The 122,682-nt window shown below is 42.4% G+C and overlaps 8 protein-coding genes across 13 annotated transcripts; 3 read left to right on the top strand and 5 right to left on the bottom strand.

Annotated features, from left to right (window-relative positions):
* Nucleotides 1-2,591: 2,591 nt before the first annotated feature.
* On the bottom strand, nucleotides 2,592-11,532 carry tfap2c (transcription factor AP-2 gamma (activating enhancer binding protein 2 gamma)). 4 transcript variants are annotated; one of them, XM_028405364.1, is made up of 8 exons: nucleotides 11,472-11,532; nucleotides 8,208-8,669; nucleotides 8,020-8,071; nucleotides 6,989-7,060; nucleotides 6,327-6,549; nucleotides 5,262-5,380; nucleotides 4,107-4,248; nucleotides 2,592-4,024 (listed from the first exon to the last, which is right to left on the bottom strand). In XM_028405364.1, exons 1-8 carry the CDS (start codon nucleotides 11,499-11,501, stop codon nucleotides 3,730-3,732), a joined length of 1,395 nt encoding a protein of 464 aa, XP_028261165.1. In that variant the 5' UTR covers nucleotides 11,502-11,532; the 3' UTR covers nucleotides 2,592-3,729. The 4 variants fall into 4 exon arrangements, with proteins under 4 accessions (XP_028261165.1, XP_028261163.1, XP_028261167.1 ...); XM_028405362.1 differs by lacking the exon at nucleotides 11,472-11,532 and adding an exon at nucleotides 9,082-9,669; XM_028405366.1 differs by lacking the exon at nucleotides 6,989-7,060.
* Nucleotides 11,533-14,288: 2,756 nt separating this feature from the next.
* rtf2 (replication termination factor 2) lies at nucleotides 14,289-28,779 on the bottom strand. Its single transcript, XM_028405367.1, has 9 exons — nucleotides 28,607-28,779; nucleotides 28,229-28,323; nucleotides 27,987-28,080; nucleotides 27,644-27,783; nucleotides 26,550-26,628; nucleotides 17,404-17,514; nucleotides 17,246-17,306; nucleotides 16,020-16,094; nucleotides 14,289-15,037 (listed from the first exon to the last, which is right to left on the bottom strand). Exons 1-9 carry the CDS (start codon nucleotides 28,673-28,675, stop codon nucleotides 14,850-14,852), a joined length of 912 nt encoding a protein of 303 aa, XP_028261168.1. The 5' UTR covers nucleotides 28,676-28,779; the 3' UTR covers nucleotides 14,289-14,849.
* gcnt7 (glucosaminyl (N-acetyl) transferase family member 7) lies at nucleotides 18,488-24,530 on the top strand. 2 transcript variants are annotated; one of them, XM_028405361.1, is made up of 5 exons: nucleotides 18,488-19,219; nucleotides 21,739-21,994; nucleotides 22,086-22,827; nucleotides 23,630-23,722; nucleotides 23,874-24,530. In XM_028405361.1, exons 1-5 carry the CDS (start codon nucleotides 19,107-19,109, stop codon nucleotides 24,113-24,115), a joined length of 1,446 nt encoding a protein of 481 aa, XP_028261162.1. In that variant the 5' UTR covers nucleotides 18,488-19,106; the 3' UTR covers nucleotides 24,116-24,530. The 2 variants fall into 2 exon arrangements, with proteins under 2 accessions (XP_028261162.1, XP_028261161.1); XM_028405360.1 differs by having other exon boundaries at nucleotides 18,491-19,219; nucleotides 23,627-23,722.
* A 36,880-nt stretch (nucleotides 28,780-65,659) lies between the features above and the next one.
* eya2 (EYA transcriptional coactivator and phosphatase 2) lies at nucleotides 65,660-85,229 on the top strand. The gene is made up of 16 exons (XM_028406631.1): nucleotides 65,660-65,934; nucleotides 72,451-72,510; nucleotides 73,003-73,051; nucleotides 73,247-73,359; nucleotides 73,543-73,659; nucleotides 77,190-77,266; nucleotides 77,376-77,559; nucleotides 77,931-78,067; nucleotides 78,202-78,285; nucleotides 81,230-81,319; nucleotides 83,111-83,169; nucleotides 83,775-83,935; nucleotides 84,190-84,304; nucleotides 84,401-84,522; nucleotides 84,608-84,708; nucleotides 84,928-85,229. Exons 4-16 carry the CDS (start codon nucleotides 73,257-73,259, stop codon nucleotides 85,006-85,008), a joined length of 1,431 nt encoding a protein of 476 aa, XP_028262432.1. The 5' UTR covers nucleotides 65,660-65,934; nucleotides 72,451-72,510; nucleotides 73,003-73,051; nucleotides 73,247-73,256; the 3' UTR covers nucleotides 85,009-85,229.
* Nucleotides 85,230-86,119: 890 nt separating this feature from the next.
* Nucleotides 86,120-90,495, bottom strand: tgm5l (transglutaminase 5, like). Its single transcript, XM_028406270.1, has 14 exons — nucleotides 90,170-90,495; nucleotides 89,916-90,098; nucleotides 89,587-89,820; nucleotides 89,249-89,367; nucleotides 88,893-89,021; nucleotides 88,431-88,608; nucleotides 88,181-88,316; nucleotides 87,987-88,090; nucleotides 87,623-87,862; nucleotides 87,478-87,540; nucleotides 87,191-87,400; nucleotides 86,948-87,105; nucleotides 86,693-86,829; nucleotides 86,120-86,423 (listed from the first exon to the last, which is right to left on the bottom strand). The coding sequence occupies exons 1-14, from the start codon at nucleotides 90,174-90,176 to the stop codon at nucleotides 86,273-86,275; spliced, it is 2,049 nt and encodes a 682-aa protein (XP_028262071.1). The 5' UTR covers nucleotides 90,177-90,495; the 3' UTR covers nucleotides 86,120-86,272.
* A 1,518-nt stretch (nucleotides 90,496-92,013) lies between these two features.
* On the bottom strand, nucleotides 92,014-93,692 carry pxmp4 (peroxisomal membrane protein 4). Its single transcript, XM_028406497.1, has 4 exons — nucleotides 93,547-93,692; nucleotides 93,200-93,262; nucleotides 92,921-93,119; nucleotides 92,014-92,843 (listed from the first exon to the last, which is right to left on the bottom strand). The coding sequence occupies exons 1-4, from the start codon at nucleotides 93,657-93,659 to the stop codon at nucleotides 92,574-92,576; spliced, it is 645 nt and encodes a 214-aa protein (XP_028262298.1). The 5' UTR covers nucleotides 93,660-93,692; the 3' UTR covers nucleotides 92,014-92,573.
* A 1,760-nt stretch (nucleotides 93,693-95,452) lies between these two features.
* itcha (itchy E3 ubiquitin protein ligase a) lies at nucleotides 95,453-106,646 on the bottom strand. 2 transcript variants are annotated; one of them, XM_028405924.1, is made up of 25 exons: nucleotides 106,520-106,627; nucleotides 105,974-106,050; nucleotides 105,620-105,690; nucleotides 105,300-105,441; nucleotides 104,917-105,041; nucleotides 103,987-104,118; nucleotides 103,791-103,839; nucleotides 103,510-103,688; nucleotides 103,163-103,418; nucleotides 102,973-103,068; nucleotides 102,699-102,873; nucleotides 102,458-102,527; nucleotides 102,269-102,353; nucleotides 101,861-101,989; nucleotides 100,928-101,000; nucleotides 100,726-100,797; nucleotides 100,560-100,648; nucleotides 100,035-100,194; nucleotides 99,704-99,837; nucleotides 99,368-99,508; nucleotides 99,144-99,264; nucleotides 98,924-99,028; nucleotides 98,716-98,812; nucleotides 98,536-98,608; nucleotides 95,453-97,534 (listed from the first exon to the last, which is right to left on the bottom strand). In XM_028405924.1, exons 3-25 carry the CDS (start codon nucleotides 105,642-105,644, stop codon nucleotides 97,435-97,437), a joined length of 2,628 nt encoding a protein of 875 aa, XP_028261725.1. In that variant the 5' UTR covers nucleotides 105,645-105,690; nucleotides 105,974-106,050; nucleotides 106,520-106,627; the 3' UTR covers nucleotides 95,453-97,434. The 2 variants fall into 2 exon arrangements, with proteins under 2 accessions (XP_028261725.1, XP_028261724.1); XM_028405923.1 differs by lacking the exon at nucleotides 105,974-106,050 and having other exon boundaries at nucleotides 106,520-106,646.
* Nucleotides 106,647-106,922: 276 nt separating this feature from the next.
* Nucleotides 106,923-109,679, top strand: nat8l2 (N-acetyltransferase 8-like 2). Its single transcript, XM_028406720.1, has 2 exons — nucleotides 106,923-107,155; nucleotides 108,060-109,679. Exon 2 carries the CDS (start codon nucleotides 108,071-108,073, stop codon nucleotides 108,740-108,742), a length of 672 nt encoding a protein of 223 aa, XP_028262521.1. The 5' UTR covers nucleotides 106,923-107,155; nucleotides 108,060-108,070; the 3' UTR covers nucleotides 108,743-109,679.
* The last annotated feature ends 13,003 nt before the right edge of the window (nucleotides 109,680-122,682 follow it).

Genomic DNA, 122,682 nt, shown 5'->3' on the forward strand with positions numbered 1-122,682 from the left:
GATATACATTGATCATATGTTCACATGTAGATAATACATACTTTTTATTGAACCACTAACCTCATGATTAGATAACCACACTACCCCCGAGACACATATGTTCAAGTACAGTAGATGTAGGTTTAAGCATGCCGCTTTGTGATGATTCCAGAAGTTTGTTCCCTTAATAAGTCTCAATTTATCTTTAATAACTAACCACAGTCTGATGAGCTGTTTGGGCTTTATTGTATAGAAACTAGGTTTCAAATATCCAGAAAGAAATGAACTTCAGTTCAGCTCCCAGTTTACACACAAGAGTCGACTGCCGTCATCTGTAGTGGTTGTCGCTCATGACACACAGAGAGTAAAGACCACGGTTTAACTCATAAAGTGGTTTCAGTGGCTGGGAACTGCAAGCGAGCGATTAGTCTGACTGCAAATGAGCTCTAATGTACAACAGATTTCAAAGACAGTTGTCAAAGAGGGAAGTGGTTGAACTGCATGGGAATGGGTGAAAGTGGCACTGTAGAAATGTGTAACCATGGAGACACGGAGAAAGGTCAAAAAGCAATAAAAACGACAAAAAGGCAATCGACGACGTTCACATTATGCTTAAAAAAAGTAGTTTTTGTCGCTTGTTTCTTCTCTTCCTGTCAGCTCATGTCATGTGACTTACTGCGACCTACATACAAAGGTCATTCAGTCAGAGCTAGCATGAAATACAACCACAGTTCAGTGAATCTGGAGTTGACAAGTCGCCTCGGGCGTCCTTCAGAGATCCGAAGATAATATTAGCATGTCAGATATAATCTCTAATAAATACAAGTAAATGAGTTTCTCTCTTTTTTTTACAGAAGAAGAAGAAGAAGCAGTGAAGGCAGCAGGTAAGCTCAACAAGTCCTCGCTTGCCTCCTTTTCCCAGATATATTATAGGTGTGTCAGAGGTGAATTACTCACGCTGTCTCACAGTCGAGAGGAAAATGTTTGACCAGTTACCATGCTGCTGCCCGTGTTTTGGAAAACACATAATAATGAGTGACACTTATTAAACAGGTGCACTGTGGTCTTCACAGAGAATCACTGACGAAGCAGGTAAACACACACGAGCGTGTGTGTGTCTGTGTGTGTGTGTGTTTAGCTTGCGGCTGCCAAAACACAACCCTCTGATGTAACAGAGTGACAACATGACAAAGACAACAGAGAAAAGGGGGGGGGGGCGTTCTCCAACGCAGGGAGGTGTTCACTGGGTCATCACAGACCGGCCGCCACCTCCTCCCATTATCTGCTCCTTCAGGGCCGATCTCACGAGCTAACATGAGCAACTGTAGGCAGTTAAAGTCAACCGCTGTGAGGGCAGCGAGCCACCAGGATGACAGGTCTGGTTAAACAGGTTCTGAGGGGAGAGGCTGATACTTGTTTAACTGTTAGGTCTCCGCTGCTGCTGCTGCCTTTCTAACCTTCAGCTGTGTGTTTGTGAAGTGTTTCATCTTCTAATGCAGCATCGTTTGGGTTCATGTGTCTCTGTTTATAAATGCTAATCTGATCTGACTGCAAGCAGTCGTCATATTGATATTTAATTCAATTCAATTTTTATTTATACAGCACCTTCTACAACATCTACAACATTGTCTCTATGGGTGCTTTACAGGAACCCAGAGCCTGAACCCCCGAGCAGGCAAAAACTCTTCTAACAAAGGGGACGAAACCTTGAGCAGGACCCGGCTCACAAGGGAGAACTTCCTGCTGACAGTCACAGAAGCTTAACTAATGTATTTCTTTAAATCCAGCACATATCCGCAGCCCATTCCGATGTTTATCTGAGCTTTTTCTTCCCAAGAAAGTCCCAGTTGTTTCAGTCTGGTTACTCTCTCTCTCAGACTCTTAGTAATAAACAGACAGACCGCATGAATCAGCAGACTGGCTGGACAAGTGATGATTAAGCAACCTAGCATCGCATGTAAATCTCATCTACACTTTTGCGTTGCTTTTTTTTCTCACAGACTTCAAAGCAACAAACTTGCAGCGCCACATTTCCAGAGATGAAATGCACTTCGTGAAGCTGACTGACACTTGACGTGGCAGCACACACACCTGCTCCAAAAACACAATAACAGAAGACCGAAGACATGCAGGCCGGTAAGTGACGGGGACGGCTCTTGATTTTTTAGCTTGTGTCAATAGTTTTCTAAGTTTAAACATAAACAAGGCGTTTGTCTGCTCTCAGCTGTGCAGCTCTGCTCATCATCACATGATGGTGCGTCTGAGGTCTGCGCCTTCACTGAGCCACACAGCCTATTTGTGAAGCAAAGTGAGAGCAGATAATGATGGCTACTGTTCCCCTTAGTTCACCAGGGGGGCTGTTTATTAATAGGAAAATCATCCAACACATGACTAAAACCATCCTCTGTGAGATATTGCTGAACACTAGTGCTATCCATTAACAACAAAATAATGATGAAGTGTGTGTGTGTGTGTGTTGGTGTGGCCTGGGCAGCATGACTGACTCACTGGATTTTGAGGCATTTCATTTTTTTATTTTTTATTTTTCCTGAAACATTTTTTTTTGTAACATATTTTTTTCCAAAAAAAACAAAAAAAAGTATATCATGCCCACTTCCTAACCTCTACTTGATAAAAAACTAACCCATTTATAAAACACATGGTCATCATCATCATCATAAAAAGTTAAACCATACACCAGAAATGATACCGTTATTTACACAAGCCCATTAAATTACAACATAAATTAGAAAATATTTACATCCAGGACCAGACCACTGGATAAAATTCTATGCTTGGAATTTAATGTCTAATTAAAAACATTTTTTTTTTTTAAAAAAGAAAGAAATATGTACATTTAAACACACATTCACACCACACACACACACTCTGGAAGGACTGAGCTTGTTAAGTGTTTTTTTTTAATCCTAAGGATGATGAATACATTGGTCACAAAAATGTTCTACTCTCACTGCCATGTTTAAAAAAAAAAGAGAGCAACAATGGGAGAACAGCTATGCTTGTAATCCACATGAACACTGAAGAGGTTTCTATTGTAGCAGCTCTGGTTTCTGACCGAGCACACACACACACACACACACACACACACACACACACACACTGAACAGACCAGGCCTACACAGGATTCAGATCATCTCCCACCAACAGAGCACAATAACACTGGAACCATTTGGAAGTGGTTGTACAAATCAAGCACACAACAAAAAAAAAGAAAAGAAAATGAAGTGGATTTTTCTCTCTCTCTCTCTCATATATATATATAAAAAAAACTGTCCTTTGCAGGTCCATGGAGACACAGGAAATCAGCGGATTTGCCTCCAGACAGAGCAGGAGGGGGAAGAGCTGAGAGGAATTCACAGCCACAGCAACTCATCTTGAAATGATGTCCTCGAGGAAGAAGTAAAAAACATGGCTTTGTTTTTTTTTCTCTCTTCTCCTTGTCAACAGACTACAGGTCCTATAGGGTTGAAGCCCATTGGCCCCTGTGTGGAACTGCATAGTGTGATGTGTGTGTGGGCTCCTATTTCAACCAGTCCAGCACCGACTTCCGCCAGTCTGTGAAAAAATCCTCTTAAAAATATACATTTACAGTGTGAGCACACACAAATTCAGCTCATGACAATACTAGATATGGATATGGACAAAAAAAAGTCCAAAGAGGGGCAGACAGGGCAGGTTTAAAGGTCTTAGGGGGGGTTGTGAAGTCCATCAGGATTCTCCTGAGCGCTCTCATTTCCTGTGCTTGTCCATTTTGTCGGTAGATTTACTCCCACTGTCTGAGGATCCCTGGGTGTCGCTACCCGAGCTCAGGTACATCTTGTCCACTTGTTTGAGCGCCTCATTCAGGTAGTTCTGAAGCGAGGTCATAGCGGCGCAGATGGCCGGAGAGCCGAAGCCGTGAGTGATGAGGCTGAAGTGGGTCAGGCAGCCTTGGATTCCAGGCTCCAGGATGGGTGCAGGCCGAGAGTTACCCAAAGGTGAACGGTCCTGAGTGAGGAGGTCGGTGAACTCCTTACAGATCTGCCTGAAGCGGCAAAAAAAATCAGAATTAGATTAGATCAGAAAGTCACAAGTTCAGCTGTAGATCTGGAAGACGAGGCGCTTACTTGGCAGCGAGGAGCATGTTCTTGCGGGAGTTCACCTCGTTGCGTTCCACGTGCGGCCTGCCCAGGTATTCAGCCATTGCTTTCGCGGGGAACTCAGTCTCACATACATATCCAAAGTCTCTCGCTAAATGAACGGCTTCACCTGAGAAGAAATGAATACATGAGGTGTTAGAGGGCAAAGCAATAACGATTGAATCTGTCCAGCTCAGCACTTTTTTTTTTACATTAGCAGCCTGACATGAAACCAGCATCATGGCACATGAAGTGTAGCAGCTGAATTACAGAATAATCAGCTGTGTTCATGCTGGAGGGGGGAGAGGAGCTACTGAGATGAATATATTTCCATCTTGGGGGTGGTTTGACTTGCATGGTCATAATGGGCTTATGTGGATAAATGCTAGCAGAGAGAGAGAGAGAGAGAGAGGAGCCCCGAGGCACCAACAGCTCCGCTTATTGATAGACACGCATATCACTTTGGGATGCAGGCGGCTGGATATTCAGCAGCACAAGCTTTAAGGTCAGCTGGCCCTCCTGGCGAGACGAACACAAGATAACAAGGCTTAATTCAGCTTTGAAGGTCTCTAAATAACACGGGCCTCCAGTCATTCCCATGCACACAATCATCAGCCCCATTTAGAAAAAAAAAAAAAAATTAGGCGTGCAGGGAGCAAAAATATTCCACTTCCGCCGGCGGCAGGTACGATTGCATGATACAGGGATCACGATGAAGCAGCAGCTTTTTGTCTGAAGGTGTTGTCATTCTAACTACACTGCAAACAGAAAAAGAAAGACCGGATCCCCCAGAACTAATTCACAGGATCTGAACTTTCCTGTAAAGTGCTGAAACACTAGTGACTTATGCACATGCTTGCCAATCTCAACAGATTAAGGCCCCCTTAAATTTTGGATTAATTTGCGAGTATCGCCGTGGCAACAAACAGACAATTTACGTGCAGCTGACAGCGCTGCAAAAAGAAACAGACTTTACAGTCTGTGCAGGGTTTTTTTTAAAAGAAGGCTTTAGGTCGCACACATGCTGCATCAATAAGGACTGACTTTCCCACATTCTCGCAGCATTAGAGCGACATTCCAGCCGATGCAAAACAGCAATTACGCCTGAGAAGGTGCTCGGCACCACTGAGTGACATGTCATACCTTCTACTAGCGAGGTGAGGAGCGTAACGTTGGCTGCCTTCCTTCTTCCTGCAGGCAGGTTGAGCCCGATTTTATCCAGTTTTTCTCTCAGAGATCGGCCTCCATTTTTTGACTTGGCTCTGCAGAAGGAGAACAAACAGACATTTATATATGACAGATGTATAACCTTTATATTAACTATTTCCTGGGTGTTAAATACACAGATTGCATGAACAACAAAGCAAACACAAGCTGCCTCTTGACCTAAAAAAATTTAGACGACTAAAAAAACAGCAGAGATCAGTCATACGGACGTTTGGAGAAGCTCTTGAACTCCCCACTTGCCATGGCCGATTCAGTTTTACGCATGACTGGCAGGCAAGCCCCCCCCCCCCCCAAACGCTATGAGAGGGTGAGAGAGGGAGCATCTTTAGGGAGGCTTGTGTGTATGAGTAGTAAACCCCCCCCACCTCTGTCCCCTCTCTACCAACGCCCCCCCCCCCCCTATTGCTATATGACCTACTTAAAAAGGACTGAGTCTGTGCATGTGTGCATGTCAGCATTAACACAGACACATGGGAAGTGGCAAACATGCACTCCAAGTACAAAATGCTCCAGGTCTCAGGGTGTGGAGTTTACGTGTAGTCCCTCGACAGACTGCCACACAAACATATGTGCCATAAGGTCAACTGCTCTGACACACACACACACACACACACACACATGGAGGAGCCTTTAGAATGGTACTGACTGTGTTGATGTAACCTATCCCCAAAAGGAAGCACCGAACCAAAATTGCAGACCACACAAAGAATGTCACGAACCTCGCTTTAAAAAAAAAAAAGATGAGCCAGAGCAACTGAGCCAAGCTGTGCTTTTAGAAAGGCCTTTCCCATGGGCTGCTGAGCTTTACACTGCAGATCACTAGAGCTACAACTCCACAGTTTTAATGATCATTCATATCTTTAAGCATCATGCAGATAACACTGATACTTGATTTTTGTGTGAATCTGCTGCATGCTCCATGTTATGATGAAGACATGAAATCCCACCCAGCTGTCACGTTGAATGAGTCTGAGCTCTGACCTGCGTAAGACGCCTCCCAGGAGCGATGCGTTCAGGCACTCCGGGGGTGACAAACGTCTCTGAACTTCCGCCACGGTAACCTTGTACTTGGACGTGGAGCTCAGCAAGGAAAGGCGGCCCGGCACCGAGCAGAACACCTCTGTGGGATTTGATACCATGCCCAGGAGGGACTCTTTCTGGAAGGGAAGACCCAGTGCGTTGCCTTTAGGTAGAGTGACAGGACCTGGAGGGTGAGGAGGGGGGGGAGAAAATGTGGGTAAGTTAAAGAGCAGGAAGTGCAAAATACAAAATAAAACAGACTGATTGCATGTGTGCACTTTTTCTGTGCTATAATCTGTGTGTGTGTGTGTGTGCACGATTGAGGAAACCACTCGGTACACAACCTAAACTTTAAAGTGTTTTGGAATATTTTTGAAACATTGTCCTCATGCCAGACACCATCCACAGACAGGTACGCACACACAGACTGCGCCTCATCCTAACCACTCCGCTCTGTTAATTATCTGGCCTCACAGATTGGATGATTTTAACTCTTTAAATGCACCGGAGGAAGTGGATTTGAAATACTAAACCCACCACAAAAAAAAGCACTGACAATCATCAGACAAACAACAAGAGTACAGCACACTACAATACACACAATAAGCTATCTTCATCCTCACCAGCAAGAATGCCCCCCTGATAATAAGTCCTCTGTAAGCGATCAAGGTTCCTGCCCCCTCGTAGTCCTAATACTGAGACAGAAATCACAGAAATCATGTGAGTGCTGGGGCACAGGGCTGGGGGTGACATGCCATTGTTTACCAGTGGAAAAGCTAGAATGCTGATAGCATGTGAGCATGGGAACAATCAAAAATGAGCCATCACAGGATTTCTGTTACAGATGCTAATGCTAAAATAGCGTGGCTTTATGATGCAGGTGGAGTCCAGTGCGGACCACATGTCAAAAACATTTCACAGGTTTTTCTGTCTAAATGCACTGATGAGCTTTAACGTGATGCGTCTCCAGCTTTATTAAAGGCCTGATGACAAAACAGCAAGACTTAAGTTTCCCCTTCAAAACAGTTCATGTCTCAACAAATGACTAAACTGTCCTTCACATGCGAGCCCTAATGCCACACCCCACCGAAAGCTTGTTCTGCAGAGATCAAATGTTAATTTCCCGTTAACATAAAAAAAGAGCTGCAAATGCAAGCTTAGTCAGCCTAAAGGTGATTCCTCTCCTCTCACACACACAGAAGTTGCTCAATTTTCAGCTGTACAGCCAGTCTGAGGTTCTTTGAAAGGGATCGTGTTTTTTCTCCCCCCCACCCCATCATCATCATTCAAACACCTTCACCGACAGAATAGGCCGAGGATCACATGGAGCTCAGATAAGTGCATCTGATGGCTGCTGGGATTATCACTGTGAGCACAAACACAAGGCTCCTCCTTTGCTGTGCTCCCTGACATGCCACTATAAAAAAGTATGACATTTCCAAGTGTGTGTGTGTGTGTGTAGAGTGAAAAAAAAAATCATAATACAGGCCTTACAGTAAATTTCCAGCTCTTGTCAGTAATTACTGTACTAAGGCACATGTACCCCGGGCAGCGTTTTCCACAATAACTCTCTTTTTTTCCCTTTTTGTATTTTATTTTTAACCCCCACTGTAAACGTTGTTGTGTTAGTCATAAACATGGGAGAACATTTTACCTTTTTTGATGACTGTCTGATCTGCCATAATAATACTGTGGTCATCTACATGCTGGTGGAAAAAAGGAGACAAGTAGTAATTAGTGATCAGTTACTTCTCATGAAAAACTAAATATTTACACATTTTTATTTTAGGATCGATAAGAATTGGTGCGTAAAAACGCACACATGCGTAATTTGTGACTTACTTGAACATCCTCCAGCCCGTGGCCCATGTCGTGCATGCCCATATTATCACCAATAACAGACGAATCCAGGCTGTGTGCGTGTGGGTTCAGCAGCTCCGGCCGCCGGAACCCTTCCCTCCTCACTCCGGACGAGCCTCCCTCCAGGCCCAGGATCTGACTCGCAATACCGCTTCTCCCGTGCGCGCCGAGCCCCTCCTGGCCTTGTCGGCCCGGCCACGGTTGCTGCTGGTTCGACGAAGGAGACTGGTGTAGGGAGTTGATGCTGAAGGGGTCGCCGAGGTGGGAGTAAGGGTCGCTGGATTGCGGGTAGGAGATGGGCTGGTACGGAGGCGGAAAGTACGGGGGCTGGAAGTCCGAACTGGCCGAGTGTGAGAGGGAGGGAGACGGGCTGTAGAGGTGCTGACTGACCGCCGGCAGGTGAGGCAGCCGCGGGTTCCCATTGCTGTTGCCATCGTGCCTTTCCTGGGGAGGGGGACGGGAGAGACAAGGCAGCTGAGACGGATGCCAAAAAAGACGCAGGTGGCGGCGACAACTGTCACTCAGGGAACTAAGAGGCAGGCAGCGCTGCAGCGTGTCCAGAGGAAAGCTGAGCAGTTATTTAATGGAACCAATTAAAACAGATCAATGATTCAGATGTTTCATTTTTGTCTAATGTCATTTTGATTTGTTTCGTTTGGTTTTTAATTTGTATAATTGTTAGACTTTTATTTTGAAAATTGCCTCTTGCCTTTATGTCTGTAAACTTTTTGATTTTTATGATTATTTCATGGCCTTTTCCCAGCTGTTCTCTTCCCTTTATCATTAGCCTTTGTGGATTATTTAGAAAATGTGTCGTGGAACTTTTTTCTCATCCCACTTTCCTTTGGAAACTCACCTCACAGTCATCCTCATATTTCACGTTGTCTGCTAATTTCCACAACATCGTGAGATTTTACAGAACGTTCACAAAAACAAGAGGAAGACAACAACAAAAAAATAAAAAATATGGTGGCCTGTGAGTTAATCCAGGTGAGAGAAAGTCAGGAGCTTCCTGGTGCTCATGAACGCGCTTCGTTCTTCAGCTGCAGCGACAAAAGAGTCAAAGTTGTGGGTTGAAGAAAAAGCGAAGGACGAACTGACCGAGCGAGCGAGCGAGCGACTATCCGACCACAGACGTGAGTTTCCACAGCCACTGTGACAGAAAATGTTACCGCCGCGGTCTCTTCCAGCCCTTCTCCTCTCGGTGCTGTACTCAGTGCTTCTGCTGTGGAAGTGGGCGAAACATGTGCATAAGAAACTTGACTCCCTCTTATGGACAAAACTGCGATGTTCAGTCTTATTGGCGCAAATATGGGAAATATCTGCACAGAGCTTCCACGGGGGGGCGGCGCCCTGCGCTGATGTCACACGGAGAGGCGTTAGTGGTGGGGAAGAGCTGGAGATATCAGCTGATTGGCGGGACGGCGGTCCAATCAGAAGTCGGTCCGTCTGTACGGCGTCTTTGTGCCAGACGGTAAAAAAATCCATAAACTTCACTCACGGCCACTCTCCGTGTTTCAGAGTGAGTGCAGCCTCTCAGCACCTATAATCTGTGTCACTGTGTGCGTTTGACTCAAAGCCCGGCGGGGGGATTATAGCCACTTTAGATTTAGGATTATTGTTTATTCTTTAAGCCATTTTATAGTTATTTATACTATAGGCAAAAATAATACTTGTATTCAGTGTGTTTTTTTTATTTGTTGTATAAGCCAGAATTAATTTAATGAATTTAACAGGAAGGCTGCTATAGATTAAGATTAAGAATATAATAATCTAATGATAATATAATATAAATATATAATATATATTTATATTTATATTATATTCTTAATCTTAATCTATAGGTCACTTGCAGCTTCCTGGCTGAGTTTAAACCCTGTTGGCCTGCTGGTAATCCTAACAATTTTGCTAGTAATAATAAACTGGGATTTATTTATTCAGAAGTTCCAGGTAGGTTAAATTTTTTATAAAATATTATCTTATAATTTCCTCAATTATTATTATTATTATTATTATTATTATTATTATTACGCAGCTTGCTGGTGCAATGACTGTATGTGTCTTGCTGTCTTCTGTCAGGCTGGTCCCAGGCTGAACACAGGATAACAGGTATTCAAACATTCTGATGTTGGTGTTTCACAGCGGTGGTTAAGTGCTCGTTTCAAACCACAATAAGCCCCGGGGCTCAGCAGCATCTTTAAAAAAAACCCTGTAAAGCTCAAAGGATTCCGGCGAGCAGCGCTTTCTTTACGTCATTTACATTTCGGTGGAGCCGCTGCGTCCAAAACAACTTTGAAGCTTTGATATTCATCAAATCCCCAAAAACAGGACAAACAATGTTTTTCTTTCTTTTCTTTGTAATGAGCCTGTGTTCTGTCTGTGGACTTAGCATTCTAAAAGGTAATTACACATTATTATTTAATTATTTGGAATTTTTAAATATATCATTTTAAGAGTAATAAAGTTAAGGTCAGATTATAATTTCAGAGAACAGCCTGATGATCGGCTGCTGCCTGGGAACCACAGGACGTGGCCGGCTGTGGATTATCTCCGCTTTTCTGAGCTGGTGTCTGGTTGTGAGGTGAAGCAGAAGAGAAGCGCTGATTAAAATCTTACCATTTTTTTTTTTTTTTTTACGTTGGAACAGGGAGCTTAGAAGAAAGTTAGTCACGCGTGGCCTGACGGTAAAATGACTGAAGGATCCTGATGCGTCATTTTAATGATTGAAAGATTAAACAGATCAATTTGTTTTTAAATGTCAAAAGACGAGTTTTCTGTTAATTTGTCTGGAATTTGTAAAAGACTGATTTATGGCATTAATTTAAAATTCACAGCTGGCACAGATCACAAATTAATTTGTTTGATTTTTAAATAATATTTTTAAATATAGGCCTAATTTTTTAAATATTACACAGGGGTATAAAAAACGACCTGTCATGTTTTGTTATTTTGTGGAAATGTGAAATTGTAAACAAATAAAAAAACAAACTGTTTAAACGAATCATTAAGGAGTGTTGTTTCAGTCTGAGCGTGTTGTTTTATCGCTCATCTCAGCGGGGTTATAATCCCGCAGCCTTCTGGGCCTTATTGACATTAATCTCAAAGCGCGCGCTGCGCTGCGCGATCACAAACAGGTGATTATGGTGAAACGCAATAAAAACAAAAGCGATAAAACATGATGCAGGTTCGGTTAAATTAAATCAGCTGTAAGACGGAAAACACACACACGCACACACTCACACTCACCCTCCAGTCTATCCTCTCCAGCACAGACATCTGCAGGCTCCGGTCGCAGCAATCCCACTGAGATGCAGCGAGCGAGTGAAACCACGAGACTTTCACGCTGCTGACTTCACCTGGTGGCTGCGCAGTGCGCATGCGCCGATTCACCTGAATGGGACAAATCAAAACAAAAGCTCCTGGATGAAACTGCGCGCGTTCATCCTCACCAATGACTACATAAAGCATGAAATCCATCAAGACATTCAGATTTAATGACCCAGATTATTATAACAAATCTCATAATTATATCATACTGTTCAGGAAAAAAGGTGAAAAATAAAGATGAGGTAATTCCATCCTGAAGCTTCACCACCGCCTCAGGCTGACCCCAAGAATCTGCTTTCAAAAGCCGCTGAAGCTCTTTAAGGCCTGAGATGACTCCTGTTATCTGATCTCCCCCAAAACTTAGGCTTTAACTAATGAGCACATCAAAGTGTGGTAAGAATGCAGCTTATACATTTCTGGCTCTGAGAAAACAACCTCAAACTGTTCTGATCTGCTGGAAAATAACAGCAGCTCCAGCCAAGAAGAAACAATTACACACACACACACAGTGTTATATTAAAAAAATAAACACTGGTGTCATAATTTAAACGTGCTATATGAGCAGTGTTGATGCTTTAATAAATTAAAAAAACATGAAGGTAGCTATTTAATATTGATGCAAACGTTTTTATAATAAAATCCATATGAATAAAAAGTCAGATTCTTACCTTTCTCTTGCTGTTAATGAAAACACTTCCAAGGACTCTGCTGCATTTCTTGTAATAACTAAAAATGGACAGAAACAAATGCAGTTTAAAAGGTTTCCCTGACACACGCACACACTCCTAATTCTTCATAAACCATACAGGCCCACAGAGAGCAAACATATTGTATAAAGATAATGCATTGTTTATTTACATTTTAGCCACAATAAATGGATTATTTATGGTGCAACTTAGATTTAACAAGAAGCAGGCAGACCCCTTCACATGTTTTTATTCTGTGACCAATTTGAGTCTTTGAAAAACACACACACACACACACACACACACACACGCATACTGAGATAAGGATGCCTCTGCTTCCACCGTGTGGCAACATGAACACATTACAAGTCAATACCACATAAAGAGAGCAATTGTTGTTATATGTTCACACGCTGAAGCATCGTGGGCCTTTAAATATTTTTAACTACTTGTAAACTGTTTGACAGTATCTATATTTAATACATCTTAGAATTTGATATTCATAGATGGGACAAATAAAGGTTTTCTTAATCCTAATCCCCCACAATCTGCCTAATACAGCAAAGAAATTACACCTCTCCAAACATATTATTGCATCTTGATGTTTTGCTTGGTGTGGTTTTCAGCAGGTTTGAGTCCAACCACGGCCCAGACCCAGTTTAACTGCAGACTGCCAGCCCCGGTCTGTGTGCTCTGTCTCCAGGTGGTCTCTAGTTGACTTCAGTCTGTGTGCTCCGTCTCCAGGTGGTCTCTAGCAGACTTCAGTCTGGTTTGGAGGTGTCTGCTCTGCAGTCCATTCCTGTGCAGGACTCTAGTGATGGTCTTCTCTGACTCTTCAGGTCCAGACCTGGTTCAATCCTTCACTAGTGTCTCTGCAGCTGTTCTCGGCTCTTCAGACTCATCTCTCACTGGTTTTCTCTCCAGAACCTTCCACATGTTTCTCTCCCCATCTCTGTCAGTCTGGTTCTGGTTAACTCTCTTTAAACTTCTTGGTAACAGTGATGGATAAACAAAGAGGACGGTTCTTAAAGAGGCTGATCTGTTTGAAAATAAATCTGAAGATAAAAATTTAAACCATTTCTCAAGAGATATAATGTCATAAAAATCTTTGCTCTAATAAACAGAAGATGGGACATTTCCAGCCATATACTTTGTTATTCCAACATAAAAATGGAAAAACCTCCTCTGCTGACAGCAAAAGCTATGAATGTATAAACACCGTTTATTCTACAAAACATCTGCAGCACGGTGATGAAATCACAGAGTAACTCTGCTGGTTCTAGCCTATTTGTCTGAAACACTGAATTCAACACAAAACATTCAACATCTCCACTAAAGTGTGATGCATCCTTTTATATCTTGTTACATCTTATTTTTTCTTATTAGGGATGGATCAGTGAATGACTGGACCATTTCCTGATTATAGGCTTTTGTTGGGATCCCTCTGTAATCTATACAAGTACACATGCAGCGTATGATGACGTGTGTCGACTGATCAAACCCAACAGATTTCATTTTCACACCCCCTCCTGCAAACGCACAAAACCTACGCAACAGGAGCTTTTTATAGTTTGTTTAGCTGTGAATTTTCCCTCAAAGGGCACAGCAGGGAGTCGCTGCTGGTAATTACCTCGCTCCATAACAGTGTGTAAACACAAGACATGAAACGGGGCAAAAGGAGCCGGCGTGTTTTAGTTGTAGCACCATAAAAATGACAAAAACAAGGGGGATAAAACCATCTTATGAGTGAAATAGAATTTTAATGTGATGTTTGTTACATGCAGACGGAAAAAGAACTGATCTGGGAGGATTGTTTTAATCTTTAAAAATCTTTCAATGTGTTCAATTTGAACATGATGTTAAAGACATTGAACACATTGAAGAGAAATGCATTTTAGTTTGTGATGCTTGAGACTGGATGTGAGCACTGAGCTAAATGACTGTGTGTGAATCTTTATTTAAGATTTTATAAAAGCCAAATAAAGTTTTTAGCTCCATTTGTTGAGACATAAAATAATGAAACAATATAAAGAATAAAAATGTCCAATAATTCAGTTAAATACTTTAATCCAAAAAAATAGAAATAAGGACCTGGAACACACCAATAAGTCAAGATGATCAGCTTCTACTTTGTTTCTACCAATTTTCTGAGGACAAGCCTCACTTTTTGTTTTCTGTTCCCACTTAGCTTAAGCATGAATTGATCCCTGTAAGAATCTCCTCCTCCTCCCACTCTGTCCACTAGGAGACAGCAGAGTGACAGCGATGGTGGAGTCAAACTACTTTTAATTCTCAAAGCACTTGTGGGTGAGAACACACAGATGTAAAAGGGGAATACATGAGGGAGGAATTAGGTTACAAAACAAAGAGTCTGAGCAGCCTGGGGAGCTGTTAACAAAATGCTCACAACATGTAAACACTGAGCTACTGGGGACTGAACAGACAAATTGGGAATAAGTCCACACATCGTGACTTTATTAAATGCTCATATGGATAATGTGTGTATGTGTGTATGTGTGTGTGCGTGTGTTGCTTGAGCAGAACTAGGTTGATGAATAATGGGTTATCATTTCCGGAGCATTCTAAAAATGGTGATGATTGCACAGAGTTCCTAGAAGTGATACGGGGTGTGGGTGACCCAGTTGGATGTCTGGTCTTTAGTGCGCTTCGCAGAGCTGTGGCTGGTGAAGATGGATTTAAAAACCTCCGACTTCTCCTCCATGAGCTGGACGGATCTTTTGGTGGCAGAGAGCTTTGTGCCTTTGGAGGAGCTGGAGGAACCAGAGGGTCCGGCCACAGCTGGGTGGCAAAACCATAAACAAAGAGAGGGGGAGGGGAGAAGGAAGAAGATTAGGTTAGTTAATAATAATCAGATCTAGACTAAATTCAACTGCAGTAATACCTTGAGATTATTTTGTTCCCCATTTAAAATTATTTGAAATCCTAATAATCCGTTCCAGCTCGTAAAATTCCACTCCAGTTGTTTTGTTTATGTGTACATACCTGTACAGTGCCTGTATTTATAAATGGCAAATATTGTATAAAAACATACAGTAATAAAAGAAAATGCTAAAAAAAATAGTTTTACTATAAAGTGTATTATTTACCTTGGAGATCTGACAACTTGAGCTAACGGAAGATGCGCACGAGGTGGAGAAGTTACGAGGAATTTTGTCTCGTACCCGCTACTGTACACTCTTCATGCTACTTTACACTTCGGCTCCAATGATCGTATCTCAAAGATTTGTTCGTATCTCAAAGCAAAAATTTGGTCGAATCACAGCTCGTATCTCAAAAAATGTGTATGTCAATGCACTCGTATCTCGAGGTATCACTGCATTTGCAGACGACTCCGAGTCACAGACAGCAGAACACAGTATGCCACTGTGATGCTACATTTTTAGTTATTGAGGTGGGAACACTGGAAACCAAGCAATAACCAGGCAGTGCGCAAAATACACAGTTTGTACTATGGTTACACAAAAAGTATGAAACGCTGCTCAGTTACATAAAACCACACATTAACCTGCACATCCCAAAGAGGCTTTTAGAAGATAAAGATGCACTTAGTGTACATATCACTGCAAGATTTACAGGAATCTTAGTGTGAAAGAAACAAGGCTCAATTTGAGGCCCACATAGACAGCAAGGCCTTACATATTTCAACTAGCCAAACCACATCCTGCACATAATACAGCAGCTGTTTCCCAGTGATAAATATCTTATGTGCGTTTGAGTGACTGCATGCAGTATGAAGGTGGGAGGTTTTTGTTTTTTTTACCTGACTGGCTGCTTTCGCCTCCATTTTGTTGTGAGCTACTTCCTGCTACATCCACTAGCGGAGGCTGTGCGCCTTCTGCAAGAGAGGAGACAGAGGATATCATTCAGTATGTGCGCAATATACCCTCATCTAGTGATATCAGCACAAAACCTGTGGAGGAATATTTAGACAATTTTTGTCATGTTATAATATTTACAGAGCCTATCACTTCGCTCTGCACATGTCCTGCGCTCAGAGGAAATTCAGGATGCAAACTTTTTTTCGTTGTCTATTTCCATGAAACACACTGCAGATGTCTCTGACATGATAAAGGAGGACTGACTTATTATTATTATTATTAATTATTCATTATTATTACACAGTCAAAACTAAATAAATATTCAGCAAACCACCGGGCCGGTACTCTCTGTCTCTAGTGGGTCGGGCTAAACAATAAACAAGGGGGGTGTTCATCGACTGCTACCTGTGAAATGGGTGCTTTGAAAACACCCCCATTAGCACTTGGTACATTCCTCCTGATAAAATTACGCTACAAAAAGTCGACCAATCAGAATTTTGGTCGAGCCAGAACGCATCGACTAATAAATCAACCAGTGGACCTGGAGATTACAGCCCTGGTAGAAACAGCTTTCCCTGAGAGAAAAAGCATGTGGCCTCCCTACAATATACAAAATGCTCAAATCTGAGCTGAACTTGCTGAAAAAGACTGAAGAAGCTGTCAGAATGAAAGTGCAGTAAGGCGCTTTAAATTGGTATAAGCTAAAAAAATATTATTGAAGAGGCCCATAAATGAAATAAAAAAGAAATCACATTTTTCATCACATCACAAGTTTTCATTTCATGGGCAAATAAATAAACAGCACAACTGCGTTGTGTCGTTTAATCGTGAGACAAGAACTAAACAGGAAACCACATCACCAGCACTGGAGGTTTCTGATTTAAGTTTCAAAAACACAGAGCCAGACCTGACATGACCACGTTTCTTCTCTTAAGTATTACATAATAATAATACTAATAAAAAGGATCCAGGTGGTTTATCATCTACAATATCTCAGTACGTACTGATATTCCCTGGCTAAAAAAGGTTAAAGAATAACTTGGCTGCTACACTGCAGCACATTCAAAACATTATTCAAATGAACGAGTGCATTTTCTAATGTTTAGTTAGCTGCTTGGATTTGTTTATGTAAATGCAAAACATATTTATCATAAATACGATGTCCTACCGGGCTCTTTGGCTTCTGATGGTGTGGACGCAGTTTCAGCTGCTTTGCTCTTCTTTGATTTCTAAAATGAGGGGAGAAAAAAAATGACCACTTAAAAATCTATTATATATTTTAACACCCCAATTTAACCCCTTACAGCTGTTAAAGCTAAGTCTGACCTTTGTCTTGGCTTTGACTCGCCTCTCCTCCATCTTCTCCCTCAGCTTTTCAACCTCTTCTTTAGTGCCATTAAGCACAACGATATCTTCATCTTTGAATGGATCACCGCACTAAAACACAAACATAGCATTCCAGGTAAGAGATAATGGCGATAATGGTTCAGGTGCAACATAGGTAAGGAGATGTTGTGCTGCTTTGACATGCAAAGCAAAGGTTTATTTACCCTCTAAAATTGATTGGAAGTTATCTGCAGCAGGGTTTGAGAGGGCAAATAGTAAATTATGTCAGCTTATTTTCATAGGCAGTATATTATTCCTCTGAAAAATGAATATGCAAACGTCTTCTAAGAAGCTGGTTGCTGGAGTGGACAAACATGTCAAAGCAATTGGACATCCAGTTGTATGCTCATGGATACATTTGAACACCTGAGGACAGTTTAGAAAGCAGTTCTCTATCGCACCACAATCCTTCTCACTTTGTTTGCATTCATGCAGCATTTGGCTGACTAAACTCTGTGAAGCAGAGGACAACAGGCAAATCCAATCAGACATGTCATCAATCAACTAATCAGCTGCAGCCAAGGATTATGTAGAATCTCTTCACTGTTTGACTAAAACATTCAGAAAAGTGTTTGTTTTTGGGATAATTCATCACTTTTTATGCCGATTTCTCCTAAGAATGTTATTTTACAGCACCTAGCCTTCATTTAATCCACAGTAGTTGATAAAATGTTTACAGAAATAGAGCAGGGTCAAAACAGCTCTGTATGAAACTATCCACTACTAAACACAGTCATTAAACAAGGCATCACTGAAGCATGAAAAAAAAGATGGAAAATGACTGTATAATTCATCACTGTGAGTAGCATAGTGACTTTATAAAACCACAAAACACGCCCATATATAAACACAAACATTGAACCCCTGAGCAACCAGCAGGGAATCTATTGTGTGGTCGTAATGCAGGCTCAGTGGGTGTGAACACTGGCCATGTGCTCTGTTCAACACAAGAGGGATAATCTCAGAAGCTGACCAAGCAGCAAACAACCTCTGTGGGTGCTGCTCTGAAGTCAATCACTATGCTGCTGCTGCTGCTGCTGTAACCACTAAATGACACAGGCTAACGGTGAGCTAAGCACCTCATCATCAAGTCCGACAGAATCCTGTTTTAGCACTAACCCTGCTACTCGACAGGCAAAAAGAAGGTGAAGAGGACGGTGCTCAGTGCAGGGAGACGGTGGATAATTGAACATGTACGTCTCTAACTGGACAGACAAAGTGGAATTTAACCTATCTGAAGGGAACACGAAAGGATGGAAAGCAAAAGGACTAAAAAAAGTGAGTAGGCAACTGTACGGGGGAGGAGAGTGGAAAGAGCGTGTGCATGATCTGTGAGTATGTTCCTGTGTGTCAGGTGTGATTGGGTGTTACTGCTTGTAACCAGGCAGGGACGAACCTTGTCTCATGGGGATGCGGGGGAGCGACTTAATCAGTAATGAGCGCAACTAGAGAAAAAAAACACACACAGAGAGACTCACATTTGCACAGCGTCGAGCTCAGAGAACGCAGCCACTCGCTGCCAGGACACAACAAACCAATCCAAGCGATCAGATTTAGCTCAGATCGACAGCAAACACTACTCCTGCTGCTGCTGCTGCTGATGGAGCCAACAGGGAGGACTTTTGTTCACCGCAGGACACTGGATGGATTACAGTAACACAGCTCAGAATAGCTGTTCAGATGACAAAGATCCCAAAAAGGCACTGATGTGTAAAGTTTCACTTCCTCACCATAAGGAGACTGATCAACCTCAAAGGTAACCTTGCCCTGTCTTTGGTGCTCTGTGTTTTACACTCTATCTACATCTTTGTGTGTTTATATGATATAAGCTTTAGATCTCTGACCTAGACACCATAAACATGACAAATAGGATATAATCCCAAAATGCATGTTAGGAATGTATAAAGATAATGCAGACAGGGAAACAAATCTCTTTCTACAAACACTGAGACCAAACAAACAACAAGCTATTCCTTATTTACATGCTAGGTAGGAGCTGTTTTTGTCTGTCTGTCTCAGTGTTAGAGAAGGACGGCGTTGTGGGGTGGGGGGCTGACAGAAGACTAGAGATGCAGGCATTTCCATAGCAGCCCCCTGTGAGTATCTGTATCTGTGGTGCTGTTCTCAACAGGGTTTTAACAGCAGGGTGGATTCAAGTGATCACTTACACATGTGAATAAGAACAGACTGCAGAGATGTACGAAGCGTCTCTGCTCTCCGGAGAGTATTAATGAGCACATTCTATTTTTGAATGTGAGCTTATGTGAAGAAGCATTCACATAAGCTCACTTGGTCAACTGAGATGCTAGATTCTGCATTATGTTTATATTTAATGATTCAAATTTAATGGCTACAATAATCCACAATGACTACAAAAATTACATAGTAACAAGGAAAATTAAAATTTTTAAACTGCAACCTATGATTTGAAGTAACGTTTTCATGTTGGACGGTGTTTGAGTTAGTAATTGTAATCTGTAACACCACTAACTCCGAGTACCGTGGTGCACATTTAGCGTCAGACATATGCATGTGATGCAAAACATATGCAACGCACTCAGTAAAGTGTGACCAAATGAGCTGTTGAACTGATCGCATACATGTCTGCGTATGAGGGTATTGTTCTTCTCCCAAACACTCTAATCAGAGTCTGTTTACGTATTCCGACATGGACAACATGTTTATTTGCTTTGTGTTATCTGTTGTACCTTGCACACATAGTTCTTGAGTCCTCAGTCTGCTGAGGCCAGATCAATGGCTCTTGACTAATGCTGCTTCATAATATGGGCTGCTGCTGCATAAGCCACTACTATGTGAGAAATATTGTCACATTTTGATTTTGCAAGACATGGTCGCACCAAATATGCAAATTAGAGTAATATATATATATATATATATATATATATATATATATATACATAGTCCCTTTAGTATTGGAACAGTGAAGTCAATACCTCTATTTTTGCTATAGACTGAAAACATTTGGGTTTGACATCTAGATCTGACACAATTTAGAAGATAGCACCTTTTGTTTGAACCCACTCAGTTTTCATAGGAGCAAAGATATTGGAACATGTGATTGGTGGGTGTGCTTTGTTCCCTTTGTGTGTCCAATTACATTGATTATTCAAACAATAAATAGCCCTGAATGTCTACGCTCAGTTTCAGATTTGGTTTTGTCTGTACAGACTGCATTTATAGTTAAGAGTTGTAATTAACATGAAAACCTATGAGAGCTGTCTATGGGTGAAAAACAGGCAATTGTTGTGAAGTAAAGAGAAAACAGAAAATCAGTCAGAGCCATTGCACAAACAAACAACAAAAGGAAGAAGTAACAGACCTCTGCAAGACCACAGGAAAGAAGCAGAAGTTAGGGCGGGAGAGGAGGTATCACAATCTACTGTTTGCAGAGGACTTCATGAACAAAAGGTACAGAGGCTACACCAGAAGATCCACTCACTCATTGCAGGAAGAATAGGAGGCGAGCCTCAGACATTCTGGGACAAAGTTTAATGAACTGATGAGACAAAGATTAACCTTTTCTGAAGTGACGAAATGGCTTTGTTTGGAGAGAGAGAGAGCGAGAGAGAGGACCGGCTCATGATCCCAAACACACAAGCTCATCTGTGAAACGCAGTGGAGGTAACGCCATGACTTGGGTTTGCATGGCTTGACAGGCTCATTAATCTTCACTGATGATGTAACACGGCAGAATGACCACAAAAGTTCTACAGAAACATTTTGTCTGCCAGTTTAAAGAAAGATTCAACCAAACCGGCTGGGAGATCCTTCATCATGGAGCAAGATAATGACCAAAAAGAGTCGTACAACTAAATATTAAGTCACTTAATCTAATTTAAGTCTGTCCGTTCCAGTACTTTTGCTTACATGAAAACTGGGGTGGGTGCAAACAAAAGGTGCCATCTTCTAAGCTGTCTCATATTCATCTTTTGTTGTCAAACCCAAATGTTTTCAGTCTATAGAAAATGAAATCAGAACAGTGAAGTTATATTCCAAATCTTTGAAATGAAGGATTTTTGCTAAGTATATTTTATCCTTGTAAAACAAAACATCTGTGAATTAAGAGGAAGTGTGACGTGCAAAGTAATCTGAGAATCTGAAACCAAGATTGCACATGTGCTTCCTCCACGTGTTACACCATCAGCAGGTAGTGCACTGGTATCACCCTAACCTACATATTTAACCCTGTTTTAATATTCCTTAGGGTCTCAGGATCTCTCTGCAAATGACCAAATATGGATATCTTTATTGCAGGAACTTCTTCTGTGGTGGTGCTGGCAGACTACAGAGAAACGGGGCTATTATGCGCCAGCTTGAAGGGACGAAATGCAGCTTCCTCTTGTGCCTGGGGTTGAGTATTGCTATCTGTTCATTCATTTATTTGAGGACGAGGATGCCAAGCGAGGTCAAGCCTCCACAGCCTCCAAGCTGCAGACCTTTTTCGCCTAAATGCAAAGCTTTTTTGCCTGGCATGCAGGAAGGAGTAGAATGGTACCGGCGTGACTGCCAGGTAGGTTTTGCAATAACATCAGAAATTAAAAAAAAGTGGTACAAGGTGATATTTTCTAACTGTGGTAGCGGTGATATGTTTTTGTATGCAGGTGGAAAGCTATATTCTGAATAGCCATCTGCAGTGTTCCAATTTGACCAGAGACCTGCACTTTATCACAAAACCTTTAAGTCGTGAGGAGGAGGTCTACCCTGTAGCTTTCATTGTGACTGTTCATAAAGAGCTGGAGCTTTTTATGCGCCTGTTTAGGGCTATTTACATGCCACAGAATGTCTACTGCATCCATGTGGACACCAAGGCTCCATGGGAGTACCAGGCAGCCATACGGAAGCTAGTGAGCTGCTTTCGAAATGCCTTCCTGTCTAGCCGCAGTGAGACAGTGACGTACGCTGGGTTTTCTCGCCTGCAAGCAGATCTGAACTGCATGAAGGATCTGGTAAAGTCCAAGACACCCTGGAGGAAGGTAGTGAATCTGTGTGGGCAGGATTTCCCTGTCAAGAGTAACCTGGAATTGGTGCAGTATCTGCAGAGCAAAGAGTGGAGGGACAGAAACATGACCCCTGGGGTCAAACAGCCGGCGACTATGAAGTACAGGACACACCTTCAGTACAAGGAGATCACAGGGTCGCATGTAGCTGTGAAAGGGGCAGGACTGAAGAAAGGTCCAGCTCCACACAATCTGCAAATTTATTTTGGAACAGCCTACTATGCTCTAACAAGGGATTTTGTAGACTTTGCTCTGAAGAGTCCAATAGCCCACAGCCTGCTGGAATGGTCCAGAGACACATTCAGTCCAGACGAGCACTACTGGGTGACACTCAACCATGTCAAAGGTGAGCCGACTGTTTTGATATGTCACAGATTTCCACTAATGCTGACATAAGTCTTTTGTGAGGCACAACCCCTGGTTAACTAGTGACAGTGATGAAAACAAAAAAAGATGAAAGACACAATCAATGCAAATGACGTTTCAACAGCTCTGTACTACTGTGAGTGGTCAGTGTGACCTGAAACAATGAGATAGTGAGGAAGAAGCCATGAGAAAATTTAGATTAGCAGTAAAAATTTCAGCTGACGTCAGAGATGGGAGAAGCCGCTGTGTTCAGTGCCACCAATGTGAACCACTAACAACTGTACATCACTTTCCATCTGACTGTTTTAACCCCACTTTGAGGCTTTGAAATAAGGGAATTGAAACATAAATATCTGTCCATGTTTGTTTGTGCAGTGAGCTTATTGAATTGCTTGGAAAACACCCACTGCAAACTACAAGTGTTTTTAACCATAATTGTAGGGAGTGTTTCCTGCTCTCTGGCCAGTCGACAATAACAAGCCTCTTACAGTTCGTCCAGCACGAGCTGGCAATGCAGACGCTACACTTGAAAATCATAAATGAACAAACTGCATTAAGATGAGAGGCAGAGGAGTGTCTTCGAACAGCTTTTAATGAGGGGGGAGGTCTAACTAATTGTTCTAGTAAATGCACTTCGGCTGATTTTTCCTACATCCAATAAAGACCAGAAGGACAGCCACTTCCCTAAAATTCTCATCCTGGACTGCCTCTCAAGCAGTAATGAGAATTCAATTAGGTCTCATAATAATGATTTAATTTGTTTTGTTGTATGCTTGAAGAAGCTCCAGGCAGCCACATTGATGGTGGATGGGCTGGAAATATCCGGACGATCAAATGGAGGGACCAAGAGGGAAGAGTACACAACGGATGCAAAGGTACAGCAGAGCAGGGCATGTGTATTAATAGAGGTCTATCTGTGGATCACTTACAATGTGAAGAGGCAACTTCAATTTTATCTTAGCATCAGTTATATTATCTTGGCATATATCCAGCCAAATTAATACTCAGCCTGTGTTATTTTTCCAGGGCACTACATACGGGACATCTGTGTCTATGGATTAGAAGACCTGCCATGGATCATCAACAGCAACAGCATGTTCGCCAATAAGTTTGAGAGTAACACATTTCCTGAGGCACTAGACTGCCTGGAGCAGTGGCACAGGAACAAAGTCCTGAACCAGGCAACTGTTTCCATAGAACCGTCATGGCTGCTGGCCGCACACAGCAATTCAAGCAGCAGATACCTCAACAGCAGTGCTGGAGCATGATATTGATGCTGATATTAAAACCAAAAGCCAGGATTCATGCAGGTCTGATCGTTCGCACTTGCTCGCTGGCTGTGACAATGTGGGCAGGAGAAAACTGGATTGGACGAGCAGGGTCTGTGCACCACAGGGGGTCTACACAATACAGATACTATTGACAGATGTGTGAGATTGTTTTATGAAACTGTACGGTGGTGTTTTTGTATGATAACCACAAGCCAGTTCACTGTCATTGCCATTTGTGACCACTTCATCATAGAAAGTATTGGAAAAATATATTTATTGATCCATAATGTTCTGTACATGTATGTTGTTTGGTTAAAAAGATCTGGTTATTGTCTGTTTTTCTTATTTAAAGAACTATGGGACTGGAGGTTAAGCAAAGCAAATAAAGACTATATAAAGGCTCTTTTTCACAGATCATGTGCACCTTTACTTCTTTTGTAAAAACTGTTCAAAGAAGATGTGATATCTCTAACAGAATCATGTAGAAGCACAGATCTTTAGCACTGTTGGCACCGAAAACAGAAGTGATTATGTAACGGATGTGTGTATCAAACTGTCGGTCTATAAATCTCTAACTGAGTCAAGAAACAAAACAGATGGTCAAAACGGAGGAAAGGCAGGCTTAATCTTAGTGTTCCATCACTAACAACCAGTGGTGGAGGAAGTACTGAAGCTTGGTACTTAAGTAAAAGTACAAATAACCAGCAAAATATATACTCAAGTAAAAGTAGAAGTGCTACATCAACAATCCTACTTAAGTAAAAGACTTAAGTACTTACTTTAATAAAGTATTAAAGTTAAAAGTACTCACACACCAAATATATATGATTGATTTCCATTGGGAACAAAGGATATATGAACAGGTTAAAATAATCAAAGAAATAATCTTAAATTAAAATGGACCATGTGTAGTTAATGTACATGTTCAGTCCAGAAGCAGCTATGGACAGGTCTGTGGGTCATGAGGCAGGCTGTGGGCATCAAGTGAACAGAGAGGCTGCTGATAACAAACAGGCATTCAGCATTTTTAACTTAGTGTAAGTATTCCTGCTGTAGATTCATGTTATGATTAATGTATGGACTTCTAAGCAGACAGAGGCTAACTAGTTAGCTAACTGAGCCAGAGCACCGGCATCATGACTGAGGCTCATTATAGAAACACAGCTGGCAGCGTGACACCACCTCCATGCAGAGTCTGACCTCACATCAGTCCAGCACTGTGTTCATCACATGTAACAAGTAACTACAAACACTGTAGAAATGTAGTGGAGTAGAAAGTACAGGTAACAGCTGCAACACGTAATGGAGTAAAACTATAAAGTATGCACTATTATTTTTACTTAAGTAAAGTAAAAATACATAAAAATGTACTTAAGTACAGTAACTAAGTACAAATACTTAGTTACATTCCACCACTGCTTACAACATACAGTTGACCTGTTATTTAGTTTTGAGAGACATTTTGAAACTTGCCTGGTAAGCGTAACTGACCAAAACATATATTTCTACATGCAGAATCTGTTTCCCATGAGAAACACTGCAACTTCTTTTCTTGGTTTTAGGCCACTTTCTGACAACATGCAACAACTGAGCTGAGACCAAGACACAACATCAGTGGCCTGCTATCTCAAAATAGGCCGTGCATGGGAAATTATGAGCATAGTATTAAAGCTACTCAAAGCGAACAGGTCAGGACCCAAAATGAGTCTCAGGGCGTTGCTGTTTTGAGAATCCCAAGAGGCTTGATCTAGGGTCACTTACAAAAATGACTCGAGAAAAGAACAGTGAAGCTAAAAATGACCAAAATATATCTAATCGTACAAATAAATGGCACTGAAGCCAAAATTCCAAACATTTGACATATTACACAGTAAAAAAAGACTCAGCTGTCCACAGAACTACAAAAAGATTTAATGTACAATAGCTCTACTGTCTCAAACACTGCTGCTTTGCCTCTGTAGCACATGATCTATTCTCCAGCACATAATTAAAAACATTAATAATACAGATATTGTGGAAGTTATGTCTTTAGAATAACCTAAAACATCATAAATAAATACAATATATAAACATATTGTATTTATTTCAAGTTACTCCCATTTTCTGGACAGCTGCAGCGATTACCACTCAGTTATAGGATCTTCCCATGCCTCCCATGGGTGCAGGAAAACTCACATTCCTACTCATCTGAGCAACAGACTGTATCTGAAAACCATGTTGCTGCCAAACCACAACTGTGTGACCTACACTTTTATCAAAGCTGCCTATTTAAAAAGCATTAACAGGCAAACAAGCAATGCTAGGGGCAAAATTAATGCCAAAGGCAAAGTTACACATTATCACTATTAGGACAGTGAAAAACATGGTGATACAAAGAGGTTTCACCTTTTTGTTGAGGAAACAGGTCTGAAAAGTATTAAAGATTGCTCACCTTGTGGCAGATTTCTGTCTTCACCTCCTTCAGGGCCCTTTCAGAAAAGACACAGCCGCAGGTCTGCAGATAACAGAACCTGAAAAAAATCATATAAAAGAGACTTAGGGGTGGCTGATAAATCTATTTCCAGAGAGGAATCAGGATATAATCCAATAATAAGCCTTTTTACTCAGTAACAGATGGCACAAACACGTGAAACCACTGCCTGTCACAGTCTGCCTTTTTGGCTTACACACCACTTACACCCATTTCCTTTAGACAGCAAGGACTCCCATTAAGAAATAGTCAATGTGGCCCACCCCAGAGATGGAATCTAAGCTATTCTTCCCCATATTTTACACTCTAATATGGTGATTCAATTTATGTAGGGATATCAACTAATATGGAAAAAAATAATCATAATAGGATTTACACATATCGCCCACCTCAACAGGGATTAATCAAAATTACTTTCAGACCTTCCTGTACCACGATTCTGTTGGCAGTAAGCCGTTTCCTATTTCCTATGCTTGTTTAACCATTTAGTTCTGTAACATATTTGACATGAACATACATTGATTGTAGGATTTTCCAGTGGAAAACTTTGTTTCCTGATGTGGGTGTGGGAAGTTTAAGGTACTGTGTTTGATTGTAATAGATGTTCATGACTGTAAGACGTATAAATGAATGACGCAACTGCGGAGTATGCGCAGTTGTAGTGCAGCTATAACGATGTTTGTAGTGTAGCCATAGCAACGCTTGTTGCTTTGAAGTGCAGCTATAGCAACGGTTTGTTTATTATTTCTGATTGCCCGTCGGAACCCGCACGTGTCAGTTTACAACCTGAAAGTTCCTGAAAGTTCATAATAGACCACTGAAAGTTCCTAATAGTTCACCGGAAAGTTCCTAATAGTTCACCGGAAAGTTCCTAATAGTTCACCGGAAAGTTCCTAATAGTTCACCGGAAAGTTCCTAATAGTTCACCGGAAAGTTCCTAATAGTTCACCGGAAAGTTCCTAATAGTTCACCTAATAGATCTAATAGACCACTGAAAGCTCCTGAAAGTTCCTAATAGACGGCTGAAAGTTCCTTTTTTCTAGGATGCCGTTTACCTGTGCTTGCCATTCATCTCCAGCCCGACAACAGGGCAGATGAACATGCCACAGTGGATATCCTCGTATCTGTCTCCTTTGGTATTTCTTCTCTCTCCCTCCCATTCAGGGTTATCAGTCAAATTCAGCTCCTTTATATCCTGCGGGAAAAACAAGTAAAGTTAATAAGTTAAAGCCATAAATAACAAGCGTGCACAGGCATGCATACATACATACAAAAGTTATAATAAGGAAAGAACTGAAGAAGCCACTCGGGGGAGGCAAAACATGTTCAAAAAACCACTCTTGAGTTCAGTTGCCTGTAAATAAACAAGGAAGTAAGCATATATCAGTGTGGATATACCTTCATCCCACGGATGTGTACTACAGCCTCTGCATTGGGTCTCTCTGCAGTTTTATCCAGGAGGTATTCGATGACAGCATCCTTGTTGTACAGCCTGAAACAATCCATGATCCAGATTTTCAGAACACATATGACAATATAATGACATATTTAGAAGCAATGCTAGCACAACATCTACACGCAGTGCTACGTCTTCCTTAGTAAGCAGTTGATTTTGGTTTAATTTTACGATAATAACTTACCGTCCCAGATCACAGGCAACAATGGGGCGCCTCAGTTTCTCCTGGCTCAGGGCACAGTACTTCCATTTGGCAGCCAATTCTGCATTTTTGTCAACCTGGACATTAGAAGAGACAGGTAAGACAACGCCATGAACACAACATCGGTTAACTTCGCCTCACATTGACGTAAGATTTTCAATTTCAATGTAAAGACTGTGGAGATTAAGCTACAATTTTATGTTGACACTTATGATAATTAGCTTCTCTGTCAGTAAAATAAAAACCCACCACGGTAAATTACCAGAAGCTAACACTACTCTACTTAGCCTGTTAGCATTAGCATTAGCAAAGACGGCGTTCGACAAATTTTAACAAATAGATTTAAAAACCTTTACGTACCTTCTCGACTTTTTTGGGACCCTTCACCAACTCATGTCGTTTTGGAATCGTTCCACCGTCGCATCCCATCTTAAAAGTTGGCTTGTTAAAGTTAAATAAGACGAGCTAGCGTAAGCGGACAAAGCTACTTACAGACAGGAAGTCAACAAACAACGATATGTCTGCAAAGCTCGCGAGACGTGCGACTAATGTGATGCCGCCCCCTATTGGCCGGATGAATAACACGTCAACATCCGTGCTCTTCAAGTGTAATTTGCAGCCTCGCCACAGCGTGGAAGCACCGTCCTTCTAATGTTTTCTTATCCAGAGTCCATAAATAAAGATCGGGAGGCAGCTTCTCCAGTCGGAGTTTTATTTTTATTACCAGCCAACATACAGTTACTATGGCAACAACCAACGCTCCACGCTTCACACCTAATGCATATGCGTATGCGTAATGCATGCGTATATCAATGCGCGGCACTATATACTACAGTCCTAAACAGCAGTTTACTGGTCTCACTTGATCAAGCTGCTAGGTATAGAAGGTAAGAACACACAAAAAAGTTAAATAAAACATATTTTATTTATTAAACAATATTCTAACAATAATTCTAATAATATTTTGGCTTTTTTAAAACCTTTTTTTGTTTTATTACTTCACAGAAAACAACAAATACAATTGTTATTAACAATGATGAGTGAATCACTTCAAAATAAAACACACATACTAGATAAAATAAACACATACAATCTTATCCAATACATGCAAACCCATTAAATAAAAACTATGAAGAAAAATTAGGATGATGTTACCATGTTTATCTTTGACAGGACATTTTAAACAAAAGCTATAGCACCTGCATGTATAAGCATGAAGAAAACTGCTTGACACACTTGACTCTTCTTTTACTGCCCATCCATCTATCTGACATTTTCAGTCAGCCATTAAACCCACAACTAGTAAGTGACATTAGTCTGGCTTTCAGGCCTGTTGTCAGAGTGGGCTAAAGATGAAAGTTTCCTTGGAAGATAGTTCAATGAGTGCTAATGAGATCTGTTTCCTGTGCCTTGCAGGCTGCAGATTAGTTTACTATCGATGGCGCTGTCCAAGAGCGACCATTAGGTTGGGGAATACCTCAGTGGAGACATCTCTGGCGGCATGACTGATAATCTGTGTGGAAGAAGAAGAAGAAGAAGAAGAGGGAGTAAAAACAGCTCTGGACGTCATTTTGGCTGAGAAAACAGATTTGGGCCTCTTTGCTCTCACCACACACCGACAGCTGCGTGCTGCTTCCAAAATGAACAAATAAAATAAACACAGAAACATTTCTCCATTTTTGCCTGATGGTTCGATTGGTTCTTCCTGTAATTTATAAATTGTGTTATGTGTCTTATTGAATTTCCCCCCTTTCTCACACAGAGCTAAATGTTTAGTATGGATTTTCATTAGAGGCAATGGAGTGAAAGCTCTGTTAGCAAACTGTCTTTGAGAGAGTAGAGTAGCTACAGCGCCCCAGGCTGCAAACCAACACCTCAGGAACACACAATGCACAATGGCCGCCGGACAAAGAGCAGAACAATGCTCTTCTATCCTTGTCCTGCATATTCTGCTGTTGTGTAAACCTCACAACCAGATAGAGGTGTGACCAAATCATACCACACAGATCTCATTAGTGAGGCTGGATTTTGCCATTATATTGTGCTCATATTCATAATACTTTTATGCTGTAACCTGGATAACCGGGCAAATATTACAGCCTCTATGTGACAGAAAGATATATGTCGAGTTGAAAATGGGAATTAATACATTTATTTATTTGTTGGAGATATTTATAGATGTTCATTTTTTACATTAATTGGATCCAGATTTAAAGAAAACAAATTTATTTATTTTTATTTTTATTTTTTCTCACAACCGCGGCTAATTTTGGCCCATTGACAACAATAGGAAGCACACAGGCAGAAAACAGGCTTGTTAGGTTACTGTTGCTATAGGAAACAGGTAAATATTTAAAATACTACTCGCTTTCCACTCATCAGAACAATAACAGTGTAGAATCATATCTTTTTGACTCTGCCTGTTCAATTGAAAATATTTGCTGCTTAAACCTCTCTCTCTCTCTGATTGACCTCCCCACCATACAGATTCCTCTGGTGCTATACGCAGCCCGGCTGACCCAGAGAAAACCCCAAGCACCCGTCCAACCCTGTGTTTATACTTCCATGATGAGTCCAACCTGCTTAATCAGACTTCCACTGACTGGCCTTGAACTGAAACTGTATACATCTTAACCATCCCAGCCATCCAAAGCAGCCAGTGGAGACTAGAAGGCTGCATTAATTGCATAGACCAGCCCTGGTATTGCACCGAGTCCAATGCATTTAGCGTTTCTAATTGGGGAGGAATTGCTGTGTTTACATTGGCATTAGTTGATAGAGCTGGACCCTTAGCCCTGCAGCCAACAGAGCTAAAGCTCTCTGAAGGAGAAAACCCAAACTGCCTAGTCCCTGAAATCTTTCTGGATGGAGCTGGAAGGAAATTATTTGGAACACAGCAGAGGGTTATTTGCTAAGATTTATCACAGGAGATGGTGAGGAGGTGGATCTGGCAGATTTGAACCTTAAATCAATAGTGGGTGAGTGAGAGCATGATTCTGATTATTGGTAACTACGGAAATGCCATTCTGTAACGGCTCTGCTAAGAATTCATTTCATTGTGGTTTCTTGTCAGAAAGTGACCATCGCAGCTTTCTGATTGCTTGTTTTGCCTGGATGCAATCCAAAATGAAAAGCAGCCCAGTCTCACTGAAGAAGACAGCAATGCATGCTGGTCCACAGCAGTGAGGAAGAATGTAGTTAATATGGGACATTTTCACAGAAGGACTCACAAACTGTAACACAGCACACACACAAACAACAACACACAAGGTGCTTTCTCCTGATCAAGTTTGATCAAGATGGCCGATTTTAAGTGAGCCTCTATACAATGTGTTACGGTATGATATGGTACAGGTGCTCAAGAAGGCCAAAAGGGCACAGAAAGGTCCACATTTAAATTGTTATTTATCTGCTTTGAGACACATGAAGAAGAAGTATTATTAAATATTACTTTATATTATGTTGTGTTTGATCATACATCTTTTAAATTATTATGTGCCAAAAACTCCTTAGAGGTGATGAAAAACCTTCATTGGATTACAGTGACAGTTTTTATGTGTGGAAAAAAACACACATAAACAGGAGGAGCCAGTTCAAAAGCCATTTTTTGCATATTTTATCATAGAAAGTTCACTTTTTGGTCCTCAGTATTTCTAAAATTCCCGACTACAGCCATGGATCCATACAGGAGTCCACTCAGCTGTGACACTGTGGACCCTTGGACCCGCTGATATAGCAATCAAAAGGCACAGATACACCAAAACATCATGAGTGAATATGTCTGTGGATGCTCTCATTCACACCGGACACTGAGAACACTCAACAGGCGACGACGACGACAACAACAACAACAACAACAAGGCCAAAGATGCACAACACTAAAAACAAAGAGCCAAAAACTGCAGTTCCTCACATGGCCACTTGAGGCTGGGTACAAAAGTGAGTCTATCTCACTGATATTATAATGACTAACTTTACAGCAAAACTAAAGATTATTGCATCATCAATTATTGATCAGAATCATCCTCTCATTTTTGACCTAGCCTCGGCCTCCACAGCCTGCACTGCTCTCTTCCTTATTACTCTCTCCAGCCTGGAGCAGAATCTTCTATGATACATACAGGACTCATATAATATAAAGTCTGCCGACACCCTACCATGTGCAAAAAGTCCTGCACACTTCAAGAATTGAACTTTAAATTCTGCCTCCGCCACAACATTTCCCCTCAACAGAAAAAAAACGTCTGCTATATGAAAGAATATTTTATTTGTGATTTTAAGTTGAATAGGGAACGCTGCTGTACTCAGTCAACTCTAACACCCTGTATCAGGCCATGCACGAGTTCATGTACCTAACATATAATGAGAAATCCAAAACCCTGGAAAAAGCACACACCACATCCAACATGAAGACTGAACGGAGTTACCACACACACAAGTCGACCACAATTATTTTCTCATTCCTTTTTCTGTTTATGTTGAAACTCGCATAGCTAAAATTATGTCAGTTAGAAACGCTGCCCATAACAAATTTTTCTATCCTCTCAATCTGAGTGTGTTCTAACCGCATACTGATACAGACTTTTGATAGTTTGTACTCTTAATTACCCCATGTAGTCTGGCATGAGGATGTAAACAGGCAATCTGAGCAGGAGATTTTTTTTTATATGAGCGGAATAAAACGACAAATTAAGGGGATTATTATTTTAGTAGGATTTGGAGATGAGTCAGCAGTGAAAAAATGAGCTTTTATCTGTCTGTATGAATATGAGTGATGAAGAAAAGCCATGATTCCTCCAGAGGAGTTTTTTTTCCCCTCTTCTTTGCACCAGCCTGCTGTGTGACAGTTTTAATCCACTGGCTGCAGTTTAGTGTACAGCTCAACATTTTTTATATGCCACAAACTTGATGAGGCACTGGGACCTTTGTGAGCCCCGGCCAAGACGCAGACCGACGCACATGCTCAGTCCACCTGGATACATTTTTTTACCCTCCGCCAGGCAGTTTTTTGATGATTATCTTTTCCACTGTGGCAAACCAGACTGAACACCCGCAGACAAAAAAACCCGCCAACAGATAAATGGATACACACACGCACGCAAGCATATACATCCACAATCTGTGTAAACACACATCCACACAAGCCGGTGTCCTCCTCCTGGATGACTGTGACCGGGTGAGAAAAGTCTCCATACGTCAGTGAACGCTATATGAATGGAACAATTGCTTGTGCTCTGGCAGCACAGACTCAGTCACAGCTCATTAGATTGACGGGGTGCCCGAAAGGTTCTGACTGTGATTGGTGTGGCCTGGGGTGATGGGGACATACCTGTGGCTAACTTGTGTACTCTGTGGGCACATGGTGAAGACTATAAGCACACGTAGCAGCTGAGGCCTGGCAGCGACGGTAGCTAAGGGTCTGGGTGTCCGCGCCAGCCGCCGCCTCACCATACACGTCTTCAGCAATAACAAAATTCACTCTCACTCTCTTTGTATAGTTTTTTTTTCTTTACTCTCACTTTCACCGTCTCATGCCCTCTCTTACTTTCCCCTGGCCACACACACACACACACACACACACACTACCGTAGCAGTCATGAGGGGAAACAGTGGGTGATTCTGAGTGCCGCTGTGCCATGATGAGCTCAGCGCTAACTTTGGAGGCTAACCAAAAATCCATTCGAAGTGTAGGTATTACTTTAATTTGATTTACCAGATTTCAGGGTTTAAATTCACAGACTGCTTAGTCTTTAAACAATTTGGAAAACATAGTTTTAGCTTAGCTTTCTTGCCAAAAAAGTGTGCACCCAGTTAGCTTAGCTTAGCATAGTGACTGAAATCAGACAGAAACAGCTACGCCAGCTCTGTTCAATGCTAACAAAATCAATCACACTCACTTAATGACTTGTTATATGATGTGATTCATTCAGTACTGTAACCTAAGAATAACATGTAACATGGCCGATAGCTTTTATGGCCACAGCATACATTTTTAACATGTTACCATGGACTGCATATACAGATAGATGAAGCCTCAATGGCATCAGCTGTTTCCTGAGGAGGAGTTTTTAAGCTCCATGTGGCGACTCCAGTAATCATCTTGGCAGCTAATCCCAAAATGGGCAAAGAGATGGCGCCTGAATGGAGCTGAAGCAGCCAGGTGACGCCTCAGCAGACAGTTAGTGACACACCTGTCACATAAAGCCTTGGTCATGGACCAATCCTAGGCTGGAAACATGTTTACTTCTCCTGTTAAAGTTGGACATTTGCTGTATGTATGCTGCCCTACATGCTGTTTATAGTGGGTATATACCCGCATGTCCCTTGGACTAAGTGGCAAAACATGCTGCAACATGGCTGCCTTCAGTAGAAACAGGAAGTGAAGACAGGAGTAAAACAGACCATTATCTGTTTTAATTAAAGCTAGTTGGCCTATGAATATTTAATAGAGGAGCCGTCAATACAGCATTTAACCAGTCGTTTAAACAAAGTGCTGTCAGCTCTGTCAGTCTGATGTGTCTGGTGCTTCCATTCATTTCTTCTCTCTTTAGATTTCTGTCAAACCAGATCTCAGATCTCCGGTTGAAGCTGTTTGTTCAGTCTCTCATCAGCGCTTTATCACTGAACTCAACAAACCTTTTGTCACTCAGTGAGTGTAATCACAGTGTCTGTAGAGGTTAGTCCCATTGACAGTAAAAACTATGGACAGAGCTTCCGTGACGTCACCTGTTTGTTTCTGAAGAGCCGTTCTGAGGCTCGGTGGGAGGCTCCGGGACGCGCTGACCGCCGCCACATTGGCAGCGTCACGTCTGCCAAAACTCCAAATATGGATAAAGAGGGGGAGCACAGGCGGAGTTTAGGGTGGTGGGCGATCGTGGAAGCAGGAAACTTGCGCTGTGATACGGCAACCGTCTGTCCCTCGAGCGGCAACGCCCATAATTATGCGTAATTTAAAGTCCGAATATAATTAAAACGAGTGAGTTATAAAAAAATTCACCCCCCCGTACAATTGACACTAGACGGGAACCTATCATCTGAGACCAGAATGGTTTTTTGTACCAGGCTGTAAACATGTTCATTTCTGCTGTGAAGTCGGCCATTTTAACATGGGAGTCTATGGGAAATGACTCGCTGCTGGAACCAGCCCCCAGTGGTTGCGGCGTGAACGACAAGTTTTGACACTTCTGCATGGGCTCCAAGTCTGAGCCCAGAAGGCTGCCGCTTGGTTAGTCCTAATAATGCAAAGAGCTGCATGAGCGCCCTCTACAGCAAATCACAAATGCTTTTATCTTCACATGTGTTTAAAGTAGCTTGAATGTTTTGTTTTAGCTGCAGCTCTGCTTACCTGCATGTTATGTAGCTGTCAATGATCTGTTTTTAACCACTTCCTTTTGGTTTTCATGTTCTGATACTTGATGTGTCCAGTTAGGGACAACAAACACGTTTCCAGTGCTGTGCTGAAAACGAGCCGTCTGCAGGCCTTTCATTCTGTCCCTTCCTTGATGTCTCTCTGAGGGGTCTTTAGAAGAACACATGTTTTTAATAAGGGTCTTTGCGTCTGGCCTTGCGTAAATGTTTTGCGGCGTTCCTTCTGTGAACTGGGGCCTGTCTTTACAGCGGAGGCTAATCAGCTGTAAATTCTGTTTTAAAAAGGAAAAGAAGGGCATGGAAGGGGTTAATCTCTAAGGCCCATTGCACTCTCAGTCTTAGTCTCTCTCTCTCTGCCTCTATAAGCCCTGTGTCATACACACAGAATACATACACACTCCTTCCATAAAGTGAAAGCAACAGATGATGACAAAAAGAAAGGAGAGAGAAGAAAAGCTCCAGGCTTTGACAAATGATCTAATAAACGAGTAGGAAGATTACAGGCGAGGTGCCCACAGGGAGAGGAAGTGGGCCAGTAAATATTTTTTAAAAGCCGTCAATAAATTTGCAGTGTTGAGTTGAGAGAAACTATCCACAGACAGAGGCAAAGACACAGGGCTCCTGTGCTGGATGGGTGCTATCAGTGAAGACTCTGAAAGAATGTGTAAGGCCGGAAAAAATACAGGTGAAGGATATAAAAAAACTGTGAAGCCATACTTTGGGTTCTTGTTTAGGCAAGGCAACAGGAGGGAGTACATCGAGAGATCTATGATCAGCAGCTCTGCCCGTGCAGTTGGCAGGGAGTCCGTCACAGACACCAGCCTCACTTTCCCACACCTTTCAGCCCTGCTTGTTACTCAGCAGCCTATTTAAAGCTGATTTAAGGGTTCACCTGCATGCCTCCTGGCAAATTTTCCCCACAGGGCGGTGCTTCCATGTGATTGATGGGATGATGAGATAATGATAGACAGACAGCCACAGGTCTTACCTGCAGTGCTTCGTTCTCTCAGCACTGATTGTCTAATTATGTGGATCCTTCAGAAGCCAGTGGGACTGCCTGACAGTGAGCTTGCAGTGGAGACGGATCTGATGTGGCTGCGGATAAACCTGTACACACTTTCAGTGCTTGACATTGCACTAAAATGATGTTGAACTTGGTCACTGTGCAAAAAAACTGAAGAAGTCCATGATAGGAGGTATAGTGTGAGGGTCCTGGGCAGTGTTGGGAGTAACGGATTACATGTACCGATGTTACGTATTTAGAATACAAAATATGAGTAACTGTATTCCGTTACAGTTACACTAATTAGAATACAGTTACATTGTTGAAATCAGTGGATTACATGACGGTACTTTCACGTGTTTTTTCACTCTGCTGGGTGAAACAAGTCACGTAAAAAATGTTTGTCTTCTTACAACAAAGATCTTGTTCACAGCAGATGTCTGACTCTGTTTATTGTGTGGTCATATACGTGTGTATGGCGGTGAATAGTCATTGGAGTGAGAGCTCTTACCGTCAATACAACATCTTTGATCAAAGCTTAAGTTTTTGGTTCAGCAAACTGGACAGAAAGCTGCAGCTGCGGGCGACAGAGAGGACAGAGCAGCCGGACTGATGGGGGTCAGAGTCTGAGGATGAGGATGAAGCGCTGCGTGCTTAATGCTGCTCAGTCATGATGCCGGTACACGGTTAGCATCACTTGAATAAGTGAACTAGTTAGCTGTTAGCTGCTACCTAACTTCATCCAAAACGGAGGCTGATTAACATTTAATAGGAACGTGTGGCTGCAGTCAGCTGGTTTTATACATGGGTCTGTTTGATGTGTTTCTGTGTGTAAAATGACCTTTGGTTGCTTTGTTTAAAAATATATTATTCCATCATCATTATGTTTTTTTTCCTGTTTCTCTAAATAGATGTGATGCAGTCAGCTGTAACAGTCTGGACATGTTTTATTGAATGTTTTATAGCGTCCTTTCAGCAGGGGCTGATCGCTGCATTCAATCACTTAAAATAAATAAAATCAAAGTATTCAGAATACGTTCCTCTGACTGAGTAATGTGATGAATACATTACAAATTACGTTTTAGGGCATGTAATCTGTATTCTGTAACTGAATACTTTTTAAAAGTATTCTTCCCAACACTGGTCCTGGGACAGCAGCAGACCTTCACACAGCAATCTGAGGTTTGAGCCCCCCTGACACCGTGAGCCGATTTGTTGTGCACTCGCTCTGTAGCCTTGATTTCGCCTGCGGTTTTTGATTTCACTCGTGGTTAGGGGGTTAAAGTTAGGCATTAAAACACAGGGTTCCAGGTTTACTCTTAAAATGATCGAATGTATTAACAGGAAAACCACAAAGGGCCCCGCCCCCAGAAAAACACTGCTCCATTTTCAAGGACTGAAATATCAATCCATGTCATCCATGTGATCAGCTCCTACTGTGTGATCAATTCTACTACAGTCTACTAAGGGAATATCTATATTAAATGATGCTGAACAGCTCAACAAGACGTTTCGGACCTCCCAGTCATCAGACATAACAATACAAAAACACTGATTGAACTCTGCTCCACTTTCTTTCCCCCCACTTGGCAGAAGATCATAATTAGTGGTCACACTGTAAAAACAAAAACTAGCTCTGTGTTGTGCTGGCTATATGACGGACGGCGTGAAATATTCCAAGGCCAAGAAATGTTATAGAAATATTATCTTTTTGACAGCATCACATGTTTTTTGTGCGCTCACACACACAGACCACGAAACACAACGAAGAGCCCTGAAGACACAGGAGAAGTGTCAGGACATGGATACTTTCTTTAACACCTTCCTCCTCGCTCTCGGAACAGATCCTCCCGAGTTTCTGTTTGGTAAGCAGAGAGAACATCCTCCCGTCGCTCCTGTTCTCCACTTCCCAGCTGGTTTCCCGTCCTGCGGATAATGTTTCACTGATCCTCTGACGCATCCTCTGCTGCTGCTGCTGCCAAGGTGTGGTGGCCAGAGGTTCAGGACCTCTAAGCCAATTAAACACAACACAGATGAAACCCGATGAGGTGTTAAGGTTGCTGTAAGAGGGTGTGTATGTTAGAAACAGTAAATGGCATTAATCTGTTTTTGAGCAAGCATTGATCTAGCTTTAAATGAGAGAGACTGAGTTTCATGATGATTTTAAAAAACATTAAATATGATTTTTTGTTTATCTAAACTGACATTCTTTTCTTTCTCAGTTTATTATATTAAAACATATTAGTTAAATCTCCCAAGAAAAAAAGGAGAATTTGGTCTTAGTTTCAATTTAAAAAAAAAAAAAAGTTTCAATTTTACACATTTTTCTTGCTTCTAGATAAAAATATTTCAGACCCGTCCACGGGAAAGTCTTACCTGGTTGCCCTTCAGACCTTACTGGCTAATAAATGCCACTTTCAATACGTTTTGAGGCCTTCACACATTTTTGGACTTTACTTTGCCTGTAGCTGCAGCAGAGAGCAAAGTCCAAACCCCTCTTGAGCAGCAGCTACCAGAGAGACCTCACTTTCAATCATCATCACAGCCTCAGCTGAAAACAGCTCCACCATTTCTTTTCCTTTCCTGTCCGACCTGCAGCTTCTTCTTCTTCTTCTTCTGCAGGAAATCCATGTCACCATGACGATAACTGAAAATCAGAAGAAGAAAAAAACAATAATCACCGCATGGTGTTTTGAAGCCATTATCTTTTTTTGATGGGCAATTGACTTTGGGAATGGGAGTGAGTGGAGAAGGAGAGAGGAGAGAGAGGAGAGAGAGGGAGGTGCTGGAGTTTGGCTGTGCTTGCCAAAAAGAGCTGCAGGGCCTCCTGTCCTGTTCTGCAGTGATGCCTGCGTGCTGAGTTTGGCTTGGCTCGACTCTCTGCACTTGATGGTTTATTCATATTCAGCGGTGCAGGACGCTTTGCCATGAGGTTCCTCTCACACTCAATATGTCTGCAAAGAAGTGACAGAAGAAGAAGAAGAAGAAGTCTGAGTCCCAGTTTCACTTTGAAATGTTTTGCTCACGTCTTCAATTTGGAACAATGATCACATTCTCAGTCAGCCAGTACCACGTCTATCATTTTCTCTCCACTAATGCAGATGTTTTACAGCCGTTAAAGGTTAGAGTCATGTGGTCATTAAGGGAACTTCACTCAGCATGTAACCAAGCATGTTGTCCTGCAAGATTATGTCGTTATCCTGCACTGTTTGTATTGTGTAGCTATAGTCTGTAAGTAAAAAAACAACAAACTAAACTTGAAAAGTAGTTTATCATTTATACACAGTGGTGGAGGAAGTACTGAAGCTTGGTACTTAAGTAAAAGTACAAATACCCAGCAAAATATATACTTAAGTAAAAGTAGAAGTGCTACATCAACAATCCTACTTAAGTAAAAGTCTTAAATACTTTTAAATGTACTTAAAGTATTAAAAGTAAAAGTACTCAAGCACCAAATATATATGATTGATTTCCATTGCAAATGATCTGAACAGGTTTAAATAATCAAAGAAATCATCTTAAATTAAAATGGACCATGTGTAGTTAATGTACATGTTCAGTCCAGAAGCAGCTATGGACAGGTCTGTGTGTCATGAGGCAGGCTGTGGGCATCAAGTGAACAGAGAGGCTGCTGATAACAAAAAGGCATTCAGCATTTTTACTGTGTCAGTGTTCCTGCTGTAGATTCATGTTATGATTCATGTTAATCAGACATTAATGGATGGACCTGTGTTAGCAGACAGCAGCTAACTAGTTAGCTAACTGAGCCAGAGCACCGGCATCATGACTGAGGCTCATTATAGAAACACAGCTGGCAGCGTGACACCAGCTCCATGCAGAGTCTGACCTCACATCAGTCCAGCACTGTGTTCATCACATGGAACAAGTAACTACAGACACTGTAGAAATGTAGTGGAGTAGAAAGTACAGGTAACAGCTGCAACATGTAATGGAGTAAAAGTTTAAAGTATGTTATTTTTACTTAAGTAAAATATGAATACATAAAAAATTACTTAATTACGGTAACAAAGTACAAATACTTAGTTACTTTCCACCACTGTTTATACATTGTAAATGTCATTTCTCGTTGTTCTGACCAGCCCATTGTCATCAGGAAAATGCAAGAGGCGATCAATATACCAGCCCAGCATGTGTTCATGATGTCTACCATATACACTATTAGTATTTTTATTGTTATAACTTTAGCAAACAAGTTAAGTTTGACTAGCAATGATGCTGCATGGATGTGACCTTTAAAAATGGACGTTTTAGAGAGGAAGTGAACATCTGATCGTCAGGACAGCCGCTAAGTCTTAGGTTAAGATTCATTTCTCTTCATTTTCTAAAGCTACATATATGCAAAATTCCTGAAATTGAAATTTGAAGAGCAACCAAATGTAATCTAACCTAGTAAGTGCAAATCTGTGTTCTTTTTTTAAGTGTTTATTTTATTCTTTTTTCCTTCCTTTTCTTCTGCATTTCAGCATTTCTGTGGCTTTTGTGCTTCTAGCAGACAGGAAAAATAATTATAGCTCATGTTCAACTCACAACAAAGCACATCAGAGGCAAGGGCGAACAAAAGTTTGGCACTGAAGGAGAAATTTATTCTCTGTATATATTTCAACCTCCCACACGGTCATTATGTGAATACAAGCTGCACATCTACATGCAAAACTGCACAGATACGCTCAGTCAGTAATCTCTGCTCGGTCATTGTCTCAGTCATCAATTAACAAGCCACTTGCTATTCAAAAGCAAACAACATCAACTTCCCCTGAAAAGCCCAGTCAAAACAAGCAGCCCAGGCTGGCTTGTCCACGCTGCCCCTCTTAATCAAAGCCAGATGTCTCCTCAAAAACTATTTTTCTCTTTTCCTCACAGCACCCCGTCTCTTCCCCCCACATTCCCTTTCCTGTCAGAGATTGTGTGGATGGCCCGTCCTCAGCAGCCATGATTTGGCTCTCTTGTCGGCTCTCTGTCTTTGTCTCTCCGTCTCGAGCCTTTTCTCCCATTTTTCTGTCTCTAGAGTCAGCATCTCGTCAAGCAGGCACGGACCCACGATGAACCTCCTCAACATTCACAATCATTTAAGGTGAAAAATTGGACCCACATGGCCGATGTCACCAAAGAAGTGCCTCAACTTCCAGTCAATCTGCCTGCCCATCTGATGTCAGGGCGATTTTGAAGTACATGCCACAGCCTGCCTGTTTCAGTGAGAGCTTCAGACCTCTTTCTGTTTACTTAAGCACAAGCCGTGTCCCTTTAGTTACAGCTCTTTGAAGAGCGCAATCTCATGGCTGTCAACACACCATTCTCATTTTGTCGAGGCCAGAGCCAGCTAGGAGTGAATGCTAATTTACTTTTCCACCCCAGTGCCGAGAGAAAACACCCTTTTCCCGGAGATGCTAAACAATACAGGCAGCTCTGTTCTGCTAACTGCTCTTTGGGAGGGGGGGGAACCTCTGGAGCTCGTCTTCCTATATACTGCCACCGCTTTCAGCTGGCTATCTCACTCAGCCTCTTTAATCTGAGGAGCAAACAGCCCCCAGTGTTGTTGTAGGAGCTCAGGCACAACTCCAGACAGCTCAATGGGTCCTTGGAGAAAAGCAACACAAGCACGAGTCGGCGTGTTTGAAGTCTGCCTCGTGATTGGCACTAATTTACCGGCTCTGTATTCACCTTTGTACTGTTGTATTACATTATGTATGTAATGCTTTGTAGAATCAGCCGTGATTCATTCGGCTCTGGTAAAACAGGAACTGCTCTGTCAAAGTGTCAGATGTTCTGCTCTGGGCTGAGCTCCTCTGACTCATTCATTATGGAAACAACAAATGGAGTCCAACAAAATCAGAACTTTCCTAATTGGTTTCCCTCTTTTCTTTACAGTAGCAAATGATGACAGTGATCTAAAGGCTTTATTACCTGGGTTCCCAACAGGTGGGTCACTGCAGACTTTATTTTAGGTCACCACAGAAATATGCAGATTTTTCCCATAATTTTAAAAGACATTTATTTATTTATATCTGCAGACTTCATGTACTCATATGCTTGCAAATTCCATTTTAAGATGAAAAAAATGAGCCTCTAAAAACATAATGCATTTATGAATGGGCTGACATGCTCTTCTTTTTTTACTACAGTGAAATGAATGCTGCATGTACATTAGCAGGTTTGGCACTTTAAAAAAGGAAACCGGCTGATAGGGTCCATTTAGAACACAAGTGGACCGGCTTCCTCCTGCAGACTTGGTGTGTATATCTTTGCAATAAGCATAACAACCAAAAAACATATATCACCATTTGTTCTGTTTTGAAGAAGGAAATAATAAAAAAAGAAGAGAGTTTATTAAATGGATGCCTCTGGCTCTTATCAGGCTGGACTGCATGCCTGACTTGCAGGCTGAGGACCCCGCTGCCTCGCTTGCACTGAGGCGAGGGAGGAAGGGCCAGCAGATTCTTGAAGGGGACACTTGTGGGAAGGAAAAGGGTCTCATTGCGAGAGATCAGCTTGTGTAAACATTCAGGTTAATGAAGCTCAGTGGGCCTAATCCTCAGCCCCTCTTTCTCACTCTCCCTCACCCTGGCCTCAAACCCTATCACCCCTCCCCAGGACCCACACACACACACCCCCCCCCCATTTTCCACTATAATCCCTTGCAGGAGCAGGCAGTGTCAATCAAAAGGACCTCAGGGGAAAAAAGGCAGGGGAAGTCGTGTGCTTGCACTTGTGTGTGTGTGTGTTGGCCTGGTTGCTTTGCATATAATTCATGTTTGCATGTGTTAACATTTGGGAGTGGATATGCACTGTATACAGAAACAACATGTGTCCATATGCAGATGTGTGTGGGTGCTTAAATGTGGGAGTTAGTCGGGGATTTCCAGCGAAGTAGCTTCAAAACATATGAATGGAAAGCAGGGAAGCTCTGGGTCCAGACCTGGGCTTGCTGGGTAATCAGCAACACATGAACCATACATGAGGAAGAGGAAGAGGGGATAAAGGGGGCGCAGAATAGTGGGAAGTCTGGACAGACAGGTTTTCTGTTCTAAGATATCTAAACAGTGACATCACACATCAGACATCTACATGTTTTTATACCCTTAAGCAACACGACATGACAGGACCATAAATAAAGAGGAGGTTGTTGCACTGTGTGCTGCTTCTACGTGAGAAAATAACACAGTAAAGATTATTAATGCTGCTTTTCGCACATCTATGGTTTTGATCAATCACGCACTCAGGAAAGCAAGAGGCTGAAGAAGAACTTAAGGGTGGGAATATAAAGCTTTGAGTTATTTTAAAGCATCTATATAATGGAATAAAAAGCGATATTTTATCATTATTATTAATTAAAGACGCCACGTTTGGTTGATAATACATCCCCCAGATACAACACACGGCAATGTTCATGCAGAACATGTGACTGTTAGGCCCAAAGTCATCACATTATGGGGCTAATACAGCCACAAAAGACCAGTATGTATGGCAGGGCGGAAGGGTGGACCTTCCGTCTGGAGTCAGAGGTTCAGGTCCCCCTGACACTGTGATCTGTTTTGTTTTCACTTAAGTTTAATTTTTATTCACAGTTGGATTTAAGCATTAAAAACTTAAAGTTTGGCATTTCCACGGTCGCCATTTGTTGTTTCTTTAAAGGACACATGTCCAAAAACTCACATCCTGTCATGTCTCAGGTCTGATTTTTACACGGATCATATTTGCGTGTCTTGATGGTTCATATATTAATAATTACAGCTGAGTCAGAGTTGCATCTGATTTCATAGTGAATGATGTTCTGTGTCGCCAACAACAGAAAACATCATATTTGTCATCATCAACCTTCAGTGGCAACACCCAGCATAATTAAAGCTGCATGAATAGAGTAATGGAGTAATGGAGTAATTCAAGTCTTATTTAAAAAACAGGACGATCAGATTTATGTGTCCATACAGACCAGAAAACATCAGGGAAACACTGATTTCAGTCGCTTCTGCAGTGAGTGCAGCTATTGACTGCTGAACAAAAGCAAAGATAAAGATTAAACTTGCAAACATGTGAAGGGAGATGAACAACATCTTTGGTTCCACAGCTGTGCTTTTAGCTATTTTCCACAAAAGTTTTCTGACTTCTGGAACAGAAAAGTTCCAGTTTCACTCCGTATCTGTAAGTCACCACCGGGGGTTTCCTCGTGTGTAAAGCAGCCATGTTTGTGCCCTGAGGCGGTGGACTTACCCAAAAGAAGAGTAAACAGCATTTACTAACTAACACCTTCTCCACCCCCCTCCCCTCGGAGTGGTTACAACCCAGCTGGGCTGTGGACATGATGATACCAGAACACAATGCTGTGTGTGGGTGCAGGTGTACAGGTACAGTGTGTGGATGGGTGCAGTTTTCACTTCCTTGACCAACTCCCGCTACTGTCTTCACAACAACAACAATACCATCACTGCCCAGGGACAGAGTCAGAGAGTCTGAACTGGCAATTCAACTCCGCAGATGGGGTATCAGTTCAGGTCCAGAGGCTAAATATTTATAAGACTCATCTCATAGCAGCTTCCATCCATCCATCCATCCATTTCCTAAACCTGCTCGTCCTGTACAGGGTCACTGTGGGACTGGAAAGGCAGGTGACACCCTGGAAAGGTTGCCAGGCTGTTGCAGGGCTCTTACAGCAGCTTTTACTGCTTAATTTCACCCTGATTATGATTGTTCTGATGCAGCGTTGACTATTGTGGAGAGAAATGACTGGACATCAGGTCTACATGCTGTACTTCTGGAGAACCTTTTTGCAGGACTCAGCAGAGGCCATGTCGTATAAAAAAGCCACTTCTACATAGAGTAACTACACACTTTAAGATATTTTGCTGCAGTTTTGTCTGCATTAAGTCACATTTTGTGTTTTTTTTCACGCTGTGCCTGGACAAAACAAAACACCGGTGACCTATTGGCTGAGTCTGAACATTGCAAATCTGGATATATCTGGACTGATTTCAATCCACCTCTCGGAGGTGGATCTAGCTGGATTGGCTCAAATGTGGCTTAGGTCTGAACGCAAATGCAGCTAGCGAATCCTGCTAGCGACGTCATACTTCCGGTTCACGGGGACAGTGTCCGGGTCGCATACAAAAGCCGTATGTAAACAACCGTGTAAAAAACGAAAGAACAAGCGATACGGAACAAAAAAAAACGATGACACATGCGCACACGAGCTCGTACCGCGGCCTGAACATATATTACGAGGCGCCACCTAGCGGTTTGGAGAACAATAAACAAGCCGGGTTAAGCTGGGTTAAGCTGGATTAAGCGCGGACATGTGTGTGCCAGATTTGAAAATAGGTCTGAACGTATCCAGCTTAAAGGCTATCTGGATTCAATCCTACTCTAGCTGGACTGACTTTCTCCAGTGTGAATGGGGCCTAATAAATCATGCAAGGCTAAAGTAACGTAAGTCCACATAGGAACACATGACTTTCACTTAAGTTAAGGAGTTAAGAGGAAGGAGCTAACGCTGGAGGAAAGGGACACATTCACATTCAGCAGAAAATGGAACCCACATACCAAAAGATGGACTCAGCCGTGCACCCCCCCCCCCCCATCCCCCCAATGATCTGTCTTTAAACACCGCTCACTTTTATTCTCACTCACTGTCAGGTTCTTAAGTGTCATTTGCACTTATAGAAAACTTATGTTTGGGGTTAGGCATTAAAATCTACTGGTTAAGTTTAGGCAGAGTTTAGGTAAAGATCACCGTGTGTCTAAGAAACACAAACATTTATAACATTAAACACATTGCACGTCAGTGGAAACTCAAGTGGTGTGAAATGACACGCAAAGCACTAAAAAACTGAACAATGAACACCATCATGCTTCTTTTGTTGCTACCCGGCTGGACAGACAAAACTTTTTATAGCTCTTGTAGATAGGTTGTGTGTCGGGCACGTGGGTCACTTTAAAAGGCCATAGATGGCATGACTAATCATAGCAGTGTTATCTTACTGGTCATAATCCATCTTTGGTCCTTTTTTCTCACAGTTCTTATTTTCCCACCGCCTTCACGGATTTCCCTTTTTGCCTCCGCTGAAGACTCTGCTGCTGTTTTATTATAGCACAGTTATTTGTGATGATGATGATTTACACTCTTAATATGCTTCTCTCTCGTTTCTTCCTGCTCCCTGGGTTCCCATAAATCACTGCATATATGGTTCCTAAAAACAGGAGGGCATGAAAGATCAATCAAACAGTCGGCTACCTGAATGTCTGCTCATCCAGTCATTTCCTAATACTCTCTCTTCACATGATCGATGTCTTTTTTTTCAAAGCATCAAAAAAATCAGCAACACTATATTGCTGCCTCCAAGGGCTGCTACTAAAGTTTTTGCAGGGAGAATTGGTGGAATAAAACAAGGCCTGTTAATGCCACACAGACCACCATCCTGTCTGAGCGCTTCTGTCAGAGCTCCCTGTGCACCGAGGCCAGATGGCAGAGAGAGCGGAGGGGGAGAGACAGACAGATGACAGAAAAGGCAAAAAAAGAGGGAGGTAGGAGGAGGACAAGATGAAGAACTGGGTGGTTTGGGGTTTCCCTGGCATTCTGCATTAAGCTCGGAAACCAAACCACACACACACACACACATATACCCACACATAAATACTGAACTATTCAATCCAGACTCTGGCTCCTCTCCAACGTTAACATGGTACAGTCCATGGCCACGTGTGGCACCCTGGAGTAAAGACCCAGTCGTCCTGCCAACTTTCTTCTTCTGTGGCAAAGCTGGTGTACCAGAGAAGTGAAGCCAGGGGCGTCCTGGCCAAGCTTCTTTCTTCTTCTTCTTCTTCTTCTGTGGTGGTGTAGGTGGGACCAGCGCAGTGCGGTGACAGGATGGGGTGGGGGGTAGGGCAGCCGAGGGTACAGTGAGGGCCCCTCGCATGATTGCATTGTCTCATCAGGGTCCTTTTATTAGGAACTCAGCAGGCTTATTATTTTTATTATTAACTGCCTGTGTTTTCGTCCTCGGGATGCCAGGCTTCAGTGCACACAGCTGTTTCTCCTCAACTCCTATGTTTTCTTAACTTAAGAGGTGCTTTTGCAAAATGCTGTTCAGATATCCCCCCCCCCCCCCCCACTACATGCCTATCTTTTCACTGGTCTGGCTTTCTCGCTTTTCTCTCTCTCCCTCTGTTCCTTAGCGAGGATTTGGCCAAGTCGAGCAGCCATGTCTTCAGGCTGGAGTGACAGGCTAGTAAAATTATGTTGAGCACAGCGAGCCAGATAATCATTTAAGTATGAAATAATAAATCCACGCTAGCCTGGTTTGTGTCAAATAAGGCACATCGGTGTGCAAAGTGACAGTAAAAAAACAAAGCACCTTTCTCAGCAGTAAGTCTTTAGTGTGTGTTTTATATGGAATTATGTAACAATAATTAAATATATATCATAAAAAATGGGCCAGTCACTTCAGACAGACACGTTTCTACTGGGAAGATGTATGTGGTGTATTTTATCTATCATTCATCAACACACACACCCAACATCTTTTAGGAGAGGGTCATAAAGTGAACGTGGAGACATCAGGCCACTAGCTAGCAACCTGGAAGTCTGATCAATAGCACAGATCAGGTTTCTCAGATGCATCACAAAGAGAGAGAGAGAGGAGCAGCAGCTGTTTAGAGCGTCGGTCTTGATATGAGGTGCAAAGCTCACAGACAGTCGAGAGGCATTCCGCAGTGAGGCTCAACATATGGACGCTCATATGTGACAGCCATGGCGCAGAGCAACATGATAGGCCTGCACGGACACATCTCAATTCATTGAATGGAATTTCCTGGCAGTCATAAAATCAGATCTTGACCCTGCAATAGTTCACAATAAAAATATTAATGCAATATGTATAGTAAATTTGGGAGAATCTATACTATCTTAAAGTATTATAGTGTGTTTGCCTTATAAAGTGTTAGCTGATCTGTAGCTCTAACAATGAGAGAAAATGCAGTTTATATTAAGAAAATGGTTACAAAATCATTAAAAAAAAGAGTCCAAAATCACTTTAAACAGGATTTAGACTGTTCATTTCTGCTATGCTGGGCCTTATAGCCAGGCTGAATCACATCACACCAGGTCACTCATGGAACTGCAGTCTTTCAGTGTTCAGCTTTGATAGCTATCATAATGAGACATTAAACTGAAGCTTGAGCTGCAGGACTCACAATGGCAGCATGGTTTGCTGTGTAGTGTACACGGTGGGAGGCCCAGCGAGGACATTGGTCAGCTGATCACCAGCTCTTACATGATGGGAACCCTCAATCTAATTAGGCCCTGTTCACACTGGAGAAAGTCACTAGCTAGAGTGGGATTGAATCCAGATTCAGCCATTAAGCTGGATACGTTCAGACCTATTTTCAAATCTGGCTATCACACACGTCCGTGCTCAATCCAGCTTAACCTGGCTTGTTTGTTGTCCTCCAAACCGCTGGGTTATACAAAATATATACAAAATCTGTGGTAGGACCGTGTGTGTGCATGCGTCGTGTGTTTTTTGTGTCGCTCGTTCTTTCGTTTTTTTTTTTAGGTCCAAAAAGCAGCTTATTCCTTTGTAGCCTGTGAAAAATAAACTCGGGGCAAAGCTGTCGTAGTTCGACGGTTGTTTACATTCGGCTTTTCTACCCGACCCCGGACACTGTCCCCGCGAACCGGAAGTATCACGACGCTAGCCGCATTGGCGTTCAGACCTGAGCCACATTTGAGCCAATCTGGTCCCCGGTGACAAATTGCCATGGTGATGAGACCCTTGTGGACAGACGGACTCACACAGTTTGAGATGGACTTAAGTGTACATTTAACTTTAAACATATGGATGAGAAAGCCAGAGTAGCTCTGGTCAAAACAAAGAAAAGACAGTTGCTACAATCTGTGACAAATTTAGCAAACCGCAGAGAAAAAGAGGGAGGACTGGTCATTTCTGATCTCCTCTAACACCGTCTGAAGCTCGTGATAAAGACAACCAGAAACATTTCTCACAAATTCAACCCATACAGCTGAGCTCAAGCTGCGTTCAGAAGCAGAAAACATGATTCACACATTGAGACATGCAGACACCCCCTTTGCAGCCGTCAGTTTTTATGAATCCCAAACGTCCTATTATCACACACCCCTCCAGCCTGAAACGAGCACATATTCTCCAAAAGCGCTGTCGCCGGGCTAACGTTGGCTCGGTTCCACTGCGCTCGCATTGCTCCCAAAACTGTCGAGGCTTGTCAGAATCTGGGCAGTTTCACACAGACGTCTCAGCATGTAGAAGGGGGACAGATCATCGGTGCTCACAGTGGCTGGTGTTAAATCACAAGAGTGAAAAAAAGAGAGAGTCTGGATGCCAGAGATGGAGCAAAGATAAGAGAAGATGGATGCAAGCAATACAACTCCATGACAGCAGGGGGTGAATAATCTGCTGAGAATGCGTTCCATTTAAAAACATCATTTCTTAACATCACCACAGCAAGAAGAGGGGGAGGGTCCGGATGGATAATCTGTCACATCGCTAAAACACTTAGCGACCATCGGTTGTGCTCCCAGGACGGTCGCCTTACACCACCCTGGTCCTTTATCAATAAAGTGTCTACCTTATTAGACAGAGCCGAGCCTTTTAAAAGCCTTGTGAGATAATTAAATCACCCTGTTCCTGATCAGATATGTGAATTATTGATAAGTCGGTGGAATCTTTGGCAGGACTCTGGGGGTTATTAATAATTGATGCGCTCCATCTGGATTGTGCGATAGCTGTCGTTTAGTTAACAGAACAGAGCAGAATTTAACCTGTTCGTGCATCATATTTAACCCATTGTGCCGTTGGCCCTTTCAGTTGTAGCAATGAAAAGCAAAGTGCATGACTGTAAAAGCTTAGTCTGAGTCTTGAGTCGCTGAAAAATTTCCCCTCGCTTGTGTGCAGAGTTATTAAAACCAAGCGTCCTGTGCGTCCTCCAGTCTGAGTAATAACAGGGTAATGCAGTAAGTCAAACAGTCTTGTTCTAATTAGGTGTGGTTGTGTGCGGCGTTCCAGTGCCTGTCGACTGCTCAAAGACATGACCATAAACACATTGGCCTCGGCGCTCGGTGGATTCGCCGCACAGAGACGGATCCAATGCAGTGAGAGAGGGGGAGAGAGGGAGAGAGAGAGAGAGGGGGTGCTGGTACTAATCTAACATAAAGTGTGTTTGAAGGACGGTTTGGCTACATTGTGTTTTTTTCATCACTTTCTTTTGATCAGGTTCTTGGATGACTCGTGGAAGACCTTCCCTTTTAGGAACACAATAAAAGTCTCTTCTTATCTTCTGATCTTTTCATCTAACAGAACCGATTTCAGAGATCAATTGTAGCCATTGACTAGTGTCCTTGCACAATTTGTGGTGTCTGACTGACTGGTGTGGTTTTGGTTTTCATGTGGTCGGCAAAAATGACAAAATGACACAGTGGGCTAAAGCTTTGAACTGACACGATGACAAACTACTTTAACCCAATGTTTGGTTTAGAAGCATGAAACATTTGTTACATCCTCATATTTAACTGTTTACCAAACGTATCGGGTTTTACAGAGTAAAGACGTCTCAGGCCTGTCTGCAGCCATCACACACAGAGATTTGTCAATTCCATTGTCAAAAATAAAATGTTTATTGGACTAAATGATTAAGGGGTTAAACTGTTTAATTTAAACCAGAATGTCATTCATCAAACAGCCAAACATGTCTGTGGAGAGTTTGTGCTATGAGAGATCGATTTTAAAGCCTTTCACAGACAACCAAGAAGAACCTGATGCAAATAAAATAACACACAGCTGCTTATTAATACTATTTCATCAATATAATATAATTTTAATTTTTCAGTGTGTCTTATGGGATTATTAAAGCCACAGCACACTGCTTTGGTCTCCCCCTTCTGGCAGTGAGTGTAAGTACACAGACTATGATGAAGACCTGCAGCTAACACTCACCTCTGATACAGCTAAGAGCTTGGCTAAGCTAACCTAGCTTGGACCTAAAAGAGTGACTTTAGCAAGCGCACACACACATTTTCTCTGCCACAGTGTGACGCTACAAACCTCCAGCCTGCAGGGCTCCCTGGCTAGCATCGCCCTTACGGCCATCTTGTTTTTTTCGGCTCGTGGTTGGGGTTAGGGAGCGATTTGTGTCGGTCTGCATAAAACTGTACATTAAATTACTGAATGACAGGTCACACAATATGGTGTAAGACTGGGATAGGGATAGTTCAGCCTGTGGGATAAAAGCTATGCTAAGCTAACGTAGCTTGGACGTAAAAGAGCGACTGAACGTTGTCTGACCTTGGTCGTGCAGCAGGGTTGCCATTAACTGTCGTTCATGTCTATGGAAAGGTGAATAACTCACAAGCTGTCCAGTTTTCATGAAAGTGTCACTTTTTTAGTGCGAAGATATTTTGTGTTGTACTTGATGCACACAGTGAAATAAAAGTGTGATTTAATCTCATGCACACAGACAAATCAACCATTTTCCCTTGTCACTGTTTTAAGTGGCAGTAACTGGTTAAAGTAGTAAAGGGGTTTAAAACAGGGTAGGGCTGTATGTTGTCGTGCTGGCTATCACAAAGATAAGTAATGTTAATCTGCATAAAATTATATTAAGGAGAAAAATGTGAAGTGGACATGAAACACAAGTCAGATTGAAACACAGAAATCAGTCTTCAGGTTCAGATAACTGATAACAACTCTGTGCATAATGACGAGTTCCTTCAGATGTTTGTTGCTGAGGAACGCTGTGAGCTGTGAAGCAATGCTTCAATGATTGGCTCTTTCTTATGGAGCGTGAGGACTTCACGATGAGGGCTTTCTTTCCCTCTGCCTTCAGCTCCATGTGGGCGGAGTTTTCACACACTCTGCAGTGACAAGACAATGTGCAACAAGGTGAGGCTTTGCTGAAAATCCACTGCCTGAAGCCAGCAAGCAGAGCAGAGAGGAAATGAACACATCGCCTGCTTTTTTTCACACCTTTACCTTTTACCCCAACCCTCCTCTCTCCCTGCTCCTCTCCTCTCTCCCTCACCCTCGCTCCCTCTTTCTCTCTCACTCATTCACCTCAGGCAAAGAACTGATAATCCAAAAGGTCACCTGTGGCCTCCCTCTCTCACCCCTCCCTCTCATTTCTTCTCTACAATGAGAAAAGAAAGAGAGAAAAGAAACATGCCTGAGGGAGTTTCCATCTTGATCACCCAGGGCAGGTAACCCTGGGAGTCAAACAAGTGTCCCCATGTGCAATTTTCTCCCACATTATTTGCCCGTGTTGTGAGCTGACATTCCTCATTCACAAAGGTAGAAAGGTGGTTTTTCAGCTTTAAAAGAAAAGCAGAAAATTCAGGATTTTCTTGAATACCTGGCTCGTACTTCCTGGAAAGAAACACGGCTGCTGTTTGAACATCACTAGCTGAACTCAACAAAAAAATACAGGTAATATAATACTTTTAATTAACTTTTATTTTAAATTTATAATTTATTAATACTAATTTAAAATAAGCAGTGTCCGTCATGCTGGGAACAGAGCAGCTTTAAAAACAACCTTTCAGCACTACAAATGCTCCCATTCACCCATTAGCTTCCTGCCCCGGCTATCACTTTCCAAATTATTGATTAGCAGTAATCAATTATGTGGCTTTGTGTAAGCTTTAAATGGCAGGGTTGAAAGGTCAAAGGCCAAGGGCAGCTCGACCTCCCACATTTCATTTGCAATAAATCAATATTTACACCTTCAAAGCAGAAGGAGAAAGCACCAACAGCAATTTGTAGGATTTGGAGTTTCTATCAATAATCAATATGAAGACAAATCACTTATTGAACAAAAGAAGAGTGTTCCAGCTGTGCTGTGCTGTTTGTCTGCTCCCTGACTCAGATGTTCCATTTGAACAGAGCAGTTCACTGAGCGCAGCCGAACGTTACACTAAATATTACTTTTAACTTCTGATTGTTTCAGAATCGCCTGCGGGTGAAAATGTTTTCAGCTCACGACCACAAACCGCACAGAAAAAAATATTTTACATGAAACCTCAGTGTGTTGGAACGGAAGCCGTACACAGCCCCACCTCAAAGAGTGTAAAGGGTGTGACGGTGTGTGTGTGCTCTATAAGAGCCTCTGTACTGGTATTACTGTTGACCTACAGTTTGGATTGTTTTATTAGCCTGTGAGGCGCTCGTCTCCCTCTAAGGCCCCGTTCACACTGGAGAAAGTCATTCCAGCTAGAGTAGGATTGTATCTGGATAGTCTTTAAGCTGGATACGTTTTTTCCTATTTTCCTAGACCTATTTTCAAATCTGGCTATCACACAAGCATGTCCGCACTCACTCTGGCTTAATCCGGCTTGTTTGCGGTCCTCCAAACCACTAGGTGGCGCCTTGTAATATACAGAGTCCGTTCAGGCCACGGTAGGACTGCGTGTGCGCATGCGTCGTGCCGGAAGTAGCATGTCGCTAACCGGAAGTATCACATCACTCGCCGGATTCGCTATCTGCATTTGCGTTCAGACCTGAGCCACATTTGAGCCAATCCGGCTAGAGCCACCTCCATGAGGTGGATTGAAATCAAGCTGGATATAGCCGGATTCGCAGTGTTCACACAGGATATATCCAGATACGGCCCAACTCCTGCTCTAGCTGGATTGATTTCCCCAGTGTGAACGCGGTGTAAAACTGTATCTGTTTTGGGTTGTGAGGCAGCAGGACTTCTGTAATTCAGGAAGTCATCGAGATCACAGCCTTTGATTTGAAAAGACGTCACACTGCCCTGTTTTATTAAAGACTTTTCTACACTTATTAAGACCAGTGATGGAGGAAGCACTGAAGCTTGGTAAGTAAAAGTACAAATACCCAGCAAAATATAAACTTAAGTAAAAGTACAAGTGCTACATCAACAATCCCACTTAAGTAAAAGTACTTTTAAATGTACTTAAAGTATTAAAAGTAAAAGTACTCATGCACCGAATATATATTATTGATTTCCATTGCAAAGGATCTGAACAGGTTAAAATAATCAAAGAAATCCTCTTGGTGTGCAGGATTCCCACCAGCTTGTTGCAGATGTCAATTTCCTGACACACGTAAAATCTGCCTTTATTCTCCATCCTCCACATTTATTCTGCAGCACCCGAGAGTTTTAATTAACTCTCATTCCTTCCTTCTTGTCTTCTCGCCTGATCTTATTACTCTTCATCTCTCCTCCTGCTCACTTCCTTTCGCTGACAGTGATTAAAACTCTTTGCTTGCCTTCCAATAAAAAAAGCAGAAATCCCTCAGACGTGCACACACAGGTCATGTCATGAAACCTTGCTTCCTTCACAGCCCTCGCAGCCATGGGAATTCTGCACCGCACAGACAGCAGTGACATCATGCCGCACTTCACAGGTCATCAATTATATTAACACCAAAAGTCAGAATCTGTTATTAATGAAGAGAAACATAAATAAATCCATGTATTTGTGTGTTTGTTTTGCCTCTTATGGTTTCGGTGTGTTTTTTTTTGTCTGATCAAAATGTTTTTTTTTATCAGTATCATGAGCATCTGATGAGTAAGATGAGACTCCGTCCTACCTTTATCATGCCAGGGGGTAAATTAATTTAAGAGCGATTATAAATGATTCATAATGAAACAGAATATTTGTGAGATGATATCACAATAAGTGACTGAACTCCTCATCAGAATGTTATAATTACAAGATAAAATCCATTTTTCTGACAAAGTAATCTTCCTCTAATCTTATGAGTGAGTCACACATGACTGGATACAGTTAGTGACAGCAGTGCCAAAGAGCTGTGTGTTTTGTTTCAGGTCAGTGCTGCCAACATCTGTTTGTTTATGTTTATTTACATGGAAACATTTTTTTTGTTTGTTTGTGCTGGTCGCTTTAATCAGTTTCCAATTGGTCCTTTTTCCGAAGTCAACTTCTTAGACACGCTGGTGGTTCAGTTTGAGGGACTAACGCGGCAGCTGGAACCCTCAGGGATGCCATCTTGGCTCACATAGAATAAATGCAGACATAGACAGTAAAACAATATACATTCTTTAAATGAATAAATCTCTCCCTCTTTCAATAAATGTCAAAAAGTAGTAACACGATGCACTGGATTTGAAGTTGCAGTTATCACTCACTATTGTTGGTACTCACCGCCGCTTGCTAAGCTAGCAAAAGTGTCAAAAACTGCAGTTCTACCTGTGGCCACTGGGATCTGGCTCCAAAGTGAGTCAACCCACCTGTGTTAAAGTGTCAAACTCTACAGGAGAAATGAACATTCAGACTTAAAATTTCATGTATTTGACATCATCCAACCTTTGAGGACTGCTCCTGCCAACATGGCAACGGTTAAAGCCTCAAGGACTCTAAACTGCCCCTCAAAAACCTGTGTGTGGTGACCCACTGTTTGACACAGTCTATGTGTCAGAGCACAGGATGAGCAAAGAAGCTTGTGAATGGATTTCCACTGAGTTCAGATCTATCAGGGCTGAGGTCACCAGACCTTCACCAGAGATCACAAAATGCTCTGAAAGACTCACTGCGTAACCTCTCACCTTGACCTTTGCATACAGGGCAAACAGATCCACTGATGATGTCATCTCCACGGGCCTCCATGCCGCTTAGAGTCACCTGGAACTCCCAGTGGTTGATGTAAATCTGCTTTTTTTGTGGACTACAGCTCAGCTTTCAGTACGATAATCTCTGTCAGACGCACAGCTGCTCTGGACTGTTTCTCTGCCACTTGTGCCTGAATAAAGGATTTTACCACAAACTGTCTCACACACACCTTCATGCTCAGCACCAGCTGTCTTCAGGGCTGCATGCTGAGCCCTCCTGTATGCCACTGTGACTGCATCCCTCCCCTCCCACCAACAATATAATAAAACAGACAGAGTACTTTGGTGGGTTTGACAACCGGAAGACACAGACGGGATGAGGTGGGAGGGATGCCGAGGCCTTTAACTCCAAGAAGCCCAGGCAGGTGATCACAGTCACAAAGTCAAGTGTCAAAAATAGATTCAAAACTAGCTACACAGCTACAGCTTTTCTTCTGAGTGCTGTATGTGTTAGCAGCTGAGGTGTAAACATGTGCCCCCCCCCCCTCCATCCTCACAAAAAACCATTACCTCAAGGAAACTCATTCAGAGATAAGTCATCATTACTCAGCAATGTCACTCCTTTGTCACCACCAGCAATTCAAAAAATCTGGAAAAAACAACATTCATTGTGAATAAAACAATAGGCCTGGTTGTTGTGAAACTATTTTACACCATTCCTGGAGTCACATGGACTGATAAGAAACACAATACTCTCAACACGCCTCGTCTTTGTCAGTGAAAGGGGAGGAGAGGGGGAGGGAGGAGGGGGAGAGGGACGGGGGGGAGTCTAAAAAATCCCTGCTCTTTCAAGGAGGGATCCTGAAATCTAAGGCTCTTCTCTGCAGCCGTGGGAACTTGCAATACTGCATGTGAGCAAGTCCGCCTCACCTCTGAGCCCGTGAACAGGAAATGGAAGAGTTGAAAGTGTGTTTTTGTGTGTCTGTTCGGGGTGTGGGTAGCGGGTTTCAAAAAGCACAAGGTTGTGGAATTCTCTCAGGAGATCATCCATCATATGAGCGAGGGAGGCTGGCTGAGGTTTTTGCTTTATTTGCATTCATGGGGGAATTATAAATCACCAGAAGTGAGAACAAGTGTCAGTCGCCTGAGCTGTCGTCTGAACAGCAGCTGTGTTTCTGGGACATTTTCACTTTTCTTAAGACTGATAAGACTCGTTTTTGGTGCACTTGTTTTCTGTTATTGATGGCAGCTGATAAAGGCAGCGTGTTGTTGATCCTGTGCTGACTCACATGCCTTGTAGTACACGGAGCAGAAATGTAAACTATTTTCACATAGGTTGACACAGCAGCAGTTGTGTTTGTGCACATGGGAAAAAAAGCAGACAAGTGTCAAATGAATACCTGCCCTGAGGATGTTCAATTCGACGTATCCGCTGAGACATTCCTTTAAAAGTTTAATGCACTTCTGTTCGGTGAGAAAAGTTTCAGCCAACCAAACATTTTCCCACGACTCAGGTGTGAAGCCTGGCACAGAGGTGCAGTCTTAGCGCACCTACTGGGTCTCTGGAGATCGGATGACACATACCGGGATAATGTGTGTATCTTAATGACTATGAACTGATGTGGTAGTGATTCTTACTCCTGTAGCCAAAGAACAACCAGAACCAACTTAAGACAACACCAAAACTAATTCAGCTAAAGTGATAGCAGCTAATTGCTGATTTGATATCAAAATTAAGCGATTATCTAATTATTAAAACAGTATTTCTGTGAATTGCGTAGGTCCATCTTATGACTGAGTTCCTCCTGCAGTCTGCAGTGGGCAGAAAGTCAGACAAATCTACAGCACGTTATGCGTGGTGATCAGGAGGTCACAGCTCTGCTCTATGCAGACGATGTTGTCCTTTCGGCATAGAAGGACGTTACTACCTTCAAATCCGAGGACACGCTTCTTTCTATGTTGGTGAAGATTCTCAGTCTTGACTGTGTGCAATAGCCAGATTTGAAAATAGGTCTGAACGTATCGGGTTTAAAAGCAATCCGGATTCGATCCCACTCTAGCTGGATTGACTTCTCCCCAGTCTGAACTGAGTCTAAAGTTCCTACCAGGCTCTGCCACCTCAATGGATTTTATCCCAGCTCTCAGTTGGCCTGGATCAATCAGCTGGATTTCATTTTTCAATTTACTGCCAATTGATTAACTCAATGAGTTATGCTCCATTTTAAACATAATGCAGTTTATATAATTTGCACCAAAGGTCATATTTTGTGGTATTTTTCCACTACTGTCCAACACAGCAATACCACAAACCACAGACTCACAAATTACCCCAGATCATCACCTCACTGACACAAAGGTAGCATTGTCATGCAGGCGTTTTACACGAGTTATTTAAACATATGAAGTCAGTATTTGTATGTTTTTGTGTCTAAATAAAGGTGTATAGTCATATTAGCAATAGCCCGCGCACCGTGAGTTTCTGCATTCATTTCTCTTTTTTTCTAATGCTGCACAAACATTAGTCACTCTAGACAGTATATCAGGCCAGTGGGCAGCTCTAGCAGGCTGGGGTTTCATCCCGCTGTGGAACCAGCTCCGTCTGAGGCATACAGCCTGAAACATCTGTTGTAATTTCTGTCAAATTGAACTTTTATTACCTGGTCATTAAAGCCTCAGCAATGGCAAAACCAGATGGGCTCTTGCTGACCTTACAACTGCTTCTTTTTTATGGTGTTGGTGAAAATTGAACCAAAGGAAGCCGTGCGCTTTATAAAATTAAGGCAATCATTCCCACATTCCTGAGACATGGGGGGGCGCACTGAGGGAGGGCGAGGAGGGGGTGCCGAGAGCGGCCACGCACGTTCTATCCACGCATCCCTCAGTGCCTGCACAGAGCTGAAAAAAGTAGGTTATATAATTCAAACTATGTTTTTAAAACATGTGTCTGTACATTGTGTATTTGATTGGCCGACTTCCAGTTGAAATTTAAAATCCAATTTAACACATATTTTCAGCCAAACATTTGGAAAACAACCGCCGTCGGCCCCTGCACATGCGTGTGTGTTCCTGAAGGGCCTCCAGTTAGAGGCCAGGGTCAGTTAAATAATACGCACAGCATATAACCAGCCTGGGTGAGAGCTGTCTCATTGGGAGGGAGGGCTGCTCCATCACTGCTCCCAGTGGGGAGGAATGGAGGGATGCTGGGTATGTTTATTAGAGACAGAGGGAACGAGGGTGGAAAGCTTTCAGAAGAGTGGAGGGGGAATTGACCTCCTGTACACTCAATAATCTGCAAAGTCTGTCAGTAGAGTCGCTGTTGAATGTTGATTTTACTGTTTTATTAGATACAAAAAAATGTTTTTCTAGATAACACACTTGACAAAGAATTATTCTCAATGGGACAAATGCTGAATAAATGGAGCTGGAGTGACACAGTAATGGTTTCCACACAGGACACAAAGGGTCACTAGCTGTGTTGATAAATACCGCAGCCGTGCGGTTCATACATGACGGCGTTCACAGTCAACCAAACCAAACACTGATGGGAAATGTGGACAAATCTGTCAAACAATTTTTTTCCCCACAGGACCACCGCCGTCATCACAAATGTGCAGATACATCTTTGTTTTTTTAATATTGTGTTTAGTTGTGGAATCCATTGTCGGGAGTTTTGGTGGCTTGTGGTGGGAAAACACCTCGCCGCTTATTGTTGCCAATTTGTTTTAACAACGGTCAGTTCAAAACAGGTGGTTTTCAATGTGATACACACATACACAGCTTGGAGGAATGTGGGAACTCAACGTAGATTCTTCCAACATGCCAACAGTTTCAAAAAGCTTGGTGAATCAAACCCCAGACCTAATGAGTGAAGGTCTTTGGATACCATCCACCGTCCCCCACCTGCCTCGACTTTTGCATCTTGTGATAAGATGACGTCAGCCAATAATACATGACCCAATCCATATGTGTCAAACATAACCACGAGTCTTCTCTGGCAGGTGTATTATTGACCAAATATGGAGGACGTGTTCGTTTCTCTATCACTGTCTTCTGACAATCCTCAGGTTATTACTCCGACTCCGACTGTCGCCATGTTTGACGCAGTATATTCCTCTATAGACATGTCGAAAATAAACTCCGGGCAAAGCTTCGTAGTTTGACAGATGTTTATATGTGGCTTTTGTACGCGACCCGGAGCCTGCCTCTGTGAAGCCGGAAGTATGATGTCACTAGAAAGAATCACAAGCCGTGCAGACCTTAGTTAGATTTCAGCGAATCAACCCAGCTTTAACTGGGATATGACCTGAATCCTGCTCTACAACTAGACTACACAAGTCTGAACAGGGTCCTAAACCCCCTGAACCCCCCACCAAATACTGAGAACTAATGAAACAGTCCAGTTGTCTTGTCTCAAACCCTTGAATAGAAATGACCTTAATGACTGAGAACCTTCATTAAACATACACAAATCCCTTCTTCTTCTGCTACCAACATTTCCAGCTAACATGGTGACAAATCCAACTCCTAACAGCACATATGACGTCCAGCGATGTTGCGTGTTTTCTTAGATTAATAATAACAAAATAAATGTGATGTTTGACGTGGGGAGTGGTGCACCAGTGTCTGAAATTCACAAAACTTCACACCAGTGTCTCTGTCGTTGACAGGGTTACAGTTCGGCATGGTTTCTTTTTTAATAGCACCAGCTGGCATGTTCTGCAGAAGCAGATGGGAGGAGGACTGATGACACACTGTGACAGTAACTGTATGTCAGCAGATTGACAGACAGCACAATGAGGCCATCAGAGGAAAAAAAGGAGACAATAGCAGCTTTTATTTCTCCAGCACCACCACACATTCCAGGCGAGGAGAGGAGCCGGCCTGCCCGCCTGCTGTTTGAACCAGAGGCAGACTGCTTCATTGTGTCTGGGTCACAGTACTTTCCACAGCTATTGTCATGTTGTACATCTGTGCTGCGCTGCAGGACTTTCCAGCATGTCTTAGGAGGGAACATTTTTCCAGGGCACCACACTATGGCACAACATTTCTCACCAGTGATATCATCATCATGGAGTTCAAGGAGTCTGGTCTCAGCGAGAAGGGGTTTGCACATCATTTCACCGAAACCGAGTTGATAAGGTCACGGTTGTCGATTTTAAAAGCAGCACATGAAAATCACCAGGTCCCTGTTTGCTAATGTCTTTCTCTACATAAGACAGTACGGTGCAGTTCTGTACAGCCTGTGGAAATAATCCATTTAAACGCCTCTTTTGCTCGGGGGCAAATATTTGATCATTGGAGAAAGTAGACACCTGTGGGAGCTCTAGTGACAGTACAGAACACTGTGCTTACAGAATCACAACAGAAAGTCCTCCCACAAAAAATTCTTGTTGACATGTTACAAACAACAAGTGCCAAGGGTGTGAAACAAACACAGAAGAGCCAGTGCAGTTCCCAAAGCAGCCACTTGAGGCTGTCTCCATCTTCACCGCCATGTTAAAATAACCATACCAGCAGAAATACGTACGACCCTGTACAGAAGTCCCTTATTCTCTGCCTCTTTGCCTATATTTGAATGAACTGTGAGGTAGGCAGCAGCCTCCCACACAAATCATGGAAAGTTTGTCCGTCTATTATTTATGGATTATGGTCACAAACCACCCGCTCTGCTTCTGTCCTGTTTTAGTGAGATATTAAAGCTGCTTGGTTCTTTTTTTTAATACTTTGGGTTAAAACAAACTCGTGTTTTTCAAGGACAGCTTCTCTCATCTGCAATGAGCTTCTCCACCTTCTCTTGGTTGTAATGGTGATGATACTGACCTCCAAATTTACACATTACATTCACAAACCAGGCAAATGCAAAACGCAAAACAAAATACAAAACCTGACAGTGGAAGTTAAGCCTGGTTTATACCTCTGTGTTGAATTGACGGCGTAACCCTGCCGATGCCTCGGCACCATTGTGAACCCCCCGAACCCCCAACTGCGTCAGTTTCTTGTTGTAAAGCTATGGAACTATGGGACAAAAATGTCCAGGAATAACACGTAAGGGAGAAAAAATGAAAATCCAGTGCTCTGCAAAAACTAATAATGCATTAAAGTCAATGTTGTTACTGATGTTTGACATGACCAAGACTGTAATAAAGGTTCAAAAAAATCCAGCCCACATTCACCTTCTCTATTAAAATGAGCCATTTTGTGTGTTTTTTCATTTATCAGCACCACCCCTTATGAAATTGGTGATTAAAGGGTTAAAATCCTGGGGGGAAAATGATTGTTTTACTACTTTTGATCAGAACTGAAGTTAATTAAAAGGTCTATGCAAAAAAATATGAAAAAAATATTTATCTGATATATTTTTAAAGTTTAAAGTTAGAGGACGTTTTTTCCTGAACAACACGAAACAGGATACAATTTGCCCACATTGACCCATGAAAAATTTTAAAATCATATTATCAAAATGTATGTAAAATTAAGCTTATTCAGCAAAAATGATTCTTTTTGCTCACCTATAGACAAAGTTATGGCCAAATTAAACAGAAAAATTACTCTGAGGACAAAAATGTCCAGAACAGTGTAAAGGGGTTAAGCTCCACAGAGGTTAGCCCAATAATGGATGTTGATGGAACTGGTGGACTTGACAATCACCCACCTACAAATTCTGTCAAACAGAAGTCATCAATATGTTGATTTGGCCTGATTTACCTGATTAGTGTCTGTCAAATGTTGCCTTTCCAGGTGAGCTCACTGTTTACTTGTTTAATTTGATACAACACTACCCTTAAAAATCCATGTGTGCTACTACTATGTACATTTGTTACAAATAGGTGTGCAAACATTAAAAGTGAGACACAGCTATGGACTCATTATTATCATCACTCATCACACAAAGCAGAGATTCCAGTTTCTCCACCAACGGAAGCCTCAGAGGACCAAAAACGCACACAAGCCACCCTGTCGTTTTTCCATAACTAAAGCTCCTTCCTGCTGTCTCTCTCTCTCTCTCTCTCTCTTACATATTACATGTGCCAAATGCAACAGGTTCAGGCTCATGCTTTGTGAGATGTTGGAAGAAATTCTTAGGAAAATTAAAATAACTATAAGTCATTCTTCTTATGTAGGGATGAGGACATAAAACCAGTTTGGGTTTGGGATAGAAATTTCTTAAAGATTCATCAGAATCCTCTTTAACCGAACAAGTTTCAACCATAAAAGCCTCTCAGCCGGCAGCTCGTTGTGATTTATGGATAACTGACGGTGCTGTGACAGAAGCCAGACGTTAGTTCCTCCATCTCTGCTTCTCCTGTTCTGTCCTTATCTCACACAAACCTGTTCACTCAGGACACGTGTTGTTGTTCCTGTTACCCTGAAGGATGTTGATGATGTTTTATTTGGAAAGGTCAGCGATGCCAACATTAGCCCAGACGTAAAGTAGCACGAGTCCCCCAACACCACCACCGCCGCCGCCCCTCAGGTTGCCCTCTCATATCCATGTCTGTGGGCGTGGAGATGGTGTCAGCATCCTGTTAGCTCCTCTCAGGAGAACCTGTTTCCTCCTCAGCAATGGCTTCCAGCTCCAACCCATGTCTTCCTCAAGTTACAGAATATACACAAAGACAATAGCACAGGACTTGAAGCGGGCACAAACAAGCAGACGATTCATTAGATTAAACAAACAGGCAGACAGGATGAAACACCTGCACTCCACTTCCCTTTGGTTTCAGGGGGAATTTTAGGGACTGGCAGTTGTGCTCAGAGACAAACACTGCTTTCCTTCAGCGCAGCAGGTGCTGATCAGACGACACATCCACACGTCCTGTTATGATAACCTGCACAGATCTCTGACACAAGCACAAAGCAGGTGATGTGATACAGCCGATAATAAAGAATCAGTGCTGGGCCTCGCCGACATGGAGCATGATGATTCTGCAGCTCTAATCCAAAGGAGTTATCACACAATCCAGATTATTATCATTTATTATCAGGCTGCTTTAGGTGAATTGATATCATGTAAACATGTATAAACAAATGGATGAGCGTTTTCATGATCAATATGGTGATTTTGATCAGAAATATATGTTAACCAGTTCTAAAATGGCAGCTTAGCGAACCAGGCTGCTATGCTACCAATGTTAACAGGTAGATCTCACAGTAGAGCTCAGTAAGCAGCAGCTGGTCAGATAATAAAACCATCTATTTGTTGAAGTGTAACTGTATGGTGATTATATCTATATATAGAATATACATATATTTGACTGTATTTACCTGGAAGACCCTTTATATACACTGGGCTAGAGAATCAGTATGTAAATGTGGACTAAAGACATCTGAATATAGACAAGTAGGGACTTTAATTCCCTTATGATTCTGATTGTTTGTGCATATCCAAATAGGATCAGCTCCATGTACACGGGCAGCTGTCATATAAATACTGTAGATATACCTGCACAGATCTATCTTCATTCCATTGTACAGTATATATTTTGATTTTCATATCGCTTTAACTCTATTTCTTAATTTTTGATGTGTTTATCAAGTAAAACCAAATCATCACTTATTAACAAACTATAAACTTTATTATCAATTATATATATTGACATTTTTATGTGTAGGATATATGAATACTTACCGCTGTGTCCCGTACCGTCTGTGTCACTGCACCCCTCTCTCTGGACAGTTTCTGTTTATTAAAACCAAAAAAAAAAAAAAAAAGCTCATTTAAGTGTTAAGTGAAAAACTTCTGGAACCTGTAGCTCCTCCTCCAAGCCGACCCCACCACCTTCCAGTGGACCCCCATGGGACTAAAGGGTTCCAGAAGCAAGAAGCAAGAATTTTGTTCAGCAGCTCTTGGCTTAGGCACACAGTTGGACACATGAAATAAAGAGAGACATGCTTAAATACACAGATAAATATAAAATAGAATAAAGTAAAACCAAAAATCCAAATTACATTTTTATTTATAAGGATATATATGGGTTTTATGTTGGATTTCTGGGGGAGTGGGATCAATCCCTGTGTGTGTGTGTGAAGTGTGTATTGATCCATCTGTCTGCACACTGTAGCTGTGAGAAGGCCGTGATAACAGTGAGTCTCCTCCTCCGCAGCCACACGCACACAGCAGAGATAACAAACCGCTTGATAAAACTGTCAATAGCCCGGAGTTATTTAAACCACAAACTGAGAGATCTTCATGAGCGCAGCGCAGACTGGGAGTCCTCAGCATCCGCGCAGGCCCTCTGAAGAGTTCAGGGCTCGTTGTGTAAACAAACGCCGAGAAGAGCCGAGAAGAGCCCTTCATCAAACAAAGATTTAAAGCGGAGATAGAGAGGGAGGAAGAACAGCTGAGAAGTGAGGCTGAGGAGGGGAGATAAGAGGAGGAGGCGCGCGCACACACACACACGCACGCCTTCAAGGAGGAGGAGGAGGAGGAGGAGGAGGAGGAACCAGAAATCTTCGCTCATTTACTTAACATCACTTCCCCACCGCCGGGAAAGCAAACACGCTCCTGAAGCAGCGGAGGAGGAAGAGGCCGCTGTGAGTGATTGTCTGCGGAAAGCTGTCACCTGGAGCCCCGAGCCCTCCGCTCCGTCCTCCCGCTGCTCTGCGGAGCTCCGAGTCCGCGCCGAGCCGCACATATTCCGGCATAAAAAAAAAAAAACCCGAGTCCGCGGAGCCGCTGCGGGGCATGGAGCAGCAGCTGCTCTGCTGATAGAGACGGATCTTTTTCTGCGCCTGGGTCCAGATCATGGTGAGTGCGTGAAGTCCGCTGCTTCTTCTCTCATTGTGTGTTTTCACGGGGTTGTTTGCTTAGACCCACAAAAAGCGCCACTGAAGTTTGGTTTACTGCGAAAGTTTCAGTTTGAATGTGCAAAAAAAAAAAAAAAAAACACACTTATTTTCCTGTTTTCTTTGAAAAAACATAAACATACAACTCAATATTTAAGTATTTAAAATATTTAAATGTCAGCTGTATAATTATTTATATCAACAGCATTTATTGATGACAATATTTCTAAAAATATTTGGACTAATATTTATTATTTAACGAATCATTAAAGGCATAATAATTAATAATACAATTATTAATTAACTCACAGTTAATATTATTGCATTGGAAAAAAATACAAATAAATAAATCTAACATTTTCTTATGATTAATTCTCATTTAAAGAAGCTGAAAATGGCTCACTGAGTTTTAAAGGAGCTGTGTGTGTGTGTGTGTGTGTGCCCTCTCTCTTTGATTGAGCTTCTTTGTTTTTCTTGGTGCTGCTCGAATCTGCTCGGGGGCCTTTAAGTACAGAAGATTACACCTAAATCACTGACACCCCTTCAGCGAGCCGTGCAGGGACCCTCATTAACTCAAATGAGGGGAACCTCGCTAAGCATTTTTCAAAGGCTGGTATTCATAATTTCTTCTTCAAGGACCCCTTCATGGCTCCAGACTGTGTTTTGCCAGACATTTAACTCACATTTAAACATTTCTATCAGCTGCAGTCAAAAAGGAGGCCGTGATTAATGGGGCCTCTCATGTTAAATACATTGATTTAACCCATAGAAATCTGACAGTGTATTTCTCATTTTAACCATTTTCTGACAGTTCAAAATCAGTTTGATTCATTTTAAAATATTGTACAATAAACTGACACGTGTCTCCACTTGTCAGCATTAATTATGTGAAATAAACCTGCAGGGGTTAAATTTTCAGCCTGATTTTGGACAGCCGCTGTCTCAGATTCAGCACCTCCACCTTTTTTTTTCTTTTTTTTTGGTATATCTCCTCATATAGCTGTGTTTTAACAGCAGGGGTCTGATGGAGGTGTGTTCACACCACATACCTTCAGTGTTTGATTTAACACTGCCGTCCGTCTCTTAATAACATTTAGGCCTCTCGTTTCTGCACTCCCTCTGTACGTCTGACCCCAGACCCCTCTTTCTCTCTCTCTCTCTCCCTTCTTCATGGTTCTTATTACTCGCTCTAATAAATTGTGAATAAGCTGCAGCCCAAAAAAAAAAAAAAAAAAAAAAAAAGTCCCAGCTTGTGGAGAATTCCCCATCCTGTAGCGCAAGGCACCCCCTCTTAAGAAAACACAAATTAATTCCAAGCCCCCTCTGCAGCCAAACGTTTCTGGAATGATAAATATTTTCATAGGAAGCTCTGCTCTTCCTGACTTTATCTGCACCGATTTTTATTATATTTCTTCACAGCTGCACGGTGCTTGATGTCGTTCAGCTTCTGTGCATCCTCCGTCACTCACTGGGATTCAAACAGACCCAAATCCAGGTTCCAGCAGAAACCTAAACTACATCCGACCCAAAGATGCCATCAGCTCTGATGCTACCTTGATGTTTTTTAATAGAAGAGAGTTCAATCAGTGTCCGTGTGACCAAGTGAGGAGGATTTAAGATTAACACTGACCACAAAACACAAAGTAACACGTGTGTGTTTACCAGTTTAATTAAAAACCTGTAACTTCATCCACATGCTCGTCTTTAGAGACCTAAATTAAAAACATTAAATTCTAAAATGACACTTTCCTAGAGGAGCTGTGAGGCTAAGGTTTCAGCAGCTGTCTGCACAAACTATGTAAAAACTCTTAGTAACAGGAGGAGGTGATGTTACCAAACAGAGAGAAGACGGATTAATGAAAGTTAGGATCCAAAAACTGTCCATGTCTAATTGTTCTGTGGAGTTCTATAACACGTTTGGATATTTGGGATGTTTGCACGTCCTTCTCGGTGTTGCAGAGTTCGGTTGATCTGTTGCCTCTTGAACAGCTCTCCCTCTCCCGCCTTTCCATTCCCTCCTTTTTAAATTCCCTGAAGTCCCACAGAGGTCCCGGTGAGGCCTCGTAGCGATGAGGTCTGTGTCTGTGTAATAAAGCCCGGGCTGTCAGCAGACGACAGCTGTCTCTGCGGCTATCTCCGCTCGCCTTATCTCATTTTGAGAATGGTGAAGCCACACACATCGCAGCGTAGCCTGCAGTGACCAGATTTCATCTTCTTCTTCCTCTTCTTCTCTCTCTCTGTGTAATAAGTGTGTGTGTGGTTCTTGGACATTTTCGACAGAATTTTTCTCCAACATTACTTTTTCTTCTTGGTGTTTTTTCCTGTCTGTTAACGCCAACTCATATTTGATAATATCTTTATAAAGACATAAATCACTCTGTTCTTTCTCTTGCTGTCCTCCTCTCTGTCTCTCTCTCTCACACACACACTTTCACAGTAAATCTACCAGTAAAGAAGTAATTGAACCTCAGTCTGTCTGTGGCGCCTCTGAGCTACCAGCGAGTTCTGTCTGGCCAGCTGTTAGCACTCGCCATCCTGTGCTAAGGAGACTGATCGAGGACAAACCTTTTTGTCCTAATGACTAATAAAGCAGCAAGTGTGTGTGTGTGTGAGAGTTCATTAGAGAAGGCAGTGCTCACTCATGCAGTCAGGCGTGTGTCATGTTTTTTTTGAATGTGTGAGCGCATGCACGACCTCCCTCCCATCATTGGACCAGATGTTTTTTTTTTTTTTTACCTGGGAGCCAGACCACCATCTGACTGGGGTCAACCCAGTCCTACAACCCCACACCCGCTCCTCCGGGCTGCTGGGAGGTCTGCCAGCTGTCCTTCACTCTGACCTCCGTCCCGGGGCACTGGTTCTGGGGGAGACAAGAGTCTGGGCCTTGGGGTAGGTGGTCCTTCTAGGATTTGAAAAATATTTTGGAGGGATTATTGTCAGAGTTAGTCCTCAGACAGAAGGACAAAAAGAAAGAAAAGGAATGTGGGATTTTCGAGTGTGTGCGGGAAAAAACACGGAGATAAAGACGCAGGCATTGTCCAGTGGAGAGGTTTTGATTACTGGGAGACAGAGGGCTGGCTTCTGGCACCGGAGCGGTCCTGCTGCAGGAGTTAGTCAAGTGAAAAGGAAAGGCCACCGAGCCCGGGAGGTTAAGTTACAGAGTGCAGACTGAGTCGACAACAGGTTCACTGCTGCCAGAGATGAACTGGAACCCGAATGAGCAGTGAAAATGTCACATTGAATTCCAAAATTAAGGATCCATCCAGTGTTCCGAGTCAGGAAGAAGGACAGGAGACTGTGAAGCTGTCGATAAAAGGGTTAATCACTGACAGTGGGCTTACTGACTGAAGCTTCTTTGGATGATGATGTTAGAATAAACACAAACACTGCATAGAGATAGCAAGCAGGCGACTGAAACACAAACACGGCAGGTTCCTGCTGAGCTTTGCATTTTTCCCAGTATTATTTTATCAATAATGATGCACGAAGAAATGAACAGGGTCTCACTCATCTCCATGTTTGTGCATGATTTAACTCTTAGTTTGTGGGCTCTATATAAGTTTATCCAGAGATAATATCATGAGATTTGTATCTTTGGAGCTCTGTGGCCATAAAGAGGGCAGCAGCAGGCAGATGGACACATTTCCACCCTGATAGTGTCACTCAAACACAAAGAGTGGGTCCTTGTTCTGCATCACAGAGAGAGAGAGAGAGAGAGAGGTTTTGTGTGTGACTCCTCCTCCTCCTCCTCTTCTTCTTCTTCTCTTTACCCTCCAGGCACTTGTGTCTAAATCGAGGGCTCCAGGTGGGCCCCCATATGGCACTACAGCCACCTTTTGATTGGGAGCTACTGTGTCTTGATAAATAAAGGTCAGACTGTTGGACTGCAGTGTGTAATCAGACTCACAGACAGACACCAACAAAGCACACATATTGACACTGTAAACACATGTCGCAGCAGACACACACACAGCATACGCCTGACATAATATCCACATTGTTTTTGACTAAAGTAAATAAGATAGAAAAGCACACACCCTTAAGGGGAAACTCGGCCGGCCGTGACGATGTCACTTTATTTCTTCTGATGAAGTACACATAAACTGATGGGAGCTGTTGATAAGCACATGCCTGTACACACAAAAGCATGTCACAACACAACTAACCAAATACTGTAGGCCACATTTCCCATTTTTAGTAGTTGATGTTAGTCAGACTTTATCTTTCCTTCTCATAAAGAGATGTGGTCGCATGTTGCTATAAGTTTTTCTGCATTAGCACGTGGATGCTAAGGGTTAGCATAGCCTCGGAGACTCTGCTGTACGTAGAGGATTTCTGTCAGGATTTGGTCAGATGTTTGTAGCACCGCAGGGACTCAGCTGAGCTGAGATTTACAAAAAAAAACATAGAAAGAAGGAGAAGGAGCAGGACTCTCCGGTCATGTCGTCTTGTTTACATCATCACTTCGTGCGTCCGCCATCTTTTTCCTCGCTCCGCAGTTTAGCTGAAAAACGGGTAAATCTGCACAAACACTGCGTATTCCTTTAAACTGTATCAAATGACATTTCAACTTAAAGCACAATACGCCGCACAAAGGCCAGAACTTGATATCCGTGAAAGAAGCAGTGGTCTAGCAGAACCCTGGGACCCAGGTGAAGCTGGTGGGACTGGCCTTCTGGCCTTGTGGCCCCCCCCCCTGTGGCCCCGCTGGGTTTGTTTTAGCTTCAGTTTCAGCCCTTAGCCCCTCCACATCTCTGCTGAGCTCCGCTCGTCTTCCCTCCGGTGTCCCGTCGTTCCCATGGCCTCGGCCGCCCTCCTCCCCGTGCCTCACCCTGAACCAGGAAGTGCCTTTTGGCTGTCGCATGCGGTTTTTCTGTTTGTCTGCGTGTGCGTATATATACAGGGCTGTTACAGCCGAAGTCAAGAGGACTCTGAACAGGCGTCACTCTCACTTTTGATCCCTGGGAAGCACGAGGAAATGCAAAGCTCAACTGCTCTTTCCTTGTTTTTCTTCTGTGCTGCAGGATTGGCGTGGCGCTCTCTCGGGCTTCGCGGCCTGCCTGTGATGAAGGTCACATCAGGGTCTCAGAGGGCTTAAATCAATGTTGAGGTTCGTTTGAGGAGTGGAAAACCTCATACGAAAGCCAAACGCGAACAGGAACACTTGATTTGAGACTAAAACATAATATTTTAGGCAGAGGTTGAACTCATCAAGACACAATTTGATGCTTAAGTTGAGGCTTTAATTCTAAATTTGGGAGGAACTAACTGCGGTTTGTTTTAAATAATAAGCTAATTTTTATCTTGAGGTTATTTTTTTTAGTTTTTCTGAAGCCACTGATGCTGAATTTTTTCACTTTTGTTTTTCTCTCGGTCTCCTCCGGCTGCCGTTGCCCCTATAACTCTCAGCTGTCATCTGTCTCTGTCGCTGTGTTGTCAGCGAGGTTGGAAGGTCGGGCAGTTAACTGCAGCTTTGCCAGATTGCCCCGAGGCAAACAGAGACACACAGAGAGAAAGACGTGACGTTAATAAGTAGCTCAGCCTGATGTGCATTGACACAGATGGAACTAAACAAGTGTGTGTGAAGCAGATCTGTACTGATGTTTGGTGATAAGTTAGAGGAGAGCTACGGTCATTTTAGTCCAACTATAAACATGCAGGTGACATTTTTAGCATCATCTCTGTGCACAAACAACATCCTAAAGTTGTACGTAGCTGGATTATCATTCATATTCTTGAGTAATCTGCAACATAGTTCATCATTTTCTTTGACAATGATGATGATGACGAGTTCTGACCTGTATTCACAACAGCCAGAAGACACAAAGCCCCATTTAAACACTGTTTCTGTTTAGACCGGGCTGACCTGAGCACTGACCCGCCCCCTTTCAGCTTCCTGCTCCAACTAATTCATTGATCTCTTGACCTTCAGCCCGCTGAGCTGGAACCTCTTCTCAACAAGGAGGCTTAAGGAACATGATGATGATGATGATGATGTTTTAATTCTGAATCACTTTGGTCTTCTTGGATCATAAAGCAGCTCTTCTTATTGATTTCCAGCACTGAAACAATGACACACACACAGTACACAAAGTGCTGCACTCCGCAAAATCTATTGCAAAATCTTTCCTGTCTCGTCTTGTGCGTTTCTTCACAAAGCTCTTTTGTCCCATCACGTCAGAAACAAAAAGAAATTCTGCAGCTCACACACACACACACACACTGATTTTTTTCTCTGTAACACAGAACAACAGCAGAGTGTGTCGGCAGTTGTGTAGTGGAGCAGTTTTCCCTCGAAACAATGCGACCTGTCGGGTTTCTGTCACTCATTATTTGGCTGTCGGAGTCTAATCATGACTCCCTCAAGCACATTTTTCCTAACGTCTCCCTTTCGGTTTCTCCTTCCGTCCGATTCAACTGAACACATGTGTCATCCTCGTACCTGTGTGCTGATGCTGTGCTGTTGTGGTTTCCACAGGAGAGCTGAGAGCGACGTCAGGACAGGACAAAGAGGACGGAGCTCGTTCTGCGGGGGCAGGTGAGAGAACAAAGAAACACAATCAGGAGCAAAGTCCAACCATCTGTTTCAGTTCCTACAAATAATCATGTTCATAACGATCAAACTGCAGTTCAGGCTGGCTCAGGTTTCCTCATAGACAGCTCTGTTGGTGACAGATTAATTATCGTATTGATGAAGATATTTGGGAGCTGGGGCTGGTAAAACAGTTCAAACTGACATCAACAAAGACGATAAACAAGCACGGATCAAACTAATTGATAGATTAGCTGTAGTAGGTTAATGAATGCATCCTTAAAAGGCTAGACTGAGCTTAGCTCTGCACTTAGCTTCCAGGTGTTTTGTGTTGTTCAGCACAGCTTTGTTTTGGACTTAAACAAGTTGTAGTGTAACGCTTTGTCACCTTTTCACCCCGATGCGTTGTCAGGTATCAAAAATACGTACAGGAGGGAGAAATATTTGATTCTTTTCCTCGAAAACAAACATATTTCTAACGGGTTTATTTCCTCGCAGCGCCCAGTCTCGCCTCATTCCTTCTCCAAACCAGTCGTACCTCCTGCAGGTGAGTTTCCTTCACGTCCAGCTGGTTTGTTCGTTTGGTTGTTGGTGGAGGAGGAAGCACAGATCCCATCAGCTAACTGTTCTTCCTCACTCTCAGTTCTACCAGGAACAGATCTTTGGTTGTAACAGAGAGAGAAGTCAGAGTAGAACTCGTCACCTAATATTTCCCCATTTCTCACTTCTTCACTCTCTCCAGGACCAGTGTCATGGCTGCCTATGGACAGACGCAGTACAGCCCCGCCCTCCAGCCGGCGGGACCGTACACGCCGTACACTCACCACACGCAGGGCTACAGCATGCCGTCATACAGTGAGTGCAGCATGCAGCATGTGGTCATCAAACGCACTGTGCAACACGAGGCGTCAGTAGATCATCAGATCGTCTTTTTGAGCCAGTCAGGAAATATTCACAGGATTCTAATGTGCTGCGTTAGAACAGACTCCAGCTCATGTTAACAACTGAATTTAATGTCAATGTTTGTTTGTGTTGCAGACATTAAAACAGAGGACGGACTGAGTCACTCTCCAGGACAGACGGGACTTCTGGGATACTCAAACTTCAGCAGCACTCCTCCCAGTCAAAGCCTCTACAGCTACTCTCACACACACGGTCAGAACACACACACACACACACACACACACACACACACACACACACACACACACACACACACACACACACACACACACACACACACACACCTTTTATACAACATTTGCATCCTCTGTCTCCTCTCCTCAGTCTCCTCTCCTCAGTCGTCTCTCCTCTCCTCTCCTCTCCTCTCCTCTCCTCTCCTCTCCTCTCCTCTCCTCTCCTCTCCTCTCCTCTCCTCAGTCTTCTCTCCTCTCCTCAGTCTCCTCTCCTCTCTCCTTGCCTCAGTCTCCTCTCCTCAGTCTCCTCTCCTCTCTCCTTGCCTCAGTCTCCTCTCCTCAGTCTCCTCTCCTCTCTCCTTGCCTCAGTCTCCTCTCCTCAGTCTCCTCTCCTCTCCTCTCCTCTCCTCTCCTCTCCTCTCCTCTCCTCTCCTCTCCTCTCCTCTCCTCTCCTCTCCTCTCCTCTCCTCTCCTCTCCTCTCCTCTCCTCTCCTCTCTCCTTGCCTCAGTCTCCTCTCCTCAGTCTTCTCTCCTCTCCTCTCCTCAGTCTTCTCTCCTCTCTCCTTGCCTCAGTCTCCTCTCCTCAGTCTCCTCTCCTCTGTCTCCTCTCCTCTCCTCTCCAGCACACCTGTTCTCCATTAGCTGCGGTCTGGGCTCCTGGCGTCAAAAGTCTCTCCACCCCTCCTCTTTTCCCGGGGTCAGGCCCCCTTTCTCCACTCAGACCAACAACACAGCATGCAAGCGCTTGTGTCTGTTTCTCTGAAGAAAACATGCAGTCAGACTGAGAGAAACATGCGAGGACAGTTAGGAACAAAATAAGAATTATTACTGATACAACAACAGATGGACGGGGGGGTTTGCTGATAAACACAAAGATGTGGCATCACAGAGCTGCTCTGCATGAGTGTGTGTTTGTGATTGAATGTGTGTGTGTGTGCTGTACACATTCCTCAGTCGGCGCCCAAAGCATGACTCGCTCAGTGCGACTTTATGGTTTTGAAACCAGCGTGAAATTGACCTTGTGTGTGAGAGGGGAGAGGTTAAGGGGCATTTTACGGAGGGGTGAGTAGGTTTATGTTGCAGGCGGGACATGAGCTGTTCCCACTGTATGGACGAACCAAAACAGTCTGTGCACTGATGAAGTGTGGACAAAACAAAAAGAAATGTGTGTGTGACGTGATATCGCAGCTCCGCCGACAGCTACAGGTTCATTTTCAGTCTGCACCAGCCTGTAAACATGTTACTTTCTGCTGGAAAGTTGGACATTTTAACACAGAGGTCTATGGGGGTCGACTCGTTTTTTTTTCTTATGCCAGCCCCTAGAGGCCGCAGATGGAACTGCACTACACTATATAACCTGTCTCTGGCATCCATTCACCATCCTGCCCATTTCCCAGACTACTCAGTTCCTCCTCTTTAACATGTGAGGCATTACTGGGGAATGTAAATATTCATGTAAACACACTTTTGATGAAACGTCGCACAAACTGCACCGTGCTTTGTTTCGAGTTTTTAACAGAGCGTCATCGGAGTTTGAGGGACGTTGTTCCCAAACAAAACAAATTTGTTTGAATATTTTTATGCATAAATCATTAACTACAAACTTCAAACGGTAATAAACTGCCACAACATCCAAATGTTTGTAGGATGTTTCCATGTTACACACACACATCACAAAGAGCCTGTACATTGTGTTGGAAGTCTTCGTGTGTTTACTCAAGAGGCCTCCTGGATGATTCCTTTAGTCTCTGTGAGTACTGCTGCTGTCCAGGAAGCTTTCACTGTGATTACTCTGCTGTTTGCAGTGCGGCATGTCGAAGAAGAGGCGCACAACAAGCAACACAACACAACGAAAACAACTGTGCAATCATGAAATGATGGGAGCAAGACGCAATCTTTAAAAAATGGTTTCAAGATGGAGACGAGTATGATCCCCAGAGGGCAACTATAGTTTGACAACTAGCAAACAAAACAATGGGTTAAACCAACTTTGACTGAAAAGTAGTTCTTATTAACAGAGCAGGGTGAAACAAAGCTGCTGCTGCTCAGTTGTTGTTTGTAGTCCAATTACTGTGCACACAATCAGCTGCTACGCATGAAACTGTCAGCTGCGTCTCGTCAATAAGAGGCTCTTTAATTCAGTGAAAGGAGACGCCTCCATCGGTGCCAGTCAGACGCTTCACTGCGAACACCAACAGCTGTGTATTTATTTTGCTTCCCTAATCTTCTCCTGCTCCTTCCTCTTCCTTCTTCTTCTTCTTCTTCTTCAGCTGTGTCAGACATCACCTCAACACGACACACAGTGCTGTACAAATTTAGCTGCCGGCGGTTTAAGACACAAGCATTGATGCAGAGAAAATGATGTCTTTTGCTTCTTCTTCTCCTCCTCCTGCCCTTCTTTGTCCTTCTTCTTCTTCTTCTGTATTTCGTGACCTCACGCCTTAACATCATCACTATCAGCTGTTGAGTTGAACATGTTAGCGGCTCTTTGTAAGGGCATCTATAGCTTGAGACAGGGATGGAGCATCCATGCCTCCTATGCTCCATCCAAAATTGTGAAATGACGTTAGCACAGCTGAACTGTTACACTGATCAGAGATAGAACTGACCTGGAGACCCCAGACTTTTGAACAGAAGTGTATTTAATCATATATCTGACCACCAGTCTTCCTTTGGTACCCTGTACTCAGACACTGTGTCTGTGATTGTTCTCGTTTCCTGCAGTTGGGACATGACAAAAACAGGATACTTCCTCCAACAGTTAAAAAGACAAAAAGTTCCTCCTAACGTGCCTCTTGTTAATGCAGGTGTAGCATGCTAACGTTAGCATTTTCGCTGAGCCCAGAACTGACAGTACAGCTGTTTCTCTCTTTTATGGATTAACAGAGTGTGTAAATCATTTATGCTGATGAGGTCTTAAACTTGAATAATCCTACATGAAGCTGTAGGGTAGTTACAGTAGATGAAACTACAGACAAGCCACACACACACACACACACACACACTGCTGTTCTAAACTGGTGTCAGAAGTTCACTGGTTCCTCTTTGGCTAATTGCCAAAATTGTACAAATAAAAAAATAAAAAAATTTGCATCGTTTTGAGACATCCAGCTAACTGTCAGACAGGAGCGGAACAGAAAGTGTAGAAATGTTGTCCAACGCCGTGGGTGAATCAGACAAACAGTCAAACCTGACCGGAGGAGGACGCAGGGGCGAGGTGGCGTCACTGCTGCTGGGAGGAAGACATTCCTGCCCTGGCTTGATTCGTTTAGAAGATTCTCAGAGCAGCAGTTAGCAGCAGGAGCTGCAGGAGCCGCAGACTTTCCCACCTGTATTTTCATGTCAATCATAAATCATGCTGCAAGCTGCTGCAGCTGTCAGAGAGGAAAGAGTCAAAGTTTAGAGCCTGGTGCTTCCCTCACAGACAGATCACTGAGATGATGTCTGACGTTCCAGACTTCATTATTCTACCACAATTTGAGAGGATTTATGTTAAATATGTTTGATTAACACCTGGAAATTTGACATTCCCTTTCATTTTTTTCCCAGGTGGGGGTATTTCATCTGGAATTTTTCAAGGCACCCACACAATCTCAAGCTCAACCCCATTCAACCCCACACAACAAGTGAGTGCTGTAAGCTCAAATAAATACACCTGAATCCATCAACACAACGCTTGTTGATCGTCTTGTTTGATTTCGCTGCTAACTTAAAAGTACTGGTCTGTGTTTTCAGGAGTTTTCAGCGTATTCCAGCTACAGTCAGAGTCAGTACTCTCCTTATTATAACTCACATCACTACAACAGCCCCTACATAACCAGCAGCAACATCAGCCCGGCCGCCATCACAGCTCCGTTAGCCTATCAGCATCCAGAGCACCCGGTGATGATGACCAGTCACAGCCCGGAGTCACACACAGGTCAGGCAGCCCTGGAGCCTACGTTTCCCACAATGCAACACATCCTACTATGCTGCCTCTGCTACCATATGATTTACATAAAGTAGATTAAAACTGTCAAGTTTAGGTGATGAGCATGTCAAAGGAGGAGCCTCAGGTTCCAGAAGGACTTTTTCTAAATAATCTATGCACATATAAAGATGATTTATACGGCCAAAATATACATGTTGCAATATATGAAATTGTCCTTATTCATTAAATGTAGTTTATACATGTTTATACTTCACATGTCCACATACTTATGGACTTTTAACTACATTTGCATGTTAGAAATTGTCACTTTTAACATTTTGAAATGTGTGTGTTCGTGTGTGTGTGTGTGTGTGTTGTAGGAGAGTACCACCCGCCGCCCAGTCCCCCCACACCAGGTAAAGAGGAGGGGGTTCCAGCACGGCGGGGGTCGGACGGCAAGCTGCGAGGAAGAAAAAGAGTCAGTGACCCCGCTCCACCTCTGGACTCTGATATAGAGGTAAACACACACTCTCACAGCGCTTGAAATTATCAGTATTCCTCCACAATATTTATGTTTCTCTCGCCCTCTCTCTCTCACACACACACACACTGTCATGTGGTTAACATTACATATCTGTTATTTCACTGCAGCGAGTGTTTATCTGGGATCTGGATGAAACCATCATCATTTTCCATTCGCTCCTCACGGGAACTTTCTCCTCACGGTTTGGCAAGGTACGTGACCCCTCCCTTTGTCATTAACTGTTAGAAGCATGTAGCTCGTCACACCCTGATAGCAGTAATAATGACCCAGCAGTGTGTGGGCACAGCAGAATCACCCCCTTTGTCTCGGGGCTTGTTTGAGTTGAAGGGTTCTGCGGCCCTTTGGGTCGGAGCCTTTTCACACGCTGGCTGTTTGGCCCTCCTGCCCTCTTGTTTCTTTTCATAATGCACCGGGGTTGTTTAGCTACCCCGACAACCTGGGGCGTGATTGACAGCCAGCGGGACCTTTACATAACAGACAGGCAAGCTGACGATGGGGCGGACAGCGGTGCGCTTCTTGTTTTTGGCCGGGGACGTGTGTTTTGAATTCTCACGGTCCCCCTGCGGGTTGACACAAGGCTGATGGGAGTCTGGGAGCAGCGTTTCTGATGGTTTCAGCGAGCTATGCATGCCGGTGTTTCTTTTTCTTTCTCTTCTGCCACAGAGAGAGGGGGTGAGGAGACACACACACACACAGAGGGGGTGAGGAGACACACACACACACACACACAGAGAGGGGGTGAGGAGACACACACACACACAGAGAGAGAGAGAGGGGGTGAGGAGACACACACACACACACAGAGAGGGGGTGAGGAGACACACACACACACAGAGAGAGAGAGAGGGGGTGAGGAGACACACACACACACAGAGAGGGGGTGAGGAGACACACACACACACAGAGGGGGTGAGGAGACACACACACACACACACACAGAGAGGGGGTGAGGAGACACACACACACACAGAGAGAGAGAGGGGGTGAGGAGACACACACACACACGCAGAGAGAGGGGGTGAGGAGACAAACACACACAGAGAGAGAGAGAGGGGGTGAGGAGACACACACACACACACACAGAGAGGGGGTGAGGAGACACACACACACACACAGAGAGGGGGTGAGGAGACACACACACACACAGAGGGGGTGAGGACACACACACACACACACACAGAGAGGGGGTGAGGAGACACACACACACACAGAGAGGGGGTGAGGAGACACACACACACACACACACACACAGAGAGAGAGGGGGTGAGGAGACAAACACACACAGAGAGAGAGAGAGGGGGTGAGGAGACACACACACACACACACACACACACAGAGGGGGTGAGGAGACACACACACACACACACACACAGAGGGGTGAGGAGACACACACACACACACACACAGGGAGAGGGGCTGTGTGTGTGTGTGTTGAAATGTGACTCATGTGCCAGAAATTCCTGATTCCTCCCACCACCCACTGCTGCATCCAGGGAAGCTCAGTTGGACAAATGCTGACATCAAAACTCAGACATGCAGCAGAGGGATTAAAGGAGTGAAAAACAGATCAACAGTCAGAGAGGCAAACGCACCCTGCTCGGACTGCCATCATCCATTTATTCCTGGCTTCAATTATCTCCTCCACCTCAGCCCGTTATCATTAACAAATGTTTGGACTCTCAGACAAGTTCGGACCTGTCCTGAGCAAAGACTAATGGCTGCGCTGAATGACGGCTGATTTCACCAGCCTGGAGGAGATGACCCCCCCCCCCCATCCTTTCTATAATATTTCTTCCATTATCTCATCCATCATACAGCACCATGTGAACTCTTAAAAGAACCAGGTGAGAAGTGAACGCTGCCTCCGTGTGCTTCTGAGTAGCAGCAGCCGCGGCCTTCAGAGGAAGGTGATTACAGATAATTATTCCAATTATGGGACAAGCAGAACAAGCCTCTCTTAAGCCTCTAACCTGTCCCTCCTCATCCTCTCCCCCTCCCTCGTCATTGTCTCGCTGTCCTCCTAAAGTCCTCCTCCTACTGAACTTTCTCTGCCCTCTGTCCTCAATTAACTTTTTTTTTTTTCTCTCGTGACGTGTCATCATCACGCTGCATTGTTTGCTGCTGTGAGCCAGGAGACAGCCCGTGCTTGTCATTTCAATCAAATGTTCACCTTTGGCTGACGTCCCTGTCCCACTGCCAACACCACACACCTGCCTTTGTCGTCAACACACCCACGTTGTTTGTCAGCCTCCAGTGTATAATTTAGGTGTTTCTCCAGGTGATGACTTATAATTAGTTTATGGTGAAACAAAACTTTTGGGAATAAAACACCTGGGTGTTTTCTTTTAGTATACGAGGAGCAGACAGGGGGTGCGAGGACGGTGAAAGACTTCTTTTTGTGTCTGATGGATCACAGCCGTCATTGATTTGTATGTAAATCATCCCTGAAACCTGCTAGAAGAGTGGTTTTTTGTGGTCTGCTGATCCGAAATTTTGAAATATGAAATATAAAATTTAAAAAAAAAAATCACATTTAGTTAATAAAAAAATGAATATCAGCATGGCGAAGGCTGAAACTGGAGTTGAAAAATGAAAAATGAATTCAGTGGTTAGTATCAGGAAGTACACGCTCCAAAAAAGAGAGAGAGAGCCAAAACAAATACTTCAGATAATTAGGGGAGTTTGACTGACAGATAAATATTCACATTCGCTCTCTGAAACCTGTTTGTCCTGTTGATGAGGAAGCTGCTCACAGAGACCAGCGGGCAGCTGCAGCCATAATCATGCTATAATCCCATTTAACTGATGACTCTGTGTAAACACCGAACATCTCAGGCCATGACTCCTGACTGAGGAGGGCGCAGCCCCGGGAGTCATCGGGCCTGGCGTCATTTTTATTAACTGGGTCAAACCACGTGTGAGGTTAACAAACCAGTTTTCTGTCGTTTTAATGTTACTCTGACGGCAGACGTTCACAAAGCATTCATCAAACATTTGCAGGATATTAACTGTGTCTGTGAAGAGAGAACTCCGCCTACCTAACCATCAGGGTTTAGGCCCAATTAGAAGACACGTGTATCTATTTGTCTGCATCAAGCATGCTCATTAATAGCATCATGTGTGTGTTTGTATCAGGACTCTTCTAAGGCCGTGTCTCTGGGTTTGTGGATGGAAGAAATGATCTTTAATCTGGCCGACTCGAGGCTCTTCTTCAATGACCTGGAGGTGAGTTTTTTTTTTATAATTGTTGTAATCTCCTGCAGTCATATACTCCCTTTCTTTTCTTTTCTTTATTGTAGAAAATGAATTTATTTATAGGTACCTTTCAGGGCACTCAAGGACACTTGTAGGTGTAGGTGTCCTGGAAGGTACCTAAAAATTATTATTATCATTGTTATTATTTACTTGGAAACTTGGAAAAGTGCAACTTATTTCCCTCAAAAAATGTGTTTACCTCGAGTTCTTCTCTAGATCTCACTGCCTTTGTGAGACTTTTTTTTCCAGTAAGCTGGAAAACTGGAGCAGTGAAACATATCCAGCAGTGTGCGCTGGCATACTGTTAACCAGAAAACAGCCAGCAGAGAGAGAGAGAGAGAGAGTTTTCTTACTTGGCATAAAGCACAGTGGCAGCCATTGTAGAAATCCCCTTACACAACATCTCTGCAGCATTTTTCACACAATTTCCTCTCCCAGAGTGACACTACAGCAAGAATATTCCTCCACATTTCTCCACAGTTGCTGCCTAAAAAAAAAAAAAGTGTATTTCTGTAACATCCAAAAGTGATGACTCCTTTTTTTTTTTTGAATCCCTGGACATGTGTGCATGTTTTCTGTCCTGCATTCCTCTGCCTTGCTCTGACAAAGAATTAAAGATTAAAGAGGGATGCAGCGAAGGAGAACAAGCACACTCTGTGCAGTAATTGTAGGTGTGTGTCTGAGCATCCAAGAGCAAAATTAGTCAAGTGGGAGGAGAGGGAGGAAAAAGAGCCAACAAAGCCATTTGCAAACCCACTTTTTATCCCCTCCTTTGTTGTCAGCGCTCAGCAGAGAATCTAAAGCCAGCTCCTGACAGCGGCCTGACAACTCCTCTTAAGTCCTGAGCTACAATTATCTTGTCCGTCAGAAGCAGCTACAAGTGTTATTGCTGTTGTCAGAACGGTCAAATAATTGGTCCGACTCCCTCAAATCATCCCGAGTAAGAATATGATGCAAACACCGTGGCTGTGGTGTCAGTGTGTGTGTGTGACCAGTGGTTGCAGCAGCTCTGCACGGGTGGATGGCACCTGAGTGTGGGAGGTGGGCTGCAGCCTGTGGGAATTGAGTTATGTAGGAAGATGAGGTAGCGTCTCTGTCTGAATGGCTGAAAGGTGATAGGAGAGGCCGTCTGTCCCGGGTCACTGTGTGACGATTAAAGAGTTATACTAGGACGTGTGTGTGTGTGTGTGTGTGACTTCGAGCTGTGATAAGTGAGTTGTGCTCCTTCTCTTAATAACTGGTTTCCAGTTTGACTGCATATAGCTGAAGGTGTTTTGGCTGCAGCCTCATGTTTAAGCTACAGTGTGGTTTGAATCACTGCGGTTTGCTCGGTAGTATTAACGTCCAGTAGAGAGAAATAACATACACACACCGCTGTGCTTGTCAAGGACAATGGACCATTCTTAAGAGGATTTTTTTTTTTACTAAAATGTTGCACACACTGTAAAAAAAAAAAAACACAGACTTACTGAGCTTTAATTTGCCGTGCGGTTACAGTAGAGTCGCCCCACCGTGTTGACTGTCTCTACTCTCTGGCGGCGCCGCTCTGTCCTGTGTCCTGACACCTTATTTCCTCCTTCCTCATCTTTTCTTTTTTATTTGTGTGGTGCTATCACTCCTGGAGGCTCCCCTACAGAGGAGAGAGAGAGAGAGAGAGAGAGAGAGAGAGAGAGAGAGAGAGAGAGACCTGCCTGTGCAGGGATTCACACTGAAATAGATCTCTTCATGTATCCACTTCTCCTTTTTTTTTTCATTTCCCAGGAATGTGACCAGGTTCATATTGATGACGTGGCATCAGACGACAACGGCCAGGACCTGAGGTAAAACAGCTTCTACCGTCTACCCCTCCGTGAACCAGACTTGCCCCCCTCTGGGTTTTAGTGAGATGAGCTGAGGAGAGTGAGCGTTTGTGTGCATCCGTGTGTGCGTTCATGCATGCAAGCATGTGCATGTCTTTTTTTTATTTCCACAGCCGTATAATATGTCACAGGATTATCCAGCGCTTTCATTTCTCATCAGAATGTCTCTTTCTCATTCCCTCTGTCTCCTACAGCCCAGACGTTTTATTGCATAAACTTGTTGAAGCACTTTAGGGTTCTTTTAGGAGTGATCTGAGAACGAGCCAGACCGTACCAAAGTACTCTTTGACGTATTTATTTTATTGAACTTGGCCCTTTTCATTCAAAGATGTTTTTATATTTATCCTAGCCATGCTGTATGTATGTAGTCTGACAAAGGCTCATTCACAGCTTCGTTCAATTTTAACGGGTCCATGAAATATTTCTGGTTCAATCTGAAGAACACTCCAAGCTCTGCTTCTTCTTCTTTTTTTGAATCAGTTCCTAAAACCAGAAAATATTATTCATATAACAATAAGATGCTCTGGAAAATAACAAGCCTTACCTCCTGTATTGTGATCCTGCAGCACTTATAACTTTGGGTCGGACGGCTTCCAGAGCCCAGCGGGGGCCGGCTCTCTCTGCCTGGGGTCAGGGGTTCATGGAGGGGTGGACTGGATGAGGAAACTGGCATTCCGATACCGCAGAGTCAAGGAGAGCTACAACACATACAAGAATAACGTTGGGGGTAAGTCTCGCCTTACTTTACACAGTGCTGTGTTACCCAGAATTCTTCAAAAAAAACACACTGACAAAAAACTGGGATCAGATGGTAAATAACTCCACTTATAGGTGTGTTTAGTCCTGACGGGCGGAGAGGTGTGTTAGCTAGAAGCTGTGCACTGGTAGCACCTGCTGTCAGACTCGGATATTACAATATTATTATTATATTGAGGCTCTTCCTGTTGTGTTGCAAAGCCAAACTTTGTGCGTCTCCCCCAGGTTTGCTGGGCAGCCCCAAGCGAGAAGAGTGGCTACAGCTGAGGAGGGAGATGGAGGTCCTGACCGACCTGTGGCTGACTCAGGCGCTCAAAGCACTGGCTCTCATCAACTCCAGGTCAGTTCGAGCTCCTCTGCTATGACCCGAGTGAGTCTCAGCGTCTGTGGATCATAGTGTCAGTGTGTCTTCTTCTTCTTCGTTTCCCTCCTACAGGCCTAACTGTGTGAACGTGCTGGTGACCACCACCCAGCTCATCCCGGCCCTCTCCAAGGTCTTACTGTACGGTCTGGGCTCAGCTTTCCCCATAGAGAACATATACAGCGCAACCAAGACAGGTGAGGAGCGCTCTGGGAGGAAGGCAGCAACGATCAAAACGTCCCATTCAAAGATACTGAACGTCTGATTTTTCTCATTCAAAAGGCAAAGAGAGCTGTTTTGAGCGCGTGTCTCAGAGGTTTGGTCGGAGAGCTGTGTACGTGGTGATAGGAGATGGAGCCGAAGAGGAGACTGTAGCCAAGAAGGTACACCTCAGTTCTCTACTGTTTCAATGAAACGGCCCAATACACGTATTTTATCATATAATTACTGTGTTAAAACAACAGAATTTGATCTTTAATTGGCACATGCACGAGGACAAAACCACAGTTTTTAATATACAATGGACGTGCCGATTTTTTAAAATATATTTCCATGTTTTTCAGGGCCATTTTTTAATTTTTAAAATTTTCCTTTTTTTCCAGAAAAACATGCCGTTCTGGAGGGTCTCCTGTCGGGCCGACCTCGAGGCCCTGAGCCATGCACTGGAGCTGGACTACCTCTAGAGGGCGCCAGCAGCTGTTACACTTTCTACGTTTCCACTCCTGTTATTAATATGAGAAACTCCTGAACTCCTGAGTGCAGCTGGAGGGTGAAGACGCCTCGTACAGAGACACTGATTCAGAGTCAGTATTGTGGTGTGTGTGTGTTTCTGAGGAACTGTGATGACTCTGAAAACACATGAACATGAAGCCAGAGGTGCTGGACCAAAACTAAAAGACCAAAGACCAAAGCAAAAAAAAAACCCACAGGACCAAACTCTTCATACATAACCCCAGGGAACTATGAGTAATACTGCAAATATTAAATATATATTAAAAAAAGAAGAACTTTTTTGAACTGATCATCTCGTCTGTGCGGACGATGTCCCACTTTTTGTACACAAAAGAAGTGTTGCACTGCAAATTCTTCCTGTTGAATAACAAGTCTGGTTTCTTTATATTTGTTTTGAGACTTAACTCTATGATGTTCTAGCCCGTATGCATTTTAAAGACCAAAATAGAAGCAGAAGTTGATATCCATAAAATGTTATTTTAGATTTTTTTTTTTTAATTCAGATGTCAGCTAGAAATAATTCCTTCATAGTTAGAGATGAGTAAAATGTCTGCCCTTAAAATCAGAGCTATTTATTATTGGTTCAATCCTGCAAAACACAAAATGACTTTTAGTTGTTGTTTTTGTTGAGTTGCCTTGAGGATGCTGTATTATAGGCGGTGCTTGAATCCTTTCTCTGGGTTGTATGTTGTTTTCTTTCTCTGTCCTAATAACCTGTTTGTATTATAGATTGATCGGGTGTGGTTGTGCATGTGCCGATGACACTGCCTGTCAGCTTAGCTATGATTTGTATATAATGCGTTATTGTCGATTTGTTTTGACAGAAAAAGTAGATTAATAAAGATAAATTAATTGCATTGTGGGGAAGGAGGAGTCGAGTTTCAGCTCATTCCACACGACCCAGAGGCACTCGGACCAAGACGGATTAAACAGCAGATAAACACATGAATCATGGCGTCACTGTAAGGAGATGAGGAAAAGGTCTCCCTCTTCAGGACAGACAGGAGAACTGCAACGAAACTCCAACTTTTTTTTTTTTAATAAAAAAGACTTGTTGCCATTTTAATTCATATATTAAAGCACATTTTTAGGTACCGATGTTGATTTTCACAGCTCAAATAACATAAATATGAAAATAAAAAAACATAATAAAATAAATAGAAACATAAATACATATATTTACATTCATACGGCACAAAGGAGCGGCTGCAGGAGCTACTCCCTGTTGACAGAGACCATCTTAAATCCTCTGATGGTGGTGTTGTTGGAGAGAGACAGGGAGGCCTGCAGCATCTTCACTCCCACCATGCTGGGGAGGAGCATGATGCGCTGCTCCGCTCGTCTTCCTGGATGGAGCGACGGCATCCTGCAGGAAGGAAACAAAGCAGATGACAGCTGCTCAGTACTGGCTCTGTGTGGCACACAGCAGTGGAACGTTTCATCAAAACTGACACAACAATAGCCAGCCTGCATTCCATCAGCAGAGACACACTGTTCTGTTCTGCACTGAGCAGCGACACTCCTTTATTTGAGCATTCCATCATCCTTTCATAACATTCTGCAGATGTGTCACTCTGACATTTATAGTAGTGTACACACGTGTGAACAAAGAAGACAGGAAACCTTCCTTCCTACCTGAACTGAACTTTGTCCTGGATCAGCCCGGAGCCGGCCACAGTCAGAACGCCACTCACAGGGTGGGAGAACGTGTTGGTGAAGGTCACTGTGGCGGTCTGCTCTTTCTTCAGGATGATGGAGTCTTTAGCTGCAACCTGAAGGAGGAGAGAGATTTATCAACCCAGATTCAGAGTCACATGACTAAATATCACATGAAGTCGGCATCTGTTTTCTGAAGGAATAAATAATAAAGATAAAGTCTAAACAACGTACATGTATGCTGAGTTGAGGGCTGGTCATGTTGAACTCCTCCGAGGCCAGGACCCGCTCCTGACCGGCCATGTCCTCCAGGACCACTGCCAGGTTGATCAGGTTGTCACCGAGCACATCCTCATACTGAGCAGGGAGGATCTGCTGCCGCAGCACCTTGACTGGAGAGAGGGATGGATAAAAAGACATTAATACAAAAACCTCACCAATCCTTCCAGAATAAAGTGAATCTGTAGGTACACGTACCTTCCATAGGGGCCAGCTGGAGGACACTGTGGAGCTCCCAGAAAGGATCGGAAGGGCTGTGGTTGTACTCCTTTGCCTGGGCGTTCAGGTGCACCTTCACCTTCTTGGCTACGTTCTCCTTGTTTGTGACTTTGATTGTGAAACCGACGGGCTCCCCGGCAACAGGAGATTTATCCACCACCAGGACTACCAGCATTCCCTTAGAGCCTCCTGAATCAAGATGAAGAAAGTGAGCGGGCGTGGTCTGATGCTAAACTTTAATCACAGATACTACGAATTCAAGTTACCTCTTCTTAGTGTTGAGTCATCTGACACTGTTGAACTCCTTGACGTCAGTGTGGAAGTTGGGCCTGGCGGTAAAGAATGAAACGTGAGCAGAGAAAGAACCTACAAAAAAGGCTCCTGTGAGCATTTCCTGTTTCAGGGCCGTACTTTTGATGTGTTTGTAGTCTCCTGTGATGTTCTGCAGTCTGGGGAAGCCAACCGCCTTGGTACAAATCAGAGATCCAACCCGCTCTGTGTCTTTCTCTACATGGACCACCTGACCCTGTTCCAGGATGATGGTGTGGACGTCTGCGTTCACCTCAGCGTACACAAAAGGGACGTCGTAAAACAGGTCCATACGCTGATTCTTGATCGCTCTGACTGGAGCTGGGCCACAGCAGAACACTCCTGGGGGATGAACGGAGGAATGTGTTGTTATGGAAAAGTTCAATAAAGTTAAGAAATGATTCTCACACACACACACACACATACACACACACACACACACACACACACACACACACACACACACCTCCACTCCTCTCCTGAGGGGTCGGATCCAGAACTTGCCAGCCATCCATTCCAGATCCCAGATCCGGGCGGCTCATCCAGCACTCCACCCAGACGTGGAAGTTCCTGTTGAGAATGCCCCAAAGTGAGACATCTATTAGCTTCTTTTGTTTAAAAAAATGTCAATAATTAGTCTGTAGAGTCATCTCTACCAACCATATGCTGTCTTTGCCGTAGTTCAGCTTCTGCCCTGTCTTGCTGTAGTACTCCTCAATCACCAGGTTGCCGTTGGTGTCATGAGCGGAGTTGAAGTTTGTGACGACACGACAGGGAATGCCAAGCACCCTCATAACTGAAAGATCCAATCAATCACAGAGAAATAGATTTTTATACTCTGAAATCATCTGGAACATCTGAACATCCTGTCATGGAGGAGGAGCCTTCCGATTCGTTAGGATCTGATTACCTGTGCACATGACGGCTGCAAACACCCAGCACTGTCCATACTTGACCGGGCTGCAACCTGACTGGGCCCACTGCCTCAGGATGTCCCCGCTCCCGGTCCACATGGACGGAGTGACGCCTTGTTTAAAGTCACCTGACCAGTTCCCCTTCAGTACACCACGGTCATCCTCACAGTTAATCTAAGGCAGAAAAACACACGATAATAAGTCGCACTTCAGCTGCTGAAGGTGATGAAACAAGTTCAGGCACATATCAGCTGAGATGACAGAGTCACGGTGCCAACTTAATAACAGCTGCAGTGACTGTATTCACCTATAATTACAGTAAAATTACATTTTTATTGCGATCTGCAGAACACAGAGTTCCAGCCCACGTCACAACCTGTTTTTATTGCCACTACCTTACAGTCATAAACAAATACTGATGTGTAATTTATGCTCATGCAGAATCTGTTCACACGCACCATGGCAGACACGACCCGGCTGATGTAGGCGGGGCTGCTTCGGTTCAGGTAGTCCAGTCTGCCGTTTCCTTGGTGCTGTGGGCTGACTTGGAGCAGGTTGAGGCACGACTCCAGAACCCCAGGCTCAAACTAACAACAAAAAAAAACCATTATTATTATAATTATTGTTAATTTTTCCTTATTTTATTTTACACATATTCATTATAATTCTACACAAAATAGCTATTTTATTATGAGCTCATCCGTACAAATAAGTTTACATTATTATATTATTGAGCTTTCTGTGGCTTCATATGAAGACAACCCTTTTTCTTACTAAAACAATAAATTTGTGTCAACAGATACGACTTTCATACCTGATCGAAGGACCACGGTCTTGACACCAGGTTCATAGCCGTCCCCATAAACAGCAACCCAGAGTCTCTCTGAACGTACTCCTCCCTCTGGTCCTCGAATGGAATATAAACCGCATCCTCTGCAAGAGGCACACGTGAGCTTAGTTAACAAATACTTAAGAGTATAGATTAAGACATATGCTGCCAGGTTTTTCTGTATTATTTCTGTTTGATAAAGCTGTTTCCACACTTTCTATACTCAGGTATGACTCGTGTCAGTATGTCATCACTGCAGATTCCCATGAACAGAGCGGACGAGTGACTAAAGATGATGCATGAATGGATGGATTCATTCTCACCGGAGCACCAGGGGTTGCAGAGCAGTGTGAATGTGCCCAACGCCCCGCTCCTCTGCCCGCTTTGAGTAAACACACACAGCTGAAATCTGTAACAGCCCACCGAGGCGGAGGCTGGAGAGGAGATGAAGATGGAGGGCTTCAGAGGGTTCGAGCCCTCAGGGTCAAAACAGGCTGTCCAGCGAGAGGAAGCAGCCGTCCTGGAGAAAGTCACTGGCATGAACACGCACAGGGGACCTGGGGTCAGACATCAGAGGACAGGACATGAAGACAGTGAGGACAAGTCCGCAAATGTGTGCTAAAATTCATGCATTAAAGGAAATCTGCACTACCCAGCATGACTTTGATCCTCAGGGAGTCAGTCTTGGGGTTGAAGGGTCGCCCCTCCAGCTGCACTGTGACTCTGAAGGGGGAGCCTCTTCGCACCACCAGAGCTTTGGAGGTGCTGAAGCCCTTTGTCCTGTGGTGCTCCAGATTTTCAGACTGTTCCAGGTTGACATGACGTATGCGCAAGTCTGCAAGCAGAGAAAATTAAATTACTGACTTGAATGATTTTAAAGAGAGAAAAAGCAGATTCCAGTCTTACCTTCCATGTGTTAGTGTCTCTGTTTCACTGCTATGTGCCCCTAATGCAGCCATCTACGGCTATATAAACCGTTGCCCCACCCTCGGAAAGCATTTCACGGGTGGTGGTGAGAAACAAGGAAAAAATAAACCAAGAACGAGCCTGCCCTCATCGCCTTTGTACAGTTTGAGGTAGGCCTCAGGTGAGCAACTAGACTCGCCCACTTCAAAGAAGTACAGGAGATGGTGCTGATCACGTCACTTTTTTTGGGTGTGACGTCTTATAGTTTGCAACACAGATATGACACATTCAGTACAGATTAGTAAGTGCAAGTGAAGCAGCTCTAATTTTACTCCTGGCTTCCGAGTACTCCATCAGAACATGTTCTCCTGTTTGATTCTTAAAAGGTTTAATTATATCATCATTCATTGTATGTAGATGTTTAAAAGAACATGTTGAACAAAGGACAGCATTTCTGGACGTAAGGCCAAAACAAAAGGGGTCACAGAGTGACCTTAAAATCAGATTACTGTAAAGAAACAAAAATAAATAAATCAATAAATCTATCTAAAATTGTAATTTTGGGGAATCTTGTTACCCATTTACCTGAGATGCTAGCTAACGCAGAGCAGCTGGTATTCTTAGCACAGTGGCTAGCTTGCTAAGGCTAAACCTTGCTTTGTAAAGTTTATTTAAAATACAGAACTCAGACAAATATACAACACGCATTCAATATAAAATTGGCCCTTTAGTAAATATATTATTTATTTAAAATATATTTTCTATAATAAAATGATATATTTTTCTTTTTCTTTAGAAAAATGAAACAAAACAAATGTTCTGCATAACTACTGAGTAATTTTTTTTTTTTGGAGTTTATAGAAACTGTTTACTTAAACAAACACATAAACAAACCTACTTCAAAAGTTTTCTAAGCATTGCACAAGCACATTCACTCTTGCCCCAGAAAGGAAGCTTGGGAGGTAACACTTACATTTTTGACATTCAGGCTTGTTTCCAAAAGAAACTTGTTTCATTGCGTAAATCAAATTGAACACTAACTCAAAGTCACAATAGAACAATTGTGAGATGTTTCTGTCTAACGCACAATCACATTAGAAAAAAGCATTTCCTGAAGGAAATGCAGCTGAAGCATTGTTTGAATGCTGGTGTGAAGGATTGCCAGAGTTGCTGGAGAATCAGAACAATTCAGAGCGTTGTATGCCTCTGTGTGTCAGCCTGTCACCATGGTAACAGCAGAGGAGACCTCAAAAACCACTCCGACTTTGAGAGCCCGGCGTGCGGAAACGATTCGGAATTAGAAAATTCTGAATACAAGTTTGAGAGAGCAGCATCTAATGAGCGTTTCAAGACTAAAATGGAGTCTGTAGCTTGAGATTTGTAGGAGGAGATACATTTGGCAGATGACCCTCGTTGAAGGGCTCTCATAGACTCCCATGTTAAAAATGACACAGAAATTGCTTAATATTTAAAAAAATTATGTTTTGAAAAATACTTGAAGTCGGTCAATGCATGCTGAAGATACGCTGCACCAAAAAAACGTACAGAAGAACAGGAAGAACGAGGGTGAAGAACAAGAGTTTGAGTGCCTAGCAACGGCAATCACACTAATTATTAGTTTCCATATAACTTTGATTATTGACCCTGCAGGCTAGCTCACAGTGCACAGTTTGATGTACAGTGCAAAACTCAAATAAATGCCCGACTGACAATCAGATATGGGTGATTATTTGAAACAGTGAAATAATATTTGATGAAATACAAACGGTTGTTTACACTTCTAATGACGCTGGTTCTGCACTCTAGGAAGAAAATGAAAGAAAGAAAGTGACACGAAGGAAAAGTGATGATTCAACCTTTAAAGAATAGAAAAGCAACAGGTTGGACTGACGGAGGTTCCATTAAACCCTCATTAAACGTTAGATAATAACGGCACTCCTTCATCCACACAAACATAAACACGTCGGGTCATTTATGTGCATGTGATGTCAGAAGATGTCCTCGTTATTATCCCCATTTTATTACAGTACACAAAACGTCCGAGTCTTCTGGCGTCATCAGATGAAAATCATTGTTTCTGTTCTCTGTGCAGCTGTAGATCACACTGCAGCCTGTTTTACATGGATCTTATTATTTGTTATTATTTAACTAGACATTAAAATTAAAATAAAACTTTACATAAACATCAGAAGGTAATACTAGGTAGTGTGCGTTTTGCTCTTTTATGCAATGTTATGCAAACATGCTGGTCTAGCTCTTTAGCTGGAAATCTGGTGCATGAATTAAAACGGCAAAATTAACTTTCATTCAAGCTCACGACACATTTAAAAGGCACCATTCGATCATGACAATTATAAAACAATATAATGCACTGACTGCATTATGGGGGGAAAAAAGTAAAGCTTCATTTTCCTGAAGCAGTCCTTGGCTTGTTATAAACAAGAAAGTCTGAGATGTCATGCCACACATTGCTGTCATGATAGAGGTAGGTCATAGAGGACTGAAGCGAGGGCTGCAGAGTGTGCGGGTGATACTCAAACAACCACAACACGATGCCCCAAACCAGGGTGGCGAAGAGCGGGAACGGGTCCTGTTTGGGCTGGGGGATAAATCCTTTCTCTACAGCCAGCCGGGACAGGGCGAACAGGATCCTGGACAGCAGGTACATGTTGATCTGGAGAGAGAGAGAATTTTAATGAGCAGAAAAGAGAAGGTAGAATTTGACATATTTCAGCCTGTAGATCATCACACCTGGCTATTGATGTTGTTGTTGTCTCCGAACACTAACCATCCTCCAACACAAGCAGCCAGGAAGGAGTGAGACTGTAAGCTCTTCCCTTGGATCTTCTGTTGCAGCGCCTGCAGGCCTTTGTATGTGAACACAAAGCAGGCCAGGTTTCGGGAGTGGGTGTACGTGGCTTTTAAAATGGCTTTGAGCTTGTCCTTTAGGCTGATAGATCGGGGGAAAAAGTTTTTTTATTGCCCTGCAGAATAACACCACTACATGTGACATCTAGTTTATATACATACCTGCCACCTCTAAACAGAAATGTCATAACCAGGGCATGTGGTGCTCTGATTTTGGCTCCGTATCTAAGAAATAAACAGTGTAATGTCAAAGTTTCCCTGACGCATAACAAGCTAAAATGCAGTAAATATTTTCATTTTTTATCAACACATTTTGCTGCTCATACAATATAAAGCACAAGCTTTTGTGTTTCATCTATCTTGAAGCAGTCAAGTCAAAGAGAACAGCAGCTAAAGCTAGCAGGAACTGACAAGCAGAAGACCTGCTAGCTTCATTAGCTCTGCACTAAGGAAGTACATTAGCGAACCGGCTAAGCTAACTCGGTAATTGATCGAATATGTTTACTCACACGGAGCCATTTCTGAATCCTTTTAAAACCGCCAGCGCCGCTTTGTATTTCTCTTGCTGCAGAAAATTATTAACAGTGTAGAGAAGAGTTTTTATCAGGTCGGGACCTGCCATGACTTCTGAAGAACAGGGGGGGACGCTAATACGTGCTGGACCCACCGCACAGAATGCGGTGTCACGTTGAGAAATGGCCGTAATGCTTTGCTGCATAAAAGGTTCCTACCTGTATGTAAACAGTGTTTATAGTCATATATTAACTTTTGCATTAAAATCAGGATGAAACCAACTTCTTCAAAATAAGTAAAATACAAATAAACGATCATTGAACTTTGTTATGCATATGTATATATGTGTATGTATACACATATGTGTATACATACACATATATACATATATATACACACATATATATATATATATATATATACACACATATATATATATACATATATACACACACACATCACATATATGTATATACACATATGTATATATACATACATTTTGTGACTACATACAAACTGTAAGGCCAGTGGCCACATAGCAAAATTAATTGCATTAGTCCATCAGTCATTTAACATTCGCTCCATGAGCCTTACCTTTACAGTGCAGTGTTTCACAACAGGTTCTAAAAGAAATGCAAGAATGTGTAATTATGTAATAAATACACACTGTTGTTTTTTGTGCCTGTTTTTTTAAATGAGGCATCCCTTCACTCACTAATGCAAGTAAAATAAGCATTGCAGTTCAAAAGTTTATGTCATGTATTCATTTCTTTAAAACTAGAATGAAAATGAACTACTTTACTGTACTGTATTATATATTCAGTATTTGCTCTGGTAAGGATACAGTTAATCAAAACCACATTTCTTTTATACATAACGCTGCTGTGTAAACATGCTTCTAATACTGCAACTAATACTCCTAAAATTCCACTGACAATTTCACGGCATATTTTTAACAGTTTTCTTTTATGTAAATATCTCATTATAAATAACACTACTGTCTTGGGGAGGGTTAGGGTATAGTAGATACACTAATTATACCCACAAAAGTGTGAAACATTTTCCACAGGAAGCCATAGTTACCACAGAATAACAATTGCTCCCTTGTGTTTACTTTAAAGAGAATAAATCCAAAAAGAATATTTAGCTCTGTGTAAAACTGTTGTGTTGATAGAAATTATCACCATTTTTTTTGTTTAATCGTTTTATTACATTTTTTTTCCTCAGTCAATCCAATGTTACATGAAACTCATCCGCCGAATAAATAGTATTCACCCATTTACTTTGAATTATCAAAAAAAGAAAAAAAAATGAACAGTGATGATGATCACGCTATCAACACTAATTAAAATGCATATTTCTATGTATCAATCAGCCTCCATTCACTGGTACACACAGTGGTGACTCAACAGAGCAGCGGCTCATCCAACCAGCCTGAGTGGTTTTTTTTTTTATGAAATCAAGGTTTTATTAATTTATTTTTACACATTAATCTCTAGTTTGCACAGCAGTTGCTACACAATGAAGTTTTCTAGGTGTGTGTAATCAAACTGCTGACAGTGAGGGTGTGAAAAACTGGACACCATTAAGGGAAGAATAACGACTGATGAGTGTCAGTTCGAGCGGGGGTCTGGGCAGCATTTTGCTCTGCAGTTTATGAATTGACACACATTTACAGGGTTCACAAATTCAATAGCAAATCTGTAATTATAGAAAAAACAGATTTTACACTCTTTTTAGCAGGAAAATGCTCATATTTGAATTTAGACAAATAGTCTACACAAACTGATGCTTCCATCTGAAAATTAAACTCTTACATTAGACGACCTCCTACAGATACACAGTAATAGTCCATGTTAATACTGTGAATAAATTAAAAACAACGATCTGTCAATTTGACCATTCATCCTATTAATAATACATTTTTTTTTTTTTTTTTTACATAATTTCTGACTGGAATTTATGTTGCGATCATCTTTTCGTTCGTCGTTAGTTAGCTCTTTCCATCCAGTTTGCATTGACAAGGACAGAACCTGCCACTCCTGCACTGCAACCAACTTGTTTACACATGTACAAGATTCACTACACATGAAGCTTTTACTACCCAGGGACTGATAAACAAGACAAAAGTCTTTTAGAGTTTTTAGATTATCCACATATTCTTGCTTTAGAAAAAAAAACAGGATTGAGATAATGGCTTCTTTAACACTTCAGAGTGAGCGTTTGTTTTTAACCATTACTAAACCTTTGTGTTATATTAGTTAAGAGTGCAGAGCTGCGTTTTGCGAAGAATGACAACTTGTGTCAAAACCCGTTAAAGGATCTAACATGAAGCTCCTTTGGTAGACGGATTCCACAGTAATTTTCCTAAACTGATACTCTACTTAATACAAAAAAATAAAGTTTGATGTTAACAAAAAAAAGTGTGAAATACAATATTACTGTACACATTTTAACCCTATAAAACTAGGGCTACTTGCTGTTTTCTAACTCAAAGGGGTCCACTGCTTGAATGATTTATAGGTTGAGATATTAAACACGTGTTTTTCACTTTTTTAAGTTCGTTTATATGCAAACTGTATGAGTCACATGATAGTTATATTAATCATATGCAGTGACCCCCAAGAGCTTCACACATAGCGACTTAAAACATGTTTCATTCTGCAGTGTGTGGAGATGTTTTCTAAGGTTGTTCCTGTGCGTTTAGCTCTCGGGGTCATTGCAAGTTAATACTTGAATGAAGCAGAGGGCTGGTTACCAGTCAGTGGGACGTGATCTCTCCGTTAAACAACACCTCCCGATTCTCCCACGTCATCAGTAACGGCTTATCATTATCAAGAGAAGCCTTCACAGTTTCAGTCAGTCTCCCTGACTGACGAATGAAGTGAGCATCAAATACGCTGACGTCACGTCCAGCAGTGACCTTTAACGGAAGGCCAACGACAAATCACATCACGGCCAAAGTATTCAAACGTCCTCTACTTCTGATTGGAATTTAAATCAATCGCAAAAATGCTAAATCTTACCAAAATGTTATAAAAATGATCCAACAAATCACTGTTTGGTTATAATAATTGGCAAAAAAAATGTTTTTCTACAAAACTATTGCACATAAAAATACAGCCTCTCTCTTAAGAACAATCACATCCATCCTACTGCTCCACACGGGCATGTGCAAACTAGTCTGAACTTATATAAAGTTAAGAAATCAATCTGTCAAAAGACAAAGAAGATATTGTTACAATTAGCATGATTATAGTTATCAAAGTTATTAAAGAAACTGCTTATGTGCTATGGGAGTCAGTACAGTCAGCCAGCTAGGTAAACAAATCATTGTCCATTCATTCATCCTGAAAAAAAAGAAAGAATCTAAAACCACCTAAAACCACACGTGAACCTCTGATGGTGCTTTCACATATTCACCTTTACATGGTTCTTTCTGTTATTAATTCTAGTGCATAGACCGGGCCAGGGGGCTCTGAAGAAGTGACTGCTGCACAGGTGTACGTGCAGAAACTGCACTTGCTCAACCGACAGCAAGCGCTGACATGATATAGCGAGGAAGGCGCCCGATAACAGTGGGGCCAAAGTGAAATGAGAGGGATTAAGGGAGGGACCTGATCATACAAGTGGGAGGTACAACAGGGTGAGGACGAGTCACTGATCTCTGTGGAAAAGCTGATTATTTTTTTTTTGCATATGCAAGTGTGAGATGATTAAGATTAAGTTCATCTACGAGATCATAAGCAGCTGCTCACTGCAAGGGGAATCATCTGTGGAAAGTGCTCAAGTCTGATGAAATGGATACAACCCCACCAAGGCCCACCACCACCACCACTGCTGCTGCTGCTGCTTCCCAGCCTACAGGTCCCACTGTTGTTGCATCACTCCTGTCCAAATCCTTCTGTTTCCTCAATGGCAAACATGAGTTTCTCCTTCAGCTGCTCATAGCTCTTATAAGGAGGAAGGTCCAGCCGATTAAAGCTTTAAACAGAGGCAGAAAAAAGATGAATGCACTGGATTTAATCTCCAATATTGTTATTTTTAAACTCTTGCATGATAATCCCATGGCGGTGCACACTTTAAAGGCTGTTCCATACTCCACGAGAACAGAAAACTCGCTACTCGCTCCACGGGTGGTAAGAGTAAAAAAAAAACGTTTGTTTCGGCACGGAGGTACCATACTGTACATACTGGCCTAACGAGCTGATAATGTTCAGGGAAGAGGGCGTACAGCATGACAATAGATAGAAGATCAGTGTAGCTGACTGTAGCAGACCTCTGGTCTGTGTGAGTTTAATTCTGTGAACGTGTGGATGACTGTCTGCAATAATACATCCCGTCTCCCAGTGTTTAATGTGTGCGTCGAGCTGCTGTAACACCGTGATCAATACTGGGATTAGTTTTTATCGCCACCTTTTGGACAGACGCTCTCCTCTGTGCACCGTGTTTCTCCTTCCAGGAGCTGTTTGCCAGCTGCTCATCTAAACTGTCCATCGTCGCTGTACTTCCTCCTTCTGTCTGTGTGTTCTTCACCCGAAGAAGCTCTTGCGCTTCTCCACATTGATCACGCCCACTAAATTCTGACCAATCACAGAATTGTTCTCTCACACCACTGAGAGAAAAAGTTCTGCCGGGCCATGTGTCCGCGAGAGCTGCAGAACAGGCTCTCCGAGAGAAAAATGACGCCATTTTGTGGGCGTGACGTCGGCAGGGAGGAGTGAGTTCTCTGTTCTCGTGGAGTATGGATCCAGCTTAAGAGCAGATGCTAAATAAAACAGTCATCACCATTACACTGCTTGTTCACACTGTTACATAATATCAAATGCCACGTTTAAAGACTAAAAATAAAGGAATGCTTGACTCAGAAATGACTAAGAGGGTTTGGTCATGAAAGTTTAATCCCTCATCATTTCTGTGCCAGATGGCTAAAACCTGAACAGACGGACCGCTTTAGAGGTATGAAGTAGAATAACTGGCCTTACCATGTGTGGCTTCTTGGAAGCCAGTTTTCTTTGCCAACTTTCTCAATGCAAAACTTCTGTGGACCATTGCTTCCTATAATAATCAACAGTCAAACAAGTCAAACAAATGAAGATTAAAACATATTATTATTGCCTGTGATATAAGCGACTGGACAGTGTGTTTATGTTTATGTTTCATACCCATCAGGTCAGCGAAGCCACCCACAGGCAGCCGACAGGTTCCAGTGACAAACTGCAGCAGCCTCATCCTTTTCTCGTTGTCCATCTCTTTCACAAACTGTAAACGCATGATTAAGAGTTCAAATCAGGTGATCACTGATGTCATCTACATCTGAACTGACAACAATGTATTCAAGTATCAAAATTCTGAATAATGTTTAGTACAGACCTGCCAGAACCAAACTATCTGCTTGCTGCTTCGGGCGTAATGTCTATAGATGGTGTTTCTCTGCCAGTCGACCAAGTCGATCTCCTGCATCCCACACAGCATCACCTTCACACATGAAGGCATCAAGTCAAACTTCACGTTGATACAAGCACTGCAGCATTTAGAGAACTAGCCCAAGCACCCATAAAGGGGTGAAATAAGGTTATAGTAATGTCAGTACCTCTAATTCCTTAGCATCAAAGTACTGTAGGTACTGCTGGGGAAGAACTTCATTGAAGCCCTCAAAGAACGCCTGTGTCTGCTCCTCCACACCTCTGGACAGCCTCCACTCTGCCACCAATCTGCATGTAAATACACAGACATGTAATTAATAAAAAAAAAGAAATTCAGCAGGAATACTGACACTAAATGTTGTAGACATGATCAATATTAAGGAACATGGACCTGATGTATTCCTCCTTATTTTCCTCTGTTACTTGGATGTTCCCTCCATCTGGCTTCAGCTCATGGGTGGTGATCTCCCCCAGGATCTCCTTGTCGACTGAGAAGAACATCTCCAGGCCACACTCCTCGATATTATTATCCCTACAGGCCACAAACAGTCATCATCAGTGATGTGTTTACAATAACTAAAGAAGAAAATGAAAAGCAGATTCAAGAAGCCACATGAGGCCACTGAAGTTACACAGTGTGTAAAAATCTGAGTAAAACACAAAACATTAAAACAGCCATGAAATTTTGTTTGCACACTGTTTCATGTAAATGTTTATATTGACGTACTTGATCCAAATGAGTGAATTATAGAATTCTGGATCGATGGACTCCAGGTCCTTAAGAGCCAGGGGTTTGTTCAGAATACGCTTATAGAAAGGCAGGGAGAAACCCGTGTCGATGAATTTTCCATGGAACAAGGCCTGGAGAGAAAAAGATGAATAATATAATATGCTGTGATACCTTATCTTCAGAGCCATGAAGTCTATGAGCCGTCATGAACACTGGCTAATCCCCACATGACTATCATTCCTCCTGAAGGCTACATTAATAATGCCAACAAATGCCATTTAAGCCCGATGGCTCAGTGAGTAACTGTGCTGCCAGAGAGTGCAGGTACCATTGCAATGAAGCGTCCGATGAACTTGAAGTACTTGAGATGATCGGGGTTGATGTAGGAGGCAGGGTTGATCTGAAGACAGTAGTTGTCCTTCCCCGCATACTCAAACAAACAGTACATGGGATTGAGCACCTCGTGGGACAGCAAGAAGAACCATTCTCTGAAATTGCAACCACACAGAACAGAAGCACGATGAAAGAGAAACCGTTGGATTATATTTGATCGAAATGAAACACGTCATCCTGTGGCTCTTTAGTTCTTATTACCCAACACCACTGTCCCTTTTCTCTGTAGCACTCATTTATTTTTTTAGTTAACAAAACACCTTTTCAGTAAAACATTACTTCAATTGGAAGTAGTCGTTCTAGTTTAACGAGGTGAACGGAAAGATCTTGAAGAAATCATGAGGCTTTAATTATGACAACAAGGTTTACATTTTGTGCGCAAAGGGTGTTGTCAAAAAACCAACAAATGAGAACAAAAACACACCTCGTAGGTTATACAATACACTTCTGTTAAAATTACCTGGCCACACCTCCGTAGTCCAACCCTTCCTCTCCTGGGAAGATGATCCAAAGCCTGCGCCTGAGGTCTTGAGGGTGAAAACTCATGATCTTTGAATGAAAAGAAAGCGAGTCCAGTTACACATCTTAAGCAACGTGAACAGAAGATGCTACTTTCATATGTTTACCTGCTGAAATGAATCCTCAAACAAAGTTTTCCGTGACACGGTAATCTTAATATGCTGAGGCATTGACAATTGCTAAGAAGAGGGAAAAAAAAACTCATTAAAAATCGATTCAGCCGCGTCGTCTAGAATGCTGCACATCTGCATTTAAGATATAAGAGGACAGCATCAACAGTCAGTTGTGGGATGTGCAGACAGTACACACCTGACACCAGAATCTGAAGTATTGCACTTTAGCTTTGAAGTCCCTGACGTAGGTTATTTGAGGCCCATTCTCCCTGCAAAAAGATGAGAAGATAAATAAAAACATATATGCAGCATCCCTTAATAGAATAGAATAGAAAATACTTTATTCATCCCAAGCTGTGAAATTTCACTATTGCAGCAGCAAAGTACAGGCACTCAAGCATACTAAAAATAAAAAATATAACGGTAAAAATTAAACAGTATAAACATTATTCACAGCAAGAGAAAAAATAAACATAGGTGCAGAAGCAAAAATGTGCAAATTCTAATGCAGGTATACATATAAGTCTAAATCAGATTGTGCAATTTGATATGAAGATATGAAATGATATGATGTAAGAAATCTAAACCTTGTGCAAAACCTGTCCCTTACAGCAGTGAGTCCGTGTTATCTCTGGCACAGAGATGAGGTTTAATACACATTCATTCTGGATGTATTCAGGGATGCAAGGCTTTGTCAGGGCAAAATAAATTACTTACTAATGTGTCTATAAGGATATTTGCGAACATTTACAGATAGCAGAGATTTTCTGGTCCATTTGTAGTTGTACTCGTCAATCACATATAAGTGAGGCTCTGGTTGAATGCAGGTCAACAGTATGCAGTAGTAACTTATCCTGTTGGCAAGTAAGCTATCACATCCTGTTTGACAGGTAAGCAGGTAAGTACCGTAAGCAGATTTGGAACTGTGTAAACGTACTAGTCAGAACACAGACATTGTCTCCACTCTCACTTCTCAAAGTGTTCAGATGACGGCATTAAGAGAAACTCTTCTGCTTACTCTACAATCAGTCTCAGTGAAATGATTTGGACGCCCCTCTGTTTAGGGTTACTGCTTAGAGTACATGTGCTGTCTGTTCTCCTTTCCTCAAATTGACTGTATTTGACTTACAGTGAAGATTTTCCTGTGCGGGGATCGATGTAGGTTGTTGTTCGTCTGTTGTGGTCAACAAAGTAAGGAATACCATCCACAGTGAACCTCATCTCCCAACCCTCTGGCAGGGGTTTGTCATTCAGCAGTCTGCACAAAATACATCGTGTGAGCAGCAAACAATAGACACAAACAGTGGAGGTCAATTAAAGGAATAAACTGCAATCATGATGAAAGTGTGAAATTATTCTGTGTGTGAGTGTGTGTGTGTGAATTCATTCTGTGTGAACAGGAAGAATAAAAGAACAACCTAGAATGTGTCACTATTCAACTTAACAAAACAAGCTGCCGAAACATTAGTGCCCCTTACTGGCAGTGAGGAGGAAGTACAGTCAGAGGAGGAGTGACAGGTAAAAGAAAGACGCTCACCCTTGTGTCCTCGGGTCCTCCCATTGTGTTGACCGAGTTGGGTGGTGAACAAAATACACTCTGCCGTTGGTGTCTGTTCTCTTTTCTAGTAAAAAAAAACAACTAACATTCAGTTCCATGCATTTTTTTCTCACATCTCTTGCAGGCTACTAAACTTGGACAACAGCAACATTTATTGAGGCTATTTACCCCAACCATGAGGCAGCGGTCCCAGTGGGTCAAACTCTTTATTTGCAGTGGCGGCGAGCTGGTCTTGAAGCTGAAGCAAAATCATAGAGAAAAAATGTTTAGTCAAAAGAAACGTATCACAGCCTCAGATTCATACACGGAAATAGAGGAACTAAATGAACTTGTGGGTCAAAAAGAATGTCTGAACTGGAAATCAAAACCTAATGTATAAATGCAGCTAAGACTGTAACTGTTCATTCACCCCATAAATGAACCTCTGGTTGAACTGCTGCATGGCTCCCTGGAGCTGGCTGCGCTGGTGCTGCCATTCCTCATAGTTACGCACCGACTCCTGTGTGGGCCGTTGCCATGTTGTTGTTCTGGTTATATGATCAACATAGTACACTCTACCCATTGGGTCCACCCTACGCTCCCACCTGCAGAAATGGGAGAGAAGAACAAACAAGTTGACATCCCAGGACAACCACCCGACAACAACTGTTAGTAGCATAAAAGCTGAAACTGTGTTTCGGTACCCTGACGGCAGAGGCTCAGGTCTGTCCCAGGTTGTCCTTTTCTCAATGTGGTCCACATAGTACACCCGTCCATTCTGGTCCACTCTTTGCTCCCACCTGCAGAAGTAACATAAGTATTTGTTTATTCTGTTTTGTGACTTCACATTTCTTAAAAACACACATTTGTAAAACACCTATCAAGCATCTTTACCCTGGTGGCAAAGGGCCGCTGTTCATGGGAGTGATTCTGGGAGCTGCAGGCGCTGGAGCCGTTGAAGCAGAGGTCCCTGATTTTGGGGCACCTGCCACCTGTGTGGAGCTTGCTGCTGCTGCTGCTGCTGCAGCTGCACCTGCACCTGCAATGGATTCTTCATGCTGATCTGAACCCCCACTGGCTGAAGCCTGAGACGAGCCATCAGAAGCTGGGCCTTCACTGAGCTCACTTGGAGAAGAACTACTGGTGGAGGCTGCAGAGGGGTAGAATAAATAAAATAATGGTATGTGAGTTATTTATATATCTTATTTAATCGTCAAAGCAAGTCGAATGTTGTCTCCTACTTGGTGAGGCTGCTGGTCTGTGAGGCATAGAAGGCGGGGGGCGGGCAGGTCGAGGAGGACGTGAGGCGGAGGAGGCCGCTGGAGACGGTGAGGGAGAATCCGTACCATTCACAGTGTGACTATTAGGTACAATGACCCACTCGTCTGAGTCACTGGACGGAGAGGTGTCCCTGCTCGACCTACAATCAGAAAATGTTTATTGAAAACTGCCCCAAAAAACGAAATCGAATCACTAACCAGATATCTAAATTATTCATCTGTGAATAAAAGCTTTATTTCACCTGTTGCCAGTGTCCCCATTTCTTCTTACATTTCCATTTTGTATAGAAGCTTAAAAAGAGAGAAAAAAAGGTTAAACAGAAAAAATATTAAACCCTGTTTATACTACCTACTGACACATCAAAAACTGTAAATGAATAAACGATATGTTATTGTGCTCAGCATTAGTTTACTGGGATTGTGTCTGTGGTCCTTTACCTGATTCCTTCTCTATTGAGGCAAAGGTTTCCGGGTCTACCTGCATGCCATCCAAACAGACCGACAGGTCGCCGACAACATCCCTGGGGTCTCTGTCAGAGCAGAGCTGGAGCGTCTGCACCACCTCACATACTTCAAAGGGGGATAGAATATCAATATCAACAAGACTGGAAACTCATCACGCTGATATAATCATTAACGACACAGAATGCCAGTGAGATTAAAATGTACAGAGAAACTATTGGCTTCAACCCCCTACTCACAGACTGCTCATAATCATCTGATTCTTAAGGCATGCTGTTACTAAAATACGAGGCCTATAGGCCTTAAGTCACATGGCATACAACACAAACTATGGCCTCAAGAATCCTGCACAGTGCTTTCAAATAGTAACCTAGAATATACACCAGGCTGTTATGTCACATGTTTTGTGCATGCTGACCAACTCTGAGAGGACCCATTGTATTGGGTTATAAACCCACTTCAAGCATAGACAAGGACACAAGTTTAGGTAAAGAGAAAGCTAGCAGGCAGTGTGCATGCTGGTTGTTAAGCTTTATCAATTCCCAATAAAACATTCATGTGGTCAACACAGGCAGATATGCAGTCTTACATAACAAGTGTGAGCAATGTCTACAGAGTCTGGAACATCTCCAACAATATAACATGCCGGACATGCCACGTGAGCTTTGACTTATTACAATAAAATGAAAATCATGCTTAGGTGGTATTTTTTTATCTGATTACCAGCCCTACTAAAAAGTTAACCTTCATACTTGAAGAGCACATCTTTTCCATATTCAAGGTTGAAATGTTAAACAGAATAGAGAAACTCATCAAACAGCTCTGTAACAAGATCATAGCTGGATTCATCAGTGAATGGAAAACAGACATTTACCAGTTAGGGAAAAGGAAGTAGTGACAACTCACATTTTAGGTCATTATCCTTGAGGATCTTACTGATCTCTAGTGTGGCCATCCCCAGCAGAATGTCTGCTTTCAATGTCTGGTGGCTCCAAACACGAAAGATCAGCTTGCTGACTGGAGTCACAATTCTGTACGAAGGGAACAGAGAGTATATGAGCCAAGAAAAAAAATGGACAAGGTACCCATGTAACTAATGACATGCAACATTTGTACACACTTGGCTATATTTCAGCGGTACAACCATCCAAGTGAAACCAATCGGTTTTGGATTCACTGCTATAGTAAACTATTTTATCTACTTACAATGTATCCTCTTAATATATAGTTTAACTTTGTTGACAGATTCACCAAAAGCTCCACTTCGTATGAGAGAGTATTGTACTCACACTGTGAGAGCCTGCTTCCATTTGGGACTGTGTGTGTTGTTGCATTTCTCTGTCCTCTTTGACTGGCCATCCACTGCTACCTCAACATATGGACTGGGACCAAACCAGTTCTTTTTGTTTTCCTTCAGCTTTGCTGAAAGCACTAGAAAGAGGGGAAAAAACACCAGATACCATAATGACACCGCACCACTTCCTGTAACCTCTCAGGACAGTAACAGTGTGGAAACACTGAAGGCTATTTATTTATTTATAATCCTATCACAGAAAACAATAGTGATTAAAACAGCTTTATTATAGCCTGATTGTTGACAATAACATACCTGTGACTTGTAGTTGGGCCTTCATGGTTCATCCATAACATTCAAGCCTGGTTTGGCTGCTACAAACAAACCTGCAACCAGTGACAGACATGTAAACATGGGATACTCTATTCAGGCAACCTACTTAAAAAGTGATCAGGCTATTAGGTTTCTAGTCAGTAGAATGGCTACACAGAGCATGACACTGAAAGTAACTACACTTTTTCTGACTTTGTACACTTATATCATTTGTAATCTTGACATCTTTTGTTACCAAACCTGCAAAATTGAGTAATTAACTCATTTTAGTCCACACACACACACACACACGGTGACTTGGTTTAAGCTTAGCTATTTCGAGAACCTGCTGAGTACCTTCCATAACAGAAAATCCTCTTCTTGACTAAAATAAATCTTCTTAAACCTGTCATGCTACATCCTTTGGTAATATCCTGTTACAGAATAAGATGATATCAATATTAGACGAGGGTGACACATAAATAGAAATATGATGTGATTATAACAAACCGATAATACCCGGTAACATATGTCAGATGAGACGATCTGAATATACCATGATGTCAGTACAAATGTAGCTTGTTAGCCAGTGTTAGCCAGGTTTGTTGTTAGCGCAGCAGCGTCAAACACTAACTTTTTACAGAGTGTGATTACGATTGTGACATGGCAAAGATATACAACGTAAACAGCTAACTAATAACTGACAAGCGATGCTAACTTTCACCACCTGGAACAACTTTCCTCGACAACGTCCTGAACACCGAGGTGGTGGTTATTAGCTAACCATGTATCAACTCCCAACAGTAATGCTAACACCACCGACCGGCTTGTTAAGCAGCTTCGGTTGCTATGTGAAGAAATTATTAAAAACCTGTCATTCAGTGAATGTCTAAATTCCCATACCTGACAAAAGCAGGCGGCAAATAGGGCCCACAGATAATTTAGCTCAGCAATGTGTTGACTGTTGATACTGTCAACACAGATAGCAGCGCAGACCCGTGTTCCGCTAGCTAGGAGAGCAGCACTTCCGGTACAGGTTTTTCACAATAAAACGACCCCTCCATTTATTTATTTTTTTTGCACAGCAAGAGAGTTTTCCCAAGTTTATATAACACATAAATATGAATAAATATATAAAAAAATATTTCTTTTTTGGGTTTTTTTTCTGATGGAGTTTGCTCTGTTCCGTCCCATTTGACAGACCAGACTTATAAAAAATATGGACAATAATAAAAAAAAAAAAGTTCAGTGCCATTGATGCTTTATTGCCGCCGTGTTCAGTCAGACATACCCGCAGCCTGTCTGCGCTGCAGGCTTCCACTATAGGAAATATGATAAGAGTAGGCCTAAACTTAGTGTGACTGTCCTTTCTTTTCTTGCTGGACTTTGACCTGGCATAAAAACATAAACTAGGCTGTAATAAAGAATGAGCTTCATCAGCGGGATTGTGGGTCTCTCACTCTCACCGTGTGTCTCCACAGTCCGGCTCGGTCGATAACGCCGAGCTGATCCTCCTCCAGCACCAACCTGCACCGTAACGTAAGACAGCGATGTTTTTCTGTAACAGATCAGATCATGCATTGTTGTTGAAACATGAATGAGTGCAGTCATATGTCATTAAGTGTGTGTGTGTGAGTTTTACTGGTCACAATGCGGGTTGTGGCTCAAACACACACACACACACACTCAGACAGGCCTGCCCTGAAGTTAGCTTAGTTAGCTTAAAGTTTGTTCAGGTTTCTGGCAAAGATTCAGAGTTACTACAGAAAACACTGTCTGACAGATGATTTTACAGCCATTACTGATGCAGCATTTCACTGTTAAACTGCTAATTATATCATTATGCACACTTAAATCTGCTGATTGATCTATGAGTTGATTGATCGATGTAAATAACAATAATAAAAAAACCCGATCACGGTATTTTAAAGGACAGGCAGTACAAGTTTACATTTCAGAAGCTAAAATCATGAAACACAAGCTTCTTTATTGAAAATAAAATATATTGCTGGCAGGCTAAACAAAGCTAGCAGTAAGGGTTAACTTTCTGATGTGTTAGCATCTGTCTGCCTTTGATTGATAGATGTTCAATTTCAGCAGCATCTTTGTAGTAAACCATTATTATTATATTATTATTGTCTGAAATCCACCACCATGTAAGCAGCTCACATGTTTTAGATGTCTTGTGACTATCTCTAACATATTTATACACCTGAGTAAAGTTCGAGTACTTTAAATGAGGCTTTGCTGCTGTGGTAAGCAGAATAAGTGAACAAGTAGTGCAGCACATGAGCCATTCAGAGTTAATGTTTGGTACAGAGGGAGGAATCTTTAAAGTAGCCCCTCCATCTATCACACTCTCTATAAGCTGATTTATTTCTGGCCTTCGTGTCTGATACCCTGAAACCCTACAAAGCTGTTTGTTTTGTGGCTTTCCCTGCAGGTTCTCTGGTCATGCAGCTGGTGATCCGCCGGTACCATCCCTCAGACAAGGACGTGGTACGGAACCTGTTCAGTAGCGGCATCTGTGAGCACATCCGGCCATGTTTTCACAACGCCATGACCAGCCCTCTCTACCTCACCATCACCCTGGCTCTGTGTGCTGCTGGCTACCTCCTCAGCTCGACGATGGCAGCTGTGCTGTTACCGGCAGCATGGATAGGTCTCGTCTATTACTGTTGTCATCAGCTATATGCCGCCTATGTCAGGGAGAAGCTTGATACAGACATGCAGGACATCACTGGGAACTATCTGAGCAGACCGGATGACTGTTTCTGGGTGGCTGAGGCTGAGGTTGATGGACGGGCGCAGGTCATGGGTATGGTGGCGGTCGTGGGCAAACGGAGCGGGAAAGAAAAGTACGGGGAGCTGTTCAGGATGATTATCTCACCGCGGTGCAGGCGGATGGGCCTCGGTTTCAGGTTGGCTCAGACCGTGCTCGACTTCGGTAAGGAACGTGGCTTCTCCAAGGTGGTGCTGGAGACCAGCTCCATCCAGGTGGCTGCTGTGGCTCTGTATACGAAGCTGGGCTTCAGCCTTGTCGTCACGCACACAGACACCGAGGCTCCTCTCTGGGTCATTTTAGTGGCCAGGGTCACAGTTTTAAAAATGGAAAAACACCTGTAAGCCTAAAATCGCCCTCATCAACTACTCAACTGATGCTTCAACTGTGAACCTTCCAAGACTCACTGTGTAATAACTGAGTGGACACTCTTTTAGCTATGAACCAAGAAACAATAAGTCTCAGGTAGCACAAGGACCAACTCATAGTTTTAAAAATGTCACACTGTGCTGCTATAAACTGACTGTTTACCAGGTTTACTGACTGTTGATTGATGTACTGTATTTTTTTATGAACAGAATTTTCAAGAACAACACTATTATTTTTACAAATTGCATGCACTGACTGACTTTTTAAAGGACCTGTACATCACAAAATGTGTCTGTAATGGCTGGTATAAAGAACAATAACAAAACAAAATGTTAGCTATATTTCTTGAAATAATATTTAGTAGCTGTTATTTCAGATTTCACACTATTTCAACTGCAGGGTGAGGTGAAGTGTGAGTGTTAAAAATACAGGTTTTCCTAGTATATCACTCTATCCAGAGTTTTGTATGGTTGGTTTTGTTAGCATTGGCTTGATTTGTAGCCAGGTTGGAGGTACTAAATAAATGTAATCAGTCTGAGTAGTACTTAAGGGGAGTGGCGAAACATCTTCAGAAAAAAAATGCATGAGTCCAGTTCCCTCGATTCAAACTCTTGGCCATAACATGACCTGGGTGAATGAGAGCATCCACAGACATGCTGGTTACTATAGAAACTTTGACACTAAAAAAAGAGGAAACCTCATCTCTGATGATGTTTATTGTTTTCATTCTGCTGGCTAACTGTATGCAATACATTGCAGTAAAGAAAATTGTGTTTTGTGGGAGAAAACTGATTCATGAGCATTATTGCATTTAAACCAGAAAACAAATTCATCTATCTGTGGCTGTGAATTTAACTACATGTGCAGGATTTGGTGACTATTAAATCGCATATTACTGTCCATAAAGTTAAAGCCTGTTGATATCTTGTTGTGTGAAAGCTTTATGCTCATGTTCTATGCTTGCAGGTGCTACAGCTAACTGCATTGGTAACTAACCCATGGCCAACATTAGCTGGTGGACACAGGGAGATAGAGCAACAGGCTTGTAATCAGTGTATCAGGCCTTGTGTTTAAATAGGGTGATAGGTTTTGATGGCTGAATCAGCAGTAAAAACAAGAGGGTTCCATCCCGGCCATGGAACACTGAACTAGCTCTATACTACTTAGTCCACATGTGTTTTGCTGATATGGAGAAGTCATTCGACAGCATCCTGTGGGTTGTGCATTGCCAGCAGTAAGTCAGACATGTTTCTGGTGAGGGCTGCCCTTCATCATTGTGCAATTCCAACACATTAGAAATACAAGATAGAATTTTTTTGTTTTTTTTGTTGCAGCTGCAGCAGTTCTTCACGATTTCTGCATATATTGAGGTTACTTGCCCTCATGTTGTGACTTTCACAGTGTGTGTTTTTAGGTCTGCCGCTAGGTGGTGCCAAATGCTTATATTCTGAACAGCATTACACTATTACACTATTGTGATACCTTTAAAAACATGTACGTATTAGAACGTATTAGAAAATAACCCAGAGGACAAGGAAAGGTTTTTTTTTAATTTAATTTTTTTTATTTAGATACTTTAGTAATCCCAGAGGGAAATTGTTTAAGGCTGCTGCCAAGCAGTGTCATACAATGACTAGCAAGGCACGCCACAGGCAGGGTGAAGTGTCTTGCCCAAGGACACACAACAATGACTTAGGGAGGAGATGGGATCGAACCACCAACCTTCCGGTTATTGGACAACCCTGCTCTACCACTGAGCCACTGCTGCCCCTAGTGTGTTGGGGATACAGCCATCAGTCACTTGTTTATATGTAATGCTACCAGATAGTTTGATTCCACAAAATATCAAGGACAATTCAGGCGGATAAGAAGTCAGACCACTTTTTTGTCTCCAGGTTTAAGTCAATGACATCAACTGTAGAGGACTCCCACATCACTAAACAGAATGCAAGATATTTTGCTTTAGTACAGTGATAAGCATGTGACACCTGCACACTTTGTGGGTCTCTGCTCTGACAATGCTGATGGTTTCTGTGTCAGTCACATAAACCTGATGAACGAGCAGAACACCCCAGTCAGTGCTTTGGTTTACTCAGTCCATCTCCAGAGCATCTTTGACCTCTTATATGAGAAAACAAACAAATTACCTTTCAAAGCGCCTCATGCTTTTCACTACGTACGCACTCGCCGATCACGTGTGTTTTTGCGCTGATGGATTCAAACAACACCAGGACCAGTCAACAACTCGCCCAGCAGGACAGACGCCTGCTGGCTCTACTGAATCAATATAAACACGTTGCATTATATCGTCATTTACTGATGGTTTCTGTATTTCTGAGATATTTTCTCTGGTGTTATATTATTAAGTAATTATTATTAGTTCAACATCCAACGTTAACATAAGTATAAGAGCGCTCTGATCCCTTTGATCCTCCTTTGTGAATCTTTAGTCCATCTCTCTGACCTTCCAAAACCTCTTCTCCACATCCTTGTACCCACAAAATCAACACGACACTTGTTTTGAGTTCACCTCTACACACATTTGAGGTGAATGACACTTGGCACCTCTCCAAAGCAAAGAATGGGGGGGGGATTGAGAAACCAAAGGTAAAGTTACTCCGGCCTGTGTTATAACACTTGGCAGTGTTTTTGTGTGTTCTCGCTGTCTGTCAAAGGCTTTGAGTTTAACACTTGTGAAAATGCCAAACAAGCGGGTAATACTGAATGTGTGTCAGGCAGAGGGGACAAACATACCCAGGTCTGGACTGGTGAAGGCCTCACACAAAGTCAACACACAGCATTTGTACATTTGTCATGTTCTAACATATGAACGGTTTTCATTTTGTACATTCATTTAAGAATGTATTTTACATATTTAGAAATAAGCTGTTGTCATACAGTAATCACTTTGAACAGATAAGCTTACGGTTTCACCAGGACATCGAGAACATGAAAATGTTCAATATTTTCCATCGGTTATTTAAGAAAGAATCCATTCTCACACATATTTTATATTCATTACATATATGCAATTATTTACAATAAATTGAAATATTTCACTTTTTTTTGTTAATTTAAAAAGTTAAAATTTTAATCATCAGAGATCCTGACATCCTATATTTCAAATTATTAGAACATTTCCTAAGATTAGTAAAAAAATAACATTAGAATATAGAAATGTAAAATGGGGGCTCTTTTACTATATGAATCGCTGCATCAAGGTTGTGTGCCATTAAGCCAATTAAACACTGCTAAGGTGTACCTGAAACCCAGGCGGCTTTGACAGCCGCCTTTAGCTCTTTGTTGTACAATCTAGATGTGTTATGGGGTTCGGTTCAGATGGCCATTCAAGCCCAGAAATATCACCAAAAACTCTAATATGTTCTGGTAGACAGCTGCATGGATTCTGGGCTTGATAAAACACAGTGGACCGACAGCAGCAGATAACATGGCACCCAAATGATCACAGACTGTGGAAACTTCACAGCAGACTTTAGACACCAGGACTTAAGTGAAAAGCAATATTTACTGTCATATTGAAAAAAAAGACTGGGTAACAGTCCAGGAATTTTCAATCTGACACTGTCTGTAATTTCGGAGTGGCTTGATATCAGTTTTAGTCCATTTTCCACAGACGTCTGCATGCTGGCTCTTGATGAACTGACAAAAACCATAAGGCCTTCTAAAGCTCTCCCATGTTCTCGAATCGACTTTTCATTACAATCCAGCTTAAAGGTAGAGTAGGAGATTTTGAAAACTCAGTGAGAGTCAGCCAGATTTTGAAAGTAAACACACGCCCCTTTCTCTCAGCGCTCACCCCGAAGCCACGCCTCCCAATCACATGGACGCGCATTACCTGAAGACGAGCTGCGGTCTGTGACTTCGGCCATCATGCACGTACCTCTCTGGTGCGCACAGAGCAGGAAGAGAGTGACAACCAGCCAATACTCCGCACAGGGTCCCCCCGGAGGATTGGCTGATGTTTTTAGTGTTTTATAGCTTCCACAGATGATTCATATTCTTCGTTTTAATGAGAAACTGCTGAACTAATTGGTTGCTATCAGATTTTAAAGAGAAGTTACACTAATTTAACAAAAAGTGCATCAGAAGGAAATCTCCTACCCTACCTTTAAGGCTGCAGTCGTTGCTGTTGCTTGTTGACCTTTTCTCACCACACTTTTCCCTGCCAGTCAACTCTATTCTTAAATACAGGTAATACAGGACAGATGTGCTCTAATATTGAGAGATGTGCTTTGCATATGAGATTCAGACTTTCTTTTTTTTTTCTATTCAATTATTCTGCAATATTCAGTTTTTGACATACAGAGAGAGAAAATAGTTTGCATTTTTCAAAATAACAGCTTGTAAAATTTACAGATTAATAACTTTTAAGTCAGTGTTTGTACAAATAAGTTGCCTTTACTGTAGGTGCACAAATAAAGAGTTATCGTTCATATTTCCAATATTATTTAGTTTTTTTTTTTTTTTTTTTTAAAAATGTCAGAACCCTGCATTATTTGTTATTGCATGAAAACCTTGACAAATTGTGTGTCAGTGTCTTTGGCTTATTTGGATCAATGTTGGACCTTGTTCATGTCCATACACTGAGTCCTTCTATGAGAAAGTAGGATATTGAGTTTGTAATTGCTGTGACATTCTTTGTTTCCGAGATATTATATACATGTCACCATTTAAAAAAAAATGTCTTCGACATCTACAAGGCCATTTTTATTGGCTGCTGTTATTATTCTGCCACAACATATACTGTGCTGTAAATGAATCCTCCTGTAGTTTTCTTGATGATTTTGTCAATCATTTTGTGTATTGGATGATACTGAAATGGTTGTATTTAATTTATTGAATCCCCTCAGTAGGGGAACTGTAAGGTTCCAGTCGCACAGCAACATAATTAGCAGTAAAATTTACAAGGTAGAAAGTTTAGAATTTACAAAGAAATGTACCTTTAAACTTACAAGGAGTTAAAAAAAGAATTAAAAGGAGTTTGGTGTGCACTCTCAGTTTCCATCAGTGTCCACAGTATCACTAAACACAGAGGCAGCACATCACTCTACATCTTGACATCAAGAGTAGTACAAGCTGCAAATATGTAATAACTAGTCTCAGTTTTTGCTGCTTCCACTGGCTTTGAGGGACTGTAAAAACCTACAGAGGGAACCAGATGTCTGTCAACTGCTAAACTCAGGTACTTCACCTGCTTGCATGCACGCTTGAGCCATACAAACATTAGCTACCAGTGTAATTCACCAAAATCCACTCATAATTCCGTGCACCGATCACACACCGATAAAGATGTTACCAACAGCTTGCCTCATTCAAGACACAGTCTAAAACTGAGCGGAGTTTGTCTGTAAGAAATTTGCTGCAACTGTTGTGTATGTCTTACACAACAGACCTGCACATGTGCACAACGAATGGAACAACAAGTTACTAGCTGCCCTGGCAAAAACCCCACAGTTGCACAAAAAAAGGAGGACAAATGCCCAGGTACACATATACTAACACACACACTGGTACACCCACAAGCAGACAGCTGCCAAAATGTGTAATAGTTATTTGATCAGGTCATGTTGACAGATCGACCCTTTAATGATAAACAGATGGATGTCTCCTCTGTGCTCCCCGGGAGGCAGCAGACCGCAGGGCCCTGACTTCCTCTGCAGGCCGTTAATAGAGAACACAGCTCAGGTCAAACAAATAAACATGCTGCTAACGACGCACACAAACCTCCCATCTCCAACTCTGTGTTTTGTCCTTTTTCTTTCTTTTTTTTTTTAACCATTAAGGGGCGCTATCAATGTCAACTGTTTTTCTGACCCTCTGACCCTCTCTGCCAAAAGTTTGATAAGAAAAGATGTCAGATTTGAAATAAAAGGGTCAGTTCACCAAGTTTGACTCATAACAGGTTCACATAAAAGTAACAAACTCTTTACATAACATGTATGTGTATTTATTAATTAACTTAAATGTATTTTTTGCAATTAATTTTATACACAACAATATGTTTATGCTTGTTTTTAATCTTAAAACGTGTTTGTTTTTTTCTTTATGTATATATTTGATATACTGGTGCTGTTTTTTTTTTATATTATAGTGGATTCAATCCTACTGCTCCACCACTAATCCAATCCTGCAGGGATTAGACACTGAGACAATTTGATCTCCAGGCACTGAGGAGGATGACTGATGGCAAAGTGACCAGCCACAGCTCGTTTCCTCTTCCACTCTCACTGCAGCCCCACCTCAGACAGTAGACTACATGTGTTAACTAACACAAACACAAGTTGCAGTGATGCTACTTCTTCTCCTCATGTTGGACTGAGGGCACACTACATACTACACTGACTCACTAACCCATCTAGTGGTATTATACAAGTATGCATCAATGGCTAGTGGGTGCTGTGCTTCAGTTCATTGTTCAACACAAACTTAAACAGGTGACATGTTCATTTTTGTGCTTGATTTTTTTCTGCATTTCTTTTATTCTTGCACAGCGACACCAAATGAACTTTTAACACGCACTTAAGTTTCATTCTGCTGATATGTAACTGAACACAAATGACAGCAGTTAAATCAGGCCCCACAGAGGCTTAACCTAAAGCTGAACAGAGGCAGTTAAAGTTTTACAGTGCTCTTTTAGAGAAAATGACTTCCGCTACGGTGAAATAATATTTACCACCCAATAAACTGTCACTGATGCATTATTAAGAGTAACTACACCTCACAGCTTTTACAAGAGATTTTTACCAACAGTTAAACTGTTCTTCTGATTATAAAAGGAAAAAAAAGCTGTGCCACAGAGATGTGAGGCCACAGCTTGTTTTTCAAACTTTCAGTCTAGAAAAAAAAAAAAAAAACAGAGGACAACAAGTTTACAAAGTGCAGATCAGAGTCCTCCAGTGGGAGACCTTGAGGAGGTGGTTCAGGAAAAAATCGATACTGTTAAATGAAATACAGTAGCAAAAACAGAGTTAGGAAAGAGGCAGGGAGTCGGATAGAGGGCTGTACAAACACACACACACCAGTGTTATTATGCAGTAAGGGGTTAACGATCAGATGGGTGGCCTCATCGATGTGTAATAACATCTGTGGGGAGGTCAGTCACTCAGTGGCCCCGCTGGCCCCCCGACAATCATTCGACATGGACCAAGAGAACACCACACACACTGTACACATGTGGTTCATATATCAACATTTTAAAAAAGATTTTATCAGTTTAAACACATCAACCATTTCAGAACTTTTAGGTTTTAAACCCTGGTTGAGCATCTCAAATGTGTGTATCTCCCTCTACAGGTCATCAAACACTACAGCATCAATTGTACCAACAGTCATGGGACGGCTGTGAGACAAGTTGCCCAAATACATCAGTTATTCAGCGTCAGGATGTATCAAGGGGCAAAAACAACCAAACAGGCACAGGCAACAGGACTTCTTTCAGTTCCTTAAAAGATATTTTGTAGGAAATGTGTTTTTAATTAGGACATTTTTGTCCTTATTAAAGGTCCTTACCATGGTATGTATGTATGTATCTATCATAAATAACATAAACAGTGATAACAAGTGAAACAAGAGGCCAACAAGACGTAACGCTCTGTGAAGCTAAATTTTGTGCTAAGCAATTTAAAACTACTGTTACCATGACAACACACAAAAATTGATTTAATGTGTGCATGTGTGTGTGTTATTTAAAAAATGCAGTTTTTGACAAATAATGCTTAGATTAGACATTTTATGCAGTTCTGTCCACGTGTTTCAGTGATCCAGTCAATTAATCAATGCTATTTATACCTTTAGTTGTTTTAAGACCAATGTAACATCGAGTGGTAGTTTATCTTCTTTTTAAAAGACAGGAAATCATTACTAGTGTGGAAATTATAGAGGAAAAAGTGAAAAACGTGGACCTTGAGTTAAAAATATATTGTTGTTTAAAATAGCTAAACGGCCTGTGATACAGTGACTGAACTCCTGGTGAGGAAAACAAACTGAAAGGAAATGTCTGGTTTGTGTTCTGAATACAGGTGCAAAGCAACTGTTCACATGAAGCTATTATTCTGTGTGATTTATACAGCACTAAAACAAATCCCTGTTTATGGACCTCTTTAGAGTTCTGCTTTAATCCACCAGTCTTTTAGTCTTTTCTTGAACTTCCGCAGATCCTGAACCAGACACTGAATCACCAAATCTCATGGACCCACTTCCCAACAACAGTGACTTGTCGAGTACCTCGTCACAGCATTTAGGCCTTGTTTTCAGATGGTGTCATTCACAGTTTATAAAAAAAATGTACATTTAACTTCTCAGACTTTTCTTCATTTACATGTAATCATAATTTTCTAAATGCAGCAGCTCAAAATACACAACAGGACAAGTGCTATGCTCCCATATCAATGTTAATGTTAATGTCATCTATTCTGCACAACTGAGACTTTCTGAGAACGCTCAGGAAGCTTAGTCTGACACATGCCCTTTATTGAGAGTTATCTAATTCATGGCATCCTGGAGTGGTATGACAACAGCTCTGCAGCTGTCATATAATCTGCAGAGAACATCACCAACACGTCTTCCAGCCCTGAGATACAATAATCCATCATATGTCCGCTCAGCCCGTTGAGGTTAAAAGGTGTTTCAAAGTGAGAGGTACTCCATGTCATCATGATATCACACACATACACACTTTGCCCATTGTGGCCATGGGGGGTGGGGGGGTGGGGGGTCACTTTCCACCCCGTTGGCACAGGCGAGGTCGACCAGTGCATGTTTTTTAGCTCATTCACTCATTTACCACCACCCCTTTCACCCCACACACACACACATACGCACACACACTGAAGGTTGCAAGAGTTCAGGGCAGGGTACACAAGGACCCCTCTGAACTCAACAAGCTGGCTCCTTGCCAATGAATATCTCACCTCAGTTGCACAGCTCATAACAGAGCAGAGTCTCCGTGCCCTCCTTACCTTGTACACACACAGGCTTCCACACACACACACACACACACTCAAGTAAAAAAAAACACAGGTTAATATTCTGCCGTGCTTTCCAAAACAACCAGGCTAGCCCTGCCCAAGTGTACTAAACAGCATTTTAAACTTTCTTTTGATCCGGCTGCATGACCTCGGGGCTCGGTTGCTCCACGACATCAACACACAGCGCCAGCACGGCCTGCTCCCTGGCACCAAAGCCAGACAGATGTTGTAACAACCAGCATGAGTGATGGGCTGGTTGAAACCACATCAGACTTTGTAAAAGTGAATAGTATGATAGAAAAACAGGCACAGGGAGAAAAACAAGAGGCTGAAGAAGCCTGGGAATGCTGCTGAATCACATTCACTGTCACGCACAGAAGACAAATGTTAAAGCCTGCATGTATGTGTAGCATGTGACAGCATACACATGGTGACCTTTATAGATAGATAGATATACTTTATTGATCCCACGGAGGGAAACTGTTGTTGTTAATTGTTAAATGGAACATACAGGAAGTCACTGGCACTCTCAGCTCTACCAGCTCAAAACCTGTGGCTCAGACTGGTGATTTTCAAATAATTTCATATTTAAACTTTAAAGCAAAAATATGATAACTTCTGAGTCTGACGGTATTCATACTACTTATTGCTTAGTCTAAAATTAGATCAAAACTGTCACATTTTGTATATATAACTAGTAAAATGAAAAATGCTTGAGGATTTAAAGACATTTAAAAGCATACAAATGACATAAATAACAGTTGTTTATAATTCTGCACTTATACATTTGTGAATGTCTTCACTACCAAGAAAATGAAGCATGAGGTGGATGTTTTAGTGAAAACAGAACAAATCAGCGTATTTCTATGGCCGCATCCCTACAACGTCATCGGGGCGACGGTAGCCGACTTTCCCTTTTAAAATGTGTTGTTATGCATTTATCTTTACCTAACCAGTCGTTCTTTATATGCCATATCCGGCAGCAAAAAAAAAGAAAGCTACAATTTTGATGTTGATTTAAACAGCATGACTGTTCACCTGTCTGTGACTCGAGTTTCCAGCAGACTGCTGCCCACCATCACATCAAGTCACTGAGAAAAAGTCTTGTTAAAAGCAAGGAGGAGATTTGCTCAATGTTAAATCAAGGTTAGGCTGAAAGTAAAAGGCTTTGCAAGAATGGGATTGGGTACATCAGACATGAGCAAACCATCAGAGATTTTGAATCTGAAGACATACTGTCAAAGAAAGCAGTCTAGAAGTGGTCTCAGTAGATTGCATCCCTAAACCACTTCTCAGGAGAAACAAGGAGAAACAAGGTTAAAAACAGTTGCAGCAGTTGAAGCGTGTTACTTGGGACGGCAACCTGTTGTAGCTGTCCGACTGAGAGCAGTGACATAAATATGTGGAACAAACAGAAATGTAGGCTGCTCTTGTTTGTGGATTAACAGCTTGGTTACCGTCATGCCCATCGCATCAGCAGTCACAAACACTTCTTATAAACAAAGGCATTGTTCATCACACAAAAAGGAGCCAGCCAACCTTTCAACCAAACAGCACTTGACCTATAACAACATCCCCAACAGAGATGACGTGCTTTTGGATTGTTGGGAGACTGTACGCACGCACATCTCCACATTTCCATAATCCTACTGTACTACATAGAGAGGGAGGTATTCAAACAGGCACCAACACAGAACCATGAATATTAAATGAATAATCTATGCCAGCATTTCACACTGTAATCTAATATCAAAGGCTTCAACCATCATAATCGACCTAAACTCCCAACACAGGGAAAAAGGTGGAGCATGATTGGAGCTGAGGCAAGCAGTGAGTAGTTACCAACCTGTTACTCAAAGCAGTTATGCAAAATATTAAGCTTTAATATAATGAAAACAAGTTATGTTGATGTCTTAAAAAGAGAACTTGTCAAAGGCAAAATACTTTTGTACAAGAGTGGGGAAACTCCATTTATCAAGTCAATAATAAAGTTCTTTACTAGTGGCCTCAACCTATGTAAACCAGTGACTAAAGGTGCATTCTGAAGATGTTCCTTAATGAAAAGTCAGGCTCAAATATCTGCTGTCTGTTAAAAGACATTTCAGTCTGCTGTAGAATTTATCCTCTGGGGTGCACGAATACCTCTACAGATGTGCTGATAATTTTTCCAGTAATTATAACCTGGACTAAAGTGGCGGGGACATCTAACAGACACCCACCCTGACACCTCCATCCTTCATTCTTACTTGTACAACATGTACAAGATGGGGGTGAGAGCGGGGTCACGTTGTTCAGAAAAACACTTGACGTTCACAGCAATGCACTTTGTGGGAAAAAAAACTTCTCACCCCCACATAGCCACTTTCATGAAGGTGTCATTTTGAATGATGATTTTGGAAAGTGACAGAAATCAGTCTGTCTGTCTTTCTGTGTAAACGTGTAGAAAGTGGGGGTTTCTCCTGTCCATCCAACAAGTATTGAATCCTCACATCAAAAGCAGATGAAACACTTGTTTGTGAGAACTCTCAAGAAGAACATTGCTGATGATAGCTACTCTTAACTTTAATGTGTTTTTACAAGCAGTTGTGAGTGGTATGAGTGAGTGTAAGCCAAAAGCTTCAAAACATACTTGTTAGGTGGTCTGAGCAGACAAAAATCATCTGCCAATAACCAGGAGAGCATGTGCGCCTACACAAGTATTCCGACATTGTTTTTTTCCTTTCCTCTCTCTCTCTCTCTCCCCCTTTACCTCCGTCTCCTGTCCTGCATTTGCCCCAGAACACAGAGTTAATCTGCTTGAAGAGGGCCTTGTGCAATTTCTGGAGTAAAAGTAGTTGTAAAAACATGTTTTTCCACACGTGGACAGCTTCCACATGGGGAAAAAGGAACACAAACAGTGTTCCACAAAGGGAGTTCAGCTGGAGCTACTGTCCCAACATGCTTGTTTTGATGGCTTTAATCCCCATTTCCGAGTTCCTCTGTGTGTGTTTACTACGTCACTGAACCATGCAGTTCTTTTCCCAGTGAAATCTGATATCGTTACTGTACGCTCAGGAATGTTTTTCACCCGGTGAGCAGCAGGGTGTGTTCCAATCTCTTTGCCTGTACTACTGCTTGCACAATCTCGCTTTATGAATGAGAAGTAACACATGCCACATGTCATGCGAAAAATGTAGTTACAACTTTTCCTGGAAGTGAGTGTAATTGCTCTTCTCTGCACTGCAGTGGTCTGGTTATTGTTGTAACACATACTAAATGAGTGCAGAACTGTTCATCATTTTGAAGTAAACAACCCTGTTATCCAGTGAGTGGGTGCAATGCTTTTACCCTCAGCATAGTTTCATGTCTTTACACGCACACTTCAAATAAAGAACAATAAATTTATCTACAGTGTGACGGGGTGCAGACAGCAGAGATGAATTACACGAGTTTTTGTGGCAGCAGATGGATTTCACAGCTCATATTCTACAGTGGTCCAGTTCAACTCTCAAACAGAAAGGTTGAAATAACTTTTGTAATATGTAACTGTTTTTGAATGTAATCCTGGCTCCAAAAGTCATTACCCACCATAGGTTGTCAACATCTTTACAGCCAAGTATAAAAACAGCCTATCAATAAGTTTCCTTTCTGTTTATAGGGGTCAACCTTTATATAATGCACTGATTTAATTATATTAATACTTTTAAAGTTTAGGTGACTATGGCGTGACTGCTTTGAGTGACAGACAGGTGCCAACTTACAGCTTGAGCTTTCTGCTCCCCTGACTGTCCACCCACCTCTTCTCCACTGAAGGTAGGTTGACCAATAATGCAAGGTCACAGAGCACAGAGCTGACAATCTTTTTATTTATTCATGTAGTTATCCACAACATCTCCAATGACCAGGGTGTTAGCCTGATGTGTTCTCAAACTCCTATGGCCTGAACCAAAGGCAATTTCTCAGAACATGTCAAGGAACAGTCTAGGGCTGCAACAAACAAGTATTTTTGATACTCGCCGATTATTTTTGTAATTTATTGAGTACTCGGATCACGAGTAAATGTCATCGTTTTTCCATAGATACGGCTACATCTGGCAGCAGGCGGATACCTAGGCCGCTGCAGTGTCATTGCTTCAGCCCACGACCGCCTCCATGCCCGGCGCCAAAAGAGAGCGAGTTAGAGTGTGTGTGTGTGTGTGTGTGTGTGTGTGTGTGTGTGTGAACGGCTCACCCGCGTCTCGAACACTTGCGCCCAAAACGCTGATCATCCCGCTACGCCACAAGAGAATCATCCCCGATGATGTCACTAAACGAGTCATCAAGTACTAAATTAGTTGTCGAGGCATTTTGCCCTTGAATATTACTCGAGTACTTGAGTACTGGTAATCGTTGCAGCCCTAGAACTGTCAGACTTTTTTAGAGTGGATCCTGAGAGATTTCTAAGGCTAAGGTAAGACAAAGTCCACCACTTCTAACCAACAACAACAACAACAAAAACAACAATAATCGGAAACACCTTCAGTCTCCCTTCTGCTAAGAATTTGGTGAGCTTTGCTGGCAGGGTAAATGCAAAAGGGTCCCACTATTACAGAGGACAACCATGCTGGCCTCTTGACCCCCGTGACATGAGAAAATTAAGTAACAAATTATTAACACAACACTAACAATGTCACTACCAATGTCTGACAATAGTCCTGTTGAGTTTCCCAAGAAGCCAACGATGAAAACAAGGATCTCAGTTTACATGCCTTAAGCTAACACACAGTGTTACTACTACAGATAAAGTCTGTGGTGAGTAGGTAGGAATTTCCCAGAAACAAGAGAAATTTACCCTCATTGATCCCTGGCTGCTTACTGTGTATCAACGTCCTGCACAGCACGTGCAGGAACACTCTCACACACACTAAAAGGAATAGTATTTTAATACTGTGTTGGGATTATTTCTGCTC

This window comes from Parambassis ranga, chromosome 5 (assembly GCF_900634625.1).
Source record: "Parambassis ranga chromosome 5, fParRan2.1, whole genome shotgun sequence".
Classification (NCBI taxonomy): domain Eukaryota; kingdom Metazoa; phylum Chordata; class Actinopteri; family Ambassidae; genus Parambassis; species Parambassis ranga.

Coding starts and splice junctions, on each gene's coding strand:
- tgm5l (XM_028406270.1), bottom strand. Junction 89,022..89,248: donor GACCGTGGTCCTTCGATCAG/GTATGAAAGTCG, acceptor TTTTGTTGTTAG/TTTGAGCCTGGGGTTCTGGA. Junction 87,106..87,190: donor CCAGCTGGCCCCTATGGAAG/GTACGTGTACCT, acceptor CCCTCTCTCCAG/TCAAGGTGCTGCGGCAGCAG.
- rtf2 (XM_028405367.1), bottom strand. CDS start 28,675: ATGGGATGCGACGGTGGAACGATTCCAAAACGACATGAGTTGGTGAAG. Junction 28,081..28,228: donor GTTGCCTGTGATCTGGGACG/GTAAGTTATTAT, acceptor GGATTGTTTCAG/GCTGTACAACAAGGATGCTG. Junction 17,515..26,549: donor AGACAGAAATCTGCCACAAG/GTGAGCAATCTT, acceptor TTTGTGTTTTAG/TGCGGTGATCCATTCAAAGA.
- gcnt7 (XM_028405360.1), top strand. CDS start 19,107: ATGGATTACAGTAACACAGCTCAGAATAGCTGTTCAGATGACAAAGAT. Junction 22,828..23,626: donor GACACTCAACCATGTCAAAG/GTGAGCCGACTG, acceptor GTATGCTTGAAG/AAGCTCCAGGCAGCCACATT. Junction 23,723..23,873: donor AGTACACAACGGATGCAAAG/GTACAGCAGAGC, acceptor TTATTTTTCCAG/GGCACTACATACGGGACATC.
- itcha (XM_028405923.1), bottom strand. CDS start 105,644: ATGAAGGCCCAACTACAAGTCACAG. Junction 103,419..103,509: donor CAGACCAGCAGCCTCACCAA/GTAGGAGACAAC, acceptor ACCCCTCTGCAG/CCTCCACCAGTAGTTCTTCT. Junction 102,874..102,972: donor CCTGAGCCTCTGCCGTCAGG/GTACCGAAACAC, acceptor CCATTTCTGCAG/GTGGGAGCGTAGGGTGGACC.
- pxmp4 (XM_028406497.1), bottom strand. CDS start 93,659: ATGGCAGGTCCCGACCTGATAAAAACTCTTCTCTACACTGTTAATAAT. Junction 93,120..93,199: donor TTTCTGTTTAGAGGTGGCAG/GTATGTATATAA, acceptor CCGATCTATCAG/CCTAAAGGACAAGCTCAAAG. Junction 92,844..92,920: donor ACAACAACATCAATAGCCAG/GTGTGATGATCT, acceptor CTCTCTCTCCAG/ATCAACATGTACCTGCTGTC.
- nat8l2 (XM_028406720.1), top strand. CDS start 108,071: ATGCAGCTGGTGATCCGCCGGTACCATCCCTCAGACAAGGACGTGGTA.
- tfap2c (XM_028405362.1), bottom strand. CDS start 9,129: ATGTTGTGGAAATTAGCAGACAACGTGAAATATGAGGATGACTGTGAG. Junction 8,072..8,207: donor ACGGGCTGGAGGATGTTCAA/GTAAGTCACAAA, acceptor TTTTTCCACCAG/CATGTAGATGACCACAGTAT. Junction 4,025..4,106: donor AACATGCTCCTCGCTGCCAA/GTAAGCGCCTCG, acceptor TTGCCGCTTCAG/GCAGATCTGTAAGGAGTTCA.
- eya2 (XM_028406631.1), top strand. CDS start 73,257: ATGGCTGCCTATGGACAGACGCAGTACAGCCCCGCCCTCCAGCCGGCG. Junction 77,560..77,930: donor CAGCCCGGAGTCACACACAG/GTCAGGCAGCCC, acceptor TGTGTGTTGTAG/GAGAGTACCACCCGCCGCCC. Junction 81,320..83,110: donor TCTTCTTCAATGACCTGGAG/GTGAGTTTTTTT, acceptor TTCATTTCCCAG/GAATGTGACCAGGTTCATAT.